The 117073-nt window shown below is 62.5% G+C and overlaps 16 protein-coding genes and 2 long non-coding RNA genes across 41 annotated transcripts; 9 read left to right on the top strand and 9 right to left on the bottom strand.

Moving 5' to 3' along the window:
• Positions 1-979: 979 nt before the first annotated feature.
• Positions 980-3287, bottom strand: STPG3 (sperm-tail PG-rich repeat containing 3). 2 transcript variants are annotated; one of them, XM_030818287.1, is made up of 6 exons: positions 3034-3287; positions 2574-2731; positions 2334-2468; positions 1944-2032; positions 1502-1805; positions 980-1352 (listed from the first exon to the last, which is right to left on the bottom strand). In XM_030818287.1, exons 1-6 carry the CDS (start codon positions 3285-3287, stop codon positions 1219-1221), a joined length of 1074 nt encoding a protein of 357 aa, XP_030674147.1. In that variant the 3' UTR covers positions 980-1218. The 2 variants fall into 2 exon arrangements, with proteins under 2 accessions (XP_030674147.1, XP_030674148.1); XM_030818288.1 differs by having other exon boundaries at positions 1502-1640.
• On the top strand, positions 1919-4153 carry LOC115836403. The gene is made up of 2 exons (XR_004031492.1): positions 1919-2078; positions 3063-4153. It is a non-coding gene; the product is annotated as an uncharacterized LOC115836403 (long non-coding RNA).
• A 2522-nt stretch (positions 4154-6675) lies between these two features.
• Positions 6676-10298, top strand: FAM166A (family with sequence similarity 166 member A). The gene is made up of 7 exons (XM_003279813.4): positions 6676-6731; positions 8015-8230; positions 8312-8561; positions 8650-8782; positions 9145-9239; positions 9592-9709; positions 10095-10298. The coding sequence occupies exons 1-7, from the start codon at positions 6676-6678 to the stop codon at positions 10181-10183; spliced, it is 957 nt and encodes a 318-aa protein (XP_003279861.2). The 3' UTR covers positions 10184-10298.
• TUBB4B (tubulin beta 4B class IVb) lies at positions 10176-12670 on the bottom strand. Its single transcript, XM_030818286.1, has 4 exons — positions 12469-12670; positions 12057-12165; positions 11865-11975; positions 10176-11387 (listed from the first exon to the last, which is right to left on the bottom strand). The coding sequence occupies exons 1-4, from the start codon at positions 12523-12525 to the stop codon at positions 10327-10329; spliced, it is 1338 nt and encodes a 445-aa protein (XP_030674146.1). The 5' UTR covers positions 12526-12670; the 3' UTR covers positions 10176-10326.
• Positions 12671-17274: 4604 nt separating this feature from the next.
• SLC34A3 (solute carrier family 34 member 3) lies at positions 17275-23086 on the bottom strand. Of its 3 annotated transcripts, none has more exons than XM_030818285.1 (13): positions 22905-23086; positions 22037-22163; positions 21662-21751; positions 21119-21247; positions 20895-21038; positions 20707-20818; positions 20418-20613; positions 20098-20187; positions 19876-19957; positions 19543-19710; positions 19287-19403; positions 19088-19212; positions 17275-17878 (listed from the first exon to the last, which is right to left on the bottom strand). In XM_030818285.1, exons 2-13 carry the CDS (start codon positions 22119-22121, stop codon positions 17414-17416), a joined length of 1803 nt encoding a protein of 600 aa, XP_030674145.1. In that variant the 5' UTR covers positions 22122-22163; positions 22905-23086; the 3' UTR covers positions 17275-17413. The 3 variants fall into 3 exon arrangements, with proteins under 3 accessions (XP_030674145.1, XP_030674142.1, XP_030674143.1); XM_030818282.1 differs by having other exon boundaries at positions 22037-22160; positions 22905-22936; XM_030818283.1 differs by lacking the exon at positions 22905-23086 and adding an exon at positions 22764-22904 and having other exon boundaries at positions 22037-22160.
• Positions 23087-24170: 1084 nt separating this feature from the next.
• On the bottom strand, positions 24171-26246 carry RNF224 (ring finger protein 224). The gene is made up of 3 exons (XM_004092926.3): positions 25962-26246; positions 25467-25656; positions 24171-25184 (listed from the first exon to the last, which is right to left on the bottom strand). The coding sequence occupies exons 2-3, from the start codon at positions 25562-25564 to the stop codon at positions 24725-24727; spliced, it is 558 nt and encodes a 185-aa protein (XP_004092974.3). The 5' UTR covers positions 25565-25656; positions 25962-26246; the 3' UTR covers positions 24171-24724.
• An 856-nt stretch (positions 26247-27102) lies between these two features.
• On the top strand, positions 27103-29683 carry LOC115836293. Its single transcript, XR_004031239.1, has 2 exons — positions 27103-28764; positions 29554-29683. It is a non-coding gene; the product is annotated as an uncharacterized LOC115836293 (long non-coding RNA).
• Positions 27499-29162, bottom strand: CYSRT1 (cysteine rich tail 1). The gene is made up of 2 exons (XM_030816499.1): positions 28568-29162; positions 27499-28186 (listed from the first exon to the last, which is right to left on the bottom strand). The coding sequence occupies exon 2, from the start codon at positions 28176-28178 to the stop codon at positions 27744-27746; it is 435 nt and encodes a 144-aa protein (XP_030672359.1). The 5' UTR covers positions 28179-28186; positions 28568-29162; the 3' UTR covers positions 27499-27743.
• A 1915-nt stretch (positions 29684-31598) lies between the features above and the next one.
• LOC115836292 (RING finger protein 208) lies at positions 31599-33541 on the top strand. Its single transcript, XM_030816498.1, has 2 exons — positions 31599-31806; positions 32057-33541. The coding sequence occupies exon 2, from the start codon at positions 32583-32585 to the stop codon at positions 33366-33368; it is 786 nt and encodes a 261-aa protein (XP_030672358.1). The 5' UTR covers positions 31599-31806; positions 32057-32582; the 3' UTR covers positions 33369-33541.
• Positions 33542-34414: 873 nt separating this feature from the next.
• LOC105740214 lies at positions 34415-37222 on the bottom strand. Its single transcript, XM_030818396.1, has 3 exons — positions 37139-37222; positions 36947-37053; positions 34415-36118 (listed from the first exon to the last, which is right to left on the bottom strand). Exons 1-3 carry the CDS (start codon positions 37220-37222, stop codon positions 35176-35178), a joined length of 1134 nt encoding a protein of 377 aa, XP_030674256.1. The 3' UTR covers positions 34415-35175.
• NDOR1 (NADPH dependent diflavin oxidoreductase 1) lies at positions 34416-48602 on the bottom strand. 4 transcript variants are annotated; one of them, XM_030818278.1, is made up of 14 exons: positions 48359-48602; positions 47960-48037; positions 41012-41109; positions 39811-39909; positions 39621-39722; positions 39278-39487; positions 38962-39083; positions 38635-38855; positions 38451-38558; positions 38132-38246; positions 37860-38006; positions 37648-37766; positions 37478-37572; positions 34416-37394 (listed from the first exon to the last, which is right to left on the bottom strand). In XM_030818278.1, the coding sequence occupies exons 1-14, from the start codon at positions 48491-48493 to the stop codon at positions 37250-37252; spliced, it is 1794 nt and encodes a 597-aa protein (XP_030674138.1). In that variant the 5' UTR covers positions 48494-48602; the 3' UTR covers positions 34416-37249. The 4 variants fall into 4 exon arrangements, with proteins under 4 accessions (XP_030674138.1, XP_030674139.1, XP_030674141.1 ...); XM_030818279.1 differs by having other exon boundaries at positions 38132-38225; XM_030818281.1 differs by lacking the exons at positions 47960-48037; positions 48359-48602 and adding an exon at positions 41595-42578 and having other exon boundaries at positions 41012-41559.
• A 2-nt stretch (positions 48603-48604) lies between these two features.
• Positions 48605-61977, top strand: TMEM203 (transmembrane protein 203). 2 transcript variants are annotated; one of them, XR_004031491.1, is made up of 2 exons: positions 48605-50176; positions 61898-61977. XR_004031491.1 is itself a non-coding variant. In XM_003279808.4 (1 exon), exon 1 carries the CDS (start codon positions 48866-48868, stop codon positions 49274-49276), a length of 411 nt encoding a protein of 136 aa, XP_003279856.1. In that variant the 5' UTR covers positions 48605-48865; the 3' UTR covers positions 49277-50198. The 2 variants fall into 2 exon arrangements, 1 of the variants encoding a protein (XP_003279856.1); XM_003279808.4 differs by lacking the exon at positions 61898-61977 and having other exon boundaries at positions 48605-50198.
• Positions 52209-62982, top strand: TPRN (taperin). The gene is made up of 4 exons (XM_030818277.1): positions 52209-55274; positions 61898-62144; positions 62233-62339; positions 62424-62982. Exons 1-4 carry the CDS (start codon positions 53442-53444, stop codon positions 62484-62486), a joined length of 2250 nt encoding a protein of 749 aa, XP_030674137.1. The 5' UTR covers positions 52209-53441; the 3' UTR covers positions 62487-62982.
• Positions 62983-64219: 1237 nt separating this feature from the next.
• SSNA1 (SS nuclear autoantigen 1) lies at positions 64220-66027 on the bottom strand. The gene is made up of 3 exons (XM_003279807.4): positions 65803-66027; positions 65314-65513; positions 64220-64773 (listed from the first exon to the last, which is right to left on the bottom strand). Exons 1-3 carry the CDS (start codon positions 66002-66004, stop codon positions 64666-64668), a joined length of 510 nt encoding a protein of 169 aa, XP_003279855.3. The 5' UTR covers positions 66005-66027; the 3' UTR covers positions 64220-64665.
• On the top strand, positions 65975-79726 carry ANAPC2 (anaphase promoting complex subunit 2). Of its 5 annotated transcripts, none has more exons than XR_004031489.1 (13): positions 65975-66165; positions 66483-67105; positions 68224-68356; positions 69489-70257; positions 70686-70803; positions 72382-72563; positions 73307-73448; positions 73709-73784; positions 73852-74055; positions 76124-76169; positions 78689-78818; positions 79054-79289; positions 79363-79726. XR_004031489.1 is itself a non-coding variant. In XM_030818276.1 (13 exons), the coding sequence occupies exons 1-13, from the start codon at positions 66049-66051 to the stop codon at positions 79573-79575; spliced, it is 2469 nt and encodes an 822-aa protein (XP_030674136.1). In that variant the 5' UTR covers positions 65975-66048; the 3' UTR covers positions 79576-79726. The 5 variants fall into 5 exon arrangements, 3 of the variants coding, with proteins under 3 accessions (XP_030674136.1, XP_030674134.1, XP_030674135.1); XM_030818276.1 differs by lacking the exon at positions 76124-76169 and having other exon boundaries at positions 69489-69663; positions 70138-70257; XR_004031490.1 differs by lacking the exon at positions 76124-76169 and having other exon boundaries at positions 78679-78818.
• A 2576-nt stretch (positions 79727-82302) lies between these two features.
• TMEM210 (transmembrane protein 210) lies at positions 82303-83442 on the top strand. The gene is made up of 4 exons (XM_012508874.2): positions 82303-82438; positions 82590-82725; positions 82924-82953; positions 83181-83442. The coding sequence occupies exons 1-4, from the start codon at positions 82351-82353 to the stop codon at positions 83368-83370; spliced, it is 444 nt and encodes a 147-aa protein (XP_012364328.2). The 5' UTR covers positions 82303-82350; the 3' UTR covers positions 83371-83442.
• Positions 83443-84208: 766 nt separating this feature from the next.
• On the top strand, positions 84209-85485 carry LRRC26 (leucine rich repeat containing 26). Its single transcript, XM_003279806.3, has 2 exons — positions 84209-84975; positions 85061-85485. Exons 1-2 carry the CDS (start codon positions 84303-84305, stop codon positions 85387-85389), a joined length of 1002 nt encoding a protein of 333 aa, XP_003279854.2. The 5' UTR covers positions 84209-84302; the 3' UTR covers positions 85390-85485.
• GRIN1 (glutamate ionotropic receptor NMDA type subunit 1) lies at positions 85486-114588 on the bottom strand. Of its 13 annotated transcripts, XR_004031488.1 has the most exons (22): positions 113251-113842; positions 110720-110854; positions 107068-107244; positions 104826-104888; positions 103930-104030; positions 97496-97617; positions 97249-97423; positions 95711-95855; positions 95530-95613; positions 93041-93182; positions 92814-92941; positions 92140-92304; positions 91950-92068; positions 91724-91836; positions 91501-91649; positions 91237-91394; positions 90919-91080; positions 90564-90673; positions 90328-90473; positions 88938-89048; positions 86219-86822; positions 85486-85770 (listed from the first exon to the last, which is right to left on the bottom strand). XR_004031488.1 is itself a non-coding variant. In XM_030818271.1 (21 exons), exons 1-20 carry the CDS (start codon positions 113506-113508, stop codon positions 90034-90036), a joined length of 2679 nt encoding a protein of 892 aa, XP_030674131.1. In that variant the 5' UTR covers positions 113509-113842; the 3' UTR covers positions 85486-86459; positions 90017-90033. The 13 variants fall into 13 exon arrangements, 12 of the variants coding, with proteins under 12 accessions (XP_030674131.1, XP_030674124.1, XP_030674125.1 ...); XM_030818271.1 differs by lacking the exon at positions 88938-89048 and adding an exon at positions 90017-90060 and having other exon boundaries at positions 85486-86459; XM_030818264.1 differs by having other exon boundaries at positions 85486-86822.
• Positions 114589-117073: the final 2485 nt, after the last annotated feature.

The following is a 117073-nucleotide window of genomic DNA, read 5'->3' as shown; positions in this document are numbered from 1 at the left end:
CTGCCGCTCCCACTCCTAGCTTTGGGTCTCACCAGGGGTGCCTGGTGGTGCAGCCATGAGCAGAGCTCCTGTTCCCGCAAGCCGGGCCGAGCTCCCAAGGCCAGGGCTACCACAGCTCTCTTGCCGCTGGCCAAGTTGGTCAGCCCAAGTGCCTTGATCCAACCCCCAGCTGGTTCGGTGGCAGAGGAGGACAAGGGGCACAGCACACACACAGTCCTAAGCCTTGGATTCCTCTCTGCGAAAGGAGATGGTGCTGAGGCCACAGGAGCAGCTGCCCAGAGCCTTTTTGAAGCGGTTGAGCTCTGGGCCTGGTCTGGGTCCTGGGTCTGGGGAGGACCTGGGGAGGTACGGGTGACGGCACCGCAGGTAAGGCTCCTGCAAGGTGGCAGCCTTGGGGCCCGACCCTGGGTAGGAGGGCAGGCCAGTGATGACAAGGGAGGCCCCAGCCAGGCGAAGTTGCAGGCAGGGGCAGTGCAGAGGCCCAGCAGGTGAAGGCCCCGGGAGTCGAGTCTGCAGGGCCCTGGGCCAGAGTTTTCAGGGCACAGGTGACTGAGCCCAGCCAGGTCTTCAGCTCAAGGCCTAGGGGAAGTGGGGCTGGGCCCTGATGAGCAGATCCCTGGGCCGTTCCTGAGGTCTGGCCAGGCCGACCCCACCTGGAGGTGGCGGCTTAGGGCATTTGACGCCTCCTTCCAAGTTCCCTGGCTCGGCAAGCGGCTGACCCTCAGGTGGATAGCAGCTGGACCAGGCCCCTGAGTGACATGGCTGGGGGCGGGGGGAGTTGTCCCACAGAGCCCACCTCCCATCTCGCTCCAGGCCAGAGCTCAGGGTCAGTCACAGGCTGCCACCCTAGAGAAGAGAGTACCTTTCAGGGGCAGCCGAATGGAGACCCTGCAACAGGGAAAGCCGGAAATGACCCAGCGGCAGCCATATCTCCACGACCGCCCCCGGGTGAAGGACAGACAACTGCACACCACAGAGCTCGGGAGAACCAACAGCGTCTCTGTATAGCAGGGAGATGGGCAGATGGGGGATCCAGGCTGGGCCAGCCTTGTCCACAGCCCATAGAAGGGTTGGCCAGCCAGAAGGGTGCATCAGGGGTGCCCAGAGGGTCAGAAGGCCAGGCTGGGGCCCCGAGTCCCAGGGGAGGCCTGGGAAAGCCCCGGGGGAGGCCATGGTTCCACTCGGTGGCCGGGCCAAGCAGGTCGTGCCCAGCTGGCTCTAGAGTGTGCAGAAGGGGCCTGTGTCGTGGCGCTTGGGTCTGCGCACACCCTGGATGACCACGCCAGGCGCCGAGGGGAAGCGTGAGTTGTAGCAGTCCTCCACGTGGTAGGCGGCTGGGCCAGGGGTTCCGGCTGCCGAAAGAGAAGGCTGGGAGCCCCACCCAGGTGGCAGCCCCGACTCGAACGTGCCTCCCACTTCCCACCCCCAGCCCCTGAACCCTTGTCCTCACAATGCCCACCCATGCCCCAGCCCTAGCCCTCTTCTCTCCAGGCCTCCTTACAGGCGCTGAGCCAGGAGGTGAACGCAGGGGAGCGGCTCATCGAGAAGGCCGGCGAGCGGGGGCTCTGCAGACGGCTCCCAGGAAGGATATTGTAGGTGTTGGGGCCAGGGCGTCTCTTGCCAGGTTCCTGCAAAGAGGCCTGAAGCAGGCACTGGGGCTGCACCCTGAGGCCCAGCCCCCTGGCCCCAGGTAGCGCTGGGTAGGTGTGGCCCTCAGGTGTCTTGGAAGCGGAGTGGTGGCCTCTGAAGCTGAAGGCGGGGAAGGCCGGCCGGCTGAGCAGCTGGTAGTGCGCTGGAGAGGGCCACTGCAAGGGGGCAGGAGACAGGGGCTGCAGGGCAGGGTGCTCCCCACAGACCCTCAGCCAGCCCCTCTTTGGCCCCACTGGAACCCCCGGCCCCCTGCCTGTGCGGACTCCCCGCCCCCTTCCTGCCCAGCCCCTGACCTTTTGCTCTTGGTCGAAGTCAGCTTTCTGCGTGAAGGGGCTTTCGCTCTGGAACCACAAAGTCTGCCATGCCCTGCGGCCACCGCCCTCTGTAGGTGGAGGATGGAGAGAAAGAAGGCTGGGAGCCCCACCCAGGTGACAGCCCCCACTCGAACCTGTCTCCCACTTCCCACCCCCGGCTCCTGAACCCTTGTCTTCACAACATCCACCCATGCCCCAGCCCTAGCCCTCCTCTCTCCAGGCCTCCTTACAGGTGCTGAGCCTGGAGGTGAACGCATGGGAGGGTGGAGGGGCCCTCAGGCCGTGGGGGTTTCAGCACAGAGGCAGAGGCTCCCATTCCCAGGGTGAGGGACAGGCCCGGTGGTTGGGCCTCAGGGAGGGCACACTCACCTCGGCCCCGGTGCCTGCAGCTGATGCTGTAGTGGGGGTGTGGGGAGGACTCTCGTACGGACGGGCTCGGCACCTGGTACCTGGTGGGGCTGGGGACTTCCAGGTCAGCTGTGATCGGGGGGCGTCGCTCCAGCACTGGCCACAGGAAGCAAGCTCTGGGCCTGGGCTCCTTTCAGCAGGCCCCTCCCACAGCCCCCCAAAGACCAGCTCGGGGGTGGGATGGCCAGGATCCTCACTCACACAGCTCCTTCAGGGTCTGGGTGTAGGTGGGCAGGGACTCCTGGGGGGTGCCCGTCTGTAACCTGAGGCCAGCTGGGACCTCCTTCATCTTTGGGGGCCGTGTGTCATCCCAGGCCAGCCTTGGCTCTGGGCCCAACAGCAGCACAGATGCCTTGGGCCTGTGAGGGAGACCGGCAGCCACTGTCCCTCAGCCCCCGGCCACTCCTAGCCGCCTGCCCCACAGCCTGTCCCCTCTACTGTATCTCAGCCCCTGGCCGCTCCCAGCCCCCTGCCCACAGCCTGTCCCCTCTACTGTCCCTCAGCCCCTGGCCACTCCCAGCTGCCTGCCCCACAGCCTGTTCCCCACACTGTCCCTCAGTCCCCTAGCTGCCTGCCCAGCAACCTGCCCCCGACACTGTCCCTCAGCCCCCTGGCCACTCCCAGCCGGCCTGCCCCTTCTCCCCTCCTCCGCCGAAGTTACTGGGTGGGCTCTGGTTGTGTCTGCCTCAGGTGGCCATGGGTCCAGTGTTTGCCTCCATTGATGTAAAAATTTGCCAGGAATTTCACCGCCTTCTGGTCAAAATTCATCATCAGAGTCTCCTGGCTGTCTTCCCCGAGGGCACCACGGAGCTCTGTGACCTCACTGGTAGGCCCTTCTGTTGCTGGGACTCCTGAGGAAGATGCATTGTCTGGCCCTGGAGGGGCTGCCCCGGCCCCCACCCCTGGTGGGCCCATCCCCCAGTAACTAGATGATCACTAGGTCTGTCTGGGCCAAGAACTCCAGCCTGCCCAGGTGACTCCTGCCCAGCCCTCTCCCTTCCCCACTAACTTTTCCAGCTTTCTCCCCTCTCCTAGGGTCTCCTGGAAGTCTGGAGTCCACTCTAGCAGGTCTGGGAGAACTGAGGCCTCTTAGCAGAGGGGGTGGAGGGAACAGGACCCATGGGCATCCACCAAGCCCTAGGAGATGCCCAGCTGTGTCCGGCCAGCCAGGACCCCCTGGGGGTAGGAGGGAGGGGTCCAGGAAGGCTCCCTGGAGGAAGAGGAGCCGCCACCCCACCTGGATTTCCACTTAAGGGAAAAGCAAAGCCACATCAGATGGGTCTGACACCAGAGAGCCAGAGCTGGGGTGTGAGGGCCTGCCTCTCACCTGGGGGCACAGAGGCTAGAAGGTGTCACAGATGGCTGGGCTGCCCGAGCTGCAAAGGAACAGCCAGCCTGTGTGAGCAAGAGTCCGTGTGGGCACCAGGGCCCTCGCTGTGTGGTCTCTGGAGCTGACCACTGGCTGGTCCCAGCCCTGACCTTGGCCCAGAATCCACCAGGGCAGGGCCAACTTGGGACCCTCCTCCGCCCTCTCTGGATGCCTCCCCTTCAGCACTGGGCCTGCCAAGCAGACAGATGGACATGTGCTTGAGGAAACGCAGGTTTTATCTGGGCAAGGGGTTCAAGCCCTGTGCTCCAGGGCCCCTGCCCAGATCGTGCCAGGTTTAGAGTTGACTGGCTGCCAGTGGGACAGAGTGTACTTTGCTGATGAATCCCTTGTCATTGGACAGATAGACCCCCCCAGGTCCTCCCTGCCCTGTAATAAACGTTGCCGCCATGAATGGTGCTGCTGGACATCCATCCTCTCCTTGAGAAGGTGTGTAGGGGAAATGCTCTCGCGGTGTCCGGCTCTGCGCCCACACCACCACAGCCATCACAGAAGGAGGCCTCTGCCTAAATATTGGTTGGGGGGGGTTGTTCCCCACACACCAAGCTGGGTGTCCTCTAATTCATTTCCTTCACCATCTACCTGGAGACAGTGTCAGATCCCACAGGGTGAGAGCTCCATCCCAAGACGGCCTCCAGACACAGACGGGGGCGGGGCCTCCAGACACACACCAGTCGCAAGCCTGGGCCACTGGAACTTCTGACCAACCGGCTTCAAGTTGGGGTTCCTATGACACCCTCTTTGGGTTTAATTTGCTGGAGCCACTCATAGAACTCAGGGAAATTATGACGTTTACTGGTTTATTGTAAAGGGTATTGATTGCAAAGGATACCAATGAAGAAGCTTAGAGAGAGGCACAGGAAGAGGCCGGCGCTTCCATGTCCTCACTGGGTGTCACCCTCTGGGAACCTCCAGGCGTTCCACTGTCCCTGAGCCTCAGTCCTCTTGGGATTTTTTTTTTCCCCACCCCCACCCCCCTCCTTGGGATTTTATGGAAGCTTCCTGATGTCAGCATTTCTGCCCCCAGGGCTTGGGTGGGACCTCTCCTGGGAGGGTCTTAAGACCCACAAACAGGCGAGAATGTTAGCGTCCTGCCTTGGGGCAGGTGAAAGGAGGGCAGGAGGTCAAAGTCCCCCGCCCGCACCCCCCAAGCCTCACATACTCAACATTCTAACAAAAGGCCCTGCCAAGGGCTGTGGGAATATGGGAATTACCAGCCAGAAACGGTGGAGGAAAACCAGCGTCTACCAGAATTCCAGACAGCTTCCTAGGAGTGGAAGCAATGGTCCGAGTTTGCAGTGTCTTGTATGGACTTGATCCGTACCAAATTGCTTTCCAGAAGGCACCACCCAAATTAGAGGCCCTTCTCACTGTGACCCTGCCGGCAGTAAGCCTCAGAAACTGCTCTCAACACACACTCAGCACGTGTGTGATTATGGTCCGGCTTTATGCCCATATACTTACGGACTGTGGTCTTTTTTTCTTAAAAAGTTCATATTGGCCGGGCACAGTGGCTCACGCCTGTAATCCCAGCACTTTGGGAGGCCGAGGTGGGCGGATCACGAGGTCAGGAGTCCGAGACCATCCTGGCTAACGTGGTGAAACCCGGTCTCTGCTAAAAATACAAAAAATATATATATATCACGTCTACATTTTCCATGGAGGTGTTGTTTATATCTTTGTTTTGTGAGAGCTTTTTATGCTGATACCAGATTTGCTCATAACACTTGTTGCAAACTTTTTTCCAGTTTTTTAGTTTGACTTTTAGTTGTTTTTTTGTTTGTTTGTTGAGAAATGGTCTAGTTCTGTCGCCCAGGCTGGAGTGCAGTGGTGCAATCTCAGCTTACTACAGCCTCAACCTCCCAGGCCCCGGCCATCCTCCCACCACAGCCTCCCAAGTAACTGGGATCACAGGCACATTCACCATGCCTGGCTAATTTTTCCTTCTTTTTTGTAGAGGTGGGGTTTTCCCATGTTGCCCAGCTGGCTTGAACTCCTAGGCTCAAGCAATCTGCCCACCTCATCCTGCCTCGGCCTCCCAAAGCACCACAATTACAGGCATGAGCCACAGTGCCCGGCCTTTCTTCTTTCCTTCTTTTTTTTTTTTTTTTTTTTGAGACGGAGTCTCACTCTGTGGCCCAGGCTGGAGTGCAGTGGTGCGATCTCAGCTCACTGCAATCTCCACCTCCCGGGTTCACGCCATTCTCCTTCCTCAGCCTCCCGAGTAGCTGGGACTACAGGCGCACGCCACCGCACCTGGCTAATTTTTGTATTTTTAGTAGAGACGGGATTTGACTCTGTCAGTCAGGCTGGTCTCGAACTCCTGACCTCATGATCTGCCCGCCTTGGCCTCCCAAAGTGCTGGGATTACAGGCGTGAGCCACCACGCCTGGCCGCCTTCCTTCATTTTTATGGTTAGGAAGTCCTTCCTGTACAAAAAAAAGAACAAAATTCAGGATTTGCTTAAAATGTAAACATAACGCCCTGCCCCACATGAAGGGCTGAAGGGAGAGTTCGCACAGCCATGCAGACTGGGAAGCCCCTGACTCGAGCCAAGGCTCTGCAGCTGCAAGGCCTTCTGTCAGAGGAGGGGGCCTGGGGACTCCCTTAGCCTCACCCTGAGACTGGGGCTGGTGGCCTCCTGGGGGCCCTTTCTGGAGGGACAGTCCTGTTTTCTGAGCTCTGAAGTTAATGGGACTTCCTCCCGGGCCACCTGCCTCGCCGCAACTCCTCCCCTGCCTGGCACCTGTCTGGGCCTCAGTGTCTCACCTGTGCAATGTGGGCCAGGTGGCCTGGCCCAGGAGGTGCCCACAATGCTGGCCCCTCACAATGGTTGCCCGGTGACAGGACTCCCCTCAGGGAAGGGAGCTGGATGCCAGGAGGGACTGGAGCCAGCAAGGCCAGAGTGAAAGCAAAATGACAACTACTCAGAAACACGATCTCTTCACACCAGAGCCTCACTATATCCCTGGGTGAGAGCTGGGAGCTCTGGAGGTGGCTGGGGCCAGGGCTGCAGGAAGGGGAGAATGGCTGGGGCCTGAGGCATGGAGGCCAGCTGTGAGGGTCCCAGAGCTGGACCCCAGGAAACTGAGGGCCACAACATGGGGTACTGCAGTCTGTGGGCTGGGGAGCCCTGGGACAGGGGAAGCTCAGGGACGGGGCTGCCAGGGGCCCAGGCCTCACCCTCCCCGCTGGTGTGCAGCTGCGAACGCAGCACCAGGTGGCCAGCACGTCTGTGGAGCAGAAACTGGGTCAGTCAGCGGCCGGCAGAGGCCAGCTAGTAAGTGCCCAATGCCCACTCCAGGGAGGACTCCACACTTCATTTTATTTTATTTATTTTATTTTTTTGAGACAGAGTTTCGCTCTTATTGCCCAGGCTGGAATGCAATGGTGCAATATTGGCTCACTGCAACCTCTGCCTCCCGGGTTCAAGCGATTCTCGTGTCTCAGCTTCCCGAGTAGCTGGGATTACAGGCACCTGCCACCACACCTTGCTAATTTTGTATTTTTAGTAGGGATGGGGTTTCTTTATGTTGGTCAGGCTGGTCTCGAACTCCTGACCTCAAGTGATCTGCCCACCTCGGCCTCCCAAAGTGCTGGGATTACAGGCGTGAGCCACCGCGCCCAGCCCTTTGGCAATTTTTAAAATGAAAGTAGTTCTCACTCCTTGAATGATCACATAGATCCTGAGCTGAACCACCTGTGACCACCTGCACCACGCCCCTCGAGGCTGAATGAGGGCCCAGAAAAGCCCAGCCCTCCACCTGCCTCCCAGTCCTCGTCCCATGCAGGAGGCTACTGGCCTCCTGGGGCGGCACAGGTGCAGGCCAAGCCCACCCAACACCCTCCCAGTGGGCCCTGCGTGTGTCCAAGGGGCCGTCCCTCTCCTATGTCCTGGCCCACACGTTTTGTGCCTGTACTTGCTTTGCCAGGGCAGAGCACCCCTGACTTGCTGGCCATTGGAATGAGGGGTGGGAGGGGGTTGGAGGGGCTGGTACAAGGCAGGCGGCCATCTGCTGTGGTGCTGACATGTTCCCAGCACATGGTGTGTGCCACTCGTTCAGGCTGAGAGAGCCCCAGAAGGCAAGTGCCACTGCAGCCCCATTTACAGGTGAGCAGAGAGCAGGCGAGCTGCCACAGGCCAAGCTGCTGCTAAGTGGCCAGCAGGCTGGATCTACATCTGGCTTGAAGGGGCCTTGCCCAGTGCTGGGGCTGCCCTTGAGACCTGCCCTGCCTTCTTCTCTTCCCTCCGTAGCTATGCCGGCTTCTTTCCGCAGCTGCGCTACCAGGTGGGGAACACCTATGGGCGTACCACGGGGCAGCTGCTCACAGACCCCAGTGTGCAGAAGAGCCCCTGCTCCGTGCTGTCCCCCATGTCCAAGCACAAGTTCATTGAGGACTTCAGCCAGTCGAAGCCCCCGAGGGTTCCCTGCCGAGACCTGACGGAGCCCTATATCCCCCACTACACCAGGGAGCCGCCAGTCCCCGGCCCTGCACCCTCCTGTGCCCGCCTGCCTGTCCCAGCACTCACAGGCTGCCCTGTTGGTACAGATCTGAAGCCCTATAAGAACTTGGAGATCCTGGGCCAGCTCCCACCCTTGGAGGTGGACGCCCAGGAGCCACCAGGGGTAGAGAACGTACCCAGACAGATTCTGCTGCCTGCAGGCTTCATGCCCTACCCCCCGCACCCTCCGTGCCCGCCAGGCAGGAAGGGAGACCCCAGAGACTTGGGACACCCAGCATACGGGGAAGAGGCCTGGCAGAGCACCGCTCCTGTCTGCGACGCCCCCAGGCAGCACCAGGTAGCCGGGGGATGCGCCAGTGCCAAGCCCATTCCGCTCAGCCCCAGGTGGCAGCCGCACCGCGACCTCCGATCTCTCCCCGCTCCAGCTGTACCACTGCCAGAGGGACGAGTACCCACCCCCCGCCCACCAGCAGGAGACACTAGATGTGGGCAGGTGCTGCAACCAGCGGCTGCCGCAGCTGGACCACCCTAACCTGACCCAACGCAAGGCCATCTCAGGTGGGTGTGGGCCTGGGCTGGGCTGGGCTGGGCTGGACAAGGATGCCCCTCCCCACAAGGTTCTTGCAGTGTGAGAGTCCCTGAGGAGGCTGCCACAGGGGCCCACTTTTCCTGCTCCAGAGTGGGCCAGCGGCCTTGGGGGAGCTCCTCTGCCTCCCAGCTGCTTCCAGGAGCCCAGCTTTTCCCAAGACGAGGCGGTGCCCTGCCTGCCTGTTCCCATTTGGCCACATCAAGCAGTCGCCGACGTTCAGGGAAGGAAAGGGAGCCTTGCCTGGCTTCCCTGACACATTTGAGGGCAGGTGGGTGTGCCCAGGGGAAGGCCAAGGGGGCCTGGGGTAGCCTGCACATCTGCCCACCCCCAGGCTATGCTGGCTTCATTCCCCGGTTCACCTGGGTAATGGGGGTGAATTACCGAGACGGCGTCACACAAGCCATGGACGAATTCGACAAGAGCCAGGTAGGAGAGCGCCATCCAGGGCCTGCTCCCAGCTCACATGCACACTTCCTCTCCTGCCTGGCAGCTTCCCTGGAGGGTGCCTTGAAGGCCAGGTTCCCTGAGAAGCCTGAGGAGGGGGCTCTGCCTGGCTCTCTCCTGTCCCCGGAGGTGCTGCCCCAACCCCTCTCTCCTGAGTCTTGCTTGGATCCTGTACTCAAGTTTTGGAGTCGGGGATAGGGGGATGCAGAAGGCTGGGAGCATGGGCAGCTTTCCCACGGAGTGCCGGCTCTCCGGCCAGGCCTCCACTGGGACAACTTGACTATCTGGTTGCCTGCCGGGGAGGCAGCTTATCAGCACCTCCCTGTCTCCCCAGTTCCTGTTTAGAAACCCCCACTGTGACCTGGGCGAGAAGCTGCCTGGAACACACTGGCCCAGCAACCACATCTACAGCAGCCAAGGCTTGATCCCCTTCTACATGGGGTTCATCCCCTGTGAGTAGAGTGGGCAGCGTCACACGGACACACCCTGGCCAATGTGGGGACGGACGGCTCCACCTGCCCTCCCTTCATTGCTAGTTCAGGACCACCTGTTACCAGGGTCCCACCTTGGTTGGGGTAGGATTGTCTGCCATCCTCCCCACCCCTTTTGGAAGGGGGGTCACTGGACCCACCTACCAAATTCCCAGACACAGGCCAAAGAGCCCCGAGGCTGGGTACCCAGAACAGGACAGGCCGGCCTTCAGGAAGCAGGTTCCCCACCAAGCAGATAGATCCCCAGGGCCCAGGGCAGCCCCACACTTCTCTGAAGCCTGGGTGTCCAGCCCATGCTGGTCCCAGGCACAGAAGCCCAGCTCAGCTGCAGCCTGGCTCCCCACAGCCATGCGGGACAACTACGCGCTGACATTCGGCAGCAGCACCCGGAGGGCCTACTGGAAGGAATGGGCAAAGCGAAACCACACACTATGAAAACGCTTTAATGGTGGTGTCTGTACAGCATGGATGTGGACAGGGAAAACAGCAAATGCACACAGCGGGACAGGCCACAGGAGAGGCTGAGAGTGAATAAAGAGTTCACACTGCTTCCCTGCTTTCCCCAGTGACTGAAGGCTTTAAGCCACCTCCTCCTCAGCCTCCTCCTCGAACTCGCCCTCCTCCTCGGCTGTGGCATCCTGGTACTGCTGGTACTCGGACACCAGGTCATTCATGTTGCTCTCGGCCTCGGTGAACTCCATCTCGTCCATGCCCTCACCCGTGTACCAGTGCAGGAAGGCCTTGCGCCGGAACATGGCTGTGAACTGCTCGGAGATGCGCTTGAACAGCTCCTGGATGGCCGTGCTGTTGCCGATGAAGGTGGCGGACATTTTTAGCCCCCGAGGCGGGATGTCACAGACAGCCGTTTTCACATTGTTGGGGATCCACTCAACAAAATAGCTGCTGTTTTTGTTTTGGACATTAAGCATTTGCTCGTCCACCTCCTTCATGGACATGCGGCCCCTGAACACGGCGGCAACCGTCAGGTAGCGGCCATGGCGGGGGTCGCAAGCAGCCATCATGTTCTTGGCATCAAACATCTGCTGGGTGAGCTCGGGCACGGTCAGCGCCCGGTACTGCTGGCTGCCCCGGCTGGTCAGTGGGGCAAAGCCGGGCATGAAGAAGTGCAGGCGGGGGAATGGGACCATGTTCACAGCCAGCTTCCGTAGGTCAGCATTGAGCTGGCCTGGGAAGCGCAGGCAGGTGGTGACCCCACTCATGGTAGCAGACACCAGGTGGTTCAGGTCACCATAGGTGGGCGTGGTCAGCTTTAGGGTTCTGAAGCAAATGTCGTAGAGAGCTTCGTTATCAATGCAGTAGGTCTCGTCTGTGTTTTCTACGAGTTGGTGGACTGAGAGAGTGGCGTTGTAGGGCTCCACCACTGTGTCTGACACCTTGGGCGAAGGCACCACACTGAACGTGTTCATGATCCTGTCTGGGTACTCCTCTCGGATCTTGCTGATGAGGAGGGTACCCATCCCAGACCCAGTCCCCCCACCCAGGGAGTGGGTCAGCTGGAAACCCTGCAGGCAGTCACAGCTCTCAGCCTCCTTCCTCACAACATCCAACACCGAGTCCACCAGCTCCGCGCCTTCTGTGTAGTGCCCCTTGGCCCAGTTGTTCCCAGCACCACTCTGACCTGAGAGAGAACACAGCTAATCATTTGTCAGCCAGGCAGATGGCACTACTGGTCACCACCATGCGAAAAGAGCCGAGTGACATGGTGTGAGCTGACCACAGAATTCACCCTGCAGGTAGAGCAAACGGAACCTTCAAAGCCAAAAGACGGCCGCCTGCCCTGCTACCAATTAAGTCAGGGGCCAAACCTGACAGCTTAACAACAAACCCCTCCCCGGGGGGGCCACTGCCAATTCCCAAGGACAGAGGAGCAGCCACTGCCCCAGCTCAGCTCCCTGCAGGGAGATTACGTGTGTGGCGGCTCCTCGCCTCGGCAGACAGCTGGACCTTGCTCCCAAAGCCGATTTAGGAGAGGGGATTGAGTGGCTCAGAGAAAAGGAGAGCATCCAAGGGACCTAGCTGCGCAGTTCCCACGGCGGTGCCCTTGGAGCAGCCCCTTGACCTTTGAGCCACCGCCCAGTCCCCAGCCGCGGCTCACCAAAGACGAAGTTGTCCGGCCGGAAGATCTGCCCGAAGGGCCCCGAGCGCACGGAGTCCATGGTGCCGGGCTCCAGATCCACGAGCACGGCGCGGGGCACGTACTTGCCGCCTGCGGGGACGGGAGGGCGTCAGCCAAGGCAGGGGCCGCGGGGTCCCCGGAGGGCGGTCGGGGAAGGGGCTGGGGCCTCACCGGTGGCCTCGTTGTAGTACACGTTGATGCGCTCCAGCTGCAGGTCGCTATCCCCGTGGTAGGTGCCCGTGGGGTCGATGCCGTGCTCATCGCTGATCACCTCCCAAAACTACAAGGGACGCGGGCGGGCCCGGGCGGGCCGGGGCTGAGTCACCGCGGCCGGTGCGCAGGGAGGCAGCCCCGCCCCGGACGGGCGCGGCAGCCTAGCCCTCCCCGCCCCTCCCCCGCCCCGCGCGCCCTGGCCGCCGGGTTCCTGGGGGCTTCGGTCGCCCGGCTCTGCCCAGTCCCCGCGGAGGGAGCCCGGCGGCCGCAATGCGGGGGCGCCGCCCGGCCGCTGCTGCCGCCATCTTCCCCGGCCGCCCGCCCGCCCCGCCCGGCAGGCCCGCCTGGCCCCAGCACTCCGGCAACTTACCTTGGCGCCGATTTGGTTGCCGCACTGCCCGGCCTGCAGGTGCACGATTTCCCTCATGATGGCGGCGGCGGCGGGGAAGCAAGCGGAAATGCGCAAACAGCAACAGACGAGCGGGCGCGCAGAGTGCTACAACCGACGCTCCGCCAACGCTTATATACCCTCCGTGCCCGCCTCCGCCAGCCTCGGATTGGGCTGCCAGAACGAGGCTGGCAAGCACCCTCGTTTCATTGGCCTTGCCCCCGTCAATCAAGCCGCCTAAGGTCCGCCTTTTTAAGCCAGTTTGGTCTTTATTGGTCAGCCGCAGCCTCCTATCTCCCTATGACAATCCCCCCCCTGGCGCTGCAGTGCTCCGTCCATTGGGTGTTTCAAATGATTGATTTGCCGTCTCATTGGCTGGCTGCCGGGAGCACGCCGCCAGGCTGGCGCTATTGGCTGCGCTGGGTCAGCGTCCTGGTAACCGCCGCAGTGCCGCGGGGGGCGCGCGGACGGGGTGGGGCGCAGGCGCGGGCGCGGGCTTCCGGTCGGGCGGCGGGCAGCTGCGCGGGAGGCGCCGGGGGAGGGCGGGCCCGACGGGCCTCGGGCAAGCGCAGTCTTGGCTCTGAGCCCGGGGCCTTTCGGGAGCCGGGAAGGGCAGGCCCAGCGGCGGCCCCGCGTCTAGAGTTGCGCCCTCCTTGGCCTTGCGCCGGGACACGGCATCTGCGCGCTGGGCGGGTTCTGGAGCGGGGTCCGCACGGAGCGAGCCCGGGGCCTCCAGGCCGAGGAGGCTGCGATGCCTTAAAAGCAGGAAGATACACGGGCTCGGGGGCTGCGGCGGTGGAGGGGAGCTCTCCACAGAGCCGCAGAGGCCACGGAGTTTCCTGCTCCCGGGTCTCGCACTCCCACTGCCCTCGTGGTCGGCTGAGGGGAGCACGTGGGGGACGCCGCGCCCGGAGGGCCGGGGCGGAGGGCAGGGGAGGGTAGCGGAGGGGCGAGGCCTCCCCCGCAGCTGCGCGCCCTGCCCTGTTGTGGAGACGGCGCTGGCTCTGCGCCGGTCGCCTTGGTGCCTCGGCCCCGTGAGTGCGCGAGCTCCGTGGAGACCAGGACAGCGCCCAGACCTCCCTCCGCGGGTGGGCCCCGACCTCCGGGCTCTAGGGCCGGTATTCCAACCACAGGTCAGCGCGCTGGGGCTGAGACATACTTCTGTTAATGCTTTTCCTAATTTATGACTTGATTTTTACTTGGGTGGGAAAAGAAACTTAAAAAGAAAATGAATTACATGTGGTTGCGCCTGTTTAAAAACAAACGCGCTGTATTTTTGCAGCACTTTTATTTTACTTAATTTATTATTTTGAGACAGAGTCTCGCTCTGTCTCCCGGGCTGGAGTGCAGTGGCGCGATTTTGGCCCCCCCCAGGTTCAAGCGATTCTCCTGCCTCAGCCTCCCCAGTAGGTGGGACTGCAGGCACCCACCACCACGCCGCTAATTTTTGTATTTTTGGTAGAAATGAGATTTCACCATGTTGGCCAAGCTGGTCTGAAACTCCTGACCTCAAGTGATCCGCCAGCCTCGGCCTCCCAAAGTGCTGGGATTTACGGGAATGAGCCACCGTGCCTTCTGCATTTTTGTAGCTTTTTTTTGTTTGAGATGGAGTTTTGCTCTTGTCGCCCAGGCTGGAGTGCAGTGGCACGGTCTCAGCTCGCTGCAACCTCCGCCTCCCCGGTTCAAGCGATTCTCCTGCCTCACCTTCCCAAGTAGCTGCACCAGCACGCCTGGCTAATTTTTTTTTTTTTTTTTTTTTTGAGACAGAGTCTGGCTCTGTCGCTCAGGCTGGAGTGCAGTGGCATGATCTCGGCTCACTGCAACTTCCATCTCCCGGGTTCAAGCGATTCTCCTGCCTCAGCCTCCCGAGTAGCTGGGATTACAGGCGCCTGCCACCACGCCTGGCTAATTTCTGTATTTTTAGTAGAGATGGGGTTTCACCATCTTGGCCAGGCTGGCCTGGAACTGACCTTGTGATTCACCCACCTCGGCCTCCCAAAGTGCTGGGATTACAGGCATGAGCCACTGCACCTGGCTGTATTTTTGTAGCATTTTAAATAAATTACACCATCAGGTCGCCCTTGACAGTCTCCTGTGCTCTGGCCACTGGGCATCTGTCTCCCAATTGGAGGCTGTTGGAAACATCAGCTTATTTATTTTTCTCTTCCTGGTGGGACTGCACCTCTGTCTTCATCACTTAATGCGCTATACCGGAACTCGGGACACGCAGCACCGGAGCATGCGCGGGTATCAGCATTGTCCTTCCTGGGCGAGGGCCTGCAGCTGTGCTCACTCCTCGGGGATCTGTTGCCAGTTTGCCATCCTGTCCAGGAGGGTGGCCTCCCCCACAGGTCGGTCCAGGAAGGCGGGCCTGGCTTCCAGTGACCACTGACACAGGCCTTGACCCTCAGAGGGACTGGGGTCCTGCAGCGGCCTGAGGGGTGCATAGGTTGCTGCCAGACATCCCAGGTTTCTCCTAGTGCCCAGGGCATCCTGGGGTCCTGCAGAGTAGCTCAGCTATCCAGGCAGTAGTCAGGGACATGTCAAAGCCTCATAACATTGAGTTGTCAAAAAGGGGAGGAAGGAGAAGCTCTGGTTTTTTTCCTCAGTGAACTGTGCAGAGCCCAACTGAGGCTGCTCTTTGAGGTGGGTGGCATTCCTGCACCTTATCAGAGTGTCCCAACCCCTCTCCGGTAAAGGCCCCTGCTTCCTGTGACCAGTGCCCACAGGACTGGGAGGTCAGTGTGCCACCCCTGTTTCACAGGTGTCATCTGCCCAGGTAAGAGCCCCAGAGCTCGCCATGGCACCAGCCTGCCCACTTTGCCCTCGCATTGCCCTGGTGAGGTGGACACTGGCTGGGGACAAGACAGCAGTAGACACCCTGAAGCCTGGGCCTGAGCCCAACAAGGACAGCAGCCACCCCTGTTGCACAAAACTGGTTGGGGGAGACTCTGCAGGTCCTACCCTGAGCCAAGGTGCCCTGCTGCAGGATGGAGAGGCGGGATAGTGTGGGGCAGGAGGACCAACTCCTGGGGCCTGGGGTCTGTGGCCAGGCAGGATGTGGTCCAAGGAGGGCCAGAAGGGCAGGGAAGCGGGGCAGGCGTGGCTGTGGGAGTGCTGGGCACCTGCCCTCCTCTTCCTGCAGCTGTCAGAGGATCCACAACGATGGCTCTGTTTACCGGTGGCCATGGTCCCAGTGGGAGGGTGTGTTACCGCCAGGCAGGGGCAGCAGGCAGACAGTATTGGCGGCCTTAAAGGACCCGGCGCCCAGCCTTTGTGGGAGGCCTCACCTGCCCTGGAAGGACAGGTGCATGGGGTGCTTCCTCCCCCTCTCCACAAGGGCCTCACTGATTCCCCCCAAAGGACAGGGGAGCTCCCCGGGCCCCTCAGTCTCCCCAGGGAGCTAGCCAGGCCTGTCCCCTACAGGGGTGCCAGGCGGTTCTATGAGGCCGATGTCAGGTCCACAGGGGCGTCCTAGAATACAGGGCTGTGTCTCACTGGAGCCCACCCCTGAGGCCCCCCTGGCTCCCAGAGCAGGTGGTCACCTCCCTTGGTAGGTGAAACCAAGGCCCAGGAGGCCTAAGAGTTTGAGGGGTGGCTGGGGCAGAGGACCCAGGGAAGACTGGGGACCAAGGGCCCAGAGGGTCTGGGGGTCATGAGCGGGGGCTAAGGGAACCTGAGGACAGAAAAGGACAGAGCTACAGAGGAGAAATGGCCGTGGGGCCCCTTCAGGCCTCATCTTCCTGAGTGGCTGCACCTCTATCCCCTACTGGGGTCTGACCAGGCAATCCTGGGAGGCTCTGAGAAGAGAGCTGCCCCCCATCAGGGCTGCAGTTCTGGACAGGAGAACGTGACTGGCCACAGCAGCAGACAAATGAGCAAACTAGACCTGTCCCTGATGGGGCCGGCCCCTCACCCACCTGTCTCTGTGTGCCCGAGTGAATGCTCCAGTTCCGGGGTAACCCAAGGCTTTCTTCCCTTGGCGGGAGTGGGGGTTGGGTTAGGGCTGTGGGCAGCTCTGGGCTAGAGGTGGCAGGAGCCCCCCCCCCAACTTCCTAGGTGTCCAGTTACCCACTGGCTGGCAGACAAGCCTTCCTGTATGGAAACCCGACCACACAGCAGAGGGAGGGCCCCCTGGCCCCCAAGTCCTCCCCATGGGCGCTGTCCACCCTCCTGGGCCCACCCCATGGACAGGCCTTCCCGGGACAGGGTCTCATTCTCCGTGGCAGCGGGAGGCCTCAGTGTGCCCCAGCCTGGTGGGTGAGACCGGCTTCCTGGTGGGTTCTGGGAGCTGAGCACCTGCCATGGCCCAGCCCTGCAGAGAAGTGTCCCCGAGGGGCCCAGCCCAGGACCGGCCGGGAGACACAGAGGGCAGACGGACAGGGGGTGCCTCAGGGACCACCTGGTCCTCCAAGCCATCGGAGTCCCTTCTCACATCCCACGCACCTGATGGGACTCCAGTCCCCAACCCAACCATGACATCCGCCAGGGCAGAGGGGCTCCGGGGTCCCCCACACCCTGCGCCACCGGCCCTGCTCCCTGCTGGCTGGGTTCTCCCCTGCGCCCCCAGAAGGGGCCCCAGCTCCCACGGTGGGAAGTCCCCGCCCCCCAGGCCCGCCATTCCTTGGGAGCTTCTGTCGCCAGCGGCCGCCCTGAGAAACACACCCGGGAGTGGGCAGGCTCCTGTGCCTGAGCCCCAGGCCCCGGAGTGTCCACCAGGAGGCAGCATCGGGCCACTTCCCCCACCTGCCCAGGCGGCCCCTGTCTAGGGGAGTGAGGACCGCCACCCCAGATAACAGCCTGGTTTATTTGCACAGAAGGGGAAGCAGGTGGCCGGAGGTCAGCTGCCGCGGGGACCCCCCTCCCCAGGGCCCTCCAGAGCCCTCCCAGCCGGGGAGGGTGGGGTGGTCTGTGCAGCAACCGCCCCTCACAACTGCTGGGAGGCCAAGATCTCAGGGTTCTCGTAGCAGTGGGCCTCTTTGGTGGTGGCCTTCGGGGGGCTGCAGACGTTACAGGGGCAGCAGCGGGTCACCAGGCGGTCCCAGGGCTCCAGAGAGTGGAGCCAGATGGGGAGCCAGGCCCAGGAGCGCAGGCGGACAGGCAGCCAGGCTGGCCGGCGCCGCTGCAGGACAGTAACCAGGATGACGAGGAGCACCAGCCCCACCAGGGGACCCCCGACGGCGGCCAGCACCGTGCCCCCTGCCAGGGAGAGCCCGAAGGCCGCCAGGGGCAGCAGCAGGAATCCGAGCAGCAGGTAGACCCCGGCCACCCAGCGGTAACTGGCAGTCACCACCCCAAAGTGCCTGGCCAGCGGGATGGGCAGCCGCAGTGCAGGCACCAGGTACCACAGCAGGATGCCGGCCAGGTTGAAGAAGAAGTGGATGAGGGCGACCTGGGGGCGAGGGGGCTGTCAGGGGCCTGGGCCCAACGAGGTGGGGTCACCAGGGGCCTAGAACCCCCACCCTCCTCCACCCTACAGAAGGAGTGCCAAGTCTGAAGTTCATCCTGCTCCACGGCTGAGATGGCCATCTCAGGGGCGGGCTGTGGCCAGATGTGGACACGTTCCCCAGCATGCCTCCCGCACACTCCTGGGACCTGCAGTCCAGCCCAGCACCCCCGGGTGCTGACTGCATCACTGCTGCCCTGAAGGGGGACCTGCGGGGGAAGCACCCCCCAACCTGGCTCTGCCTGTGCCTCCTGCCAAGAGACCCCGTCTCCTCAGTCCCCAGTGTGCTGAGCCTGCACAGCCCAGGCCCTGAGGGGAGGAGGCACAGGGCCACAGGAGGGGGAACACACGGCCCCTCCAGGGGCTGCCAGACTTGGAGGAGTCCACACACAGGTGCAGTCTGGAGGGCTTCCTGCAGGGGGTGGAGCAGGACCCTGTACTGGGAGGGTCTAAGTGGATAGAGACAGGGCAGAGGCAAGAACGAGGGTGGGTTCCAGGGGGTGCCGCACTTGTCTCTTCCTGTCAGCGGCGGCGCAGCATGACCCGGAGTTTCGGGAGCTGAACCTGTTGGGCCTCCAGGCAGCAGGCCACAGATGGACTGTTTTAGAGGGAGAACCAGCTAGACTAAATGAGACTGGGGGTGGGGCACAGAGCTGGGGGCTCAAACTGGGGGAAGTGTCCTGGAGGCAGAATCATAGCCCTGGCAGCCGCAGGGCAGGGCCCAGCACTGGTGGGACTCGGCCCTTGCAGATGCAGGATGGGGGCTGGGAGGGTCGTCCAGATGGGGACCTGCTGGAGGTGAGTGGCTGCTCCTTGAGGGAGCAGGGGTTGGGGGAGAGCATCTGAGGGTGCTGGAATAGAGGGGCTTGGAGCCCCCTGAGACTCTGGGGGCAGGCCCCCAGGGGCACAGCAAAGAGCCGAGAAAATATGGAAATGAGGAGGTCTAGGGAGGAGACGCAGGGCGGGTGTGAAATATGTGCAGGACCCGTGGGGTCCAAGGAGGCAGAGCAGCAGGGCTGAGGCTGGCAGCCAGGGAAGGGGTCCGGGAGGGCGGGGGCACAGCCAGCCTGGGGCCCCGGGGCTGGTTACACACGCCTGTCCGTGGGGCTGAGAGGAAGCTGGCCAGTTCTGGCAGTGGGGCAGGGTGGACGGTACCTGCAGGGCGCTGAGCATCCTGTCTGCGGGGCTGGCCAGGGCAGCCAGCAGGGCCGTGGTAGTGGTGCCGATGTTGGAGCCCAGTAAGAGGGGGTACGCCCGGTCCAGACTGATCACCCCGACCCCTGGGGGAACTGGGGGTCACCACAGGGCCCCAGCCCGAGCCCCCGTTCCTGAGGCCTCTGTCCTGCCTGCTCACCCATGAGGGGTACGATGGCTGCTGTGAAGACGCTGCTACTCTGCAGTGCGAAGGTCAGGCCAGCGCCCGCGAGGAGGGCCAGGTAGCCGCCCAGCCAGCCCAGCGGGAAGGGGAAATCTGTGGGGGATGCCGGGTTAGCCCTGGCCAGCGCCCACAAGAGGGGCCAGGTAGCTCCCGAGTCAGCCTGGTGGGAAGGGGAAGTCTGTGGGAGATGCCGGGTCAGCTCTGGCCACCTCACCTCCTCCCATGCCCTCACCCGCATTGATGACCGTCCTCACGACCTGGGCCACGCGGCCGCGCAGCACAGAGTTGAGCAGCTTGACTATGAGGACCAGGCAGCCGCAGAGCACCAGCAGGGAGCCGGCCAGCAGGATGCAGCCCACAGCCAGGTCCGTGAGCTCCGTGCCCGCAAACAGGTGGCGGCCTGGGGGCAGGGCAGGGGCAGGTGAGGGGGAGCCTGGGGGGCAGGCCGGGGTGGGTGGACCTCACAGGGCAGCCTATCCGCTGGGGCTGTGCTGTTATTCTCCATGTAGGGGCAAGTGAGGGGGAGTGGGGGGGTGTGGAGGGCTTGGGGTGGGCTGGGCCTCACAGGGCAGCCTGTCCGCCGGGGCTGTGCTGTTCCTCTCTGTGTAGGGGCCGAAGGCTCCACAGTCGCTGCCGTTCCCCTGGGTCTGGAGAGGGCAGGGAGGACTCAGGACAGGCTCAGCAGGCAGACAGAGGTCAGAGGGCTCAAGGGGAGGGTGGGTGGGGCGGGATGACTCAGCAGGTGGGAGGTTGGGGGTCAGTGAGGGCCTGGGGTTGGGTGCCTCACCAGCTGCCCCGTGGTGCCGCACCAGTGCTTAATGAGACTGCTGTTGGTGGCGTTGCCTGTGGCACTGCTCATGATCATGTCGGAATCCAACTGGGGAGCCAGAGGGGTCGTGACGGTGTGCTGCACCCTCCCTCAGGACTCACCTGGGGCTCCGGCGCCCACAGGGTCCAGCCCAGCCCTGCCCACTGCTGCCCTCTCCTCCCCTGTCCCAGGACAGGGCCCAGACCCTCCGCTGACCCTCCATCAGGGCAGGGCGGACCTCTGCCTCCTCCTACCCGGCCTGCTGGGGCTCTCTGGGCGGGGGCGGCGGCTGTCCTCACCTGCACGATGAGGTGTGTGAGCGGTTTCGTCAGCACCTTGAGGATGTCGGGCGCCTGCGCCCCGAGCGGCAGGCTGGCGGCACCCAGGGCCAGCTCGCTCAGCCTCTCCAGCAGGGCCGTGGCACTCTCCAGGGGCAGCAGGACCAGCACCGTGAGCCAGTTGAAGATCCCGTGCACCGCGGAGCCGCTGAAAGCCCTGTGGCCGCAGAGAGTAGGCGGGGTCAGGTCGGGGGGCCTGGGCTGGGGCTGCCACTGCAGCCCCAGCCCAGCCCTTCCACCCGCAACTCACCTCTGAAATTCATCCCGGTCCCCTGACTGCGCCATTGAGACCAGGGTGCTCGTGATGGATGTGCCTACGTTGACACCCATGATGATGGGCACAGACGCCCGGACAGTCAGCACTGCCGGTGGGGGGGCTGAGTCAGCCTGCGGCCCACCCTGCCCCCGCCACCACCCGGGGAGGGAGTGTGCACGCACGCTTAGCAGCCACCATGCTGACCACGATGGAGGAGGACGTGCTGGAACTCTGCACCAGGGCTGTGACCAGTACGCCAATGACCAGTCCAGCCACGGGGTTGGACAGCACCACGTTGTCCTTGAAGATGTCTCCGGCCACTTTGCCTACACCGGCAAGAGAGGTGCGCTGAAGCTGCGGAGGGCTGGCTGCCCGCCCCGCCCTGGGCACCGGTCCCGTCACTCACTGCCCAGCAGCTGGAAGGCGGAGCTGAGGACGTCCAGAGAGCAGATGAAGAAGTACAGGCTGCCGAGGAGCCCACAGGCCTTGAGGACGCTGCCAGCCACGCGGCGCAGCCTGCCGGCCACGCGGAGCTCTGAGGACACAGGGCAGGCTGTCCCTGGCCGACCCTCCACCCTGACAGGTCTCCCTCCCCAGGCCCCTCATCCTCTGCCCCCTCTCTCCTCCGTCTCCAACAGGGCTGGGTCCCATTTCCTCCTCTTCCGTAACCCCCAGGGCAGGACCTGGGTCCCTGCCTTTCCAAGCCGGAAGCCCTTGGGACCCTCCCTCGCAGGAGCAGGAGGGGAGGGATGGATGGGCAGAGATGGCCAGTCTGCCCCAGGACAGCACAGACGCCCGGTTGAGGGACACGTGTCTCCCCAGAGGGGGCCTGCATGGTGGAGTTCCCCATGCACAGCCTGTTTGGGCAGGCCCCACCCTGCTCTGTCTCCCCAGTCCCGTGGGGGACAGAGGCCTGCCAGCCTGCCACCCCCAGAACCTCCAGACCCACCTTTCCAGGACTGGCTTGTGTCCTTCAGCTGAGGGAGGGTCCAGGGGTCTGTGTCCCCCTCCTCCAAGACTGGAGCAGAACTGGAGGTCCCTGTGGAGGTAGAATTGAGTACGGTTGTTTCCAGGACCACCTCCCTCCAACTGGGGGCACAAGGGCACAGGCCGGAGGACGGGGTGAGGCGTAAGAGGCCTGGAGTGAGGGACAGAAACGGAGCGGGGAAGATGGGGCTCCAGCTGGGCTGGACCTGAGCGGAGGCGTCATGAGCCCTGTGGGTTCCCCGGGAGGCCCACAGGAAACCTGGCCTGTCTCTGCCCAGTGCCTGGGGGGGTGGGTGGTCAGACTGGTCAAGGCCTGGGGCATGGGGGCCGCTGGTACCTTCATTCCTCAGAGTCCTTTCCACTAGGTCAACCACGTCCAGAGTGGGGTGGGGGACCTGGCTGCCCGGAAGGGAACTCGGCATGGATTTCGGGCAGGGACAGACCCAGACCCAGGTCCGGATCTGCTAGGGGGGACGCACGTGTCAGAGACATTTCCTCCTGCCCCGGCCCTGTCCTCACAAGCTGGATTCACACCCCTGGGTCCCCTGGATTGAGCCCTTGGCCGCCACCCTCCCTCCCTACCCCCTGCAGGCCTCAGTGACCATCCCCCTTTCTCCATCCGCAGGGGGATGGCTACAATGACCTCAAGCAGTTGTCAGGCGAGCCCAGTCCAGTTTCAGGGGTAGACTCGAGGGGGCTCCGGCTCCCCGGCTCCCTTGCTGGTCCTGACTGGAAGGCCTGGCTAGTGCCGAGGGTGCAGGGTGCCGGGGCTCAGGCCATGAGCTGGGGAACCTGGGGACCTCCCCTATCAGGTGTCATCGGGGACACTGGATGGTCCCGACTTAGACTTTGGCATTTGATACTGAACAGTGACGTCTCGGCTTGATAAGGGCCCCACGCCCTGGTGATGGGGAGCAGGTGGGGTCCTCACACCACCTCAAGGCTCCTGGCCCTGAAGCTGCTGCCTTAGCCTCCTGGGCCTGGTCACCCCACCCCTGGGGCCCCCCACCTGGACCCCCTCCACCTAGTGCCCTGGGCTCAGGTCCAGGCGTCCTCTGCCTCACCCTCCCTCCTGCTGCCCAAGCCTGGCGTCTCTTGCCCTTGGGTCCTGGAGGCTCAGGATGGGGCCCAAGCCCTGGGCCTGGAGGCCACCCAGCCTTGGCCTCACTGTCCCTGGGCCTCAGCCTGGTCCTAGGAGCTCCTACCTGTGTGGGTGGTGAGGGGGCACCTGCAGGGAGGAGACACCGGGCGGGAGCAGCTGCAGGTCAAAGATCCCCTGATCGCACACATGACCTGCTGGGTGCTGAGCCCATTAATGTTTACCCAGGAGCCCAGGCCCTCACGGGGGTACCCTCCTGGCCCCAAGGCCCCTAGGCCTCGTCCCCATCCTGTCACTGTGTGGCTAGGACCTCCAAGACCAAGCCCAACCCTCCCAGAGTGGGGCTTCTCCCAGGGGTGGGCTCCGAATCAGGCCAAGGGCACTGCAGGGCGGGGCACCGGCCCTCAGTACTGGGCATCCCCAGCAGGCATCCGTGTGACCCAAGAGACACACTACACCCAGCCAGCCAGGATGCTAGAGCATGGCTGGGTCTGCCCGGGAGTCGAGAGACGCCAGCCCCCCACTTCCATGCACCTCAGGGCTCCCCAGACCTTCTCAGGGTCATCCCTGCCCCCGGCAGAGCAGGGGAGGGAAGCCCTTTGCACCAGGTGGTGGGGGAGGACGGGCTTTTTCATGTAGCCAGGGAGGGCACCCAGCCCGAGGTCAGAGGGTTCAGATCCGGGTTCAGGGCAGGGTTGGGCCCAGCAGGCTGCTAGCGGGCTTGGCCCTGGTATAGCCAGCGACGGCGGCCGGCAGCCTCCATCTGCAGAGGGGAGGACAGAGCTCCCTAGACCACCTTGCCCACCCACTGCCGGGCCCAGCGCACAGCTCTCCCCAGCGGAGTCCCAGCCGGCCCCACCGCCTGTGGGGTGTCCCCTAGGAGGACAGGGCCTCTTCCTGCCCTGGGGTGTGGGGCAGCTCCCCCAGAGGCTCACCCTGCCCAGGGGCTGCTGGTGCCCTGCTCTGCTTGCCGCCCAGCCCCCGCTGCACACATGGGGACTTTGCCCTGGAGAAGGTAGAAGCTTCTGAGTGTCCGCTCAGCAAATTCTCTTCCGTCTCCCTCCTGCGCCCTTGCTCTGGGGGTGGGGGGCAGCAGTCCTTCCCTGGGGCTCCTGAGTGACAGCTGCTTCCAGTGGGGGTGGCGGTGTTGCAGCACTGACTTGGTGGTCACTGCTGTCCACAGTCTCTGGCCCCAGCCCCGGCCCCCCAAAAGGGTCTGTGTGGTGGCTGATCGGAGACAGGAAAGGTTCAGCCAAGGATGAGACCAACTGGGCTGTGAGACCTCAGGCAGGCCCCGCCGAGGCATCCTCTTCAGTGCCAGTATGGCTTCATGCCTGCATGAGACCCTCCCAGAACCGCACCCGACACAGTAGGAACTCCAGGAGCTTTGTTGAGTGGGTGAATTCACAGGGCTGCCATGCAGAGCAGGGAGGAAGGAGGTGGTCTTGCCACCCTCCTGGTACACCCCGGGGACGTCTGTGGGAGAGGGGAGACCTGCTCTGGGCAGCCGGCCAGGCACAGCCGGCCTGGCCCTGCCCCTCCAGCCTGCAGCGCAGGCCCCCGGGACTGGCCTTCGCATTCTCTTGGGAGCCATCCTTTGCGCTGCGTCTAGGCCCAAGCCGGGCTTGCCACCCACTCAGACAGCAGTGTCCTCACCAGGCACATCCGGTCGGGCTAGTCTGGGGTCTGCTCATTGTGGCCAGGACAGGTGGGAGGTCACCAGCCTCCTGCAGAGCCTCCCAGCCCCCAACTTTAGGCTGTGGCCTGGGATGTTCACGGCTGGGATGACACCACCCTGCTGGGCCACACGAAGCTGCGTATAGGACGCTACTGCCAGGTTGTTCTGAGTGGGCTGAACCCATGATGGTGCGTGGTCAGGGGTTCCAAGGCAGGCATTTCCCCTGCAGGGGTGGGAATGGCCAGAGTTCAGACCTCGGGGCTGCCTGGGGGTGGGCAGCAGAGGCTGCCACAGCCCCAGCAGCAGTATCTGGGCCAGGGGAAGTGGGGCTGGGGGCCCAGGGCAGGGCACAGCCCAGCTGGCTGCTGAGTGATGGCGCTGCCTTTGAGGGAGGTGAGGGGCAGGGGTTCCAGTCTTGCTGGCTCCCACTCAGCCTTGACTGCCAGGAAAGCAGCCAGGTCCAGGTCTAGCAGAGCCACCCCTCCACGAGGCGTGGGCGTGCCCTGGCGGCACTGCGGACAGGGGATCCAGCACTGCTCGGGTGCCCGTGCGTCCAGCCGCCGCGCACACGCCTGGCAGAAGGTGTGTCCGCAGTAGAGGCGGCGGGGCAGGTGCCCGGAGAGGTCATAGGCCGAGCAGCAGATGATGCAGTCTTTCCTCCGGGGGCCCCCCTCCTCCGAGGCCTGGGGGCCCGCCGGCTGCAGCATCCTGCCAGAGGGAAGCCAGCAGTGGACAGCCCGCCTCGAGGACCTTCTGCCTGGATGGGGTGCTGGCCCCAGGAGCCCACCCCAGAGGTCAGGCGCTGGGTCTGTGGGGCTGGTGCGTGCAGACCTGGGAGGGAGCGTGGCATTGGGGCACAGGCAGACAGCAGGGTCTGCACACCTCTGGTTCATGTGGGCGCCAGCCGGGCAGCCTCCTGTTCCCGCAGGACCCCCCTGGCCCAGCCCCAGGCCCCCACCCTCCTGACTGACCTGAGCCCAGGTCTCTTACCTGCATGGGCTCTGCTGGGTGGCTATGTACAGCCACGGGGTGGCTGGAGAAGGGGGTGGGGGACCCAGGGCGCCCTGCGGCTCCCTCCTGGGTTGCATTACTGGCCTTGCATGGGAGTCAGGAGAGAGGCAGGTGGCCAGCTGCGGCGGGCGTGGGCTCCCGTTTCAGCCACAAAGCCTTGAAACTAGATCTAATGGCACCACCCACTTGCAAGAGATAAGGTGCCCCCCGCCCCTGCCCACCCCCTCCTGTCCAGACCCAGCTAGCTTCTGCTAACACCTCATCCAGGCTGGCCTTGGGGTCCATTCCCCCACTCTCAGGCCTTCTCTCCATGCTCACACCCTTCCCCACACTCAAAACCTCCCTCACCTCTCCTCTCCCCCACCCTTGCCCTCCCCCTTCCTTACCCTCCCCCTCCCCTCCCCTTCCCTCCGCTCCCTTACCCTTACCCTCTCCTTCCCTTAACCTCCCCTCCATACTGGAATGTTTTCCTGCCTTGGCCTCTGCTCACGTCTCTTCCTCTAGGAAGCCTGCCAGGGTTCCCTGCTGGCTCAGAGCCCTCTGCAGACTTTGCCACTGTGCTTGTCTGTGGATCTGTGCGGCTTCTCAGCCTCATTTTGGTGCCCGCTGGACGGCAGAGGGCTGCACCAGTCCACATGGACTCCAGGTGGCGCACCAGCTCCGTGTCTGGGGATCCCCGCTCCCAGCCGGGACCCCAAGCAGCGCCAGATGCCTCCTTGGTAGGCAGCTCCCAGCTGCTCTGTAGCCTCCAGGCCACCCCGGGAGGCCCAGGTTCCGGGAGGTGTGATCAGTGTGTCCACACCGGACCACAGGCAGAGCAGAGTTGAGGGACCAAGAAGAGTTGGGATGGGTGGGCAGGACCCCAGGACCACTCACAGCCCCGCTGGGTGGAAGCAAATGGCCCCTCCTCACCCCTGCCCACCTTCTTGGCAGTCTGCCCCCAGGACTGGTCAGACAAGTTCCCGTGGCTGGCCTGGGTGCGGTCACCCTCCAGTGGGGGCCAGCGACGGGGCAAGGCGGGGAGCCTGGCACGCTAAGTCCCGGCACAGGGTCAGGGCAGTGACCCATCCGTCCCATGCCTGGAGACCTCTGCATGCCACGCGCCTGCCCTGCCCTGCTGTGGAGCCGGTCACCATGCGTCAGGGAAGGGCTGGCATGGCATGAGGACCCGTCTGTCCTGCGTGGCCAGCTCGGCTGCCACCTCCTCGCCTTGTCTCTGCCCTGCCCGGAACACCAGGGCGCCCCAAGCTGGCCTCAATGCTCACTCCCTGCCTGGCACCCTGGCCTACAGTGGTGAGGCAGTACCTGCACAGAGCAGCCTAGCGCCTCGTGCTCAGCCCCAGAGAGGCCCCCACCCTGCTCAGCAGACCAGAAGACGGCCCAGCACCCACGGCCCCAGCCTCCTCCTGCCTCGTCCTCCAGGCCTGGTCCAGGCCACCTCCTCCCGGAAGCCCAGGCCCCGAGGCAGGACAGCAGGTGTGCAGGAATTAGATATTTCCTGGGAAACTAGAAAAACATCCCAGCCGAGGTTGGGAGGTGAATCACCAGTGGGCAGGGCGTGGTCCTGGCTGTCTGGGCTCTCCTGTCCCAACCTTCCACTCCCTGAAACCTGCAGCACCTACCGCACCCACCACCCTCCTGTCGACACACTCCTCGTCTCGGAGGCCTTTCGTGGGGTCCCCCCAGTTCCATGCGCCGTATCCTGCTGCTGTCCGACTCACGGACTGACCCCAGCTCACAGTCTCAGCCTGGGCCCCAGGGAACGCAAGTCAGCTCAAATCCAGACCTGGCTCAGCCAGGGCCGTGGACACGCTGCAAGCCCTCGTGCAGCCTCTGGGCAGACCCGGGACCTGCAGGCCAGGGGAAAGTGTGGACGTCATGAGGCAGTGGCATCCCTGTCCCCACAACGTCCACGGTGACTGTGCGTGTGTGTCCTCGGGCCCACATAAAGGGGCAGATGCCCTGTGCCCAGCTACAGCCCCCTCCCAAAGGAGCCTGCAGCAAAGAAGAGTTGCTGGAAGATCACCCTGCTTTATTGCCTGGGCCTTAAGGTAATCAGGGGTGTCTCTCTCCAGCTAGGGCCTGGGATTCCGTTTCAGGAGCTCGGGCTGAGCGGCCACCTTCCTGGTGGGTCCGTGCCCCAGTCCCTGGTGTGAAGGGGCCGACGCCCATGACAACAGCCACCCTGAATGTCCAGGCACTGCCTGAGCCACATTTGCTGAGGTCTGGGTCCTGGCCCTGGCAGAGTGGGCTGGGCTAGGAGATGACACAGCAGCAGCAGCTGTGGCAGCGGCAGAAGGGGGGGCAGTGGCAGCAGCGGCAGCAGGGGCAGCAGCAGCAGTGGTGGGCGATGTCATCCCCACGCCCCACGGGCGGAGGGCCAGCATAGGTCAGTCCGGCCGGGCGCTGACTGTTGCTGTAGGGGTTGCCAGGCTGCCACCAGGCCTGCTGGTTCTGGATGGGGGCAGCCCCCTGGTTACCCTTGGTGCCCTTGGGCCCTGGGACCTCAGTTGGCTGCAAGAGGTGGGTTGGCTCCGGGGCACAGGGCCCCACTGGCAGCGGCTGCATCTCCGAGGATGAGGAACAGGTGGAAGCTACCTCTAATTGCTGCCCGAGGTCAGGCCGCAGGTGAGCCCGGGGGATGCTGATGTGGGCATATGAGTTCTTGACGACCATCTCTTGGGGGTCCATGGTCCAGCCTGCAGGGGTGGGCAGAGAAGACAGACACGGACTCAGTGGAGTGGGATGGCTGCCCACGAACCTGCGGCCCAAGAAAGCCCCCACCAGGAGCAGCATGCCTTGTCCAAGGCCAGCATCCCCAAGGCACCAGTGCCTGGTGTGCCGTCATCTCCAACTGTGTGTGCAAGGCTAGTGTCATGGGCGTGAGCCAAGTGTGAGCAAGCAGCAAGGGCCGGTGTCTCCCAGCTGCCACCCCTGCCAGGGATCCTCCCCCTCCCCTGGTGGCATTGGTCCTGGGATGGAGCTGGGAATGGGGTCGGGGAGGCTGAGAGATGGGAGAGAAGGGGGCTGACCCTGCAGTGCCCCTGAGTTCTGGGCAGTCCCGGCAGCCAAGGGCTTACCTGTGGTGGCAACACAGCAGTCTGTCCTCTCGGTCTTCTGAGCTCTAGGTCCCAGTGCCTGAGTTGAGCGACTGGCAGCCGCTTTTCCCTCCTTGGGAGGGGCGGGGCCATGGGGCGGGGCTCAGAGATGGGGTTCCCAAGATCCCAAGAGGCCCCAGCAACTGGAGCACGGCAGCTGGCCCACCCCTCATCCTCAGGTGGGCGGCAGCCCAGGCCTGGGCTTTGAGGGGCACTGCCAAACCAGTGACTCAGCCCCTCACATCCAGGGCATGGCCTGGGCCCTAAAGGGCATCTGCAGCTTGCCAGAGAGGAGGGCAGGAGGTGAGCCTGAGGTCATGGCTCTGGAAAGGAAGTGGGGTGAGGCCCTCAGATTCCCGGGCCTGCAGTCCTCAGCCATTGCTCACACACCTCAAAGCCTCGGCTGAGGCAGGGCTTCTGAGCCTCTGAGCCTCTTCTTAACAGAGACCAAGATGTTTGAGAGCCATAGGCTCTTGGAGGCTACTTTTTTTCTGAGATGGAGTCTCGCTCTGTTGCCCAGGCTGGAGTGCAGTTGCGCGATCTCGGCTCACTGCAACCTCTGCCTCCCAGGTTCAAGTGATTCCCCTGCTTCAGCCTCCCGAGTAGCTGGGATTACAGGCACCCACCACCACGCCTGGCTAAGTTTTTGTATTTTTAGTAGAAATGGGGTTTCACCATGTTGGCCAGGCTGGTCTCAAACTCCTGACCTCAGGTGATCCGCCTGCCTCGGCCTCCCAAAGTGCTGGGATTACAAGCGCGAGCCACCGCGCCCGGCCGATTTTTGTTTGAGACAAGGTCTCTGCCATCCAGGCTGGGGTGCAGTGGCATGATTTGGCTCACTGCGCCCTCAACCTCCTGGTCTCTAGTGATCCACCCACCTCAGCCTCCTGAGTAGCTGGAAGGACTACAGGTGCACCACCACGCCGGCTGATTCTTTATAGAGACGTAGGTCTCACTCTGTTGCCTAGGCTGATCTCAAACTCCAGGACTGAAGTGATCCGCCTGCCTCCACCTCCCAAAGTGCTGGATTCCAGGCGTGAGCCAGCGTGCCCAGTGGCTTTTCTGCTTTTTTCACTGATAAAAAATGTTTGATTTGCACCTTTTGTCACAGGTCTTATCTTACAATCAGTGACACGGGCTTTAGACACTACTGATATTTTTAGCTCATTTCTCAAACTGCAGTTACCCTCTGCCTGGCGGGCGTAGGGGCCACACGCGCCCCCCAGCGTCCCCACCCTGGGCCCCCCGCCTCCAGCCGAGCTCCAGCTCCATCTGCACCGGCGCAGGCAGGGGTGCAGCGGGCACCGGCGAGTGCCGCGGGGGCGACCCACGGCAGTGGGGCCCTTGGGGCCCAGGGGAGCACCAGCAAGGGCGCGGTCCAGTCAGACGTGGCTGTGTAGGGCCAGTCAGACCGGTCGGGACATGAGTTCAGGAAACCCGGCCCCGATTTGGGGAGAACTGGGTGCTCCTGGGGACCCAAAACGAGAGGCCGGAGATGGAGGTCCACTGCGCAGGCGCCGGAAGTCACGCCCACCTCCCTGCCTGCCCCTTGCGTGGGGCCCATAGCGCATGCGCGAACAAGGCAGGAACCGGCCGTGGAAATATTATTGCCCAGAAGCCCCTGCGCTCCAGGGTTTCCCGAAAGACCCGGTTCGGATGTGACCAATACTCGGCTTGGGGTTCTCCAATTCTGAATGGCGGGTCTGAAAAGGCCCGGCCTGGGGGGCGGGGCCTCGTGGCGGGGGCGGGGTCTCATCCCTTACGGGGCGGGGTCTCGTTGAGGGGGCGGGGCCTGCGGCCTGGTGCTTCCTCGGGCGCGCGCCGGGTCGGTGAGCAGAGTCTGCGGCGGAGCTGGGCTCCCGGCCCTCCCCAGGCCCAGGCTGCCTCAGTTGCCCCACCATCTTGCCAGGGCCCCGTAAGGACCTCTCCAGCAGCGCCCCTGTCACCCGCACACCTCTCTCTATTGCTCTTATGAGTGACACTCGCCCGAGGCCCCACGGAGGGGCCAAGCCAGACCCTATGCGCAGGGCCGCTCCTCCAGCCTGTTTTGCCCACGCGAGCTCCCGCACCAGCGACACCATCCCCTCTGGGCTCAGCACCCTGCAGGCCCTGGGGCTCTGCCTAGAGCAAGTGCGGCCTGGCCAGTCCAGCGGAGAGAGGAGCTGAAGGAGGCCAGGCTGTCCAGGGCCAGGTGCGGGCTCCAGAGCTGGTCACAGCGTGGCAGCGGAGGCCCTCGAAGCCCTGGTCCCCTGCCCCACGGTGACCAGCAAGCCCGAGGGCTCCACAGGCAGAAGGCGGACCCAGGAGGGCAGGGAAGCCCCGGGTGAGGAAGCGGAGAGGCCCGGGCCTGCGCGCTGGAGTGCCAGGGGCCGCCCTGTCCGGGCAGGTGCGGTCCTCAGGGCCGCCTCCGCCCCACACTAGGCTGCCAGCCTGTCCTTCGCGCACTCCCACCGGGCCCGTCCGTCCACCGGCCTCGGCCTTCTGATCCGCTCCGCCCGCCCCGCTCTTGCCCATTAGGGTCACAGCAACCTATCTGAGCTACAGCACCGGGCACAGGCGGAGCTGGAGGACTCGGGGCCTTCCCATGGGGTGCGGGTCGGGGTTAGGCACCGGTGGGCCCTGGGACCAGCTCCCCTGGGATCCTCCGCGCAGGTCTCCTCCTTCTCACTCCAGCGTCCTGAGGCCTCCTAGTGTGAGGGAGGAGAACAGCCGGATTCCCCTCCTGAATTTGGGGAGGACTTGACCAGGACCCAGAGTCAGCCTGGAGAGAACTGGGGGTGACGCGGGGGTCCTGCCCCTCACGCAGTCCGCGGGCGAGGGCGACGCCGGGAGCGGACCGAGGGGCGGCCGGGAGGCTGGCCCCGCCCCGCGGACCCCGCGCGGGTCCCCAGACGGGGGGTGGCGCTGCGGGCGCGGGCGGGCGCCGCGCGCACTGCGGTCCCCGCGCCTCCGCCGCAGAGCGCGCCACGCTCCGCACGCACCTGCCGCCGCCGCCGCCGCCGCCGCGCCGAAACCCGCGCCCCGCGCCCCGCGCCCCGCGCCCGAGCCCGCGCCCCTCGGTGCCGCCCGGGCCCCGCCATCGCCTGAGGTCGCTGCGGCCGCCGCCGGAGCCGCCAGATCCCCCCGAGCTGCCGGGCCGAGGCGCGGGCGCCGCGTCCGGGCCTGCCTTTGAGACAACCTCTGCGGCGGCGGCGCGCGGCCGGGACGCCAGGCTGGGGCAGGTGAGCGCAGGGGGCGGGGGCCGGGGGCGGACTCGGCGCCCCTCCCCACGCGACGGGGGTCGGACCTCGGGAAGGTGCGTCTGGCCTTGGAGGCGGGGACCGGGGAGGGGGTTGGGTTCTGAGGCCCGCGGAGGTCGGGATCCCATGGCTGAGGTCAGGGTCAGAGGTCGGATGCCCGGTCCTTTGTGCAGGGCGAGGGCTAGGGTAGGGGTGGCCTGGGCACTGCCCTCATGCTGTCTCTCACCTGCAGCTCAGGCCTGGCCCAGGCCTCGCCTCTGCTCCTGCCGCGGAGCCTGCCGCCCGGGTCCTCCTGCAGCCAGTGCTTCGGCTAGCTGCCTTCCCTGGGCGCCCTGTCCTGGAGCCATGGGGCCCACCCCAGCCCTGCCTGCCCCGATGTCCCGGCCCGCGGTCTGCTGACCTCGGCTGCAGGGGGAGCCCCCCCCGCGCCCCCTCGCCAGCCTCAGCAGCCAGAGACCCTGGGTGAGACCCTGGGCCAAACCCCCAGCCCAAGGCAGTCTCCCACCCCTCCCTGCCCCCGCCTGCCTCCCCCTCCTCCACCCCTTCCTCCTCCTCCCAGGACTGGACCAGAGAAGCCACTGTGGCCACTGGGGGGGGCCCTGCGCCCCCAACTCTCGCCGGCTGTCCCTAGGAGTCCAGGGGCCGGCCGGGGGCCCCCCCAGGCCTGGCGGGACCAGGATGCTGCCCCGTCACCTGCCCCCCAGCCCCACACAACGCCCCCACCCACCCGAACATCCAGTCTGACTGGAGACAGCCGGATGCCCTCTGACCCCGGGCCCGAGGCGGGCAGTGGTTGGCCGGGGCTCCTCATGTCCTGCCTGAAGGGCCCCCATGTCATCCTCAAGATGGAGGCCATGAAGATCGTCCACCCTGAAAAGTTCCCTGAGCTACCGGCTGCCCCCTGCTTCCCACCTGCTCCCCGGCCCACCCCAACGCTGGCACCCAAGCGTGCCTGGCCCTCAGACACAGAGATCATTGTCAACCAGGCCTGTGGGGGGGACATGCCTGCCTTGGAAGGGGCACCCCATACCCCGCCACTGCCACGGCGACCCCGTAAGGGAAGCTCGGAGCTGGGCTTTCCCCGCGTGGCCCCAGAGGACGAGGTCATTGTGAATCAGTACGTGATTCGGCCTGGCCCCTCGGCCTCAGCGGCTTCTTCGGCAGCGGCAGGCGAGCCCCTGGAGTGCCCCACCTGTGGGCACACCTACAATGTCACCCAGCGGAGGCCCCGAGTGCTGTCCTGCCTGCACTCTGTGTGTGAGCAGTGCCTGCAGATTCTCTATGAGTCTTGCCCCAAGTATAAGTTCATCTCCTGCCCCACCTGCCGCCGCGAGACTGTGCTCTTCACCGACTACGGCCTGGCCGCGCTGGCTGTCAACACGTCCATCCTGAGCCGCCTGCCGCCTGAGGCGCTGACAGCCCCATCCGGGGGTCAGTGGGGGGCCGAGCCCGAGGGCAGCTGCTACCAGACCTTCCGGCAGTACTGTGGGGCCGCGTGCACCTGCCACGTGCGGAACCCACTGTCCGCCTGCTCCATCATGTAGTAGCGCCTGCCCGCCCGCCACTGCCCACTGAGCCTCGCTCACTGCTTCTTCAGGGACCCGGCCCTGCCCTGCCGCCCGCCGACCCTTCCTTCCCCACCATGGCTTCCGGCCCCACCCCGAGTGGCATTGTCGCTGCAGCCAACTTTGCCATTAAAACTCTTTGCCAAAGTTTGCACCTGTTCCCTGGACTGCAGTTTGCTCCTGTGGGCTGTGCTCAGGCCTGGGCCTAGGGTGGGCACCCAGGGCTGCAACCCAGACAGGGCCCAGCTTGGAGCTGCCAGAGAGAGGCCCAGTGTTGCTCGGGGTGGGCCTGCTCTGAGCACTGGCGGCTGGGCTGGGCTGTGCATGCAGCTCACGAGGGCCGGGCGGGCTGTGAGTGTGGGTGCAAACCCCCACATGTACAGACTGGGCTGCTTGTGTGCGCCTGGCAGGGCTACGCGGTGGGTGTGCAGAGCCACCCCAACTGGGCAAAGAGGACATTTTCAATGGTGTGGGGGTGCCTGTGTGGGGGACAACTCAGTTGATTTCCCTCCTGGTGCCCACCTGGGTCTTCCAAGGTTGTGTGGGGGTAGCCTTTGGGCGTCTGTGCAGGGATTAGGGACAAAGACTGGCTGAGATGGTGGTAGGGGAATAAGGACCCAGCGCCTCCTGTCTGGCACCTGGACCACCTGGGTGTGAGGAAGAGCCCACCCCAGGCTGGGTGCAGTGTTTCACGCCTGTAATCCCAGCACTTTCGGAGGCAAAGGCGGATGGATCACCTGAGGTCAGAGTTCAAAACCAGGCTGGCCAACGTGGTGAAACCTCTTCTCTACTAAAAATACAAAAAAATTAGCCAGGTGTGGTGGTGCACGCCTGTAATCCCAGCTATTCAGGAGGGTGAGGCAAAAGAATTGCTTGAACTTGGGAGGTGGAGGTTGCAGTGAGCAGAGATCGTGCCACTGCACTCCAGCCTGAGCGACAAAGTGAGGCTGTCTCAAAAAAAAAAAAAAAACAAAACCCGCCCAGATGGTGAAGATGGGGTAACAAAGACAAGTAGTAACAATGGCATCCCCAGGAGCTGGTTTATTGAAAGCTGCTTCATGTTCAAGGCTCAGTGCTCCATCTCTCGCTGGGCCACCCGATGTCTCCATCCCAGGCGTGGCGACATGAGGGTGTGCAGGGGCAGAGCTTATGTTCCAAGGCCTGGGTGGGCCCTTGTCCCCTGCAACACAGGCCAGCGCCAACCCCCAGCTGGTCTGGGCCTGACCACGTGGGGAGAGGAACCTTTGCAGGCTGAATTTTCACAGCATGGGCCCCTCCCCCAGCTGGCCTGACCTTCAGGGACACACGCTGGCCCTTATCTGAACACAGGGTGGGTGGAGTCTCTGCCCTCTCCAAGGAACTGACTCACTGCTATATCTCTGTTCACCTTCGTGCCTGCTGTGCTCGGCTGGCCCTCGGAGGGGGAAGTGTGGCCAGCGTCAGCCCGTGGCCGGTACGGTGCCCGTCTACCGCAGGGTGAATGGGGTCCTGCTCGCAGACCTTCCTGCTGGGCCGGCCTCCTCCAGGAGCTGTCCTTGGGCACTGGTGTCCTTGGGTTCAGCTAGTGTCTGGGCAGCAGTGCAGCCATGGACTCTGGCAGGGTCAGGCCTCTGGGTAGCCCTGGTTGTGGGTTCAGCAATGGGAGGTCTTGATTGAAGGCCACCGCCCTGGACCCAACCTTGGGTTTTTCCAGCCTGGTCATCAGGCCTCATAGCACCCAGGCATTGGGACATGGGCCAGTCTGGGCCCCCTGGCCTGTTGGCGTCAGGGCTGTCCTGGGCTCTGCTCAGCGGCCGGAGCGATCCAGGAGCATGAAGAGCAGTCCCAGCAGCAGGAGTGGCGTGAAGGCCAGCAGCAGCCCCAGAAGCTCAAGAGCCAGCAGGCTCAGCAGCGCCAGGCGGCGGGCACAGGGTCCCTGCTCCCGCAGAGCCCAGAGCCGGGCACCCAGGCAGGGTGGACAGGGCAGGAAGGGCAGGCAGCCCCGGCCACCCACGGGCCCTGCCAGGAAGCGCAGCTGGTAGCGGTGCTCCAGGGAGCCCCAGGGCCCAGGGTTGCGGTGCTGGGGTGCAGGGGCCTCTCTGCGGGGCTGGCGTGAGGGCCTGTCGGCCTGTAGCAGCTCCTCCTGCAGCCGGCAGATCTCCCACTCCAACATGGGCGTCTTCTGGCGGCACAGCGGGCAGCGCACCTGGCCCAGGTCAGCACTGGGGGCCGATCCCAGCAGCCTGTGCAGGCAGCCTGCACACAGGCCGTGGCCACAGTTCAGCAGGGCCAGGCGGTGCTCTCTAGGCCCGTAGGGCTCTGTGCAGATCGGGCACTCCTCTTCCCCCTGCCCCGCTGTCTGCTCTCCCCCCTCCTCCTTCCAGGTTGGAAGGGCCCAGGCACCCTCCACGGCCACGGCCCCCAGCAGGGGCTCACTGGCTGTAGTCTCGGCACCTTGGGGGTGCCCGAGGTCATCCCCTTCACTTGCTGGTGCTTGGCACAGAGGGTCCAGGCACTCAGGGCCCAGAGAGGACCCAGGTGGACTGACAGGCCCAGAGCTGGAGTCGGCCGGGTGGAGGGTGGTGGCCCCAGGGCACAGTTCAGGGGTGGTGGCCCTGGGGCAGGAGTCAGGATAGGAAGGCAGGGACCCCAGGGCGGCGACAGGGGTGGCCCTCAAGGGGAAGCAGGGTCTGGGCTCCACCAGGGCTCTGGCACTGACCTCCCGGCTGGCTCTCCTCACTGGAAGTGGACTTTACTGGGGCCCCAGCAAGGCCGGCCTGCTCTGGGTGGATCCTGGGCCCACGCGGTGCCCTCCCCAGCCAGATCTGGCTGGAGCCCAGCCTCAGCCATGTTTAGTCCTGTGCCAGCGACCCGCCGACCACAGATCGAGACTCCGGGACAGCGAGGCGGGTGTGAACCGCCACTGGACTCCTCCAACAGGACTTTCCTTCCCAGTGCCTAAAGCCCCTCCCAGGGGCGGGGCTGCATCACCACGCCCCCTCCCACCGCTCCTCTTTCCGGCAGCCTCGGCTCCCTAGCGGCACGGACAGCTTGGCTCCGCCTTCCCAGCACCTGCCCAGAACCCAGTCCTGGCGATCAGATCTTAGCCGACCCATTAAGCCCTTGAGAACGAGGCAGTCAGAGCGCATATCACATTAGAAGCAGACAGAAGAGCTGTAGAGGCCACTCGGGTACAGGCAGCCCAACAAGGGTGCACCCACCCATCCAGCACCCAGCACCCAGGGCACTGGGAGGAGCTAGAGGAAGGAAGGAAGCCTGTGCTAGAAGTAGCCACCCAGAGGCCACCATTTACTGTAAGGGTTTTTCTGGGACCAGGAGAGGAAGAAGCTGCTCTGGCCTGGGACACCCCCACTGCTCTCAAGGAGCTGGCATCTTAGTGGCCTCTGAGCCCAGCGTGAGCCCCGTGGGAGTGCAGGGGCAGTGACTGGAATGTGCTGCTCGACAGGCTGCAGCGGCTGAGGTGGCCCCAGGGCAGAGGAGTGCAGTGCAGCCTCGTGGGTGCCCTATGCCACCCCTGGTGCTCATTGGGCTGCTGATGCCGTCCTGGGTCACTGCACCGGCGAGGTGGAGCGGTCCAGGCCACCACCTTGACCGGGAAGGGGGTTGGGGGATGAGGACGCAGCTCACTGTCAGGGTGGGGAGCGCAGGGCTGGCTGGGCAGAGGCTGCAGTGGGGTCAGGGCTCAAAGGGTGGGATCCAGAGTCAACGGGAATGCAGCTGTGCTCGGGAGCTGGCTGTTCCCAGAGCACCAGCTGGCTGGTCCGAGAGGAAGGCAGCTGCTGGCCAGGAGCTCCCTCGTGGATGCCTTCCTGGGCTCCCGGGAGGATGGCCATCAGAGGGGGCACGGGCAGCCGCGGGCCTCAGGCCCACGTCTCGATCTGGAAGCGCCGTGTCCGCTGGAGCCTGGCTAGATATGCGGCTGCGTCCGGGCTGCAGAGTCCACCCTCCTCCTGGAAGATGGACATCAGGGCTTCCGAGACGTCCGCTGGCATGGACTTGGCATTGCTAGAGGGGCAGGTCGCAGAAGGCTCAATGAGGCTCGGCACTCAGGGGCTGGGCCCACTCCTGCTGCACGCAGGCCAGCTCACCCTGCTAGGTAGAAGTATGCACCCTGGCGGTCCAGCAGTTCCCACACGAGCGACCCCAGCTCCCGGAGCCGGTGCTGCACATATACTTTCTGCTCCTGTAGGGCAGAGAACAGGGCTGGGGGCTGAGTCTGAGCCCCCTCCCCTCCCTTTCCAGCCCCTAGCATACACACCTGTTCCCGGGAGAAGGCAGGGACGAGGGTCAGACAGTCCCGCTTCTCCAGCTCCTGCCACTCAGCCTCCCAATAGAAGTCTTGGTCCCGCCAGCGGCAGCCAAAAAACAAGAAGTTTCCTAGGGAAATGCAGGGTGCTCTTGGCCACAGGTCCTTGAGGTTCAGCTGGGGAGCCCCGGCCATAACCCTGCCCTGGGACCCAGGGTGCTCACCAGTCTGGCCCTGGGCCACACGCTCCTGGATGGCTGCTCGGAAGGGGGCTACCCCAGTACCAGGCCCCACCATGATCACAGGTGTGTCTGGTGTCTCTGGGAAGGCCAGACTCCCAGGCCGCACCCAGAGGGGCACCCGGACAGGTCCTATTGCAGGATGGAGGTGGCACGAAGAAGATCAAAGACCTGTGCTGAGTCTGCCAGGGCCCTAGCCCAGCATTTGCGTGAGCATGGGAGAGAAGGGGATATGGGCCCACGGGAGCAGGGGTCACCTTGCCCAGGGTCCAGGGATGCCAGCCAGGAGGAGCAGAGGCCCCGGCGGGGCTCCTTGAGGCGAGTCTGGAACTGCACTACAGCCACGAGGATCTGCAGCCGTGAGGGGTGAGTCTGGGGAGGACGGCGGGGTGGGGGTGGTGGAACAAGGCTGCCCTCACCTGTGCCTGGGCTGTGGGCCCCACCTCCCTCCCCCAGAGGCAGTCCGAGTAGGGGAACATCACCTGGTCAGAGGGCAGCCGCTACTTACAAAACCCCACAGCCCGGGTCCCAGCCTTCCCAGGGCCGGTCCTGGGCTCCACCCACCAGGCCCCTCACCAGCAGCGAGGAGGCGATGGAGAAGGCCCTCGGCCGGATAGCAGGGATGAGGTCTAGCAGGTAGTCGGGAGGGATGGCGGCAGCTGTGTGCGGGAAGTCACAGAGCACCTAGGCAAAGAGAGTCTCAGGGTGGCTGCAGCGTGGCTGTAGCTCAGGGGCTGGGCCTGCCGCCCGCCCACCTCACCTCCAGGATGGTCCTGCGGGGCCGGTTGCAGTATTCAAAGAGCTCCTCCTGGCCTTGGGCAGAACTGAACTCCAGCAGCTTCTCCCGCTCCAGCTCATGGAGGGACAGACAGGCCAGGAGTTCGAAGAAGGAGCGACGAGGCACGCTGGTGATGTCCAGGTGATAGGACACGAGGTGCCGCATGGAGCAGGGCTGGGGCAGCCTCGTGGGGGAGGAGACATCTGCAGGGTGAGCGGGAGGCCTCCGTGGGCTGCGGCGGAGCCCTTGGGGTGGGGGCCCAGGGCACGGGAGAGGGCAGAGAGTCGGGGTGGCCGAGGCCAGGCTCACCTGGCTCCCGCGGCTGCAGCGTGAAGAGCTGGTCAGGGTCCAGGCCCAGCACCCGGCAGAACTGCTGGACGTGGGCAGCCGAGTTGGAGGGCTGAATCAGCACCACATCACCAGCAGCAAAGCTGTATGGAAGAAGCCACCAGGGCCGTGGGGACTCTGTGGGGAGGACGTTGGCGGCCCCGGATGGAAGTCATCCCCTGCAGCCCGGCCCAGCCTCCTCTGAACCCCAGACCTACGGCCCACCTCACCCTGCCCTCCTCGGTTCCCAGCAGTCCCCATCGCCCACTTGGTGTCTTGGGCTGTGCTCAGGCCTCACCTGATGCCGGAGCCCGAGATGTCAAACTCAATCAGCCGAACGTCCTGGAAGTGGGAGGGGCCGGTGACTCTCTGGTTGGAGATCATGGGTGCTAGGAAGGGCTTCGACTCTGACGGGGACTCCTGAGAGCCGGGGTGAGCGACCCGCTGCCCCTCAGAGCCCGTGCTGGGCGCCTCTTGGAGGAACAGCAGAGTGAACTTGGAGGGCAGGCTGTGGGAGGGCACGCTGGTCAGACCAGGACCCACTCCCCAGGGGCCACCCACCCACACGGGAGGGACCCAGGGCGAGATCCCCAGGCCGGGTTGGGTCTGCTGTGTCTGTGGGTGACCCGGGGCCCACTCACGGGACTCCAGGAGGGATCTCGGCGAGGCCCGGAGGCGGCGGGTACAGCCCCAGAACCCTGTCCCACAAGTCTCGCAGCCAGGGGTCCACAGCAGCGTCGGGCCTGGGAGGCAGCACATGCGCTGGCCTGAGCGGACCCTGCGTGTGGCCAGACCAGACTGTGGAGGTGGGTGCCACGCCTGTAGACTCACCCCAGCTCGTGCTGGTCATCGCCCAGGCACACGGGCAGGAGGGCGCTGCCCCCAAGCTGCAGTAGCCGTCGGTGCAGCTTCTTGGCCACGAAGTTGAACCTGTGGAGACAGTGAGGCTGGTCCTGGGCTGGAGCCTGGGCGGAGAGTGGAGCCTGGGGAGGGCCTCCCTCGGGTGGAAAACACACTCCACGCTGGCCGCACCCTAGGAGGGGGCAGGGCCTCCACACGCCAGAGGCTGCCGAGACCAGGGCAGCTGCCAGGGCCCCAAGCAGCAGGTCCTCTGCTCACGGAGAATGAGCCTGTGTGGGCGGGAGTATGCGGCCTCGTCCCACTGATGGGCCCTCATCCCTGGGCAGGGACTTCAGGCAGCTGAGGCCTCCAGGCCCCCAGCCAAGGTGTGGGTCACTCCTCAGCTAAGAAACTCTGTGCTGGGGAGAGAGCCAGGCATTGTCCCACGGGTCAGTTTCACTTCTCACTCTGGTTCCGAGAGGCATGACTGGCCCCGGGTCACGCTCCTCCCCGGGAACGCTGTCAGCAGCAGAGCTCCCTCCGTCTCCTGAACGAACACTACGTCCCACACAGAACAACGTCACACACGGAACAAAACCTCCCGGCAGAACCGGGCGGGGGGGAGCTGTCTCCGATCTTCCCGTTCTTTTTCATCTGAAGTGACTGACACCCGGCTACGCAAACGGCTTTTGATGCTCGGTGCTCAGTGGACCTGGGCCCTACGTGGACAGTCGGGGTTTTCACCGTTGCGGGGTCTAAAGATACCATTTGCACACTGAACACGCCACTCCTTGCTTATGCTGCAGAGGAGCACTGTGAAAATGCGCAGGAGAAAAGGCAGAGGCGGCCTCCGGGGTGGCAGGAGCATACAGGGTCCTCCTCCAGGCTCAAAGTCGTGAACACTTCACAGCACGCCTTTTTGTAAGTGGGGACCGGCGCCAGGTAGGCCTGTGTGACGTCAGCGTGGCTCTGAGCCCAGCCCTCTGCCACCCTGCCTGCTCCCCTGTGCCCTCCCCGCAGCGTGAAGCCTGGGGTGCCCACCAGGGAGCGTTGTGGAGAAGCCAGTACCACTGCAAGGGCCCTGAGGCCCGCAGGGGCCGACCCTGGAAGCCGGTCTCTGTCCTCTGCCAGCGCACCTGTTGCTCAACCCCCAGAACTGTTCCGTCCGCCCACTGTCCCATCCCCTACTCACTTGGCATATGAGGAGTCCCCGAGGCCCAGGACGGCAAAGTCCATCTGACAGAGGGCAGTGGAGGGCAGGTTCTTCCGGAATATAAACCTCCAGAAGTTCTAGAGCCGGAGGAAACTCCAAGTCAGAGTCCTCAGCCTCTAGGCCAGCCCCACAGCAGGGGGTGAGGGGAGGGTCTCGGGAACAGGCAGGGGGCAGGATGGGGGCAGAATGCAACTGGACCTATCTGGCCAAAAGGCAGGGCCCGGGTCCAGCCTGCAGGATGATGGGCACTGGGAGGAGGCAGGGCTGGTCCAGGGCCTGGGGAGGCCAGGGCCCACCCTGCCCGCAGGAGCCAGACCCTGCTGTGCACTCCGGGCCTGCGTGGGGCTCCCTTCCTGGGACACCACCCTCCTGTGCCCCAGGCTCTGAGCTGCCAGGAGCAGCTCTGCACTTGGTCTCCAAACTGTCCACCGCCCCAGGGGTCCCTCACTTCCACCTGTCATTTCCCAGCCGGACCATGGGCCTCTGCTCCCTGAGTGGGTCTATCCCAGAGGCTCTTATACCCAGACCTCTGAGGTCCATCCTAGGGTTCTCACACCCGGACCTCTGAGGTCCATCCCAGGGGCTCTCACACTCAGCCCTCTGAGGTTCCAGTGTCGCTGAGACACATCCCCCTCCTTCCGTGGCTGCAGGACCTCGAGCCAACAGGGTCCAGATCCTCTGGTTCCACATCACGCCTTCCACGGTGGCCTCCCAGCTTGATTGGAGGCCCCCCAAGGAACCTACTGCCTCCTCCATACCTGGATCCCGGGTGGCCTGTGTGCGTGGTCTTCACCGCCCACCCACCTCCGCTGCCCGTGGCCAAGCATGGAGGCTAGAGTAGGGGCCCCGGGCCCCTGTGTGGACAGAGAGGCCCTGGCCTTGTCAGTCCGCAGCTCTGACCCTGGCCCTGGACCACTCCTGGCCTCCCGGGACCTCACTGCCTCATCAGCTGCCTCTCTGGGCCACGCTGTGTGAGTAAACGTACCCAGCCTCTTGCCCCCGCGACCCTCCCTAGCGCCCTGCCGTTGAGACACCCTTGCTTCCTGAATCCCAAAAGACTCTCTTCCCTGCTCCGTTTGGTGAACTTCCTCCTTCCCGAGAAAAGGGTTCCGGAGAGAACATTCCTGTGACTTTTCCCTCACTTGACTGGCACGTGGCTGGGTCTGTCCTGGGCTTGGCACCACCGCTGAAAAGCCAGGGCCCCACTTGCCGCCCTTAGGGTGTGTAGGGCACTCTGTCCCCAGAGGCTAAACCCACAGTGACATGCCCTGGGGGGAGCCCTTTCATTCTCAGCAGGGCCCTTCCTGGGCATGGGGCTCTCTGGCCGCAGACCCAGCTTTGAACATCATTACTTTCCTGGATAACTTCCTCTCCACCATCGTCTTCTCATTCTGAGGCCACTGGAATTATCTTTGAATTTTGGTATCTGCTTCCTTCCATTTTCTATCTTGCTTTTTGTCATACTTTCTAGAAGGATTTCTCATCTTTTTTTGAGATGGAGTCTCACTCTGTAGCCCAGGCTGGAGTACAATGGCGCGACCTCAGCTCACTGCAACCTCTGCCTCCCAGGTTCAAGTGATTCTCCTGCCTCAGCCTCCCAAGTAGCTGGGATTACAGGCGCGTGCCACCACACCCAGCTAATTTTTGTATTTTTAGTAGAGACAGGGTTTCACCATGTTGGCCAGGCTGGTCTCGAACTCCTAAACTCAAGTGACCCACCCACCTCGGCCTCCCAAAGGGTTGGGATTACAGGCATGAGCCGTCGCGCCTGGCTTTTTTTTTGTTGTTGTTGAGACAGGGTCTCATTCTGTCATCCAAGCTGGAATGCAGTCTTGAAATCACAGCTCACTGCAGCCTTGACCTTCTGGGCTCAAGCAATCCTCCCACCTCAGCCTCCTGAGTAGTGGGGATTATAGGTGTGTGTCTCCACGCCCAGCTAATATATATAATATATATATATATATATTTTTTTTTGAGACGGAGTCTCACTTTTTCACCCAGGCTGGAGTGCAGTGGCTCAATCTTGGCTCACTGCAAGCTCCACCTCCCGGGTTCACGCCATTCTCCTGCCTCAGCCTCTCCGAGTAGCTGGGACTACAGGCGCCCGCCACCACGCCCGGCTAATTTTTTGTATTTTTAGTAGAGACGGGGTTTCACTGTGGTCTCGATCTCCTGACCTCGTGATCCGCCCGCCTCGGCCTCCCAAAGTGCTGGGATTACAAGCGTGAGCCACCGCGCCCGGCCTCAACACCCAGCTAATATATTATTATTTTTTTTTTGTAGAGACTGGATCTTGCCATGTTGCCCAGGCTGGTCTCAAACTCCTGGGCTCAAGCAATCCTCCCACACCTTGGCTTCTCAAAGCGCTGGGATTCCAGGCTTGAGCCACCGCGCCCAGCCTCTTCTAATCTTTTAAAGTTTTTTCATGTCCATTTAAATAACTATTTCTGGCCAGGTATGGCGGCACACACCTGCAAACCTAGCACTTTGGGAGGACGAGGCGGGCAGATTGCTTGAGCCCAGGAGTTTGAGACCCCATCTCTACAAAAAAATACAAAAAAAAAAAATTAGTTGCATGTGGTGGTGCGCACCTGCAGTCCCTGCTACCCAGGAGGCTGAGGTGGGAGGATCACCTGAGTCTGGAAGATCAGGGGACAGTGAGCTGTGATCACTGCCACTGCACTCCAGCCTGGGCAACAGAGAGAGAGCTTTGTCTCCAGAAAAAAAAAGAGAAAGAAAAAGAACTGTTTCCCGTTCCTGAGTCTCCAGCTTTGCCCTCGCCCCACGGGGGTCACATCCTCAGCTGCTTCGGCCTCTGCCCGTCTCTACCTGTTATGCGGGTCCTTCCTCGGGTGGGGTGTGGTTCTTTCTGGTGCATTTGTTTTTACCCAGGCTGAAGTGCAGTGGTGTGATCTCGGCTCACTGCAACCTCCGCTTCCCGGGTTCAAGGGATTCTCCTGCCTCAGCCTCCTGAGTAGCTGGGATTACAGGTGTGCGACAATACACTCAGCTAATTTTTTGTATTTTTAGTAGAGATGATGTTTCGTCATGTTGGCCAGGCTGGTCTCAAACTCCTGACCTCAGGTGATCCACCCGCCTCGGCCTCCCAAAGTGTTGGGATTACAGGCGTGAGCCAGCACGCCCAGTGCCCCGTGGGTTTCTTCACCAGACAGGCAGGGACCTGGTCACTCAGCCTTTCACTGTGGTTCCTCTGTTTTCTCCTGTCTGCTGCTGGGGTCACCTGCCTCACCTACAGCATCCTCAGCAAGGAGCCAGGGTCCTCCTGTTTCACTGTGGATGGAGAGCCAGCGTCCTCCGGTTTAGCTATGGACAGCCACTAAGACTCGCCCCTGCCTCCGGGGCCACGGGCCCTGGGTCCATGGCCTCTTCAAGGAGCTCCCAGCTCCTGCTGTGGGCATTAGCTGCCCCCTGCAACTCCTGGTCTTCTCTGTGGGTGCCCATGCTTGGGACTCTTCCTTTCCTCGTTGACCTGCATCCCGGCATGAGCACCAGCTTCCTGCCACTGGCTGACTGAATGCCCAGCCCAGCCCCAGCCCCTCTCCTCTCCCACGCTCTGGGGCTTCCCTATCCCACCATTCCCCTCCCCTGCCTGTGCTCCACTCTGAACCCCCTTCTCTTCCATCCCACTCTATCTGAGACCCCTCGACCTAAGCTCAGCTCTCCCCGAAGCTGCTGCACATCCCCTGCCGTCCCTACTCAGTCTTCAGCCTCTTTCTCCCGTCTCTCCCGTGCCAGCAATTAAACATGCCAAGTTTCGGCCGGGTGTCTTGGCTCACGCCTGTAATCCCACCACTTTGGAAGGCTGAGGCGGGTGGATCACGAGGTCAGGAGATCGAGACCATCCTGGCTAACATGGTGAAACCCCATCTCTACTAAAAAAATACAAAAAATTAGCCAGGCGTGGTGGCGGGTGCCTGTAGTCCCAGCTACTTGGGAGGCTGAGGCGGAAGAATGGCGTGAACCCAGGAGGCAGAGCTTGCAGTGAGCTGAGATCGCGCCACTGCACTCGAGCCTGGGCAACAGAGCAAGACTCTATCTCAAAAAAACAAAACAAGACAAACAAACAAACAAAAAGCAACAACAACAACAAACAACAACAACAAAAACATGCCAAGTTTCTCCCATCTTTTTTTTTTGAGACAGGGTCTTGCTCGGTCGCCCAGCCTGGAGTATAGTGGTGTGATCACAGCTCACTGCAGCTTTAACCTCCCAAGTTCCAGAGATCCTCCCGCCTCAGCCTCTGGAGTAACTGTGATCACAGGCATGAGCCACTACATCCAGCTACTTTTTGAATTTTTTGTAGAGATGAGGTCTCACTATGTTGGCCCAGTCTGATCTTGAACTCCTGGGCTCAAGCGATCCTCCCACCTCAGTCTCCCAAATTGCTGGGATTACAGGCATGAGCCACTGTGCCCGGACAAATCTCTCTCATAAAAAACTCCTTCTTTTTAACTCTTTAGCCTTTTCACAGCCAGACTTTTTTTTTTGAGATGGAGTCTCACTCTGTCGCCCAGGCTGGAGTGCAGTGGTGTAACCTCAGCTCACTGCAAGCTCCACCTCCCAGGTTCACGCCATTCTCCTGCCTCAGACTCCCAAGTAGCTGGGACCACAGGCGCCCACCACCACGCCTGGCTAATTTTTTGTATTTTTAGTAGAAATGGGGTTTCACACCGTGTTAGCCAGGATGGTCTCGATCTCCTGACCTCGTGATCCACCTGCCTTGGCCTCCCAAAGTGCTGGGATTACAGGTGTGAGCCACAGTGCCTTTTTTTTTTTTTTTTTTTTTTTTAACGGAGTCTAGCTCTGTCGCCAGGCTGGAATGCAGTGGCGCAATCTCAGCTCACTGCAACTTTCGACTCCCTGGTTCAAGCGATTCTCCTGCCTCACCCTCCCGAGTAGCTGGGATTACAGGCACGCGCCACTGCGCCCAGCTAATCGTTGTAATTCTAGTAGAGACGGGTTTCACCACGTTGGCCAGGCTGGTCTCGAACTCCTGACCTCGTGATTCGCCTGCCTCAGCCTCCCAAAGTGCTGGGATTACAGGCGTGAGCCACCACACCAGGCCCGCACTCAAGACATTCTTAAAAGATGCTCTCCACTCACTCTCTCAGTTGCTGATCTCCTGTCATCTGGCTTCTCTTCCCCACGAGCCACTGAAGCTGCCCTTCCTGGTATCACCAACAATCCCTTTGCCTCTCAGGCTTTATCTTATTCGACTTCTGTGCAGCTTTACATGCTGGAGCCCTTCCTGGAACACCCACTCCCCAGTCCTCTCCTTGGGGTGCTGCGCCCTCCCTTCTAGCTGCTTGGTCACTCTCCTGCCCTCCTGGGCTCTAACGTTCTGGGCAGCCTGTCCTGTGGGGAGAGAGAAGCTTCCTCTTCTCACACTTCTGTATTGTGGCTACCTCACCACCTACCTCTGCCCCAGGATCTTCCTTGGAGCGCTGGTCCTACTGCACTTCTCCACTTCAGTGTCTCCAGGTTCCCTTCCTGCACAGCCCCCTCCTCCCACCCTGTTCTCTGACTTCTGTGGATGGAACCATCATCCATCTTGGTTCCAGAGCCCAAATCCCTGTCTCGATTCTGCTTGACCGTTCCACGTCCCGGGGACTCTCTCTTCCTGACACCCCTGCAATGTGTCCACTTCTATCTTCTGCCACCACCTTAGCTCAGACTGGTAGCATCTCCTGCCTGTCCTGTGCATCTCATGGCATTATTCTTGCTCTGCTGCAGACCAGTGGCGGTTCTGCTAGCATAGGAACATGACTGTGTCACCCCTACAGTTCCGACAGCCCTTCATTTCAAGCCCATCTGCCTTGCTGTGGTTACTCAGGCTCTTCGGACTGGGCCTGGCTTCCTGCCTCTCTTCTCCTCCCCTCTTGCCCCAGTGCACTCCTCAGCTTGGTCGCCCTGAGCTGCTTTCCACTTTTCACACAAGCCAAATCATCTTTTTCCTCTACACAGACTGCTCCTTCTTCCTTGGTGCCTGACTAGCCCTCACGCATCCTTCCATGACTCAGCTTACACTCTTTTCTTCCAGAAACCTCTGCCTGGGCCCCAAGGTTGGGGGAGATAAGGCCCGATGCCCCTTATCAGTGCTCCTGTGACAAATGCTACTTTCCCCAGCAGCAAGTGTTTGCTGGCACTGTCATTGCCCGTTAGCTGCTTCTGCTACAGTGTGAACTCTGCCAGGATGGAAATATGGCTGCTGGGTTCACAGCTGGATCCCCAGCACCAGACTGTGCCAAGAATAGAATATGTGCTTAAAAGATGGTCAGAGGCCGAGCGCGGTGGCTCACGCCTGTAATCCCAGCACTTTGGGAGGCCGAGGCGGGCGGATCACGAGGTCAGGAGATCGAGACCATCCTGGCCAAGACAGTGAAACCCCGTCTCTACTAAAAATACAAAAAATTAGCCGGGCGTGGTGGTGGGCGCCTGTAGTCCCAGGTACTCGGGAGGCTGAGGCAGGAGAATGGCTTGAACCCGGGAGGCGGAGCTTGCAGTGAGCCGAGATTGCGCCACTGCACTCCAGCCTGGGCGACAGAGCGAGACTCCGTCTCAAAAAAAAAAAAAAAAAAAAAAAAAGATGGTCAGAGAATTCAGCAAGGTTCCCTGAGGGTCATGCAGTCTAGAAATACACACAAGACCCAGACTAGATGCACATATAGATAGCCCTGGAAAAATAAGAAAGGTTAAAATGGATAATAAGGCTATTCGGTGGCTACGAAGAGTTTATTAGAGAGGGCAACCAGAGCCCCCAGCTCCAGTCACGGACGTGCTCTCAAATCCACCTCTGAAGGTGCATGAGATAGAGGAGAGCTATTTACTGCACCTAGACTCCAGACAATGAAAACGGGGTGAGGGTCGAGGGCAAGGATCTGAAGAGCCGCATCAGGCCAGCCTTACCTTCATGTTGTCAGGCGGGTCTCCTTGGCCTGCAGTTGCACAAACAAATATCACCAGGGGCTCGTTAATCAGATTCACCTCAACAAAAAGACACACACACGTAAGACCTCCGGCTGTAAGGACCAGGCGTCCTTCCCAAAACTTGACCCCCTTCTCCTTCACTCAGGCTGACAGGGCAGAGGGATTTATGTGGGCAGCCAGACCGTCTTCTCTTTCAGGTTCCAACCTCCTCCAGGTGCTAAACTGAACTCCCCTTCCCAAGTCTCCCCTTTCCCTAAATCCGCCATAAGGGAAAGACCCGCTCTCAGAGAAAATGCGATGCCTTTTGGGTCGATGACCCCGAGAGGCGGCACGCGAGGCCTGCTCGTCCCCCACGCCGAGGCCCTAGCGAGCCCTCACCACCGGGTAGGAGTCCAGGGCCCGCACCCGGCAGCCAAGCCGCCGGCGCTGGGCCTCGCGACCCAGTCTCTCCGACACATCCTGAGCCGTGCCTGTCTGGCTGCCGAAGAGCACCAGAAGCTGCGGGCTCGGCATCGGGGAGCGCCCAAGGGTGTCCTGGTCTGAGACTAAGAACTGGAAGGCAGCTCCCCCGGGCCGGGTTGCGGGGACCGCTCCGCCTTCCGCCTTCCGCCGTCGACCGGAAGTGACGCACTAGGGACGCGCCCGGTGGGGGCATGGCGTCCAATCGAGGCGGGCGTCCACGGGCGGCCAGGGTTGAGTCCCGGGTCGGGGCCGGGGGATTACCGGCGCACCAGGGCCGAGGGCTGGGGCTGGCGGGGCCGCTCGCTGCCTCTCGCTCGCAGCAGCGGCGGCAGGCGCGGGCGAGGGCGAGGGCCACGGGGAGAGGAGACGCAGGCCCGCGGGTGGCACGCTCGGCCGGGCCCCGGCCCGCGCTCAACGGGCGCGATGCTCTTCTCGCTCCGGGAGCTGGTGCAGTGGCTAGGCTTCGCCACCTTCGAGATCTTCGTGCACCTGCTGGCCCTGTTGGTGTTCTCTGTGCTGCTGGCACTGCGTGTGGATGGCCTGGTCCCGGGCCTCTCCTGGTGGAACGTGTTTGTGCCTTTCTTCGCCGCTGACGGGCTCAGCACCTACTTCACCACCATCGTGTCCGTGCGCCTCTTCCAGGATGGAGAGAAGCGGCTGGCGGTGCTCCGCCTTTTCTGGGTACTCACGGTACTGAGTCTCAAGTTCGTCTTCGAGATGCTGTTGTGCCAGAAGCTGGCGGAGCAGACTCGGGAGCTCTGGTTCGGCCTCATTACGTCCCCGCTCTTCATTCTCCTACAGCTGCTCATGATCCGCGCCTGTCGGGTCAACTAGCCTCACCGAGGTGCCGGAGAGGGAGCGCTGGACGGCTAGAATGTTGACCTCGCGCCGAGGCCCTACTTGCGCCGCACCGGAGGAGAGGCTCTCTAGTCTGAAGGCACCGCCTGCTTGCGCCGAGCTGAGTGCCCGGTTTCCCTATTCCAATCCTGTTTGAAATGGTTTCTTCAGCAGGGCTTAAAAGAGCAGCCTTCGTCCTGAAAATGTATGTCCTTTTGTTTAATGCTTTGAATAGATAATCCTGAATTGAGGTCATGAGGAGGCCCCCAGGCCAGACAGTCCTGAACCCCTCTGACACTTGGAAACTGAATATAAGTAAAATGTCCAGGTGGACTCTGCGTATTTCCTGTGGATCCTGGGAAAGTGCTGTTGCACAAAGGCTGCAAAGCTGGACGCAGGAATGTCCTCCAACCAGCAGCGCTGACCTAAGAGCTGCCTGTGCCGTCTATCCAGACCAGGCTTCGGTAGATGCCTTTGTTAGATCTGTCAAATGTAAACGAGCTTGTATCTCCTTCCCTGTGCCACGAGAGAGATTGGCTTTTTATTCCAGTCTAGGCAGAGACAGAAGAATGTTGAATAAGAGCACGATTAGGATCCTGTCTGGTTATTTGTTGCCCAAGAAAAGAACTCTGCTGTCCAGGCACTGCTTGGCTTCCTATCCCAGCAAAGACTGCAGTTTTGTGGACTTCTGACCACCTTGTGGCTGGCACTCTTAGCACACCTGAGACAGATTTAAGCCTCCCTAAGAGACTGAAGAGAGGAACAGGTGTCGGATACTCATAGGCACTGAGACCTACAAATGGGAAGCTTGTGAGTGGCCCAGCTTTGTTGGCCTACGAACTTTGGTTTGATGCCAGTCAGGTGCCAAATGAGAACCTTTGCTGAGATGCAAATAAAGTAAGAGAATGTTTTCCTGAAATGAATAATGGTTGCCTGTAACCCTCAAGGGTTAAATAGGATGAATATTGAGATACCCTCTGCTACATGGTGTAACTGGTTACAGAGCTGCGGTTTTAAATGGATTGAAACCTGTGGCTAGAGCTTAGTGGATGGTGGTGGTGGGAATCACTTGTTCTGGAGAATCCCTCCTTCCTGCTTTAGGAGGTGGGTAACTCAGGCACCCCCCCGCCCCCACCCCGTGTGAAGACAACAGTCTGGGCTCATGTTAAAGACCCGTTGAATAGTTCGTGACCCCAGAGCCCATGGCTTCTTGCCGGTGTGTGGTCCTTGTTGGCACTCTGTAGAGCAGGGATCAGCAAACAAGGTCCTAAGGCCTGTTTTTGTATGACCCTTGAGCTGAGGATGGTTTTTACACCCCTAAATAATTAAAATCAAAAGCAGGCCGGGCGTGGTGGCTCACACCTGTAATCCCAGCACTTTGGGAGGCAGAGGCGGGCAGATCACAAGATCAGGAGATTGAAACCGTCCTGGCTAACATGGTGAAACCCTGTCTCTACTAAAAATACAAAAATTAGCCGGGCGTGGTGACAGGCGCCTATAGTCCCAGCTACTTGGGAGGCTGAGGCAGGAGAATGGCGTGAACCCGGGAGGTGGAGTTTGCAGTGAGCTGAGATCGCGCCACTGCACTCCTGCCTGAGCGACAGAGCGAGACTCTGTCACAGGAAAAAAAAAAAAAAAAAAGCAAAAGCAAAAGCAGAACTTGGGACAGAGAGTGAATATGACCCTCAGAGTCCAAGGTCTCTTAATTGGCACTCTTGGCCTTTGGGGCCAGAAGATTCTCTAGTGAGGATGCAGCCTGTTTCGCAGTGCTCCTGCCTCTCCTGGGTAGATGCCAGTAGCAACCTTCACTTGTGACAACCAGATGTTTATCCAGATATTGCTAAGGGCTCTGGGGAACAAAATTGTCCCTGGCAAAAACCAGTGGGCTAAAATATTTCCTGTCTGGGGCCAGATGCGGTGGCTCACACTTGTAATCCCAGCATTTTGGGAGGCTGAGGTGGGCAGATCAAGAGGTCAGGAGTTTGAGACCAGCCTGACCAACATGGTGAAACCCCGTCTCTACTAAAAATACTAAAATTAGCTGGGCATGGTGGCGCATGCCTGTAATCGCAGCTACTCAGGAGGCTGAGGCAGGAGAATTGCTTGAACCTGGGAGGCAGAGGTTGCAGTCAGCCGAGATAGCACCACTGCACTCCAGCCTGGGCGACAGAGCGAGACTCCGTCTCAAAAAAAAAAAAAAAAAAAAAAATTTCCTATCTGGCTCATTACAGAACAGGTGTGCTGACCTCTGCTCTCATGCATCAGCCTGGCCAGCGGGGTGCGGTGTCAGCCCCTGTCTGGCATGTGTGCTTAGTTGTGTAAACCATGGAGGGGCTTGCGTTGGAGGCAGCTTATCTGGTTTGTTGCACAGCTATGACAATGTTTCCGGCCTGGGATTGGCATAACTTTTGTCAAAGCCAGATTCAAGCTAAACAGCGGGAGTGAGTTTCCTCATAATGTTATTTATTTCTAGATTTTGTGTTTTGTGTGTTCCCCTGTTTTATTTTGGTAGTTCAGAATTGGGCAACCCTATTAGGGTAGAGGTGATGAACATCAGACGCTTCCTTTAGAAAGGTGATTTGAGGAGGGCCCTAAGGGAGGAGACACTTGGCTTCTGGAAGGCTGAAATGAAAGTTTATTCTGGCTGGGCCCAGTGGCTCACGCCTGTAATCCCTGCAGTTTGGGAGGACAAGGCGGGCAGATCACGAGGCCAGGAGTTCCAGACCAGCCTGGCCAAGATGGCAAAATCCCGTCTCTACTAAAAATACAAAAATTAGCCGGGCGTTGTGGCAGGCGCCTGTAACCCCAGCTACTTGGGAGGCGAAGGCAGGAGAATCGCTTGAATCCGGGAGGCGGAGGTTGCAGTAAGCAGAGATCATGCCGCTGCACTCCAGTGTGGGTGACAAGAGCAAGACTCTATCTCAAAGAAAAAGAAAAAGAAAAAGTTTATTTTCTCCAGCTTAATGGAGTGGCAGGAGAATAAGGCAAGCATTAAGCTAGCGGCTGCTGCAGACTGTCATGGGGCACAGAAGCTGAGAAGGGCATCCCCAAGTAAAAAAAAAAAACCTGTTGTGCGTCTTCGCAGAGACCCAGGTGACCTTGGTGTGGGAAACAGCAGTGTCTACTGAGCAGGCTGCTGACTGCAGGGCAGGTGATGGAAAGAAGGTGATGTCCGTGCACTCCAATTCCCCTTCTCCCCATGGCTCCAAGCGATCTTCCTATTGTCTGCAGGCTTCAAAGACGGTGGAAGCACTCCGAAGCCCTCCCTGGGGCAGAAGGGCCTTGTCAGCTGGGAGGCTGTGCCCTCAGGGTCATGGCATCTGGAGCCTTGATGGGCGGACGTGCAACCGATGGGAGAGGAGTAGCCTTAACGTGGCGGCAGAGTGGAGTGATCAGACACAGGGTCGGCCCTATGGGGCCCACCGTTACCCTGGCTTTTTTTTTTTTTTGGCTCTTAAGGCATGGGAGAGCTGTCCAAGCATGCAGGGCCCTGCCCTGGTGAGCCTGCTTGCGTGTGGCGGGAGAGGCTGCTTACTTTGTGCCTGCTCCTGCAGATGCTTTTTGGGGACCACGGATGGCAAGGTTGGGCTAAGAGGCTCCCACCTGGGCAGCCTATAAAAACTAGGGATTTCTGAGAAACTGGTTCGTTGGGGCTGCTCCGGGCTCCAGAACTGGCATTTCCAAGCCCTGCAGGCACCTGCCGGAGGTCGGAGGACCCCTGGTGAAAGCAGGGTCCGGGCCAGAGTGTGGCCTGTGCACCGTCCACGGACGCGGGTGCCTTCGGTCCTGGAACAGCCCCCTTCCTGCACCCGCGGAGGGAACAGGCGGCCTCGGTGCTGGCAGCGTGAGGAAGTCCCAAGCTCAGCCAAGGTCACTCGGGGCCCAGGGCCCAGGGGCCGCCCACCCGGCTCCCCCGAGGGACACCGGGAGCTGAGAGCGCAGAGGCGGAAGTGGGCTCTGCCAGTGAGCGGCGCGAGGGGCCGGGGTGTGTCCCTTCCCCAATGGAGGCCAGCTCCGGTGATAGGCCTTGTCCAATGAAGTCCCTTGGGAGGCGGGGTTGAGGCGAGTGTTGTCCAATCGGTAGGGTCACCTGAGGGGCCCGCCCTCCTCCCCTGCCATAGGTGGGCCTCCCGCGTGGGGCGGGGAGAGCGGGCTTCCCCCAATGGTCGGTGGCCTGGGAGGGGGCGTGGCCACGGCGCCCAGGCTCGCCGCGGCGGCGGCGGCGGCCACTCCGGCCCTCAGTCCAGCCGTCCGCGGCCGCGTTCGCAGCATGGCCGCCCTGGGGCGGCCGGGCTCGGGGCCGCGCGCTGCGGTGCCCGCTTGGAAGCGCGAGATCCTGGAGCGGAAGCGGGCCAAGCTAGCCGCGCTGGGCGGGGGCGCGGGGCCCGGGGCAGCGGAGCCCGAGCAGCGGGTGCTGGCCGAGAGCCTGGGCCCGCTGCGCGAGAACCCCTTCATGCGGCTGGAGGCCGAGCGGCGGCGCGGCGGGGGCGCGGCGGGGGCGCGGCTGCTGGAGCGGTACCGCCGCGTGCCTGGTGTGCGCGCCCTCCGCGCCGACAGCGTCCTCATCATCGAGACGGTGCCCGGATTCCCGCCCGCGCCGCCCGCTCCGGGGGCCGCGCAGATCCGCGCCGCAGAGGTGCTGGTGTACGGGGCGCCGCCCGGCCGCGTCAGCCGCCTGCTGGAGAGGTTCGACCCGCCCGCTGCGCCGCGCCGCCGCGGGAGCCCCGAGCGCGCCCGCCCCCCGCCGCCGCCGCCACCGCCCGCGCCGCCCCGGCCCCCGCCCTCGGCCCCCAGCCCGGCCGCCGCGCCCGGGCCCCGCGGTGGCGGGGCGAGCGCCGGGGCCCGGCGCAGCGACTTCCTGCAGAAGACCGGCAGCAACTCCTTCACCGTCCACCCCCGGGGTCTGCACCGCGGCGCGGGCGCCCGCCTGCTCTCCAACGGGCCCTCGGCCCCTGAGCCCCGGGCCGGCCCTGCCAACCGCCTCGCGGGCTCCCCGCCTGGGTCGGGACAGTGGAAGCCAAAGGTGGAGTCGGGGGATCCCTCCCTCCACCCGCCCTCCAGCCCCGGGACCCCGAGTGCCACTCCAGCCTCGCCCCCTGCCAGTGCCACTCCTAGCCAGCGCCAGTGCGTCTCCGCAGCCACCAGCGCCAACGACTCCTTCGAGATACGGCCGGCCCCCAAGCCAGATATGGAGACCATCCCCTCGGGGGACCTCCAGGCCCGGGCGCTGGCCAGCCTCCGCGCAAACTCTCGAAATTCCTTCATGATCATCCCCAAGAGCAAGGCCTCCGGGGCCCCTCCTCCTGAGGGGAGGCAGTCCGTGGAGCTGCCAAAGGGAGACCTGGGCCCGGCTTCCCCGAGCCAGGAGCTCGGATCCCAGTCGGTGCTTGGAGGGGATGGTGCCCCTGCCCTCGGGAAGAGCCCCCTGGAGGTCGAGGCACGGTGGGCAGTCGAGGAGGGGGCCTGTCCCAGGACAGCCACCGCCCTCGCTGACCGGGCCATCAGGTGTCAGAGGCCGTCCTCACCGCCCCCCTTCCTGCCGGCTGCTGCGGAAGAAGCTGAGCCTGCTGAAGGCCTCAGGGTTCCTGGCTTGGCCAAGAATAGCCGGGAATATGGGAGGCCGGGGCTGCCTGTCACCTTCATCGACGAGGTAGACTCAGAGGAGGTCCCCCAAGCAGCCAAACTACCCTACCCCCCGCACCCTGCCAGGCCTCTGCACTCTGCCAGGCCCGGGTGCATGGCAGAGCTTCAGCCCCGGGGCAGCAACACCTTCACAGTGGTGCCCAAGAGGAAGCCAGGGACCCTGCAGGACCAGCACTTCAGTCAGGCCAACGGGGAGCCTCGGCCACGGGAGGCCGAGGAGGAGGAGGCTAGTTGTCTCCTGGGGCCCACGCTGAAGAAGTGCTACCCCACCGTGCATGAGATCGAGGTGATTGGCGGCTACTTGGCCCTGCAGAAGTCCTGCCTCACCAAGGCTGGCTCCTCAAGAAAGAAGGTCAGTGGTGGGGGCAGGGCCACTGGCCAGGAGGGAGAGAGTGACAGCTCAGAGAACTGTGGGGGCAGCACCTGCCCTGATCCCAGGACGCTTGGCCTGGGCAAAGGATGGTTTCTACATGGACTTGAAGCGAGCTGGGGCTGGGTGGGCCGTGCCAGGTCCAGGGCCCCAGTGGAGCCCCCGACTTGGGCCGTGGGGACAGCTGGCCTGCTGTGTGCCTTTCGAGGCTGCTGCAGAGCGCCGGGGCAGACAGTGCTGTGCCCCTTGCCAGTTGTTGTGGCTCATCGGAAATTAGCTGGGTGGGTCTGTCCCTTTGTGAGTCCAGCTGAAAGAAGCAGACCTGGGCTTGTGGGCTTCTCCCTGGGCTTGGCTTTGAGGGGGTGGCCTCACATGGTCTCCTGGAGGCCCACTGCATGGGTGCCAGGCGCCACGATATGAATGGGAAGGGCCAGATGATCGGGGTTGGCTGGATCCCTGCATCACAGTCAGCCCTGGGGTACAGCCCACCAGCCAGTTGGGAGGGGGCCATCAGCTCCCCAGAAGGCACACTGGTTGGGAGCTGGGCAGGAATGCCGTGTGAGCGTCTAGCGTATGCCTGTTCTGGGCCTGGGAAGCTTGCTGGGGAGAAGGGGACTTCGGAAGCTCTGAGCCAGCCAGGCAGGGGAGTCTCCCTCTTGGCCAGTGGCCTGGAACCCTCTGGGCACAGGAAAAAGAAAATTTTCAGATTCTTCCTGGTCATTCCTGCACCTGTATTTGTTCCCCGGGGCAAATTCCAAGGGCAGCTCCACGTGACTTCCCTGTCTGCGGTGACCTGTCAGGAAGCAGGTGTACCTTCCCTGGGGACTGAGGGGGGGGCCTGGGGCACCTCTCTTGGGTCTTCCTATCCAGGCACTGCCCCAGAGCCAGTGCCAGCTAGGCTCACGCCTGAGGCGGGCTGTCCTCCAGCCTCAGTTTCCCCAGGCTGGGGATGGGACCTTGCAGGCTCCCTCAGCAGATAGGCTGCTGCCTCCCTCCATTCGCTTCCTGCCTGGGATTGGCCTTGGCATTGCGCCTCTCCCTGTGCCATCCTCCCCTCCTGGAACCAGGGCGTTGGTGCTCCTTCCGGCTCTATCTGCCGGCCCAGGCATCCGTGCTAACCCTCCCCAGGTGCTTCCAGTGGGGGCTTGGGGCTGGGTCCAGGGCCCCTCCCACTCCTGGAGCCACATGGGTCTGTCTCCCCGACCCTCGCCCGAGCATCACCCCAGCCCATCAAGGTGGGGTCGGTCTGATAGCCATTGCCTCTCTCTTCCAGCTCCTGTCTGCCTCTCCCTTTCCTGCGTCCATACCCTTGGCCCTGGCTGCTGGGTGAGGTGGGCACCTCCTGGGCTTGCCCCAGAGGTGGCAGTGGGGACAGCTTCCCCTTTGTAGAGAGAAACTGCGCCTCAGCTTGGGAGTCAGACAGGGTCATGGAGCTTGTGGGGCGAGTACTGAGTTCAGGTTCCTGTTTCTAGAGCCCCTCCCCTTAACCTGTGTGGCCATCCCTGGAAGCCTGGCTTCTTCCTGGGACTTGAGGCCGCTGCCTAGAGCATGGCCGTCTTGCCCTCAGAAGGGACAGAACTGGGCCAGGCGTGGTGGCTCACGCCTGTAATCCCAGCACTTTGGGAGGCCGAGGCGGGTGGATCACAAGGTCAGGAGTTCAAGACAAGCCTTGCCAAGATGGTGAAATCCCGTCTCAACTAAGAAAATATAAAAAAATTAGCTGGGCGTGGTGGCGGGCGCCTGTAATCCCAGCTACTCAGGAGGCTGAGGCAGGAGAATTGCTTGAACCCGGGAGGCAGAGCTTGCAGTGAGCCGAGATCGCGCCATTGCACTCCAGCCTGGGCGACAGAGTGAGACTGTCTCAAAAAAAAAAAAAAAAGCAAAGAAGGGACAGAACTGTGGGGGTCACTTGTGGCTGGGTTAGGGTCAGAAGGACAGGGTGGGGGCCGGAGGGCCAACAGGAGCAGGAAGATGCAGTGGGGGAGAGGCTGAGCCTGGGAATCAGGCCCTGGACCAGCAGGAGGGAGGAGCTCGGGCCAGCCTGAAGGGGTGGTGGTCCAGATGGATGATGCCTGGCGTGGCCAGGTGGCCCAGGCCGGGTCCTGCCAGAGCAGCATGACCTGCTGGCTGTGACTTCCTGCCTGGGTACAGGCCAGCTGCCCTGCCTGGGAAGAGCCAGAATGTCCATCAGGAGGGGACGGAGGCGTGGGGCTGCCCTGCCTTTCAGAATGGCTTGCTGGCCTCGGCACGGTGGGCTGTGGGGCAGGGCTGTCCCATGTACTCTGTGGCCCCTGGGCCAGGAGCACTCACAGGTGGGGGTGTGAGGTGCCCCTGCGGGTCCTGTGCCTGGCCTTGTTTGACCACCCTAGCCAGCCTTTTTTTATTTTTATTTTTATTTTTATTTTTATTTTTTTTTTTGAGACGGAGTCTCGCTCTGTCACCCAGGCTGGAGTGCAGTGGCGCAATCTCAGCTCACTGCAGGCTCCGCCTCCCGGGTTCACGCCATTCTCCTGCCTCAGCCTCTCTGAGTAGCTGGGACTACAGGCGCCCGCCACCACGCCCGGCTAATTTTTTTGTATTTTTAGTAGAGACGGGGTTTCACTGTGGTCTCGATCTCCTGACCTCGCGATCCGCCCGCCTCGGCCTCCCAAAGTGCTGGGATTACAAGCCTGAGCCACCGCGCCCGGCCTATTTTTTGCTTTTTTTGAGACGGAGTCTTGCTCTGTTGCCCAGGCTGGAGGGCAGTGGCAGGATCCCAGCTCAGGGCAACCTTCATCTCCCAGGGTTCAAGCAATTCTGCCTCAGCCTCTCAAGTAGCTGGGATTACAGGCACTTGCCACCCCGCCCAGCTAATTATCGTATTTTTAGTAGAGACAAGGTTTTACCATGTTGGCCAGGCTGGTCTCGAATTCCTGACCTCAGATGATCTGCCTGCCTTAGCCTCCCAAAGTGCTGGGATTACAGGAGTGAGTCACCGTGCTGGCCCTAGCCTTTGGTTGGGACCACTGGCTGTGACCCCCAGGCATGAGGGTGGAGCACAGGGATTGCAGGGCCTGGAGTCCAGCAGGACCTGACTGTGGGCTGATGGCTCACTGTGCACCTCAGCGGCTGGCGGTGCTGCTGCTTTTCCTGGGGTACAGGTGAAGGGCAGCTCTTCAGTGGAGTTGTCTGGGTGGTGGGAGTCGGTGAGGGGCCTGCCCTGGGGCTGGCTGTGCCTGCACAGGGTATGATGCCCTTGCCCGCCTCCAAGGGGTGCAGCCCTGCTCTGGGCAGTGGGGGGCTGCTGGCCTGTGTGCCGGGGGGGGCCTGCCTGGCAGGCACAGGCCCGCTTAAGTTATCCATTGGCAGAAGTGGCAGGTGCCCCGTCTTGCAGGGCTGAGCTTGGGGCAGACTGCTGTGTGCTGTTGCAGCCACGCCCGGGCTTCTTTCCTGGAGGGTGGGGCATCCATTCTCATCCTCACACCTGCCTCCCTTGAGACTCGGCGCTGTAGCCTTTCCTCTTCGTGGAGCGCCACCTGGCCTGGCTCCTACCTGTCTGGCTGCCCCTTCCCCTCCCCTCTGCCCTCCTCCCCTCCTGGCTGTCTGCCCAGCTGGAGCATGTCAGTGTCCCCAGGGCTCAGTCCTGGACACCCAGGGCCGTCCGCCCTCACCTGCTGTGCAACTTCCGCTTCCACTCCCAAGGCCTTGCTCTCTGATCCTTAGACCCAAGAGCTACCTTGACATCTGCCCTTCCTACTGACACCACCTCCCAGCCAGCACCAAGCCCCAGGCTGGGCTCCTCCCTGCCTCTACCCCTGTGCAGGGCAGATCCTGGGTGGCCAGAGGCTCTCACTGTTGTTGGCTGAGTCCCTTCTTGTCAGCTTTCCTTTCCTTCTCGCCTCTCCACCAGCTCTTCCCATAGGTGGTCTTTCTGAAGCCGGGGACCCCAGGAACTGCCTGGACCCTCCTCCCTCAGCTTTCTCATGGGCGGAGGCTGTGCATGGCACTGGGACCACACTTGACTCAGGGAGCACCCAGCCTCCTGGGAGCCTGCCGTGGACATTGCACTCGTGCAGCCTGGTCTAGGGTCTGGCCACCCGTGGGAGCCTTGGCTGGGGCTGCGTGGGGGATGGGAGGCAGGTAGCTGTGTGCAGGGAGGAGGGAGAGGCAGGGCTGGGCTCAGCTCACACCTCCGTCTGAGCAGGTTGGGGCTGGCTGCTTGGCCCTTTGTCCCGGGTGGAGGCCAGGCCCTTTGGTAACCAAAGCTAGGTGTTCACAGGCAGGGTGGGTGGAGCAAGAACAAAAGAGTCTTGAAAAGCCGGGGGGCTCTGCTGGGAGGCTGGGCTGAGCCGGGACCCACCTGCCTGCTCTCTGTTGTCTGTGCCAGGCAAAGTCCCTGATAGGCTGCGGCCAGGTGTGTGCGGTGCCAGACCCTGGCCACACCCTCTGCCCATCCTGCGTCCCGGGGTCTTCAGGCTGCCCACAGTATGAGTCATGGGGTGTCCTGTGACCCACTGACCTGTCCCCACAGTGGGAGGGGAGGGCTGTGAGGCTCAGCAGGCACCAGCCCAGCTGAGGAGACCTGGGGAAGCAGGACGTGACCAGAGCCCTGGGCCCCAGCTGAGGGCAGACAGGGGCTGCCTGTCCACCCCCCGCCCCCCACCGCCTGGCCAGGCTGTACCAGGCTCAGGGCCCATGTGCACCCAGCCCCCGCAGCCCCCCTGCTGGGACCGGTCATGTGCACGAGCGAGGGCACTAATCCCGCGGCCCTGGCAGCCAGCCCTTCTGTGTTCTCAGCCGTGGGGGCTGGGCCTGGAGGCCTTCGGGGTCATCTGGGTTAGCTCCATGTATCCAGGGCGACTGGAAACCCCATTTGCTGCTGGACTTTGGGGCTCTGGGAGACCTCTGGCCCACCAGCCCTGTCCTGCCTTGAGCACCTCCACCTGGGGTATCTGTCCCAAAGCATGAGTCTGGGAGGGCTGGGTGACCCCATCCCCAAGTGGGCTGGCAGTGGGTGGGTGCCTGTGGGGTCTGTCCCAGCCTCTCCCTGCCTGGCCTCCTGTGGGATGAGCGTTGGAGGGCCAGGTGGGCCTAGCCACAGGCAGGGCAGTTAAGGGACAGGAGTGGGTGCCTTTCTCCTTGTTTTGTCTGACCCAGGTGGTCTCCCCCTCCCCCACTCATCCATGCAGACGGTTGGGGTGCCGAGGCCTAGGGTAAGGATGCAAGCAGGCAGCTGAGTTGCCCAGCAGGCCTCTGTGTGAGCTGTGCTGAGAGGGGAAGCTGGCGGTTTGGGCACAAAGGATGGCCCCCCAGCTGTGGGAGGTTGGGGTATTCGTGGTGAGAAGGGACCCAAGGGTGCGCTTGGCTGTGTGGGCCGTGTGGCCGCTGCGGGAGAGGGCATGATGGCAAGAGTGCGTGCCCTCGGCCCTGTCCTGGCAGCCCTGTGTGGCCTCCTCGGCTGCCTCCTGAGAGGCTGTCTCATCCTACTGTGCCTGGCTGTGTGGTTCTCTGCCTGGGGCCTGGCTCCTGCCTCCGGGTCCTTCTAGGGGAGGAGGAGGAACTTGAGCTGCTGGTGTCCTGTGCCCAGGAAGAGTTTAATATTTCGAGCTCTGGCCGGGCTGCTTCCATCTGCTGCAGGCGGGGGCCGCTCATATTCATTAGGGACCCCTGGGGCCGGGCTGAGTGCAGCTGAGCGGTGGGAGCTCGGCTGTTGTGGGGAGCTTAGCCCCATGCAAGCCCCGGTCAGGGGGAGGTGGAGAGTCCTGACCATTGGTCCCCACTGCCCCCATTACTCCTGGGAACCAGCAGCCCTGCCTGGGCTTCAAGGCCACTGGGAGAAGGAAAGAATTTGCTCAGATGTGAAATCCTGCAGCCTACGAAGTGTGGATGGAGGACGAGGGCCAGAGGGGCAGCAGGGTGAGGAAGGGGTCACTGCTGGGGTCTCTGGCACCCAGGCTCAGTGGAGGCGGCCCCCCACTCTGCACAGCCTCAGGCCAACTCTCAACTATGTTAGGTGGGTGATGGTGCCTGGGGCTACCGCCTGGCCTTGACACCTCACAGAGGCCCTTGTCCGCAGTGGGGGGTCCGTGCTCTGCTGGATTGTCCAGGCATCCAGTAAGCCAGGACATGAACTTGGCTTTAGAGAGAGGCCCCAGACACCAGCAGGAGCTGCCTGGAGCCTAGAGTGCAAGGCCCCTGAGGGGACGGCCTCTGTTCCACCCTGTTCCTGCTCTAGAGCTGCTTGGTGGGAGGGGATGTGTCCACCCCAGTTTCCCCCCAGCTGGCGCTCTGCCCAGACAGCAGAGCAGGAGGGGCCTGAGATGGTAGCTGTAGGAGCTGGTCTAGAGGCTTCTGGGGACCCAACGGCTTTGGGCTCCTGGTCCTGGTCAGAGTTTGGTCCCTGGCTGGAATGGGGAAGGGAAGTTGGCCCCCAGGGTAGAGGGGATGGATGCCTGCAGGGTCCAGCTGGAGAGGTCTTTGCCCCCCTCCTGGAGCCCCCGGAACGGTTGATGGTGTGTCTGGTGCCCCACTTGGGTCAGCCTCATCCTGAGGGCTGAACCTGAGCCCCTGGCATCGCTGTGCCCATGTGGGCCGCCACCCCTCATTCACGTGACTCTCACTCCCAGATGAAGATCTCCTTCAACGACAAAAGCCTGCAGACCACATTTGAGTACCCTTCCGAGAGCTCGCTAGCACAGGAGGAAGAGGTGGACCAGCAGGAGGAGGAGGAGGAGGAGGAAGAGGAAGAGGAAGAGGAAGAGGAGGAAGAGGGATCCAGCTCAGAGGAGAAGCCCTTTGCACTCTTCCTGCCCCGGGCCACGTTTGTGAGCGGCGTGAGACCCGATAGCTCTCGGCTGCCAGAGGGTAGCTCAGGTGAGTGCCCACCTAGGGGGACAGGCAGCCTAGGAGGGGTGGAGCCTGGTCTGTGTCCACATGTCTGCGTGTGCACCTCCGTTCACAGGCCTGTCCAGCTACACCCCGAAGCACTCTGTGGCCTTCAGCAAGTGGCAGGAGCAGGCGCTGGAGCAGGCCCCGAGGGAGGCAGAGCCCCCGCCCGTGGAGGCCATGGTGAGCTGCGGGGGAGTGGAGCGCTGGGGGGAGTCTGACACCTGGGCGAGCCCGTGTGTCCACCTTCTGTCCTCTCACTTTCAGCTCACACCCGCCAGTCAGAATGACCTCTCAGACTTCCGCAGTGAGCCCGCCCTGTATTTCTGAGCCCAGCACTGCCAGGACCAAGGCTGAGCCCAGCTGTGGGAGTCCCAGAAGCTGGGCAGTAGCCAGGGACTACTGCACCCGCTTCTGCCTTGTTTGGCCTCACTGTATCCCACCCACCCCTCCTGGCCCTGGAAGCAGCTAGGGTGCCTCCTGCCATCGGGGCCAGGTCTGGGTCTCACTCCCTGGGCCTGGTTTGGGAGGGTCCAAGCAGGGAGTGGGGTGGGGAACTGCCTGTGGGTGAGGGCCAGGGGCCTGCTGGGTGGTAGCCATCTGCGACCCGGCAGGGGGCTGTGCAGATTCTGCACCTGGCCGTTCCCTGTGCTGTCTCCTCAGCCTGCCTCCCAGCGGCCATGGGGTGTCTGGGGTGAAGGGCTATCCCAGCTACTTGTCCTCTGCAGGACCCTAAGCCCCTGCCCGCAGCCCATATGCCCTCTGTGATGAGTGGCGTCTTTCCTCCCTCTGATGATGGACTCAATAAACAGCACTGGACAAGGCTGCTGGTGTCCCCACGGCATGGTTCTTGGCTGAGAAGGGAGCAGGGGCAGGTCTCTGCAGGAAGAGGCCACATGGGGTACAGTGGGCCCCAGCTTGCACGTCTGTGCCAGGGTGTTTGGGAGGTGACCCCGATCTGGTACCCCCACTCCTTCATGTCCCAGTGGCCAAGGCTCTGACCTCCCAACTTCCATGGCCTGTTAACCTGTTGCTCCTCCACCCCAGCCTCCCAGAGCTGGCACTGTGGGAGGTAGGATGCCAGGCCTGCTGTCAGAGGCCTAGACTTCAGGTGGGAGGGTGAGAGTGTTGCAGCTGTTGGGCCTGAAGTGGCTTCTCTGAGGGGCCCAGAGCCTGGGGAGGGACCAAGGGAAGGGCAGCATGAGGGCAGCACAGGGGACGGTGTCTTCTGCTGGGCTTGGCGTGCCCCCTGACCCACAGGATGAGGCAGGTGGGGAGCAGTGCCTGCCTTGGGCAGCCGGAGCTGGGGCTGTTTACAACCCATTGAACCCAAGTGCCATTTCTTCCCTGGAGAATCAAACTTAAGAGCAAAGAGATGCTGTCTGGCCAGACTCTGGCAGAAGGAGAGTTTGGTGTATTTCCCTGGTGGGGTTGGGCCCAGCTCTTTTCTGGACCCTCTGGATCAACACATGCCTCCCAAATCGGCCCAGTCCTCGGGCAGTGCTTGGTTGCTGCAGGGACAGGACAGAGGCCCCAGGGCACATGGAAGGATGGAAGTGGCCAGTGCTTGGTGTGCGGCCAGGGAAAGGGGGGCAGCAGGACCTGGTGGCAGCAGTGGTGTCATCAGGCCAAGCAGAACTTGCAACTGAGGAACCGGCGGGGGTGGGGGGTGTGAAGCCCCCCAGTCCTTGCTGAGAGGGACCTGAGTCTGAGGCAGCTGCTGGATATGCTTGGCATCCCCAGCTGTCTCTCTGGGCTGGGTCCTATGCTGGACACCAGAGTGTGGCAGAGAACAGGACGAGTGAGCAGAGCTCCTGAGAGAAGGGTGAGCCGTGGGCCAGTCGGGGGAAGAGGACCGGCAGCCCTGCTGGGGAGGACTGAGGGTGGGGCTGGCCTGGGCAGGGTGGGCACCCTCAGCGGTGTCCCTGAGGCTAGTGGGGCAGTCACAGGGAGGCCACTCAAGACCCTCCTCCCTGTTCTCCCAAGGGGGAGCCTCAGGCTCTGGCTCTGTGGGTGTCTGGCAGCCCCATGCTGTTGACACAGGCAAGCAGCAGGCTTGCAAGGATCTTTACAAAGATAATCTTTATTGATAATCACAGGCCACAGGGGTGAGACCTGAGGTTTGAGTTCTGGGGTGAAGGAGAACCCCTGTCCCCTGCCCTGGGCCTCTGCTAGCTGAGGAGGGACAAGGTGAGGGGGCCCCCATGGTGCTCAGACAACCAGGGCCTCCCTGGCAGGGCAGGAGTGTGGGTGCCACAGAGACAGGCCCCTTGCCGAGCTGACCCGGAGCCCACCATCCCCACAGCCTGTGCGAGCACGAAAGCAGGACCCCCTGGGTGGGCTGTGCCCTGGACTTGTCACTGATGCCAGTGGAGGCTGGCAGCTGCCCCTCTTGGCACCTGAGACAGTGAAGGAAGGCAGCTGCTGTCGTGAAGAACAAAGATGCTCTGAGGACACACTTGCTGGGGCTGAGCTGAGGGGCGCATGGAGGCAGGCCCTGTCCGTCTGGTCAGCTGTCTCTGCCACCGCTACTTTTCTGGTCTGAGGCTGTAGCCTTGGTCAGGTTCCCAGCTTCCCTCTTGAGAACGCTGAGCAAAGTCTGGGAGCTCTCCAGGATCTGGGGCCAGAGAAGTGAGAAGGTTGTTAACGTTCACCTGTTGGTAAGGTCCTAAGCCCCAGCTGTCCTCACACTCAGGTGCTGGGACCTGGCTGGGGGTGCTGTAGCCAAGGGATCCTGCGTGGGGAAAGGCGGAAGCCCAAGGGGACTGGCAGATGGGGTGGCAGGGCCCTCTTCCCTCCTGAATCTGACCCAAAACACTTCCTCTCCACCCTCAAAGCCAGGCTGGGTTAGCACTGGCCCGTGCTGGGTGCTCTGCCCAAGACCTGGCTCTTCACACTGAGCAGAAAGAACCACATGCCTAGCGACAACCGGATAAAGACCAGGACCCAGGATGCCCCAGGCCCCACAGACAGCCCCACGGTCACTCCCACAGCAGCCTGGGTTCCTCAGTGGGCCTGGCCACGCTGCCCCTGCCCGAAATGCAGCGAGGCACAGACTGCCCACAGCTGGGAGCCCCAGACGGTCCTGACGCCCTGCCGTGGCTACACCCCTGCCGTGACTATCCCCTGATGCTCGGCCTGGCCTCCCGAGCTCCACCTTGAGGTAGGCGGCCTCCGTCTCTGCGATGGTCCGGTCGAACTCGTTGCGAGACGCAATCTTGCGTGCCAGGTTCTCGTTGACGCGGGCCAGCTTCTCTGTCAGCTGCCTCACCTCATTCTGCAGCCGCTGCTTCTCGTCCTCTTCCTCCTGGATCTGCCGGCACAGCTCCTCCCGCTTCTGGCACAGCTCCTCTATGCCTGGGGGGCCGGGAGGGGCGGCGCTGTGGGCCCAGGGCAGGAGGGCGGCGGCGGAGGGCGGGCCTCCTTCCACCCGAGGAAGCCAGAGTCAGGCACCACCCCCGAGCGCCCGGCGCAGGGCCTGCGAGCCAGCGAGGGCTCGGGCCACGGACACCCAGCCCCCGGCACGGAGGGCTCTGCTCAAGCCGCGCGATGCCCGCAGCGAGGCGGGTCCAGGGGCACCCCGCTGCGAGCCGGGAACCCGGCCCCGCGGCCCTCCCGACCTCCCCGTCCCGGCTGCGCCGCTCACACTTGACCAGCTCGTTGTTGTAGTTCTGCAGCGCCGCGCCCTGCTGGGTCATGGTCAACGCCGCCCGGGGCCCCGCCACCCCAACCGCCGCGGAAGCAACGCTGTCCGCGCCTGCGCACGACTCCCTGATGGCGCGCCGAACTAGCGCGTCATCGCTGAGCGCCTTGTGCGCGTCATGGCTACGCGTGCAGACGTGCGTCATCGCCGCGCGCCGCGCCGAGCGGATCTCGGAGTCGGTGGGTGCAGATGGCGGCGGCAGTTGTGGTGGCGGAGGGGGACAGCGACTCCCGACCCGGACAGGAGTTGTTAGTGGCCTGGAACACCGTGAGCACCGGCCTGGTGCCGCCGGCTGCGCTGGGGCTGGTGAGGCCTGGGAAGAGAGCGGCGGCCCCGCGAGGAGTTTCCGGGACCCTACGCGCTTTGGGGCGGCCACCCTCGGGTTCATGCGGCTCTGTCCGTCATTCGCCTCTGTCTTGTCCTGCCACTTTCCACCACTTTTCCGTTTCGTTTCGTTTCGTTCAGCTCCATTGGCAGCCCTTCCCTAGCTTCGGCCCAACGTCCGGGCACCACGGACAGGGGGCAGCGGAGTTTTTGCAGCCTCCCCCTCAGCTTCTTCCCTTCCCCGCCTCTCCCCACCTCTATGCTGTGTTCCCCTCGCCTCACGGTTTTCTGCACTCCAGGTGTCTTCCCGGACCAGCGGTGCAGTCCCGCCAAAGGAAGAGGAGCTCCGGGCGGCGGTGGAGGTTCTGAGGGGCCACGGCCTACACTCGGTCCTGGAGGAGTGGTTCGTAGAGGTGCTGCAGAATGACCTGCAGGCCAATATCTCCCCTGAGTTCTGGAATGCCATCTCCCAATGCGAGAACTCTGCGGATGAGCCCCAGTGCCTTCTGCTGCTCCTTGACGCTTTTGGCCTGCTGGAGAGCCGCCTGGATCCCTACCTGCGTAGCCTAGAGCTGCTGGAGAAATGGACTCGCCTGGGCTTGCTGATGGGCACTGGTGCTCAGGGGCTGCGAGAAAAAGTCCACACTATGTTGCGCGGAGTCTTGTTCTTTAGCACCCCCAGAACCTTCCAAGAGATGATCCAGCGTCTGTATGGGTGCTTCTTGAGAGTCTATATGCAGAGTAAGAGGAAGGGGGAAGGGGGCACAGACCCGGAACTGGAGGGGGAGCTGGACAGCCGGTATGCCCGTCGCCGGTACTACCGGCTCCTGCAGAGCCCGCTGTGTGCAGGGTGCAGCAGTGACAAGCAACAGTGCTGGTGTCGCCAGGCTCTGGAGCAGTTCCATCAACTCAGCCAGGTCTTGTGAGTAGTCTGTCCCGATGGCCATGCCCTTGCTCCTTCTGGTTCCCCGCTGCTCCCCTGGGTCCAGCTGGCCTCTGCAGAAAGTTGGTGAGCCGACCTGATAACCAGGAACATAACACAGAGACAGTCCCAAGGATTCCTGTGCAGTGTGTACTGGACACAGGTGTCTGTCTTCTGTCACTCATCTTCAGTCCCACAGATTCATGCCTTGACCCTGGTAAGGCCTTATTTGGCTTGTGTCTGCAGCAGCAAATTTCTTAGCAACTCCAAACTTCCTGGACTCTGCAGAATTCCACTGTGCCTTTTGTCGATCCTGGGGAGGAATGATTCTCACCCTCGTCGACATTCCTTGCCCTGTAATTATGAACAGAAGCTTGCTGCTGCTTCTCTCCAGGGAGATCAGGTCACTGTGAGGGCAAGCAATCTCTTGTTAGTTTGGAGAGGAGAGGGTTTTGTTGTGAGAGACAAGTCTTGTTGTAGTTCTCTAGCAATTGTCACACCCTTGGCCATTTGTGGTGGCTTTGTCACATTGAACAGAGGTGTAGCCACGCAGCTATTTGAGAGGCTTTAGGTGGACTAAAGGCAGACTAAAGGAGTGGTCCTGTTGCTGGCAGGGGTCAGGGAGAAGGGCTTCTGTTTGGCTCATCCCTGCAAAAGTTACACGGCAACCTTTCTCATTCTCCTCTTGAGTCTTCTTGTCACTGTAGACCAGAGACTGCACTGAAAGGCACAGACAGTGGCATCTGTACCTCTGCGGCCAGGGTAGCAGTGCAGTTGGTTGTCGTTTCAGAGTTGATTGTAGGAGATAAGGCTAGGGCCCCCGACAGCCACACCTGCTGCCACTGATCACATGGGGAAGGCCAGTGTCCCTACCTGGACAGAGGCCAGCTGGGTGGGGACAGCAGAGCCTGGGAGTGCTCTGTGCTCCCAGTGGCTTCTTGAAGCCTTTGGTACAACCGCCCCCCACAGCTGAGGATTGTGGGGAGGTGTGTGCTGGGTGTGTGCGTGTGTGCGCACTGCATGCACTCTATAGGCAGGGCTGTCCTGGCGTGGGGCTGTTCTGGGCTAAAGGGGCCGGTGTGTGCTGTGGGTGCCCCATGGCCAGGGCTTTCCTCTAGACACAGGCTCAGTCTGCTGGAGCGGGTCAGTGCCGAGGCTGTGACCACCACCCTGCACCAGGTGACCCGGGAGAGGATGGAGGACCGTTGCCGAGGCGAGTACGAGCGCTCCTTCTTGCGTGAGTTCCACAAGGTGAGGACCCCTCCCTTGGGCTGTGCCCTGCTGGAGACAGGGGAGTAGATTTCTGGCAAACCTGACACCTGGCTTCAGAAGCATCCAGAGCATGGAGGCCTGGGTGGGCCCAGACCGGATGGTGGCTGGAGCTGTCTTGATGTGGGGTAGAGACCAGTACTGCTGGGCCCTGGTGACAGTGAGGGCACATCTGAGGTGCGCTCTTCGGATCTGCGCAGAATCCCATGGCTGCAGGCAGTACCGGGCCAGGATCCCGAGGGGGCTGCCTCAGGCAGGTGTGGCGAAGCTGGGCCCACCAGAGGAGCCACTGAATGGACCCCCTTTTGTTCGCTGCCCTACTTGAGTGTGGACTCGCTTGGCTGGTCCCTCATGGACTGACCTACAGCCAGCCTGCACCACAGCGGGAAGCGAGACACCCTCACATGAGACCTCCAGGCACCTGTGCTGTTGGGGTGTGGTCTGGGGCTCTGCTCTGGGCTCCCAGAGCCATAGGGGAGCTGGGCCCAGCCATGTGGGTCCCCCCACCCTGTTCCCACGTGTCACCTGTCCTTTCCTCAGTGCTTCGGAGTCCCTCTACTGAGGTGCAGATTGGCTGTGATGTTGGGCTTTCAAAGAGGGAGGGTGTCGCCACAGCAGTGGGCAAGAGTGGGTAGTGGGTGGAGAGGGTGAACATCCATGTGGTCTTGCCACTGGGTAGCAGGTCTGTGGGGCATGAGCACGCCTGGGCCCCGTGGCGGAATTGCCGCCTAGAGGTTTGTGCTCGCCTGGGCCCCCCGTCTGGTCTCAAGGGCGTGTTTATCCATTTAAGTGGGGGCAAGTGTGCCCACCAGGCACGGCGCACAGGTCGTGTGTGTCCATCACGTCTCACGCTAGGGTTGCTGTTGCCAGTGATAAGTGTGGGCACTGGTGCATGTGAGAGGCATGAAGACCGCAGGGGGGCCAGGACGTCACCTTTTGGGCCATCACCCACCCTGCAGGTTTTGATGTGCTCCAGCCTCCAGACACAGGTGGCCTTCGGGCTCCCCTCAGTGCTGGCTGATAGGGTGCGTGGCTGCGAGGCTCCTCCCAGCCTCTGAGTCAGCCTGGGGCTCACCATGCCTTCCTGCAGCTCACACTGGTGTTCTCCTGACAGTGGATCGAGCGGGTGGTCGGCTGGCTCGGCAAGGTGTTCCTGCAGGATGGCCCCACCAGGCCTGCGTCTCCTGAGGCCGGCAACACCCTGCGCCGCTGGCGCTGCCATGTGCAAAGGTTCTTCTACCGCATCTACGCCAGCCTGCGCATCGAGGAGCTCTTCAGCATCATCCGAGGTCGTCCCGCCCCGGCCTCGGGGTCCACTCTCCCGTCTGGGGAGTCTTCCCAGGGCCTTTGCTATGTCTCCTCTGTGTCTGCGTCTGGGCTCCCTGTGCCTTCACTGTCGCTCTTGCAGGGGGGTGCGCCGGGCAGTGCTGGGACCCTCCCCACCACGGCGTCCCCCGTGCCTGGATCAGGGCAGGTGTGGCAGATGCTGGACGGTGCTTCTGGGTGTCCACTGCTGTGCTCCCTTGGCCTTCGCTCCTGCTGGGGACTGGCCCCTGGGTGTTGCTCTGTCCACCCTGTGGCGTTCTGGTCAAATGCATCAGCACGCCAGAGTGTCGGGGGATGTCTGGTGCCTAGCAGGTGGTCTCGTCGTCGTCCTGGGGCTGGCAAGCGCGTGTCCTCTCCCACACTGCACACACTCTGCACCAGCCAGCACATGCGCACGCATCCATGTCTGTCCCTGAGGGATGTTCCTCTTCTTGTAGACTTCCCAGACTCCCGGCCAGCCATCGAGGACCTCAAGTACTGCCTGGAGAGGACGGACCAGAGGCAGCAGCTGCTCGTGTCCCTCAAGGCTGCCCTGGAGACTCGGCTCCTGCATCCAGGTGCTGTGTGCTGCCCAGCTACCCAGCACTCTGGGCTTAGACACTCACCGGGGGGCCCATGTCCAGGGAGCCTGGGGCCCAGTCTGCCAGCCCTGGACTTGTAGGTCTAAGGAAGAAATGGGTTGAGAAGCAATTGGCGAGGTCCTTAGGGGATCTGAGGTGCCCGTCAGCTTGCTTGTTTCTTCTTTGGAGGGAGTCAGGACTGACCGGTAGGTCTGAGGTGATGAGACTTAGTTCTCAGAACAGACCTCCCTGCAGGGCAGGGCCTGTGAGCAGGTAGAGGTGGGGATGGGGGGACAAGGGAATGAGGCTGCAGTGGGGCCCTGTAGACCACCCGACCGGCATGGCCAGCTGTCTACTCGGGCGTTGCCCCTGGGAGGCTGTGGTCCCGGGCACTGCATAACTGCTGGCTTCTGCCCTGGCTGTAGGTGTCAACACATGTGACATTATCACCCTCTACATCTCTGCCATCAAGGCGCTGCGCGTGCTGGACCCTTCCATGGTCATCCTGGAGGTGGCCTGTGAGCCCATCCGCCGCTACCTGAGGTGAGGGCCGCAGCCGGCCCAGGAGCCACTGGGACCCCGGGCATCCTGCGGAGCTCCACGTGGTCCTGGGGGCAGCCGGAGGGTGTGTTCGGCCTCAGGACACAAGGTCTCCCCGGCCGGGCTGAGTGCACGGAATCAGGCCCGGGGCTCTTTCCTTTCCTCTTGCCCGTGCCGGGCACCTGTCCTTGTCACGCGGTGTCACCGTGCCCTCTGTGTGCAGCTGCCAGAGGCCCACCACAGCCCTTGCTCAGCCTCCCCATCTCCAGCACAGAGAGAAGCTCTTCCACTTGGCCTCGCCTTGGTGCTGACCAGTCCCCAAGGCCAACCAGGCAAGGAGAGTGGGCTCTGCTGTCCCGGCCTTTCCCACGACAAGGAACAGACACTCCCTGGGGCTGTTTGGTGAATGTGTTGGAATGAGGACCTTGACATGGCTGCCTGGGAATTCCTCAGGGGTCGCAGAGGCCCTGGCTCGGGGCTGGCAGGCACAGTGGCCCCCAGGAGCTGAGCAGCAGGAGCCGGTGGAATCTGGTCCCTACCTGGACTTGTTTGGTGCTCTGTGGCTGTAGCTGGCCTGTCTTCTGAGCCAGTTCTTTGTTTTTTCTTTTTTTTGAGATGGAGTCTCGCTTGTCGGCCCAGGCTGGACTGCAGTGGCGCGATCTCGGCTCACTGCAAGCTCCGCCACCCAGGTTCACGCCATTCTCCTGCCTCAGCCTCCCAAGTAGCTGGGACTACAGGCGCCCGCCACCACGCCTGGCTAACTTTTTGTATTTTTTTTTTTTTTTTTTTTTTTTTTGAGACAGAGTCTCGATCTGTCGCCCAGGCTGGAGTGCAGTGGCGCAATCTCGGCTCACTGCAATCTCCGCCTCCCAGGTTCATGCCATTCTCCTGCCTCAGCCTCTCCGAGTAGCTGGGACTACAGGCGCCCGCCACCACGCCCGGCTAATTTTTTTGTATTTTTAGTAGAGACGGGGTTTCACTGTGGTCTCGATCTCCTGACCTCGCGATCCGCCCGCCTCGGCCTCCCAAAGTGCTGGGATTACAAGCGTGAGCCACCGCGCCCGGCCACTTTTTGTATTTTTAATAGAGACGGGGTTTCACCGTATTAGCCAGGATGGTCTCAATCTCCTGACCTCGCGATCCTCCTGCCTCGGCCTCCCAAAGTGGTGGGATTACAGGCGTGAGCCACTAAGCCCTGCCCTTTTTTTTTTTTTTTTTTTTTTTTTTTTTTTTTTTTTTTGAGACAGGCTCTTGCTGTGTCAGAGTGCAGTGGCAGAATCCTATCTCCCTGCAGCCTCGGACAGCTCGGCTCAAGTCTTCCTGGCTCATTGTCCCTAAGTGCTGGGATTGCAGGTGCGCAGGCCGGCCTTGCGCTTGCAGCTCCTGCTGCTCCCATGTAGTGTTGGGTTTGTTTGTTTCTAAGGAGTCTGACAGGCCTGTGTTTAGTACATAGCCCGTCACCACTGAGTGTAGAGGCAGGGTCGGTGGTGCTGGCCTAGATGGGGCGGGGACTGGAATGGGTGGTGGAAGGTGCACGCGGGGTGTCCACACTGTGAGCCACAGCAGCACTCACGTCGGCAGGACACGGGAGGACACGGTGCGGCAGATTGTGGCTGGGCTGACGGGGGACTCGGACGGGACAGGGGACCTGGCTGTTGAGCTGTCCAAGACCGACCCGGCGAGCCTGGAGACAGGCCAGGACAGCGAGGATGACTCGGGCGAGCCGGAGGACTGGGTCCCAGACCCTGTGGATGCTGATCCGGGTTAGCTTGCCCCGCATGGTCCATTTCACCAATGGAGTGGGGGGCTTCAGCCAGGCCGTCTGCTCTGGACTCATCCCTTGTCACAGAGCTTGGCTGTGTCAGGTGTGGCCAGTGTCTCAGAGGCTTGAGGGTGTCAAAGGTCAGGGCAGTGCTCCGCCGCCTGCCAGCCCGGGCAGGCCCGTGATGGGCTGTGTTCCTCTGTGGCTGGTCACTCTGGCCGTGGGGGATGCCCTGCCTCCCACCACTTGTGAGCTGTGGGGTGTCCCTGCCCCGCCACTGCACCTGGCAGAGGAGTGAAGACGTGGGTGACCCCTGAGCTCTGTACTGATTTGGGCCTCAAAGTCCTGTTAGGGTGCCAGCCCCTGCTCAGAGCCCATCTGTGCCTGGCCCTCGTCTGTGAGGGCTCTGAGGGCTGTGGGGCCCAGGCCTGGCCCCTGCCCTGGCACAGATGGTAAGTCTTCAACACATCTTTAGTCTCTCTCAGAGGAAAACCCCAGGACCTTTGGCTTGTCCCCTAAGCCTTCATGGGAGTCCCGGGAGGTCCCTGTGGGGTGAGAGGGGCTGGGGATTGAAGCTGTTGCCCCAGGACCTGACTCCAGGTCTCCCGGGAAGCTCAAGGCTGCTCCTAGCCTCGAGGGCCTTCAGGGAGAGCTGTGCTGGGCTGTGCCATCTGGCTGGGAGCGGGGCGGCCCTGTCCTTGCCCAGGTGCCTGTCAGGTGACACCCCTGCCCCCACGATGCCAGGGAAGTCGAGCTCCAAGCGGCGTTCATCGGACATCATCAGCCTGCTGGTTAGCATCTACGGCAGCAAGGACCTCTTCATCAATGAGTACCGCTCGCTGCTGGCCGACCGCCTGCTGCACCAGTTCAGCTTCAGCCCCGAGCGGTGAGGCCCGTGATGTGCCGGCCGTCTCCAGAGGTGCTGGGGACTTTGCCAAGCCTCTGTCGGGACGGGGCCCTGACGCCATGCCTGGGGTCTGGTTGGAGCTGTGCTTCCGCCCCCACTCCTGGCTGGGGGTGTGCTAGCCATCGGGGTGCCCATACAGGCCCCCTGCTCTGCCTGGGGGGCACCCCCGTGCCCTGCCACAGGTGCTCCTTGGGGCTGGGGCTCATCGCGACCCCCTGCCCAGACGCTCATCTTTCCAGGGAGATCCGCAATGTGGAGCTGCTGAAGCTGCGCTTTGGCGAGGCCCCAATGCACTTCTGTGAAGTCATGCTGAAGGTGGGTCCCAGCCCCGCCCGCTGCCCGGCCACCCCGCAGGTCCCCCGTGACACCGGCTCCTCCTCAGGACATGGCAGATTCCCGCCGCATCAACGCCAACATCCGGGAGGAGGATGAGAAGCGGCCAGCAGAGGAGCAGCCACCGTTCGGGGTCTATGCTGTCATCCTGTCCAGTGAGTTCTGGCCGCCCTTCAAGGACGAGAAGCTGGAGGTCCCCGAGGATATCAGGGCAGCCCTGGAGGCTTACTGCAAGAAGTACGAGCAGCTCAAGGTACCTCCATGCCAGGCCACCCCATGGGCTCTCGGCACCCCTACCCTGCACTGCGGGGCTCCCAGCAGCCTGGTGCCTGTGGCTGCCCCGTTGTCACCTGAGTGTCTCTGGGTTGGTCCCGTCTCGCAGCCACCCCTGCAGGAGAGGGAGTGGGCCTGGCCCACGCTCTCTCCGCCTTCCTCCCAGCAACCCCGTGTCCCCTGTGAGCAAGCATCCCTGCGGGCTTCCTCCCAGCGAGCCCGTGCCCCCTGTGCCCCCTGTGACCGAGCGTCCCCGCGGCCCACAGGCGCTTGGGTGGGCTGTGCTGGGCCTAGGTCTCCTGAGCTACTTCATGGGGACCCCTGTGGCCACAGCAGGCCCTGCCCTCTGAGCGTTTCCTCCTCTTTCGCTATCCACCCTCTGCCTCTCAGAACCGGGGCTTGGGGTGCCTTGCGTCACTGCAGGGAGGCAGCTAGGGAGCCAGGGTTGCCCTCTGCCCAAGGCAGCGCTCCCAAGCGCACCTGACCCCCGGGACCGCAGCCCTGCCCCTTCTCCACGTCTGTTTCCTCCAGAACTGCCTTTGCAGGCTCCAGTGGTGCTTGAGGACTGGGGCTATGGGTCTGTGGTGGGAGTAGGAGGGAAGCAGATGTGGGGAGTGGAGGAGCGAGCCCTGGCCTGGAGGTCACTGGCAGATGGGGACAGTGTGCCCAGAGGATGGTATTGGCCACGTTTGGCTCACTTCCCCTGGCAGCACTGCTGATCCCGGCAGTCCCAGGACAGGCGTCCAGAGCCTGAGGGATGGAACTAGGCTTGGAGGTTCTTTCCCTGAGCTCATAGTCAGGTGAGATGTGTCGGCTCGGGGAGGAAGGGGTTACGATGGTCGTCACAGGCAGGTCACAGACAGGGCTTTCAGTCTGATGTGTGGGGCCTGTGAGGCCTCTGGTGTGCCCAGCGAGTGCTCAGGACTTGGGGGAGCCGGGCACCCCAGCGGGAGACATGTGAGGAGAGGGTCCTGGGGCACAGCCGGCATCCAGTCTGCAGACCCCAACCCCAGGTACCCCAGAAGGGGGATGGTCCAGCCTCAGCCTGGGCAGAAGGAGCAGCCTCAGGACAGAGCCGCCAGGAGGCCGGCGGGTAGGGCTGAGTTCAAGGGAGGGTCCACAGCTTCTCCAGGTCTACTGTGAAGGAGGCTGGACCTAGATGTGTTTTCTTTTGCAAGTGAGAGGGCCTTGCTGTGTTGACAGACCAAGGGAACTTACTCCCAGGGGATGGCAGGGCGATGTGCCCACTTTAGAAACCAAGGGGGAAGCTTCCTTCCAGCGACAGACAAGAGGAGGGCCAGGCAGAGGCCCCCAGGGCGGGAGGCCAAGGGGCTGTGGTAGGGCCGGGCTGCTGACCACGGTGGTGAACGCCTGCTGCCTCCCTCCAGGCCTCAGCTTGGCTCTGGAAGAGTCCAGGTATCCCTTGCAGCTTGTGGAGGGTCCGTGTGGCTCATGCCCGCTCCCGGTGGAAAGGAGCGCCTGGGCCATCCCCGCACCTCGAGCTCTGGCCTGGTGTCTCTGGAGCCTGCGGGCACCGTGCCCCACTGCATTCTGGTACAAATCGTCTGGGTGGCCGGGCCCCGTGCTCGGTCCCTTTCCCCCTGCCCCTCTGGCTGCCTCAGGCTCTCCAGCGTCGCTTCCAGGCAAGGCCCCAGTGGCCTCCCTCCAGGGTCCCGCCTTGGGTCCCAGGCATGGCTCAGCCACTGCCTGTTGCTCAGGCCTGATGTGCTGGGACAGCCACACTCTGGTGCCCTTTGTCTTAACTTCAGCGGGACATAGGAGTGGCTCAGGAAGGCCCCGGGGCTGTGCTGAGAGGTCCCACCAGCAGAGCTCCTGGCCGAGCGACCTTGCTGGACACGTGGCTGGCCAGGCAGCCCACAGCGTCACCCCTGAGCCGGCTGCTCCTGAGTCCTTGCATCCGTCCTGCTGCAGGCTGACCAGTGGCGTTTGTGGAGGTCACGGCCTTGGAGCCAGAGCTAGGACCTAGGCAAGCCACTGACTCCACCTCCATTTTCTGTCCATAAAGAGGGGTTTGTTTCCGTTAAAAGCTGCTGGATCCTGGAAGGACTCAGGAACCCTTGGCCCACAGAGCAGGTGTGTCAGTGCCCCGGTGCCACCAGAACAAAGTACCACAAACCAGGGGGCTTAAAAGAAACGTATCGTCTTATAGAGGTCGGAAGTCTAAAGTCAGTGTCAGCAGGGCCCTCCGAAGGCTCTAGGAGAGGTTGCTTCCTCCCCTCTTCCAGCTTCTGGGGGCTCCAGGAGCTCCTGGGCCTGTGGGTGCCTCGCTCTGGTCTCTGCCGCGTCGCCTGTGACGTTCCCCCTTGTCTCTGTACCTGTCTCCCTCTTAGAAGGACACTCACTTTGTTCCAGGGTGACATCATCTTAATTATATCTTATAATGACTGTATTTCCAAATAAGATCCCATCAGAGGCACCGGGAGTTAGGGGTTCATGGGTCTTTTTTCGAGGGGCACAATTCAGTGCATGACAATCTGCCCCGTGGCAGGCCCCTCCCACATGCAAGTGACAGCCCCAATGTCCCCAAAAGTCTTCACCATTTCAGCATCAGCTCCAAGTCCCAAATGTCATCTAAATGTCATCCACACAAAGGTCCACACACATCTCAGCCTGTAAATACATCCAAACGAGGTACAGGGGAGGCTGGAGTGTGCTCCATTCCTCCAGCTGTGATGCCATGAAATCAGCCAACAGATGATCTGTTTCAAAAGTTCAACTGTGGCTGGGTGCGGTGGCTCACGCCTGTAATCCCAGCACTTTGGGAGGCTGAGGCGGGCGGATCACGAGGTCAGGAGATCAAGACCATCCTGGCCAACTTGGTGAAACCCTGTCTCTACTAAAAATACAAAAAAAAATTAGCCAGGCATGGCGGCGCCTGCCTCTAGTCCCAGCTACTTGGGAGGCTGAGGCAGGAGAATAGCTTGAACCCAGGAGGCAGAGCTTGCAGTGAGCCGAGATTGTGCCACTGCACTCCAGCCTGGGCGACAGAGCGAGACTCCGCCTCAAAAAAAAAGAAAAGGAAAAAAAGTTCAACCGTAAGACAAGCATAGACATTCCCACCCCAAAAGGGAAAACTGGGAGGAAAAAGGTTGGCAGGTCCCAAGCGAGTCCAAACCCACCAGCCGAAATTCCACTTGACTTCCAGGCCTGCATATCCTCTTTGGCTCCCTGCTCTGTCCTCGGCCTGCAGGGGCAGCCCCACCCCGCCAGCCTCGGCCTCGGCGGCTCTGCCCTTGGAGCCTGCCTTCCTTTCAGTCCAGCCTGGCAGCACTTCTGCTGGTATAAAATTCTCACACCTTGTTGGCTTATCATGCAGCTCACCAGTGCTGAAGCCTTCAGACAGGCGGGTCCGTAGCCCTTTCCCGGAGGCCCCACCTGTCCCTGTCTGCTGCTGAGATGGTTGGTTGGATACACAGGTCACACCTCACGTCTTGCAAACCCTGGTCCAGCCACACCCTTGGCTACGTCTCAGAGCTGCCTGGATAGAGCATTTTCCGATCCCCAAGGGCTGGTGCCTTTTTGCTTAATGGTCCCTGCCTCACTGATGGTCTCCCTCTTGCATTCTGCTGTAAGTAGCAAGGAGAAGCCAGGTGGCACCTTCCACACTGCTTGGAAATCTCAGCTTGATGTCCAGGCTCATCAGCTGCAGGCCCCACTTCGCACCCAACAGCAGAGCAGCAGCCAGCCAAGCTCTCTGCTGCCTCCTCCGGTTCCCAGTAGCACGGTCATTTCCACCTGAGACCTCACTGGAAGCACCTGTTGGGTCGGCATTGCTGCTGACATCCAGTCTGTGATGCTGTGTGTATTCTCCAAGACGGCGGCAGCTCTCCTCTCCCGGCTGTTTCCAGGCTTGTCTTCATGTCTTTCTACCAACAGTTCTTCCAGCTTCTCCCCATCACCCACTTCCAAAGCTGCTGCCACAATTCTTGGTGTTAGGTTTCGGCAGCACCCTTCCTGGTACCAAAATCTGTTCATTTCTTGTGGCTGCTGTAACAAAGTGCCACAAACTGGGTGGCTTAAAAAAACAGAAATAGATTGTCTTAGTTCTGGAGGCTGGAAGTCCAAGATGAAGGTATTGGCAGCCCCGTTCCCTCTGAAACCTCTTAGAGACCTCCATTGCCCCCCAGCTTCTGGTGTTTGCCACAGGCCTTGGTGTTCTTGGCTTGTGGCCATGTTGCTCCAGGCGGCCTCTGTTCGTGTGGCCCCCTGCCTGCCTGCCCGTGTCTTCCCATCTTCTCTTAGAAGGACCCCAGTCAATTGTATTAGGGTACACCCCACTCCATTGTGACCTCAGTTACATCTGCATCCACCCTGTTTGCAAATATGGCCACATTTCCAAGCACTGGGGGTCAGGAGGCCAATGTAGCCATTTCGGGACACACCTTATGATGCTGGCCCCATTGCTGTTTTATAGTGGCCTGAGCAGGTGGGGACCCCACCCAGTCCTGTGTTCTCGCTGCTCACCTGCCTGCCAGGGCGGGGTGGGGCAGGTGGCTCTGGGAGCCCCTTTCTCACTGGGTACCAGGTGGCAGAGCCCATGGGCCTCAGCCCCCTGCAGCTGAGCTGCCCATGCTGACCCTAGCCCTCCTTAGGCCATGCGGACCCTCAGTTGGAAGCACACCCTGGGTCTGGTGACCATGGACGTGGAGCTGGCTGACCGCACGCTGTCTGTGGCGGTCACCCCGGTACAGGCGGTGATCTTGCTGTATTTTCAGGACCAAGGTGAGCCCATCAGCCCCTAGCTGGTCTGCCCCAGCCAGACGGCCCAACTGTGGGTGAGGGGCCGTTCCTCAGTGAGGGTGTGGTTTGGGGCAGCTGCGCCAGCAGGCAGCACCCTTCCCTTTCCCACGGGCAAGGCAGTGTGGTCTGGGAGCCCCCCGACCTCTGGGCTGACAGGAGGCAGGGGAGGTGCAGCCCGTGCCCAGGCTGCCCAGCGTCCCGATCACTCTGCACGCAGCCAGCTGGACCCTGGAGGAATTGAGCAAGGCGGTGAAGATGCCCGTGGCGCTGCTGCGGCGGCGGATGTCCGTGTGGTTGCAACAGGGTGTGCTGCGCGAGGAGCCCCCCGGCACCTTCTCTGTCATTGAGGAGGAGCGGCCTCAGGACCGGGACAACATGGTGCTCATTGACAGTGACGATGAGAGCGACTCCGGCATGGCCTCCCAGGCTGACCAGAAGGAGGAGGAGCTGCTGGTGCGTGTGCAGGCCCCGCGGGGGGGCGGGGGGAAGGCCTGTAGGTGCCTGACGGGCTGGCCTGTGTCCGCAGCTCTTCTGGACGTACATCCAGGCCATGCTGACCAACCTGGAGAGCCTCTCGCTGGATCGTATCTACAACATGCTCCGCATGTTTGTGGTGACCGGGCCTGCACTGGCCGAGATTGACCTGCAGGAGCTGCAGGGCTACCTGCAGAAGAAGGTGCGGGACCAGCAGCTCGTCTACTCGGCCGGTGTCTACCGCCTGCCCAAGAACTGCAGCTGACACACCCACCCGCCTGCCCGCCAGGAGCTGCCCTGCAGGTGCGCTCGTCCTCCCGTGCCTGCCCCCGCCTGCCTGTGTCCCAGAATGCACTGCTTAGGAGCACACCCACCCCCACCCCCACAGTGTGCAGATTAAAGCAAGTCAGATCATCCTTTTCTGTCCTGGTGGCTTTGTGGGGCCCCCCAGGATCCCCCTCTAGCCTGGGCCTCTCTCTCAGCCTGGCAGGGCCTGCTCCTCAGCAGCAGGTGAGGGGCCACCCAGGCCTACACATCTGCACTGGGAACATGGCCTCCTGAGAGCATCCCGGGCCGCCCCCCTCCCAGGGTGCTCAGGAAGCGGCGCGTGAAGGCCCACGTCACACCCGGGCCATGGCTCAGGCAGCCACGTCCTAGGGCTTGGTGCTACCCGCCAGACCTCCAGCTCCATCCCTGCACCTCTGGCCTCTAGAAGGAGCCCTGGGGTCACCCACTGCTCAGCCTGTGCCCACCTCCACGTGCCGGGCCAGGAGGTCTCAGGTGAGGCTGGGACGTTGTGTGGGTTCGGTTGGAATTGCTGAGGCTGGCGAATGACCTCTAGGCCAACACGCCTCATCTCTGGCAGCAAGGCTCTGCCCAAGGCTATGCCCTGGTGGCCAGAGGACTGGGCACTTGTCCCCTGCTCCACACTCGGGCAGGGTGGCCGCAGGGCTCAGCCTCACAGCTATGCCTCGGAAAGGCAGGTCGCCCCCACGTCCCCCCACGTGTGGTCACGCGTGTGCAGGCTGCCCAGGTCCTGTCCCAGAGGCTGGCACTAGGAGAGGGAGATGCCACAAAACTGAGCAAGGGCCCTAGGGTCCAGTTCTGGGCTCTTCTGCTGCTAAAACCTGGGTCTCTGTCCAGAGGTGCTGTTTCCAGGCCAGACGCGTTCCCCCCCGATGGCGCCGTCCTCGAGGGGGACAAAGGCCCTTTGAACTGGTGCCTGGAGTCCCGCTCCTGCTGCAGCGCCTTCCCAGGCTGTGAGCTGTGCCTGGTTTCAGTGCTCCCACCGCTGTCCCCAGATGCCCTTGCTGGTTCCCACATGTCCACTGTCCTGGGCTCCTGCAGCTGCCGCCCAGCACCCTCCCACCTCTCCAGCTCTGGCCTGTTGGAGCCGTCCCGTTCCGTGGACATCCCTGCACCCTCCTTGCTCTGGAGAACTTTGCCTCGGGGCTTGAAGGAGGAAGTGGCCGGGATTAGGCAGGTGCCAGATGCACAGCCTGTGCCCATCAGGCCTCTGCCCCGCCAAGGAGGGCTGCTTCTGCCAGTGCGGTATCTCCCCTCTAGCCCTGGGCCCTGCCACCTGCTCCACTCCAAGGCTGTCTGTGCTGCTGTCACAAAAAGAGGGACCCCTCTCCTGAATTCTGGTGGGGGGGGTCCCGATTGCTCTGATGCCCACTGTCCCCCCTCAGGCGGTGGCCTTGCCTGGATCCCGCTGTCCATGGCCACCACCTGGCCCCAGGCTGGGTGTGCCATTGTCCTAACCAGGATACAAACCTGCTGGGCTGGCCTGTCAGGTGTCACTGCCAGCCTGGCTCTGGTACACCTTTTGTTCTGTGTCTTGTGGATTCCATCTCTGGATGTGTCCTGAAGACAAGGGCGAAGGGTGCATCTCGGGTCACGGCGTCACTCGGGAAGTCAGAGGTCAGAGGACCCCAGCAGGAGGGTGCCTGTCAACCTGGTGACCAGGGCCACTGGGGCCAGACTGTGCCTGCCCCGCCCCCCGCACCCCATGGGTCCTGAGCTGGCAGGAGGCCTGGCCTGGGTTGGCTGTGGGGCAGGTGTTTCCTTCTGCTGCCTGGCGGTTTGCTTGGCAGGTCCAGCGGAGGGGAGGCTGGGAGGGCAGGGGCCTCTCTCCCAGCCTGGAACAGCAGGTTCAGGGAGGAGGCCATGCCGGCCTGTGGTCGACTTCCGTGGGCAACGCTTGCCTTTTCTGCAGAGGGAAAAGCTCCTGGGAGCTCCACCTTCAGTGACACCTTTAGTCTGCAGCCTTGGATGGGGGATGTCCGGGAGGCAGGGCTTGGGGTCCTGCTCAGACCGGGGTGGCCAGTGTCCCCCAGACCTTTCCAAGTTGATGGGGAATTCTCTTGGGTGCCAGCAGTCCTTCTGACCTGAGCTTTGCCAGAGTGTGAGTCAGACTTTCCCAGAAGCGGTGGGGAGGGAGGCTGGGTGCAAGCCCACCCTGTTAGCCCTCCTTGGCCCCTTCCTGCCCCAGCCATGGAGGAAGGCGGCCTGCAGCCAGCTGGAGCCCAGCCCACACGCTGAGCTGCTGCAGCCCTTATGCTGGGAGGGAGCTGAGGCCGAGGCTGCCTGCCGCCCACCCCCCAAGGTTGCCAGGCCACCGCACCCACATCAGGGCCTGGAGTGCTGCCCATCCCCTTTCACTCTGAAGGACCCGGCCGGGCACGGTGGCTCACGCCTGTAATCCCAGCACTTTGGGAGGCCGAGGCAGGTGGATCACGAGGTCAGGAGATTGAGACCATCCTGGCTAACACGGTGAAACCAGTGTGAAGGACTGCCTGTAAGACCAGGTCAGCCCCACTGCTGCCTCTGCCTCAGAGCTGGCCGGGCTCTCAGGCCTCTGTCCACCCCACTTGTCCCGTTCCCAGGGCTGCTTGTCCATGGCTTCCCGAATTGCGGTGCCCAAGGCAAATGACACACTGGCATCGCGAGCCCCCCCACCCCCACCTCACAGTCCCACTGTGAAGTCAGCGCCTTCCAACAGTTCCGTCAGAGGTGTGTAGTGGGGCCAGGGCTGGACATGGCCCCTGGTCCCTGGCCTGCGTCCTGCCTGCGTGGAGGCCCCCTGGGCCTCACATGTTTGTCCCTTCTGCTCATCCCTGCTGCAGGTGCCTCCTCCTGACCCCGCACCCTGCTCCCAGCCATGGCTCTCCTTGGGGAGCCCTGGTGTCCTTCTGGTGGCCACCAGGGCAGGGGCAGGCTTGGGGGCCCTCCACAGGCAGGTGACCAGCCCGTGGCCATGCGGCCCTGTCTCTGCAGCTGGAACCTACTGTGAATGCAGCCTTGGCCTCAGCCGCGAGGCCCTCATTGCCCTCCTTGTGGTGCTGGCGGGCGTCGGTGCCAGCTGCTTCTGTGCCCTCATCATCGTGGCAATTGGTGTCTTGCGGGCCAAGGGGTGTGTGAACCCTGGGGCTGGGAGCGGATGGGAGTGAGGCCAGGCTGCCCGCCCTGGGCCCTTGGTCTTGCAAGAGGGGCCTTTACCCCCTGGGTGGGCTGTCACTTGGGGTAGGAATGGCGTTTCCTAGGCGTGTGTTGGGGGAGGTCCGGGGGCCCAGCACTGTTCCAGGACTCATGTCGGCCTTCGTCCCCTCAGTGAAACATGCCCGAGGCTAGTGGACAACAGGTGAGCACCAGGGAGGCCCTCGGGGGGGGCACGCTGTCTCAGGGGAGGCCCTTGGTGGGGGAAGCTATCCCAGGGGAGTCCCTGGAGGAGGAGGGGTGCTGTCCCTGGAGGAGGAGGGGTGCTGTCTCAGGGGAGGCCCTTTGTGGGGATGCACTGTCCCAGACACTGGCCTGTCCTGGGGGACCAGGACTCTACCAGCTCGTGCTGACCTGGCCCCTGTCATGCAGGTTGGTGGAGAATTTTGGGGTCCAGGAAGATCGCATGGACCTGCACCCGGTATACGTGGAGTCCCAGCTAATGGACGCTGACCTGGAGGTCTCTGTGATGCCACCACTAGAGGATCAGAGCCTTGTGGCCATCCCCATGGAGGCTTCTCCAGAGGAGCTGCCACCACCCCCGCCCCTACCACCTGAGTAGGGCTGAGAGCAGCTGGGGAAGGGGAATTAAAGTGTATTTAGTGGTTGTGCACTGTCCTCCCTGCAGGCTCTCACACCCCTCAAGGCTGCATCATGCAGGGTGCACGCGCATATGGGTCTCATCAAAGCAGGGTGCCCAGGCCCCATACCAGGTTCCCCTGTTCCTCTGCCCCAGGGCAGGAAACCATACCCCTAATGTTTCCACCTTCTCTGCCATAGCTGGTCAGCCCGGCTCCTTCCTGCACCCCGCTTTGGAAAGCCCCTAGAACAGGACCTGCAACTGGTAACTGTGAAGGGCGCTGGGTTTAACAGGAGGACTTGGGCTGATACCCCTGCCCCACTGCACTCGTCTGTGCCTCTATCCCAGGAGAGTCCTGGGGGGAGGGGTGGGGCAGGCATGCCTCTCCTGCCTCGGGTGTGCTGTCTCCCTCCACCCCAAGGCCTGTTTACAACCCCGGCCCCATCCACCGTGGGAACAGGACCATCCCTGCGTGGGGGCCACTCTGTATGTGCACTTTGGGATCACTTTGCTGAGCCTGGGTGGGGTCGAGCCGGTTGAGGAGCAGGACCTCTGGGTTGCATTGCGTGTGGGCCCCTGTCGCAGCCGTGAGCTGGGCGGGTGCAGGTGGGCGGTGTCCTGCTGCTCAGGCGCCCGGTGGAGGACAAGGCGGGGCGAGGTGGTCTTGATAGCGCTGTGGCCGGCTCTGAGCCAATAGTTTGGAGCTCCCGGACAGGTGGCTGGCGGTGCCGGGCGTTGGCTGTTTGCCCTGCCCCCGCCCCAAGCGTGGATCCAGCCGTGGGACAGGAACTGCCTGAGCTCGGGCCAGAGAGTTAATATTTGTGCAGGCGCCGCAGGAACGGGCTCCGCGGACGACGGGCTCCGGGGACGCACAGGCAGCGGGCCTCCCATCGGGGGTGCCGGGGGCTGCCCCCATGCGGAGCCCTTCCTGGTCGCGGCCTCGGCCGCTGCTGCTGTTGCTGCTGCTGCTGTCGCCTTGGCTTGTCTGGGCCCAGGTGTCGGCCACGGCCTCGCCCTCGGGGTCCCCGGGCGCCCCGGACTGCCCCGAGGTGTGCACGTGCGTGCCGGGTGGCCTGGCCAGCTGCTCGGCACTCTCGCTGCCCGCCGTGCCCGCGGGCCTGAGCCCGCGCCTGCGCGCGCTGCTGCTGGACCACAACCGCGTCCGCGCGCTGCCGCCCGGTGCCTTCGCAGGAGCGGGCGCGCTACAGCGCCTGGACCTGCACGAGAACGGGCTGCACTCTGTGCATGTGCGAGCCTTCTGGGGCCTCGGCGCGCTGCAGCTGCTGGACCTGAGCGCCAACCAGCTGGAAGCGCTGGCACCAGGGACCTTCGCGCCGCTGCGCGCGCTGCGCAACCTCTCATTGGCCGGCAACCGGCTGGCGCGCCTGGAGCCCGCGGCGCTAGGCGCGCTCCCGCTGCTGCGCTCACTCAGCCTGCAGGACAACGAGCTGACGGCACTCGCGCCGGGGCTGCTGGGCCGCCTGCCCGCCCTAGACGCGCTGCACCTGCGCGGCAACCCCTGGGGCTGCGGGTGCGCGCTGCGCCCGCTCTGCGCCTGGCTGCGCCGGCACCCGCTGCCAGCGTCAGGTGAGCTGTTGGGGACGCGGGTCGGGGTCTGCACCGCGGTGCGGCCGCCGCCGCCTGATGTCGCGCCTTTGTCTGTGTCCCACAGAGGCCGAGACGGTGCTCTGCGTGTGGCCCGGACGCCTGACGCTCAATCCCCTGACTGCCTTTTCCGACGCCGCCTTTAGCCATTGCGCGCAGCCGCTCGCCCTGCGGGACTTGGCCGTGGTCTACGCGCTCGGGCCGGCCTCCTTCCTCGTCAGCCTGGCTGCCTGCCTGGCGCTGGGCTCCGGGCTCACCGCGTGCCGTGCGCGCCGCCGCCGCCGCGCCGCCGCCCTCCGCCTGCCGAGACCGCCGGACCCGAACCCTGATCCCGACCCCCACGGCTGTGCCTCGCCCGCAGACCCGGGGAGCCCCGCCGCCGCCGCCCAAGCCTGAGCGGCCGCGGCCGCCTGGAGCGCTCGAAGCTTCCCCCATGCCTTTGCCCTCCCTTTACACTGTCTGCTGGCGTTAACAAGCGACACAGACCGAAAACTGCGTGACATTCCTTTAGGCATCACCACTGCATACACCGGGAGGTGGGGGGTGGGCGGTGCGCGCCTGCACCCTGGGGGCAGAGGGGCAGAGCGCGGCTGCGCACGGGCCGCACGGGGAAGGCACGCGCTCGGGCCCTGGGAGTGCTGGTCCTGTACAAGGTGGCGGGCCGGTCACGCACCCGGAACGAGGGCGGGGGCGGGCGGGTGGCGCTCTCCCGTGCCCAAAGTGCAGGGCAGGGTTGAAGACAGTCCCGAGCCAGCGTCCGGGGAGGCCCGTTCTGGGCTGCAGGCCGGACGAGGAGAGGAGGGGCCCAGCCCTCTCGAGTCTGGAGGAGGCGGCCCGAGGCGGCGGGAGGCGCTGCCAGCTGGGAAGTCAGGGACGGCCGTGGGGGAGGGCAGGGCCAGCCCCGGCGTGTGGGGTCAAGGGGCAGACGGGGTGTGGGTGGGCGGTGCCGCAAGAAGAGGGGAGGGTGGAGCTCAGGCTGCAGAGGAGCGCAGGCGCCCGAGGAGGGGCGACCCAGCCAGCTGGGGCCATGGGCCCCACTGTGGCTCAGGCTGGTGCTGCGGGAAGGATGGGGCTGCCGTCTCTGCTCCAAGCCCCTCCGCCTGGGGCCAGTTAGCCCCCGCTCCCCACTGCTCAGAGACCCCAGGGCCCTGCCTCTGCCGGAGCGCCCTGCGGCCCTGCCCAGCCGACTCAGCTCTGCCCCATCCTCAGCCGCTCCGGTCCGCACCTTGGTCCAGCAGGGGCTGCCCGCGAGGCAGCGGGGAGGGCGGGCGGACGGACGGGAGGCCCAGGGTGGGCAGTCTCTGGGGCGGGTGGGCTTCCCTCAGGCCTTCCCGAGCAGCAGGACCCATCAGTGTCCTCGGCCGGGCTAACTGGGCAGGTGGGCGCCTCCGGGGGCCTCACACCACGGTGCTGACCGAGGGATCTGAGAGGTTGAGCGGGCCCGTGATATCAGTGGGATGGTACTGCTGCAAAATAGAAATACACAGACAAGGCGCCCGTTAGCCCCACGCTGGGGGCACGCGCGGGGCCGGGACGGGGTGGACCGGCCAGCCGGCCAACCGGCGGGCGGGCAGGCACAGCCTGGGGGAGGCTGGGGGTGCTCCTCCCCCGACCCCGTGGTGCTCCGGGGCTCTGCGTGGGCCGGGCCGCTGTCCCGTCCGTCTGTCTGTCTGTCTGCGGGGGAGGGGGCAGAGGAGGGCGGGCGGGGAGTCTCAGCTCTCCCTATGACGGGAACACAGCTGCAGCTGGCCCTCCTCCCTCTCAATAGCGCGTCGCGGCAGCACTGTGTCTTTTTGGTTTTGCAAAGCGCCGCGTCCACCCCCGGTGCTCTATAAATAAGAACCAACAATCAATACCCGCTGGCCCCGCCGGCCGCCAGGGACCCCAGCCCTCAGCGCCCAGTGCCGCCCTGGCCCGGACCGGCCACAGGACAGGGGCAGGGGATCTCCGCAGCCGGACTGACCCCACCCTGCCCAAAGGAGCCCCCCCACCCACGCCTCCCTCAGAACAAGCTCGCAGCCCCAGAGACCAGGTGGGATCTGGGCTGCCCTCCCCTGCCCAGACCCCCAGCTGGCAGTGCCCCCCACAGTTCAGCCTTGCAGGGCAGGGCCAGCCCCAGATGCCATGTGATGCCAGAACTGGCCCCAGAGGACGGTCCCTGGTGCCCAGGGAGGCTCGGGTGAGGGTTCCACTGGGAACATGTCCCCAGGAGGGCACCATGAGGGTCTCTGAGCTGCACCTGGCCCCGCTCCAGGCAGGGCCCTGGGACCCAGTGTCACCCTCTGAAAGTGGCCCATCACCTGCACGACATTTGTGCTTGCCCCCCGTGGCTGCCTGCCCCAAATCGCTGTTTCTCCTGTCTGCCTGGACACCCCCTCTTCCCCAGCCTGCCCGGCCCACAATCCCTGTGCTATTCCCCCTCCCTGTTCCCTGCGGGACTCCTGGCTCAGACTTGGCAGCATCGGCTCTGCCCGCTTTCTGCAGCAGGGGTGGCTCCAGGAATGGTGCTTCCACCTGCTCCTTGAGCCTCCAGTGGCCCCCAGGCCTACAGGCTCTCACTGTCCACCCATCCTGCATGCCAGGTCCCTTCCCCAGGAAGCTGAGCAGCCAGGCCTCATGGGTCCCTCTTGGGGCACCCTGGTGGCTTCATCTCAGGATTTGGCTTGCTTGATGCCAAGTCCTGTCTGTGCCCTGGAGGTCTGCCCCGCTTCCAGTGCATTGAGGGGCGGGTGGCTGCAAATCGCACTTCCTCCCCGGGGCGTAAGCTTCTCTCTGGTGATGCAGCTTATGGGCTGGGGACTTCCTGTGGGCCAGACTGGCCCCTGGACTGCAGGGTGGCCACTGGACTGAGGTCTCTGCTGCCTCTCTGGGCAGCCCCTCCCCACCATGGTGCCTGGGCCTAGGGTGCCTCTAGCAAGGCTGGGTTCGCTTTGGGGGCCTCTGGTCCGAGTGTGCATATTCGCTACAGGGACAAGCTGCCCCGAGCAGGAGGTAGGGGGGCTTCTGGGCTCCAAAGAGCAGGCCTGGCTCTTTGGGGTGGGCCCTGTGGGGTTGCTGGGGTCAGGAGCTGAGGTGCTCGTTTCCCTTCCAGAGGCCTCCCTGTCTGGGAACCTCAGTGTCGTCCTGGGCCTCTGCAGGCCAGGGCTTGTGGGGCCGCCCCTACCCATTCTCAGACCCTCTGGGAGCTGCCGCCATACCTCCTGCAGGGCCCCTGCTCAGCCTGGGGTGGGAGCCACCCCTTTCGGTCCCACCCCACTCCCTGCCTGCCAGTCCCCCGTGGCCGGGGCCAGTTCCAACTCCAGGCCCCAGCCGTCCACCCAGACGGACCCAGGCCCGGCCCCCAGCCCCCGGCCCACACAGAGACCACATGAAGATGCAACACGCATGGCTCTGGTGAGACAGGTGAGACAGGTGTCTGGGGGGCGGGGCCAGTGGCCAGACAGACGGACGGGATGGGACATCACAGCCACCCCCTGCAGGGCTGTCGCAGAGGCAAAGTGAGGGCGGCGGGCCCCTCTGGGAGAGGCAAGAGAAACGGGGACATAACAGAGAAGTGGTGTGGCCTCCCGGCAGCTGAGGAGTCCAGGGCGGGGCCACGCTGGGCTCCCAGGGCCCCAGACTTGGCCCCGAGAGGTGGTGTGGCTGACTGACTGACCAACGAGATGACAGGCTTCAAGATGGCGTGTGGGTCATGGCAGGGGAGGTGGGCGGGCAGACTAACGGAGACACACGGGGAAAGCCGAGGACCCAGGAGGGCCGGGGAGAAAGGTCCAGAGAGTGAGAGAGAGCAGCGTGGGCGGGCTGGGCAGAGCGGCCGCCGCAGGGAGACAGGGGCAGAGTGGGCCACAGGAGCCCAGGGTCCGGGGCGGGGTGATGGGGCGGGAGACACACGCAGGGCAGGGCAGGTGGAGTCGGACGCGGGACTGGGGTGCTCTCCCCCTTACCGTGTCTTTGGAGGACCTACGTCTCTTGAAGCTGGAAGCCAGGGTGGAGGTGATAGCCCTAAATGTGGCTTTCTTTTTAGGGTCAGGCTCTGCTCTACCACTCTTTCTATCCTAAAATGAATATGTATAAGTGATTAGATGGCTAGGGTGGTGGCCACACCTGCCCTCGCCTGCTCCTGGGTGGGCCGCTGCCCAGCCTGGCCGGCCACTTGGGCCCTCGCTCCTGCCTGCCTCCCTGTGCTGGACAGACGGGCCGACAGCGGACGTTCGAGGGTGGCCTCTTCTCCTGCCCGGGGTCTCGGGCCTGACCTTGCTCGTGCTGGGGCTGGGCTTGGGGGCTCTCGGCTGGCTCTTCCTGGGAGGTCCGCCTGGCTCCCTGGCTCCTGGGTGGCCCTGGCTTACAGGCGTCCCGAGGAGGAGGAGTCCTCTGAGGACTGGAGGAGTTGCCCCTCAGGCCACACCAGCTGTCTGCGTGGAGGCCACTGACCCCCAAGGGGCACACGCCAAGATTCAGGAGGGGGCCGAGGGCTGGAGGCAGGTGTCGAGGTGGAATTGGAGTGACAGAGGCAGCTCCCGGGACTCTGGCCTCAGGTCTGATGGCCAGGTGGCCTGTGCCCGCCAGTGGTGGCTGCGGCCAGGTCCCCAGGGGACCTGTGGGGGCCAAGAGCAAGAGCGGGCGGATGAGAGGTGTGGAGCCTCCAGCAACCCCATCCCCCAACAGCCCTGGCCGCACTGTCGGCTTCATCTCAGGACACAGGCTCCAGGACGGCACCCAGAGAAAGAGAAGAGACGGAGTGAACCGGAACTCGACCGCGGGCCACGAGCCCTTAGGCCTGTACAGGCCCACTGCCCACCCTGTCCCAGGTGGGCCGTGGCTGCCCTTGCTGGTGGCAAATTCTCATGGATACAACCTGGGCACCAGGCAGGACCGGACCTGGCCCAATTCGGATTAGAGTCACGGAGCACAAGGACATAGCAGGAAAGGGGGGGTCTCCGAAGGGTGTCAAGGGGCTTGGGTCGGCGGAGGGCAAAATGCATCTTGGACTCACGTGCCATACACAGGCGGGCCCCTGTCTTACCCTGCCTGATTGCCTTCCTATGGAATGGGTACCGGCGGGCGACTCTGGAGACAGAGGGGCCAGGCGGAGGCTTGGAGCAGGGTGCGTGGCCTCCCTTGGCCCCGGCTTTGCAGTGGGCAGCCACCTGCAGGCAGCCCCCCACCAGCGCTGCCCCCGTGCCCTGGGAGCACTCACCACTGCCCCTGGCCATGGCTCCTAGCTCCAGTCCTGCCCACCGGAGCCAGAGCCAGTGCCACGGCCTTCGGGGATGGAGGAGGGCCGTGGCCGGGCCGGGCCCTGGGCACCAGGCCTTGGAGGGTGGCCTGCCCTACCTGCAGGTTCTTCCTCCACACGTTCACGGCTGCAAAGGCCAGCTGCATCTGCTTCCGGCGAGCATCCTTGTGCCGCTTGTAGGCAATCTCAATGAAAATCAGGAAGATCCCGGCCACGATGCCCCCAGCTACTAGCATGAAGACCCCTGTGTGCCAGGACCCAGAGCCTCAGTTGCTGGCCAGAGAGGCCGCAGCCCACGGAGAACCCACCCGAGAACGGCTGAAGGAGAACGCACCTGCCATGTTCTCAAAAGTAAGGGTCGCAGGGGCGTTGCTGCGCGAGTCACATTCCTGATACCGAACCCACGTCTTGTCCAGGTCTTCCATGAAGCCATTCTCATGGGACCTGGGGGTGGGAACAAGTGAGCCTGCAGTTGGGCGGGGCCCAGGACGGGAAGGGGCAAGCTGGGGGCGGGGGCGGGGCCGGGGCCGGGGCGGGGCGGGGCCTGCGGGGCAGGGTGCGGCGTGGAGTGGGCAGCGCCTGGCCTGGGTGGGAAATGTGTGGCGGCCTCGGAGTGATCTGGCACTGGGGAGGGCGTCCACCTCTGGTGGAGAGGGGCGGAGGAGGGACGCGGGCGCACGGACACTCACTTGAGGATGGACAGGGAGACGTTCTGCTTCCAGGGGCTGTCTTTGCGCATGCCTATGCCGAAGCCCGAGCGGAAGAACAGCTCTCCAGTCGTCACCAGGTCGCACTTCTGCGAGGCCTCGAACTCCAGCACCGCGGAGTCCCAGATGAAGGCATGCAGCTTGCTGCCGGCAGAGGCGGAGTCACGGGGGCCTTGGTCCTGCCAGCCTGGAAGCCCCAGCCCGCGCCCTCCGGGGTGCCTGGCCCGGACGCTCTCCTGCCCGGTGGAGGCCACCCTCCCCCTCCCGGCACTTGTCCCGCCCTGGCCGCCCGCGCCTCACTTGTCTCTCACGGCCTGGATGGCCTCCGCCGCACTCTCGTAGTTGTGCTTCTCCATATGCCGGTACATGGTGCTCAGCTCCACCTGGCGCCGGAAGTAGATGTCCACGGAGCTCTGCTTCACCGTGGCGTAGATAAATTTGTCCGAGGGGTTCCTCAGCTGCAGGGTCGGAGGGCAGGGCTCGCGGCGGCGGCTCCCCAGGCCCCTAACCGAGGCCGACCCCAGCTCACCTCGCATTCCCACCCCCAGCCCGGCCAGGCCTCACCCGAGGGTCGTTGATGCCCGTGATGCGCTCCTCCGGCCGGTCCAGCACCAGGAAGGCCGCCAGGTTGGCGGTGTAGGAGGCCACGATGATCATGGCAAAGCCGGCCCACACCATGCCCAGGATGCGCGCCGAGAAGCTTCTGGGGGCGCCTGTGGGCGGGCGGGGGGCTCTGTCAGACCCTAGAGGGCCGGAGCGGGACCAGGAGGGCCGGGCGGGGCCTTACCTTCCCCGATGCCGGAGTTGAGCAGGACGCCCCAGGAGAACCACATGGCCGAGGACAGGGTCAATGCGTCCTCCTCCTCCTCCTCGCTGTTCACCTTGAACCGGCCGAAGGGGCTGCGGGGCGCAGAGGGCGGGCGGGAGAGAGGGCGGGAGAGGCGGCCCTGCCCCGCCCCTCGCCGGCTCCGCGCCCCGCAGATGGAGGTGTCTGAGCCCCGGGTCGCGCTCACCTGAAGCGGTCCAGCAGGTACAGCATCACGGCCACCACGTGCACCGACAGCCCCACCAGCAGCCACAGTGTGCTCTGGAACGGCTGCATGAACGAGTCCAGCGTGCTCCGGGGGATCTCCTGCGGGGGGACGCGAGGTCAGCGCGGCCCGGGCCCTCCAGGGACCCCCCCGCCACCCGGCCCCTGCCCACCTTCTTGACCAGAATAGTCAGGCCCTGGTACTTGAAGGGCTTGGAAAACTCGATGTACTGCGCGCGCTCGTTGTTTATGGTTAGCGGCGCCACGATCATGTCCGCCTGCCCGCTGAGCAGCTCGCCCATCATCCCATTCCACTCCTTCTTGTTGCTGTTGTTCACCTGCGAGGCGACAGAGCCGGCGGGGATGCAGGCAGCGTCCTCCCAGCTCCCGCCACAGGTACCCCCGACCGAAGCCGCCCTAGAGCACTCCGGGGGTCTTCTCCCCAAGACCCTACCCAGCTCGCAGGCCCCACCCCAAACTCCAGCCCCGCCCTGGCTCGCAGGCCCCTCCCACGCCGGGCGGGCCCCGCCACAGCCAACAGGCCCCGCCCACTCCACATCCGCCCACTCCAGACCCCCGCCTACAGGCCCCGCCCACTCCGTGCCCCCGCCCACTCAGGCACCCACTTCAGGCCCCTCCCATGTCAGGCCCCACCCCAGCCCTCAGGCCCCGCCCACCACATGCTTTACCCACCGCAGGACCCAGCCTGCAGGCTCCGCTCACTCCATGCCCCACTCACCCCAGGACCCCCCCCATCTGCAGGCCCCGCCTACTCCATGTCCCACCCACTCCGACCCTGCCTGCAGGCCCCTCTCACGCTGGTCCCCACCCCCGCCGTCCAGCCTACCCGCTCCTGTGTGCCGAACTTGCCATCTGCCACCAGGTGCACCTCGTAGGTGAAGTTCATGGTCCGTGCCAGCTTGATGAGCAGGTCGATGCAAAAGCCGTAGCAACACTGAGGCACCGTGTGGCGGGCTGGGTAGGTGCGGGCGGTAACTGCTGGGCTCCAGACCGCCCCGCGCCCGCGCGCCCCGCGCCCTGCCCCACGCCCCGCGTCCTGCCCCGTGCACTCACGGCTGCCCGGCGACGTGTCATTGGGCCCGGTGCAGATCACCTTCTTGACTGGGTCGCCGTTGACTGTGAACTCCTCCTTGCATGTCCCATCACTCAGCGTGGGCTTGACGTACACGAAGGGCTCCTGGTGGATCGTCACAATCTGGAGGGGAAGGGGAGACCCAGCCTGGACCACCGACCTAAGGCTGCCCAGGGCGGCAGTCTCTTTTCAGCTCCCAGCCTCCCCTGGCGCCCCTCTTAATCCCCCCCGCCCCCACGTCCTGCGCCGCCGGCCACTGCCCCTCTCTGGAGCTTCTTCACGAGCCCAAGTGTTCAGGACACATCCTCCCCAGCCACCATCAGCATCATCTGCCTGCAGCCCCTGGGGGTGGGGGCTGGGGACTCAGAAAAGATTCCCGGAGCGCTAGACCCTTCTCTTGGCCACTTCTCCTCCAGTCTTGCCTTAGACATGATTCCCTGCAGCAGAGGAGCCGCTGATGTCCCGTGTATGCCAGGCATCTTCCAGGGGTGAGAAACCGCCCAGCCTGCAGGCTGACCCCCACCCTGCTGTGCCACGAGGACAGGGGCACGTCCACGAAGCCGACCCTGCACCTGCACAGGACCTGGGACCCATGGGGCCACCCACCCATGCCTCCCTTCATCCCGGCGCCCTGCCTGTCCCGGCCCCCAGCCCTGAAGCCTTCAGGCTTTGAGTGTAGGTCTCTGGCTCCCTCCTCTTGCCCGTGTGTACGTGCTCCACCGCTCCGTGGCCTCTTCGACCCACACTCCTGCTTGGGCTCGCCCTCCTGTCTGTCCTTCAGGGGACCATGGCCTGGGGATGGGGAAGGGATCTGGGGCACAGGGGGCTGGAATGGAGCATAGCGCACTGCCAGAACTCTGAGGGGAGATGGTGTCAGAGCTGAGCCCTCAAGGTGGGCAGGGATCAAGCAGGTGCCTGAGGGCAGGTGGAGCAGAGGAGCCCACAGTCCAGAACTGCAAAGGCAGGGAGTCGTGGGGGTGGTGGGAGAGGCACCCTCCCGGCATGTCCTAGGGAGGGTGAGCCTGAGAGGGGGGCAGGCCCACCCTCAGCCTCCAGGCAGCATTTTGTCTTTTATCCCCAGGGGGATCAGGAGCCATTGAAGAAGTTGATTTGCTTTATAAAACTTTCATTATATTTTCCTGTTATACAGGTAATATATATGCTAGTACTTTTTAAAAAATTAGTGAGACCAGAAACAAATTTGTCAAAAGCCATCTGCATCTCACAGCCTAGATGGGGCCTTTTGGCCATTAGCGTTTGACCGCTGCTTTCAGACTTTTCAGTGTGAGGTGTCTAGGCTGCAGTGAAACCCACACTGGCACTGGAAAACCCCACCCTGTCTGCAGAGCAGGGGAGGGAGCCTGGGTGAGAGGCCACAGGGGCTAGGGCAGAGCAGGTGAGGGAGCCTGGCTGAGAGGCTACAGGGGCTGGTGCAGAGCAGGGGAGGGAGCCTGGGTGAGAGGCCACAGGGGCTAGGGCAGAGCAGGTGAGGGAGCCTGGCTGAGAGGCTACAGGGGCTGGTGCAGAGCAGGGGAGGGAGCCTGGATGAGAGGCTACAGGGGCTGCTGCAGAGCAGGGGAGGGAGCCCTGGGTGAGGCCACAGGGGCTGGTGCAGAGCAGGTGAGGGAGCCTAGGTGAGAGGCTACAGGGGCTGGTGCAGAGCAGATAAGGGAGCCTGGGTGAGAGGCTACAGGGGCTGGTGCAGAGCAGATAAGGGAGCCTGGGTGAGAGGCCACAGGGGCTGGCACCAGGCTTCAGGGGTGGGCTCACAAAGCAGACAGGGTCAAGAGACATTTGAGGGCCTGGAATGACCGAGAGAAGGTTGGTGGGCGTGTTGCCTGTGAGGTCCTTGCCTTTGGCGGTCTGTGGTGCTACCGGGACTGGAGTGTGTGTGGAGTGGGGGTGGTATGGCTCTGCCCGGGGAGGAACGGCCAGGAGAGCACCCTGGAGTAGGGAGCCAAGGGAAAGATGTTCCGGAGGAGGAAGCCAGCCCGGGCAGAGGCTCTCAGAGGCCCAGGGGAGTCAGGAAGGGCTGTCCCACATGGTGGAAGAGGACAGTTTGACCCAGTCCCATCAGGAGGCCATGAAGGCCGGAAGAGGGATGAGGAGTGGGGAGGACCAAGACCGGGGACAGCGAGTGCTGAAGCTGAGGTCTCCCTGCTGTCCCCCATCTGCTCTTCCACAGCAGGGTCCTGTTAGACAACTAACTGCCCCAGACCTAAGTAGGGCTGGGTCAAGAAGGGCACTGGAGACCCCCTGTGGGATGGGGGCAGCTTCCTCTCCTCCTTCCTGTTCTCTCTGCTTCCTGTGCTGTGCCAGGTGTGCTGGACGGTGTCCAGGGGCAGCAGGCCCCACCCCCACTTCCTTTAGTGGCTTTCATTGACCTCACCGCACCCTCCTCCTTTAGGCCAGAGGGGGTGGATGAGCTGTCTGGGGTGGGGACACTGAGGGAGGTCTGTGGGGCCCCCACCTTCAGTCTGGTGGACATCTGGTACCCTCGAGGCTTCTCTGTCTCTCCGCCTGGCCAGATGATCTTCCTGTCATTAGGGATGACCTGGGGGTGGGAGTATGAGATGGAGGGTGGCCACGCAGGGGTCTTGGCCCCAGGACCCTAAGGCCCCAGCCCCCACCCCCTCATGACCCCCACCTACATGGGTGCCGTTGTAGATGCCCACTTGCACCAGCTTGCGGTTCTGCAGGTTCATGATGCTGTAGTTGGCGAACTTCCGGTCCCCATCCTCATTGAACTCCACACGACCGGTCACCCCGTCCGCATACTTGGAAGACATCAGCACTCTAGGGGAGGAGGCATAGCTGAGGCTTCTCAGAGATGCTCCTTCCCCCGCTCCTTCTCCTGCCTGCTGAGCAGCTCGGGCTTTTCCCTTGTCCCAGTCCCAAGAACGGAAAGATCAGCAGATGCCAGACCCTGCACACCGTGGTATCTGCCTGCACCACATGGACGGTGCGGCTCATGACAGCTGAGTGGTTTCTGGGTGCCAGACCCTGCTTTCAAAGGCTTTCCATGGGTTAGGATGTTGTCCTCACAGCCATCCTGTCTTACAGAGATGGAGGTGGGGGGGGGGGGGCACGCTGTATCCAGCACTTTGGGAGGCGGGCGGATCACGAGGTCAGGAGATGAGACCACGGTTGGTCCCTATCAGCCTGGGAGGGGCCATAACCCGGATGCATGCCTGTACAGAGAGATGCGGAGGTGGAAGCTCAGAAGAATGCCTGCCCTTTTGCCAGCAAGTGAAGGAGAGGTTGAGCTGGCTCTAACGACCGGGCTGCCCTGTCTGGCTGTGTGTGCATGTGTGCATTGTACCCATTGGGCCACATCTGTGAACCTGTGTGCACACGTGATCCCTATGTGGGGTGCACCCCATGCATGTGCTTGTGTCACGTGTGTGTCATGTGTGCACACATGGTTCTGTGTATGCGTGTGCACGTGTGTGCACACGTGCTGCCTACATCTGCACTTATGTGGGCATTGTGGATGGTGGCTCTGCACACGCTACTCAATGGTTGGGGATCTGGGGGTGAGCTGGCATGGCACGGTGTCCAGGCATGCTGTGAGCTAACTCCTGCCACACTGCAGATATTCACTTGGGTCTCTGGGCCTTGGCCAACCCTGGCTGTCTAAGGCTCGTGTGCTGTTCTTGGGCTCCTTGTCTGGCCTCCGGGGTCCCTGGAAGCTTTCAGTCCCCATCCGCATCAAGTCTCCTCCTAAAAGCTGCCAGCCACACAGGGAGAGGGGTGCTGTTTCAGGGTGGGCTGCAGTGTGGAAAGTAGGGGCGGGGGCAGTGGAGCCAGTCCCCACTCCAGCGACAGCCCAGGTACTGGTGTCAGTGTTGAGAAGAGGGCAGATGATTGTGCCATTAGATATGGTGGTGCTGGGGGTGTGGGGGGAGAGGAGAGAAGTAACAGTGTCCAGAGGATGTTGGCAGCAGGCTCCACTGCAGTACCCCTGAGAGCGGCACCGCTCACCTCCCCTAGAGTGCCCCCACCCATCTCTTGAGGAGCTCTCCCCCAGCTCCCTAAGAGAGGCCCCGCCTAGTCCTGAGGGCTGCTCCGCCCAGCTCTGGAAAGTGGCCCCGCCCACCCCCCAAGAGCGGCCCCGCCCATCTCTGGAGTGACCCCGCCCACCTCCCCGAAGAGCAGCCCCGCCCAGCTCCAGAGAGGCCCCGCCCACCTCTTAAAGAGCGGCCCGGTCTTCCAGATGTTGGTGTTGCCCACGCAGCCCCGCGGCGGGTCGGTGATGTTCTCCTTCTCGAGGAGCTCGTGCACGGCCTGGGCCACCACGCCCACGGCGTCGCTGATGTGGGCCGACTCGTTCTTGCCGTTAATGAGCTGCAGCCCGAGGATACCTGGGCGAGCATGCGACTTAGAGCCCGTGGGGGCCTCCCCGTTCCGGGACCCCGCCAAGGCCCAGCACTCACCGTCCGGGGCGTAGCGCAGGGCGTTCCCCGAGATCTCGCGCTCCCCGACCAGCCACACGTACCCGGAGCCCGTCATGTTCAGCATTGCGGCTGCGCGGTATACAGTGGCAGCATCGTCCTCGCTGTGGAGCAGACGGGGGTGACGGGCCAGGACTCCGGCACTCCCACCGCGGCGCTCCGCAGGCCCAGGCAGGTCCTTCTCCTCTGGAGCAGGGACCTGCCCAGCCCCCAGCCCCTCCTAGAGCGAAGCCTGCAGACCCCGCAGAGGCGCTGCGGCCCAGAACCCAGGAGCCTCCCAGGCCTCCGTTGCCGTCCCTTACCTTGGGGGAGCAGGGATGGGGTTAGATTCCTGGCTGATGGGACAGACTTCCTACTTGTGGCCTGCACCTGTGCTCCCCAGCTCGCCCTTCCCTCTACCTCAGAAGGCTCTGATGGGGTCCCAAGATGGTAATGGATCACCATTGATCACTTGCTGGCCAGATACCAGGCACTGCTCGAAGTGTTTTACGGGGATTATCTTATTTAACTTTCACAATATCTCTGTGTCCCGAAGGGAAGCGGAGGCACACGGGACACATAAGCGTTGGTAAGTGGCAGAGTCAGGACCCAAGCTCCTAAGACCTCCTAGACAGGCCACACCCCTCTGGTCCTCTATGTACAAACATGTGAAATGAGGGGTTGGGGGGCTCTCCAGGTTGGCGAGATACTGGTGGATCCAGCGTCCTGGGGGATGGCCAGAGATGAGAGGTGGCTTTCCCCCTGGGGTCTGCACAAGCAGCTGCCTTCGCCCAGCCACCCAGGCCTGGGGCCTGCAGGAGGACAGAGCCCAGGCAGGCCTCACCGTGCAGGCATCTGTGGTCTTGAGCTCTGCCAGTGTGCTTGCAGGTGGGCCCTTGAGGACAGTGGAGCAGGGGACCTGGTCCTCTGGGGTTGGGGCCTCTCTGGTTATGACAAGGACCTGGAGGCCTTTGGGGTGTCTTCCCTCACCCCCATCTGTCAGACCTTTCTCTGCAGGGCCTGACCTGTCTCCAGGTGGGCTTGGACAACCCCTGACACTTTGCTTCTCCAGGCATGGGCAGCAGGGTTGGGTGGATCGTCTGAGTGTTGGGTAATTTTCACAATGCTTGACTGTGGAAACCAAGGTGGCCCTCCCCTCCTTGAGGAGGGATCTGCCCCCAATTTTCTCGAGAATAACCCCACAAAGAAATGCAGCCCTTCCGTGTTTGCTCTACATGATGATGCTGTTGGATGTCAGCGACACAAAACAGAGGTGCTCCCAGTAGCACTGGCCCAGTGTCCCCCGATGAGAGCATCTAGCAGAGGCTCCGCACACTGAACACAACACAGCTTGTCCAGCAAGACCCAACACTACACGTGTCATGGCGCAGCGTGCCCGCTATCACAGTACCCACCAGGGCCTGACGGACAAGCCTGTCTTCTTGACGCAATTCAGGTCCATGACATGTGATGTGGTGGAATGATTAGGAGCAAAACAGTTGTAAACAAAAGCCTGATCTGTCCATCAAAACTCATCCGATCATTTTATGGAAATAGCTGATACTAATCAAGGCAACTTCAGGAAAATGAAAAGTTTTGGAAACAAATTGTCTGCACGCTATGGAAAATTGGTCAAAAATTAAGATTGGCGTCATGTCTCTCTGCAAAACACCCTCAACAACCTTCACTAAGGAGGAGCCAAAATATGACAGGTTGAAGGTCTCCGGTCAAGAAGGCCTGTGCCTGCCGCTGCCCAGGGCTCGCCTCTCTGCACTCCTGGGAGATGGGCATGCTGGGTGGGCCAGTTGGCCTCCACTGTGGGACTCTGGCCTCCACTCCAAGGAGCTCAGCATGTTAAGAGAACGTACTTTCCCAGCCCTGACAGTCCAGAGCCGTCCATTGCTCTGAAGTATTTCGAGGCTGGGTGCAGTAACTCACGTCTGTAATCCCAGCACTTCGGGAGGCCGAGGTGGGCGGATCGCCTGAGGTCAGGAATTCGAGACCAGCCTGACCAACATGGAGAAACCCCGTCTCCACAGAAACAAAAAAATTAGCCGGGATGGTGGCGCATGCCTGTAATCCCAGCTACTCGGGAGGCTTGGCAGGAGAATTGGTTGAACCTGGGAGGCAGAGGTTGCAGTGAGCCAAGATCGCGCCACTGCACTCCAGCCTGGGTGAGAGACTGAGACTTTGTCTTTAAAAAAAAAAAAAAAAAGTATGTTGGAGCTGGGCGCAGTGGCTCACGCCTGTCATCCCAGCCCTTTGGGAGGCTGAGGTGGGTGGATAACTTGAGGCCAGGAGTTCGAGACCAGCCTGGCCAACATGGCGAAACCCAGTCTCTACTAAAAATGTAAAACTTAGCTGGGCATGGTGGCCCGCACCTGTAATTCCAGCTACTCGGGAGGCTGAGGCAGGAGAATCGCTTGAACCCCAGGGGGCAGAGGTTGCAGTGAGCTGAGATCATGCCACTGCATTCCAGCCTGGGCAACGGAGCAAGACTCTATCCCCCCAAAAAAGAGAAAGAGGTATGTTGGTGGGTGTGTGGTTGATGTGTGCTGTGGTCAGTGTATGCATATGTGTGGGGTATGGTGTGCATGTAGCATGGGTGTATGGGTGTGCACATGGTGTGTGGTGCACATGTGTGTTGTGATGTATGTGCATGCGTGTTGTGTGTACATGTATGTAGGTGTGCATATATCGGTGGGTGTCTTTGTATGTGGTGTATATGGTGGTGTGTGTGCCTGTATCTGTATGCATATATGCACGTGTGTATGGTGTATGCATGGTGCATGTGTGTACATATGTGGTGTGTATGTGGCATGTGTGCACATGTGTATGTGTTGTGTATGACCTGCACATGATGGTGCATGTGTGGATAGAGATGTATGCATGGTGTGACTATACTGTGTGTACATACATTTGTGCACATGTGTATGGTGTATGCTTGGTGCATGTGTGTACATAAGTGGTGTATATATGGCATGTGTGCACATGTGTATGTGTGTATGACATGTACATGATGGCGCATGTGTGGGTAGAGATCTGTGAGTGGTGTGACTATGGTGTGTGTACATACATTTGTGCACGTGTGTGTATGGTGTATGCATGGTACATGTGGTGTGTATATGGCATGTGTGCAGTGTGTATGTGTTGTGTGTTACCTGTACATGATTCTGCAAGTGTGGGTAGAGATGTATGAGTGGCGTGATGGTGTGTGTACATGCATCTGCACACGTGTGTGTACGGTGTATGCATGGTACATGTGGTGTGTATATGGCATGTATGGCATGTGCATACACACGTATGTGTTGCGTATGGCCTGTACATGATGCTGCATGTGTGGATAGAGATGTATGCATGGTGCGACTATAGTGTGTGTACATGCATTTGTGCACGTGTGTATGGTATGTGCAAACCCATGTGGTGTGTGGTGTGTGCTCATGTGCATGGATGTGTGGTATGCACATGGTTCCTGTGTGCATGCACCCGTCTACCCTGACCATGTCCTTTTCCCTGGGCTGGCCTTTTTCTTAGGGCCATGTCTGGAAACGTGACCTTGACCCTGAGGCTGGCAACACAGGGTCAACCTGTGGGACCACAGTGCATGGCTCAGGGGCCCATTGGCCGAGAAAAAACAGTGGAGAAAACGCCCCCTCCCCTCTCTGTGGGAACCTGGGCATGGCGGGGTTCTGTGGATTGGTTTTGTATGTGGTTTTCTCTCCCATGTCCTGTTGGTCACTCCGGTTAGAATGTAGGGATCAGGCAGGTCTAGCTTGATGTCAATTTGTCTATTGCAAAAGTGCCCAACAGTGGAACAGGTATGTTTTAGGGCAATCGATTCCTTGATTTGACCCATCTTGGATGAAGAAATCTTCCACTTCCCAGCCAGCCGTCTGTCCATTTGTTCACCTGCCCATCCATCCTTTTATCCCATCACAGCCACAGAATCTCTCAAGCTCTGTGATGAGTGAGGGAAGTGTAAACAATTCAGAAAATAACAGAAGAGGCCATAAGTGGCCGGGCACGGTGGCTCACTCCTGTAATCCCAGCACTTTGGGAGGTCAAAGAGGGCAGATCACGAGGTCAGGAGATTGAGATCATCCTGGCTGACACGGTGAAACCCCGTCTCTACTAAAAATACAAAAAAGTAGCCGGGCGTGGTGGCAGGGGCCTGTAGCTACTTGGGAGGCTGAGGCAGGAGAATGCCGTGAACCCAGGAGGTGGAGCTTGCAGTGAGCCGAGATCGAGCCACTGCACTCCAGCCTGAGTGACAGAGTGAGACTCTGTCTCAAAGAAAAAAAAAAAAAAGAAGAGGCCACAAGTTCGAGACCAGTCTGGCCAACATGGTGAAACCCTGTCTCTACCAAAAATACAAAAATTAGCCGGGTGTGGTGGCTTGTGCCTGTAGTCCCAGCTACTCGGGAGGCTGAGGCAGGAGAATCGCTTGAACCCAGGAGGCAGAGGTTGCAGTGAGCTGACATTGTACTACTGCACTCCAGCCTGGGAGACAGAGCAAGACTCCCTCTCAAAACAACGAAAAAGAAAATCAACTTCTGACAGTCTGGCAGGGCTTTCCCTGGGCGGGGCTTTATCTAAGAGGGGCTTTCTCTGGGTGGGGCTTTCTCTAAGCGGGACTTTCCCTAGGTGAAGCTTTCCCTGGGCGGGGCTTTATCTGGGCGGGGCTTTATCTGGGCGGGGCTTTCCCTGGGCGGGGCTTTCTTCTGGGCTGGGTTTTTCCCTGGGCGGGGCTTTTTTCTGGGCGGAGTTTTCCCTGGACGGGTCTTTTTTCCGGGCTGGGCTTTCCCTGGGCGGGGCTTTTTTCTGGGTGGGGCTTTTTTCTGGGCGGGGCTTTCCCTGGGCAGAGCTTTTATCTGGCCAGAGCTTTTCCTGGGCGGGTCTTTTTTTCTGGGCGGAGCTTCCCTGGGCTGGTCTTTTTTTCTGGGCGGAGCTTTCCCTGGCGGTCTTTTTTCTGGGCAGGCTTTCCTGGTGCGACTTTTTCTGGGCGGACTTTTTTCTGGGCAGGACGTTCCCTGGGCTGGTCTTTTTTTTCTGGGCGGGGCTTTCCCTGGGCGGGCTTTTATCTGGGCAGAGCTTTCCCTGGGTGGGGCTTTCCCTGGGAGGGTCTTTTTTCTGGGCGGGGCTTCCTGGGGGACTTTTCGGCGGGCTTTCCCTGGGCGGGGCTTTTATCTGGGCGGAGTTTTCCCTGGGCGGGTCTTTTTTCTGGGCTGGGCTTTCCCTGGGCGGGGCATTCCTTCCTTGGGACCTGTGCATACCCCGACCTTGCCTGGTCACATCTTTAAAAATCTTTTTTCCTGGAGCCCAGGCCAACCCTCCCTGGGGCCTACAGTTGGATGAGTGGAGTGGACAAGTGACCTATGAACCTAAAGCCGAGTGCAGGGGGCGTTAATGGGGTACGATTAGTGCCTTTTTATAGCAGCTGCAGGAGGAGCAGGCAAGGCCCGGTGGGCAGCTCTAAGCAACAACCCTGCCTTGAGCTGGGGAGATTCCTGCCTTCTAGCCCGAGGAGCCCTGGCTGGCCCCACCCTGCGCTCTGCCCTGGTGAGGGGGCTGCACCTGTCTCCGTGCCAGAGGGTCATTTGATGGACCGTGGAAATGGCGGTCTGCCCTGGGACTGAGAGTGTCGCCGACTCTTTCCCATATGCAGGGCTGGAGGGCTGAGCTGTGTTCCTCTGGGTGTTTCACTGCTGTTTTGCTCCGCTCTGTTGGAGCCTAGCAGAGCTTTTAGGTCAGGGACAGTGGGGTTTTGGCTGTCCCATGGGGCAAGGCTCCTCACCCTGCCCTTCCCCACTCTTGCTTTTCCTATTCCCAGTCACCCAGGCTTTCCCTTCCCAGGAGAACCTAGCCATTTGCAAATAGGGAGCTTTTTACAGTGGGCTCCTCCGTGAGGTTGCTCTGTGGCACCGAACGCCGTCCAGAGCAGCCTGATTTCCCGGGTACCTAACTGATTTCCCCTTAAGCTGCTGCTCCAGCTGTTGCAATCCTTCAGTTGGGAAGTCTGGCCCTCTCCCTGCTGTGGGCCTTTTCGCCTGGCACACCTGCACATCACTTCCCTGGGTCTAGTCCCTGGCCCCAGGCCTGGGCCTTGTTTGCACAGGTTTGCCCCCTGGAGTTGCGGGGCTTCCCAAGGGCAGGGTCTCCTCCATCTCCCTCTCCCACAGCCCAGCTCAGGGCAGCAGCAGCATGTGCCTGTGGAATGGGGAAGGGCCCAGGGAGGGAGGGACAGATGGAGGGTGTCACATCAGCCATGCCGATAGGAGTGTGGGTGCGGGTGCGGGTGGGGGTGGCTGTCCTTGGTGAAGGTGCTTTGGAAGCTGAAGGTCACTGTGCCCAACAATGTCCCAGCTCTGGCTCAGATGGCGGGTGCTTGGCCCAGGTGCCATCCTGTGTGGAGTGTGTAGGGCCCTGCCCAGCCTCACCTGGCAGAAAGGATGATGACCCGGGCTTCCAGCTCTTTCGCCTCCATCAGCAGGGCCGTCACGTTCTTGGTCCCTGGGTCAAACTGCAGCACCTTCTCTGCCTGCGGTGTGAGCAAGAGTGTTAGCAGGCGGCTGGGGCAGGGGACATAGCGCCTCAGGGGTGAGAGTCGGGCCGGAGCCGCTGGGAACCCCGAGGCAGCTTAGCTAGTGCTGCCATGGTCTGCGCCTGCCACCTGCGCCTCTGCCTGCCTTCCTCAGTCCTCGCCTGGCCTGGCCTCGCCTCTCCGGTCCTGTCCTGTCTTCAGCCTGCGCGCTCACCTGTGCTCGTTCTGTGCTCTTTCTGCTCTCTCTGGATCTCTCTCTCCACCTCACTCCTGTCCTCATCTTTGCACTGAGCATGCAAGCTGTAGTGGACCCAGACTCAGGAGGCGTGCAGCGGACGGGAAACAGAAAAGAGTTTTGGAATGCAACCAGGAAAAGAGATGGGGCTGACTTTTCCAAAACCTTGGGAGGTCCTCTGAGGTCTGATTCCGCAGGCCCCTGCAGGAGCAGCCCGGCCCCGGCGACTGGGTGGCCAGGCGGGCGGGCTCCCTCCCGGGTTCCACGAGGAAACCCTTGGGGTCTCGGAGATTCGCATGCACTTCCCGGAGAGCAGCTCCTCCTGCAGCCGCGCCTGCCTCGAGGGTGCAGGCTAGGGTCACGGCGGGTGGGCCTCAGGCACCCACGCCGCCACGCCTGCCCTCTCCTGCCTGCCCTCTCCTGCCTGCTGCCGGCTGCCTCTCCTCATTGCTTGGGCCTGCGGCTCGGCGGCTGGGCCAGAGAGTGGCCCTAGTGGCCGAGGCGCCGAGGCCAGGGCTCCCTAGCCGTGGGTGGCGTGCACGTCCATGCATATATACCTTGGGTCCGCGCTTGTTGTCATAGGACAGTTGGTCGAGGTTTTCATAGTTCCTTTTTTTACTCTGATGAATAATGTGCACAGAGAAAATATGCAGACACAGAAGAAGATTATAAACGGTTGAAAATGACGGCGCTAAAGCAATCACACCACCTCCTCGGCACATCTGCAGACGGGCTCCTACCTGGAGCTCGCAAACACCGAGGCCCGGGGCGGGGCTGGGGGCCGGGGTGGAGCTGGGGAGTGAGGGTCGTGGAGGCGGGGCCATGGAGGCTCCCTGCCACGAAGCTGTGCTCTTGGAAACGGTCGCTCTCAGGAGAAAAGGAGGCCCTGTCCGCGTCCACCGTTCGGAGGAAGCCCCACCTGCCACCCCCACCCTGCCGTGCACCTGCTGTGTGGCCCCAGCAGTGCCCACTCCAACCCGTGTCAGTCCTGAGTGGGAGGTGAGCAGCCCCTCGGGGCCTGTCCCCATGTCCCTCCCCCTCCCTCTCCTTGGTCTCCCTCTGCCTCTCAAGAGACCAAGGTGTCCTCACTAACTGGGGTGCCCACGCCCATCGGCTCGCATATGCGCCCAAGAGGGTGTGTGTGCATATGTGCGCCTGCAGGGGTGGCATGCGCCTGTGGGTGTCTGCATGGGAGGGCTAGTCCACAAAGGCCTGTGAAGGCTGGGGAAGGGCCAGATGGTCTGAGCATGCTTGTGTGTGTGCACGTGTGCATGTGTGTGTGTGCGTGTGCGTGTGCATGTGTGTGTGTGCGTGTGCGTGTGTGCATGTGTGTGTGCGTGTGCGTGTGTGCATGTGTGTGTGTGCGTGTGCGTGTGTGCATGTGTGTGTGTGCGTGTGTGTGTGTGCATGTGTGTGTGTGCTGGCCGGCGCAAGTGAGGGTGAGCATGCACGTGAGGAGCGCACCTGAGCGCGTGTCCAGGTGTGTGTGTGAGGAGTGCACCTGTGTTCGTGTCCAGGTGTGTGTGTGGCGCTGGAACTGCATGGAGGCAAGCCTGAGCCTGTGGCCAGAGGTGTGGAGTGTGATGGGAACATGTGCATGCATCTGTGAGTGAAAGCAGGTGGTTGGGTGTGCAGGGGTGAGTGTGTGATGGGAGTCTGTGGCCGTGGGTGGGCACGCCAGAAGGTGAGGGGCCTGTCGGGCACTGGGGTGAGGGGCCCTGTCTTGGGTGGGGCCCTCGGTGCTCATGCCCCTCCCCCCTCAGACTCAGCAGACCCCCCACGACAGTACTCCCAGGACCCTCTGGTCTGCCCCTGGCTTTACCCCCAACCCATGCCCTCTGGTCCCTCCCGGGGCCTGGGGTGCCTTGGGGGTGCCAGGTTGGCCCTAAGTTCGATGAAGCCAGCTCTGACACGAAACATGCTCCCAGCCACCCATAGGTCTGGCTCTCCTCAGCCTGGGCCTCCTCCCTCTGCTTGACCAGGAGCCGGCCCAGGTGCTGAGCACCCAGGGCTCCGGGAGTCTGCAGCCGAGAACCAGCTCTGCCCCGGACTGCAAATGGGAATGGTAAGGAAGGGGGCAGGGGTCGCTTGGACCCCCCCAAATCCCAGCTCTGATCTCTCTGCAGCCCCACAGAGTGGACGCCTGGCTGTGTTGGGGGTCAGTGTGTCCTAGAACCAGGTGGCTACTTGGTCTTGGTGAGGAGTGCGGAGGGAGCCCTGTGGTGGGGACAAGGAGGGGAGTGGAGCCCACAGGGGCGGTCCGGGCCGGGGGGCAGGTGTCTGTGGATGGGGCTTTGCTGAACCATGAGGTGCAGAGCTTCAGGGAGGCCACATGGGGGAGGACAGGGAATGGGCCCAGCCAGGAGGGGACAGGCCTGCAGGGGCAGTATGTGGGGGCCATGTACAGGGGAGACCTTGCCCAGAGGGAGGCTGTGGGGACTCAGGACAGGGTGGGCGGGAAGGGTGACGAGTCCCAAGCCCGGCTGGGGCCTCCAGGCAGCGAGGGGCATGGGCAGGAGGAGGGTACGAGGGCGCTGGGCAGCGCGGGGCAGGGGTGTTTGCGGAGCTCCAGGTGGTCTGGCCCTCGCCCCGCAGGGACTGACACGAAGGAGATTTCGACTAATGGCAAAAGCGAGTGAAATGAGCCGAGGACAGGCTGGGGCGGGCGCTCGCCAGACGTGGTGGTGCTGACCATGCACGATGGAAAGAAGAGGGTGTCACACACGGAGCCACAGACACAAGGCGGCCCGTCCTGCACCTCGGCTCCGCCAGGCGCCTGCCCGCGGCGCCGACCCTCACCTTGGACTCACGCTCCTCCAGCAGCGTCTCCAGGCGCTTCTGAGCCGCCCGGCCCTCGTGGTCGTCGCTGACCAGCAGGATGATGTGGTTCCAGCTGTAGACACGCATCATCTCAAACCACACGCTCGACTGGTGGGAGTAGGGCGGCACGGTGCGCAGGAAGCTCAGGTGGATGCTCTGTGGGAGGCAGGGGCACGGCGGGCTGAGGCGGACCCGCGGGGACCCGCCCTCCCACCCACCTCCCACTGCTGGAACACCCACCAGAGGCTGGGAACCCCCTTCCTCCCACCCCTGTCCCCGCCCCGCTGGGGACACTTTCTGGACCCTGGGACCCCCTTCCTCTCACCCCTGTCCCCACCCTGCTGGGGACACTTTCCGGACCCTGGGACCCCATTTCTCCTACCCCTGTCCCCAACCCCCTGGGGACACTTTCTGGACCCTGGGACCCCCTTCCTCTCACCCCTGTCCCCACCCCACTGGGGACACTTTCTAGACTCTGGTACCCCCTTCCTCTCACCCCTGTCCCCACCCCCCTGGGGACACTGTCTAGACCCTGGGACCCCCTTCCTCTCACCCCGTCCCCACCGTGCTGGGGACACTTTCTAGACCCTGGGACCCCCTTCCTCTCACCCCTGTCCCCACCGTGCTGGGGACACTTTCTGGACCCTGGGACCCCATTTCTCCTACCCCTGTCCCCACCCCCTGGGGACACTTTCTGGACCCTGGGACCCCCTTCCTCTCACCCCTGTCCCCACCCCACTGGAGACACTTTCTGGACCCTGGGACCCCCTTCTTCTCACCCCTGTCCCCACCCTGCTGGGGACACTTTCTAGACTCTGGTACCCCCTTCCTCCCACCCCTGTCCCCACCCCCTGGGGACACTTTCTGGACCCTGGGACCCCATTTCTCCTACCCCTGTCCCCACTCCCCTGGGGACACTTTCTAGACCCTGGGACCCCATCCTGCCTCCCACCCCGTCCCTACCACTCTGGGGACACTTTTTTTTTTTTTAAACAGAGTCTCGCACTGTCGCCCAGGCTGGAGTGCAGTGGTGCGATCTCGGCTCACTGCAACCTCTGCCTCCCGGGTTCACACCATTTTCCTGCATCAGCCTCCCAAGTAGCTGGGACTACAGGCGCCCGCCACCATGCCCAGCTAATTTTTTTGTATTTTTAGTAGAGACTGGGTTTCACCATACTAGCCAGGATGGTCTCGATCTCCTGACCTCATGATCCACCCACCTCGGCCTCCCAAAGTGCTGGGATTACAGGCGTGAGCCACCGCGCCCAGCCAAACTGGGGACACTTTCCAGACCCTGGGACCCCTCCTTTTTCCCACAAGTGTCCCCACCACCCTGGGGACACTTTTTAGACCCTGGGAACCTTTCTTTCTCCCACCCCGGCCTCTCCTCCCACATATAATCTCAGAAATGGAGGAGGTTTGGTGTTGGCCCCATAGCACCCTAAGGGACGTGGGTTTCTGTGGAATTGTTCCTGGGGTGAGCTCATCCCCGACCCTGCAGCCCACCACCTTTGGACAAGCTGAGCTCAGGAAGTTCTTGATGACACATAGCGCCTCGAAGATCCCCCTGGGGCTGCCCACAGAGTCCTCCCAAATTTAAACAACTTTATGTATGAAGAAGAATTTACTCTTGGGGCTAAAGGCTTCATCTCCCCACCTCCCAAATTTAAACAACTCTATGTATGAAGAAGAATTCACTCTTGGGGCTAAAGGCTTCATCTACCCACCTCCCAAATTTAAACAACTCTACATATGAAGAAGAATTTACTCTTGGGGCTAAAGGCCTCACCTCCCCAGGCGAGAGAGTGATGCTTGCTTGCCCTGGCCACAAGCTGCCACGGAGTGCCGTGGCACAGCAGGGAGTGGAGCAGGCTCTGCCCCCCCTCAGCCTCAGTTCTCTGTGTCTGTCCAGGTGAGCCCTGGTTCCTTCAGTGTCCCTGTGGACTCTTACTGATCTTGTGGTCCTCTGAGGCCTCCAGGTTATTTTTCACCTGCTCCCTCTTTGTGGCCTGGGGCAGTGCCTTGCGGTGCAAAAATGTCCCCTGCCTCTGTCTATCCACCCGGCGACGTGGCTGCAAGGCAGGTTGTGCTTGAGGTCTTGGACTAGCTCTGACCTGGCCTTGCTGGTTCATGCTTTGGGCACAGGTTGGTTGTAGTGTATAGACTGTGGTAAGGCCAGGGTGCAGCTATGAAGGGTGCCCCCCTCCTTTGGCCTGCTCTGGGCCGGGGGCACGTGCTGGGCTGGCCCTGCCCTGGAGCATCCCTTTCCCCGACCTTTCATTTGAGCCACTGGCTGCTTTCCGGGGTAAGGCCATCTTCTCTCCTTCGCATGTGAGGAAACTGGTGCCCAGAGAGGCGAAGGAGGTTGTGCCTGAGGGCATAGGAATGAGACCCCCACCTTCCCACAGCGAGGGGTGAAGTCACTGGGAGGAGCAGTTTGAGTGCTGAGGGGCATGCCAGGGCTTTCAGAGCCTCAGTCGCAGCTCCTGCCTCTGGGGCCTTCCATCTTCCCAGAGGAGCCTGGGCCTGGCTGGGGCGACCCCTGTACTTTAAGGCAGTGTTACCGAGGACTGTGGACTCTGGGCAGGAGGAATTTGGAGAAGATGGGGGACCCGGAAGCCTGGCTGCACAGCCCAGCCCTCTGGCTCCTCAGCGCTGGCGCTAAACTGGATGTCCCCTGCCAAGTGGCCCTGCAGGTCTGTCTGCCAGTGGCCCCAGGTTGGTCAGCCTCTCAGTGCCCAGTTTGCATCCTGGGTAGACGGAGGGCTGTGTGACCTGGAGCAAGCCCCCATGGCTCTCTGGCTTGGAGATTCCTGCAAAACTGACTGGATGACCTCTCCCCTCTTCCAACTGCTGTTCCGGGATTGGACAGAGGCCCTCCTCATAGCCTGTGGGCCAGGAGGCTAAGCCAAGGTGCCCTCAGCCCTAGAGGCTGGAAGCCCCCAGGCCAGCGCCCCCCACCCTGAGCTGTAACCACAGACATTGCTGTCCACCCATGCCTGCAGTGGGAAAGGCTGGCCCCACCACCCTGGCTGCACGCACTCCCCTTTCCTCCTGGAGCAACCCCCAGCTCTCCAAACTCCCCTTCAAAGTCCACCTCTCTAGAAAGCCTCCCAGCCATCCCTTCTCCTAGCCCACGGGCCCTCCCGTCCTGAGGGGGTGTCACTGGTGCCTGTGCCAGTGAGTGTGTGTGACTTTGTGTGAATCCGTGGGTGTGTCAGTGTGCATGTGTGGGGAGGGTGAGCATAGCAGTGTAGCGTGTGGGTGCTGTGAGTATGAATGTGTGAGTATGAATGTGTGAGTGTGTGATGTGTGAGTGTGTGAGATGTGCCCCCTCCCTTTGGCCTGCTCTGGGCTGGGGGCACGTGCTGGGCTCCATGTGAGCCCTCCATGTGCAAGAGAGTGTGTATTGCGTGTGTAAGAGCACGTGAGTGTGCATGTGACCGTGTTTGCAGATGTGTGAGTTGGACACGTGAGAGCGTGTGGACGTGCATGAATGTGGGGGAGCTGTGTGGCTGTGAGTTTGTGGCGTGTGAGTTCCATGTGAGCGGGTCAGCCCGCTGCTCCTGGAGTGGCCAGGCTGTGCCCTGGGGCTGAGGGCCGGCAGGCCTGGTCTGGCAGTCAGGCTTACCTTGTCCGAGTAGATGGACATGCGGGTGGTCAGCCCCAGCACGGGGATGCGGTAGAAGCCGGCTGTGTAGGAGACAGGGGTGGGAGTGAAGTGGTCGTTGGGGGTAGGTGGATGGCTAACTAGGATGGCGTAGACCTGTGGACACAGGAGACACGGTCAGCTTGAGCCAGGGGTGGGCCAGGCACTGGGCTAGAGGCTGAGATCTGGAAGCAGCAGGGGCTGAACCCAGCAGGCTAAGGGGGGCTGGGGGCAGTATTCGGGTACATGCTACATGCCCAGGACCAGATGCACACATGCCCACAGGGCAGGGGAGGGAGACCCCATTATCATCCTGTATCAGCCAATCGCAGAGGGGCAGAGGCAGAGCAGGGGCTGAGGGGACACAGGGGAGGGCAGACCCCACCCAGACCTCCCCTCACTCCTCTCACGCTGCTGACTAGGGCCCTGCAGGCCCTGCGCTCCTCAAGGGCCAGGTGAAGGCCTGCCCTTGGGATGTCCCGGGGGCCCTGAGCACGGGACACACCCAGGGTGGACTGGGGAGGATGGTTGGTCCTGCATCATGATGGCCTTGACGCTCAGAACCCACCCGTCCTTCCTGATGGGCCAGGGGTGGGGCCAGCCCACATCCTGAGACAGGGCGGACAGCTCCAAAGGCTGGTACCGGACTTCAGGGGGAAGCAGCTAGGAGCTGCCAAAGAGGCCGAGGTCCCTTGTGCTGGTGTCTCCAGGGCAGGGCCTGCGATGGGCTCTGTCTGAACCACACCCAGCCCTTACTTTGAGTGCTGGCCTCATCCTCAAGGAAGGGAACGGAGGCACTGGGGGTGCAGCCCAGCCTTCCTGCCCATGACCAAGGCCCCATGGGGCAGATCTAAAGCCAGCGGCTCAGCCCCCTTGAGCTGACGCCTTCCCTCTCTCCCCAGCCCCTCCCAAGGCACGGAGGCAGGCAGCTGGGGGTCCACACCACCTTCACACAACAAGGACCTGCGTCTGTCCCCAACTCTGCCTGTGCCTCTTAGAGCTTCGGCGAATGGGGGCAGGGTGCACTGCATGGCCCCACGTGGCAGGACAGAACAGTACCTGGCCAGGGGGTGTGTTCCGTGAGTGGTAGCTGCACTGCCTTTGCTGCAGAGGCCATGCTCACAGACAGACAGCAACATGGGCGTGAGTTGAAGCAATTCCCCAGGAATGGCCCCTCTTGGATTTCCCGAGTCCACCTTCCGTGTCCCTCCCCAGTCCCAAATGGAATATGTGACCGCAGCCACTGGCTACAGATGCATCCCCCCAGTCCCATCCCATGGTGTCCTGGGCTGGGGCACAGGGATGGTGTCCTGGGCTGGGGCACGGGGGTGGCTTGTGAAGTGGGGAGGGAGGATTTCTGAGAAAACTCTGGTGTGGGCCCTGCAGCTGCAGCTGTTTGAAGTGATTCTTCCTGCCCCAGCTCTTGCCTCCAGCCTGCACCCACAGGTGCCTGGCAGAGACCCGTAGGTCCGTGTGTGACCATGCAGGTGTTCACAGGTGTCCTAGGGTATGGTTATACACATCACATGTCCTGGCATGTCTGTTTGTGTACATGCATGTGAATGACTGGAACCGTGTGTGTAAATGTGCATGTTTGCACATGCCTCTGGGAATGCATGCCAAGCTGTGTGTGGCACATGAGCAGGTGTCCATGGATCTGCATGTGTGCAAATGAGCATACGAAATTGTGCGATTCTGAGGTGCGTGAGTGTGTCCTTATGTAACATTTGGTGTGTGTGTGAGCATGTGTGTCCACAGATGTGGTGTGTCCACGGATGTGGTGTGTCCACCAGGTAGGCACGTGTGAGCGGTGCTAGGCTGGATGTCTGTCCTGCCTCTTACATAAAGGGCTGCATTGCAGATCCTTGCAGCCTCATTGGAATTCAGCAGGCGCTCGGCCCAGGGGCGGACAGCTCCGACGGGCAAAATCCCAGGAGCCACGTCCTCCCCCGCAGCGCTGGCTGCCGACAGCTCCCATGCCCTGACGCCTCTCGCGTGTGCACCCCCACTCCCACCCCCACAAAGCGCCCTGCTGTAGCACCTGAGCCATTTCCCTTCCCAGGCGGACCCATGGGTGGGGGGAAGGGAAGAAAAAAAGGGCAGGAGAACCTGGAAGCAGAAACAAAGATGGCCCCAGGCCCCGTCCTGTTTAAAGCTCTGCAGGGCGGGCGTGTAGCTGGACAGGCACTTCTGCCCTCATACCCGGAATGCCCACCCCCACACTGACACGCTCCAGCCCCACGTCTACACACACCAGTCAGGGCCTGGAGCCCCAGGGACCCTCTGAGGATCAGCCAAGGTGGCAGGTGACTGGTCTCAGGCCAAGATAGGGGAGCCAGCAGACCCTGGTGTTTGGTTCCTAGTGAGACGAGGCCTCCCGGAAGCAGCCAGCTGACTCCGGGGTGGTGTCTTACAGGGAGGAAGGGGGCACGGAAAGGATGGAATGAAACTGGGGGTGTGGGGTTGCAGGATGGAGGAGGGAGGAGGTGGGTGGCAGAGGTGGGGGAGGGCACCTGGCTGGAGATGAGGTCCTCGCACACCGAAAGAGCCATCTGGATGGCGTTGGGCTTGTGCGTGACGGAGGTGGCATTGAGCTGAATCTTCCAGGAGCCGTGCCGCTTGTTGGCCTGGTTCACGGCTTCGCGGAACATCTGCTCGTGCTTCCGCGTGCTCAGCACCGCGCCAATGTTGACGATCTTGGGGTCGCACGCCGCACGGGCAACGGAGCAGGAGAACAGCAGGGCGAGCGTCAGCAGGCGCATGGTGCTCATGGGCTCGGGCCGCGGGCCTGGCTCTGCGCGGCGCGAACGCGGGGCCCTCGGCGCATCCCCCGCGGGGCTTCCGGGCCGTCCTGCGCTCGCCCGGCCCCGCGGGCTGCGGACGCCACGTCTCCCCCGGGGCGGCGGTCCCGGGACGACGGCCGAGGGAAGGGGCGCGGGAGCGCGCGCAGGGGCTCCGGGCGCAGCCCCACGCGGCCGGTGCTGTCCGCGGTGCTGAAGCGGGGCCGGGCACAGCTCCGAGCGCCCGGCTTGGAAAGGGCCCGGCGGCGGCGGCGGCGGCTCCGCGCACGGCGCTGGTTCCGGTCCGGACGCTGCAGCGACTGCAGCAGCTGCAGAAACGCGAGAGGGGCCAACGTCTCCTGCCCCTCCCGCCGCCCCCGCTTCCCAACACGGAGGCGAAGGGGGCGCCTCCCGCGCCAGAGCGTGCGCCTGCGTTCGCGTGAGCGTGTGTGTCGGAGCGCGCGTGAGCCGGGGAGCGCGCGTGTGCGTGTGAGCGCGTGCCTGGAGGGGTCCTGGGACAGGGGCCTGTGCTGTCGGGGACCTGCAGGGAGCTCAGTTTGGAAACGTTAGAGGGGTCCGTGTCACCGCGTGCAGCCCGCACCCTTGCGTGCCTTTTAATACGACCGAACGCGTCGTGCCTGCTTGTATGTGTGTGTGGGCGCAAGAGTCGTCACCCACAGTCAGCGATATTTCGGGTCCCGACTCTTGCAGACTGGAGCTCCAGAGGGGTGGGGGAGGCCCTAAGCCATGCCTCTGGGGGGTGCTCCCCTCCCCACAAGGTTCAGAAATGAGGGAGAGGCCCCATCTGCGCGGCCATGTAACTTGGGACCCCCTTCCTCGGGCTAAGAGGAATAGGGAGGGTGACCGTGGCTGCCGCATGTGTTCAGCCAAGCCTTCCGCGAGAGCCTGGAAACTGGACCCGCACTGACTGGGGCTGAGGTCGGACACGAAGAATCACTGGAGCCCCGCGAGGTGTGTTCAGGGCCAGCCGTTTCACACGCTCAGCCTCCGCTCCACTCTCCGTCTCCAGCCCCCTCGCAATGCGCTTCCAGCGCCCCCTTTTCCAGAGCCTTACCCATCCCTCTGGTCCACACCACCCTGTCTTTGTCCCCCTCCCTAACTTGAAGGATGGCTGAAGCTCCGCCCCTGCCAGTGATGTCACCATTTCCAATAGCAACTGAGGATTCTGCAGAAATGACAGCAAACGCCCGCAATGGGACAAAGCAGGGGCGTCCCCACACCTCTGCTATCTGGAGCAGTGCAGCAAGGGAAGTCATGTGCCCACAGGAGTCACACTCCCTCTCCCGCTTGCCGTTCTCTCCATCAGGCGAACACTGGCACCAGGGACCCCCTGGAGCTGAGAGGAGGGGGAGGGGCTGTGGTGTTTGACAAGCTCCTCCTCTTGGCCCCTTCTCTCTCAATACAGGGAAATCTTTCCTTGGGGGATCCCCTGCCCGTACTCTGCTGCAGACCCCCGCCTCTCCCCGTTCGGGTTGAGGCACATGGGTCATCCGCCTCGGGGCCCTCACTCCTTCCGTTGGCTCTCCGGAGGGTGTGTGTGGGTGCTCAGAGGGACTGAGCTGGCCCCATCTCCAGGAGTTTGTGGCCCATCTCCAAACTTCCACCTCAGCAGGGCACAGTGGCTCACGCCTGTAATCTCAACACTTTGGGAGGCAAAGGCATGTGGATCACCTAAGGTCAGGAGTTCGAGACCAGCCTGGCCAACATGGTGAAACCCTGTCTCTACTAAAAATACAAAAATTAGCCGGGCGTGGCGGCAGGCACCTGTAATCCCAGCTACTTGGGAGACTGAGGCAGGAGAATCGCTTGAATCTGGGAGGCGGATGTTGCAGTGAGCCAAGATTGCACCATTGCACTCCAGCCCGGGCGACAGAGCAAAACTCCATTAAAAAAAAAAACAAAAAAAACCCCCAAAACTTCCGCCTCAGGCAGGCCAGAGCCTGGCAGCTGCGTGGGGGTAGACCTGAGCCCAGACAGTGCCTCGTCATCGTGGAAGAAAAGGGGTTGGAGGCTGCAGCAGAGGCCCTGGCTCCACCCACCCACCCCCATCCCATGCGGTGCTGGAGCGACTCCCGCTGACCCTGGAGAGCTGATCGCTAAATGTTCAGACACCTGCCAGCAGCTGTCACAGTCAGGCCTTGAAATTGGCCACAGTGGGATTATTTATGCCGCCACGGAAATCATCAAACCCCACAAACCAGGGCTTTTTCTTTTCTACTCAGGGAGCCGGTCTGCCAGCGCATCACTGCCCCACCAGACTGTGTGTGCGTCCCCAAGCTTCTGTTCAAGACCCCTTGGCAGGTGTCCATGATGGAGATGGGGTGGAGGCTGCGTCTCCAGGCCACAGCTCCTCCTGTGAGCGAGTCTTTCCTGGGTTCTGCTCTGCATTTTCCCCCCCGTGGGCTTCTTCCACAACCGTGAGGGAGGGGGCGGTGGTGCCACAACAGATAAGCCTGCACTCAGAACCCTCTGAGACCTGGTAAGACAAAGGCTGTGGGGAGGACCAGAGACCTGGGGCACTGCCCTGGGATGGGCCCCGGCCAGCAGTCAGGTGCTGGGTGGGGAGGGAAGGGCTGTTCTACCCCAGGCCACTGTGGGACAGTCTCCCCTCTGTGGAGACCCCCCTGCCCACTCCGACAGCTGCAGCCCCGGCGGGAGGGAACTGCTCCTCCCCCACCCCAGCCTCGCGGTTCCAGTCAGGGCTGTCAACCCGGGTGCAGACCCGCCCTGGCCTCAGTCCATTGGCTGAGGGGTTGCCAATCAGGGCTCTCCCTAGGACTTTGGGCCAATCAGAAGCGGGGACGGGACCCCAGCTCTACATCCTCTGCAAGTGAATCCCTGAGAACTGGGGCTCAAGAGCCACCTGCGGACACATTTCTGTCGAGAGGAAGCCTGCTTGAGAGGAGGAGGCAGGCAGACGGGGTGGGGCGGGCAGAAGTGTCTCCACCCATCGCAGCCGAGGCTGGCCAAGGGCGTGGAGGACAGGCCTGCTTCCCGTGCCAGCTCCTGGAGGGGCTGCCAGGCCACACAGGGGAAACGGAGCTGGCCATCTGCCCTGACCTGGGGGAGCCCAGGGATCCTCACAGAGGTACAGCCCCTGACACCCACGAGGCTTTCCCGCCAGCCCTCGTGCTGGACTGGCTCCCATACCTTCCTGCCTCCACAAGTCCCTCCTCTCTCCCGGTCCTGACTTTCCAAATTCCACCTTTCCTGGTAGCCATCTTCCCCATCACGGGATCCCCACAGATCCAACCATAGGCAGCACCGCACACGCACATTTACTCCACTAGGCACATTGACTGAGCATCTACTGTGTGCCAGACGCTGTTCTAAGGGTGGGAATGTAGCAGTGCAAAGGCTGGACTTTCTGACTTCATGGAGCACAAACACATGAGCACCTGAGACCATTCCACGTAGCGGCGCATGGTCTCAAGAAACAGAACGCAGAATAAAAGGCAGAGAGCGGTGGAGCCGGTGGTGGTTTTAACACCACCCCCTTCGGCAGAAGATTTATTTCCCTCCAGGCATACATGGC

Source organism: Nomascus leucogenys, chromosome 8 (genome assembly GCF_006542625.1).
Source record: "Nomascus leucogenys isolate Asia chromosome 8, Asia_NLE_v1, whole genome shotgun sequence".
Classification (NCBI taxonomy): Eukaryota; Metazoa; Chordata; class Mammalia; order Primates; family Hylobatidae; genus Nomascus; species Nomascus leucogenys.
This window is presented reverse-complemented; position numbering and strand designations above follow the sequence as displayed.

What these genes read in the sequence shown, in the direction of transcription:
- STPG3 (XM_030818287.1), bottom strand. Translation starts at nt 3,287, where the DNA reads ATGGGCCCACCAGGGGTGGGGGCCGGGGCAGCCCCTCCAGGGCCAGAC. An exon ending in ACACAACCAGAGCCCACCCA is followed by an intron (nt 2,732 to 3,033) that starts GTAACTTCGGCG and finishes TCTCCCTCACAG; the next exon opens with GCCCAAGGCATCTGTGCTGC. An exon ending in CCAGACCCTGAAGGAGCTGT is followed by an intron (nt 2,469 to 2,573) that starts GTGAGTGAGGAT and finishes TCCTGTGGCCAG; the next exon opens with TGCTGGAGCGACGCCCCCCG.
- FAM166A (XM_003279813.4), top strand. Translation starts at nt 6,676, where the DNA reads ATGACAACTACTCAGAAACACGATCTCTTCACACCAGAGCCTCACTAT. An exon ending in GAGCCTCACTATATCCCTGG is followed by an intron (nt 6,732 to 8,014) that starts GTGAGAGCTGGG and finishes TTCCCTCCGTAG; the next exon opens with CTATGCCGGCTTCTTTCCGC. An exon ending in CCAACGCAAGGCCATCTCAG is followed by an intron (nt 8,783 to 9,144) that starts GTGGGTGTGGGC and finishes GCCCACCCCCAG; the next exon opens with GCTATGCTGGCTTCATTCCC.
- TUBB4B (XM_030818286.1), bottom strand. Translation starts at nt 12,525, where the DNA reads ATGAGGGAAATCGTGCACCTGCAGGCCGGGCAGTGCGGCAACCAAATC. An exon ending in GCAACCAAATCGGCGCCAAG is followed by an intron (nt 12,166 to 12,468) that starts GTAAGTTGCCGG and finishes CGTCCCTTGTAG; the next exon opens with TTTTGGGAGGTGATCAGCGA. An exon ending in GCCGGACAACTTCGTCTTTG is followed by an intron (nt 11,388 to 11,864) that starts GTGAGCCGCGGC and finishes GTTCTCTCTCAG; the next exon opens with GTCAGAGTGGTGCTGGGAAC.
- SLC34A3 (XM_030818285.1), bottom strand. Translation starts at nt 22,121, where the DNA reads ATGCCGAGTTCCCTTCCGGGCAGCCAGGTCCCCCACCCCACTCTGGAC. An exon ending in CACAAGCCAGTCCTGGAAAG is followed by an intron (nt 21,248 to 21,661) that starts GTGGGTCTGGAG and finishes CTGTGTCCTCAG; the next exon opens with AGCTCCGCGTGGCCGGCAGG. An exon ending in TCACACACCTCATCGTGCAG is followed by an intron (nt 20,188 to 20,417) that starts GTGAGGACAGCC and finishes CTGGCTCCCCAG; the next exon opens with TTGGATTCCGACATGATCAT.
- RNF224 (XM_004092926.3), bottom strand. Translation starts at nt 25,564, where the DNA reads ATGCAACCCAGGAGGGAGCCGCAGGGCGCCCTGGGTCCCCCACCCCCT. An exon ending in ACCCAGCAGAGCCCATGCAG is followed by an intron (nt 25,185 to 25,466) that starts GTAAGAGACCTG and finishes TCCCTCTGGCAG; the next exon opens with GATGCTGCAGCCGGCGGGCC.
- CYSRT1 (XM_030816499.1), bottom strand. Translation starts at nt 28,178, where the DNA reads ATGGACCCCCAAGAGATGGTCGTCAAGAACTCATATGCCCACATCAGC.
- LOC115836292 (XM_030816498.1), top strand. Translation starts at nt 32,583, where the DNA reads ATGCCCTCTGACCCCGGGCCCGAGGCGGGCAGTGGTTGGCCGGGGCTC.
- LOC105740214 (XM_030818396.1), bottom strand. Translation starts at nt 37,222, where the DNA reads ATGGCCATCCTCCCGGGAGCCCAGGAAGGCATCCACGAGGGAGCTCCT. An exon ending in CCTCTCGGACCAGCCAGCTG is followed by an intron (nt 37,054 to 37,138) that starts GTGCTCTGGGAA and finishes ACCCCACTGCAG; the next exon opens with CCTCTGCCCAGCCAGCCCTG. An exon ending in TGGACCGCTCCACCTCGCCG is followed by an intron (nt 36,119 to 36,946) that starts GTGCAGTGACCC and finishes GCCCCAGTAAAG; the next exon opens with TCCACTTCCAGTGAGGAGAG.
- NDOR1 (XM_030818278.1), bottom strand. Translation starts at nt 48,493, where the DNA reads ATGCCGAGCCCGCAGCTTCTGGTGCTCTTCGGCAGCCAGACAGGCACG. An exon ending in GGGGACTCCTCATATGCCAA is followed by an intron (nt 39,910 to 41,011) that starts GTGAGTAGGGGA and finishes CTGTCTCCACAG; the next exon opens with GTTCAACTTCGTGGCCAAGA. An exon ending in GATGACCAGCACGAGCTGGG is followed by an intron (nt 39,723 to 39,810) that starts GTGAGTCTACAG and finishes GCTGCCTCCCAG; the next exon opens with GCCCGACGCTGCTGTGGACC.
- TMEM203 (XM_003279808.4), top strand. Translation starts at nt 48,866, where the DNA reads ATGCTCTTCTCGCTCCGGGAGCTGGTGCAGTGGCTAGGCTTCGCCACC.
- TPRN (XM_030818277.1), top strand. Translation starts at nt 53,442, where the DNA reads ATGGTCGGTGGCCTGGGAGGGGGCGTGGCCACGGCGCCCAGGCTCGCC. An exon ending in CTGGCTCCTCAAGAAAGAAG is followed by an intron (nt 55,275 to 61,897) that starts GTCAGTGGTGGG and finishes TCTCACTCCCAG; the next exon opens with ATGAAGATCTCCTTCAACGA. An exon ending in CCCCGCCCGTGGAGGCCATG is followed by an intron (nt 62,340 to 62,423) that starts GTGAGCTGCGGG and finishes TCTCACTTTCAG; the next exon opens with CTCACACCCGCCAGTCAGAA.
- SSNA1 (XM_003279807.4), bottom strand. Translation starts at nt 66,004, where the DNA reads ATGACGCACGTCTGCACGCGTAGCCATGACGCGCACAAGGCGCTCAGC. An exon ending in CAACAACGAGCTGGTCAAGT is followed by an intron (nt 65,514 to 65,802) that starts GTGAGCGGCGCA and finishes CCGGCCCCCCAG; the next exon opens with GCATAGAGGAGCTGTGCCAG. An exon ending in CGGAGGCCGCCTACCTCAAG is followed by an intron (nt 64,774 to 65,313) that starts GTGGAGCTCGGG and finishes CTCTGGCCCCAG; the next exon opens with ATCCTGGAGAGCTCCCAGAC.
- ANAPC2 (XM_030818274.1), top strand. Translation starts at nt 66,049, where the DNA reads ATGGCGGCGGCAGTTGTGGTGGCGGAGGGGGACAGCGACTCCCGACCC. An exon ending in TCTGTGAAGTCATGCTGAAG is followed by an intron (nt 73,785 to 73,851) that starts GTGGGTCCCAGC and finishes GCTCCTCCTCAG; the next exon opens with GACATGGCAGATTCCCGCCG. An exon ending in GCTGTATTTTCAGGACCAAG is followed by an intron (nt 78,819 to 79,053) that starts GTGAGCCCATCA and finishes CTCTGCACGCAG; the next exon opens with CCAGCTGGACCCTGGAGGAA.
- TMEM210 (XM_012508874.2), top strand. Translation starts at nt 82,351, where the DNA reads ATGGCCCCTGGTCCCTGGCCTGCGTCCTGCCTGCGTGGAGGCCCCCTG. An exon ending in TCTGCTCATCCCTGCTGCAG is followed by an intron (nt 82,439 to 82,589) that starts GTGCCTCCTCCT and finishes CTGTCTCTGCAG; the next exon opens with CTGGAACCTACTGTGAATGC. An exon ending in GGTGTCTTGCGGGCCAAGGG is followed by an intron (nt 82,726 to 82,923) that starts GTGTGTGAACCC and finishes TCGTCCCCTCAG; the next exon opens with TGAAACATGCCCGAGGCTAG.
- LRRC26 (XM_003279806.3), top strand. Translation starts at nt 84,303, where the DNA reads ATGCGGAGCCCTTCCTGGTCGCGGCCTCGGCCGCTGCTGCTGTTGCTG. An exon ending in GCACCCGCTGCCAGCGTCAG is followed by an intron (nt 84,976 to 85,060) that starts GTGAGCTGTTGG and finishes TGTGTCCCACAG; the next exon opens with AGGCCGAGACGGTGCTCTGC.
- GRIN1 (XM_030818261.1), bottom strand. Translation starts at nt 113,508, where the DNA reads ATGAGCACCATGCGCCTGCTGACGCTCGCCCTGCTGTTCTCCTGCTCC. An exon ending in GTCATCATCCTTTCTGCCAG is followed by an intron (nt 97,618 to 103,929) that starts GTGAGGCTGGGC and finishes TCTGCTCCACAG; the next exon opens with CGAGGACGATGCTGCCACTG. An exon ending in CAACTCCGGCATCGGGGAAG is followed by an intron (nt 91,650 to 91,723) that starts GTAAGGCCCCGC and finishes GCCCGCCCACAG; the next exon opens with GCGCCCCCAGAAGCTTCTCG.